Source organism: Antedon mediterranea, chromosome 9 (assembly GCF_964355755.1).
Source record: "Antedon mediterranea chromosome 9, ecAntMedi1.1, whole genome shotgun sequence".
Lineage (NCBI taxonomy): Eukaryota > Metazoa > Echinodermata > Crinoidea > Comatulida > Antedonidae > Antedon > Antedon mediterranea.
In genome coordinates this window covers 7,650,755-7,759,682 of record NC_092678.1, presented here as the reverse complement: position 1 = coordinate 7,759,682, position 108,928 = coordinate 7,650,755, and the positions used below count along the sequence as shown (strand labels likewise).

The following is a 108,928-nucleotide window of genomic DNA, read 5'->3' as shown; positions in this document are numbered from 1 at the left end:
TCTATCTAAGGACTAGTAGGCCTACGGAGGACTAGTACCTTCAGTTTTAGAAGAATCAAAAGTCACAAAACAATATTTAACTTGGAAAACACCAGCAGTTGAGCCTGATCAATCTTGTACAGTATTATTTACCATACACTCTGTGAAGAATTGAGTCTGAATACTGTATCTAAGTCAGCCTGATGATTAGTTTTTTGTAGCTTATTACATTTAATACCTCAAGTCAAAACAGTTATTTTATGTATGTTGCAAGTCAAACGTGATCGTTGAAAGACATAAAGGAAGTTGTTAGAATATTATTAATAATTCTAACCAATCATTTGCTTTACGAGTTACTATAAATAGCATAGGTACGTCACGGAGAAGTCTACTATCACAAGAAATTCGATAAAAACAATAATAGGCATAATGTCCTGAAAAAAGGATGTTTTCGCGAACGTAGGTCTAACTATAATAAAATCAAATCTGTTGGTTTGAACACCCTTCCCCAATTCCGTCGGTTAAAGTATACATCATAGCCAGAGGTCATCAAGTTGGGTAGGGAAGGCTATACCATGTACCATGATTCTTTGATAGACACCAACTCAATATACGTACGAAATGACGTAAATAAACTTGTTGTTTTAGGTAGTACGAGGAATAACTTGTTGAATAGGCCACACCATACTTTTGGACAATAATGAACAAACAATTTCCTGTAAAAGTAAAACAATAACAGCCATCTGTAATACATCAACAATGCACCGGTGGTCGGCCTCATTGACGACACCATTTTCCAGTAACTATCTGTAGTTCTACTGTTTTACACAGTTAGAAATTTCTTAAAGTGCATTTCCTTGTTATTGGAAATTGTGTTATTGTTGTTTTAATTAATAATTGTTGAAATATTTAAACCTTTTAATTATTATTGTAAACTTTATAAAAAAACACAAATAATAGGCCTATTCAAAATTGCCAGTTTATTAATTCCTTTTCCGTGTCACGCTGTTATAGTTACGCGATTCTAACTATTTAATTATTTTTACTTGTTTATTGATTCCTCTTGAACAATATATCTTTTCTATTTCTATTTTTTTTCTGTAAGGTCAATGTAGGTAATTAATTAAATTAATTGTTTTCTCTTTTTTTAATTGTTCTTTCACGAATTTTGTTCACAGCATTTGTAGCTTGATATAGGCTATACACCATGTTATCATTAAATATTATATTAAAACCCGCAGCTTTAAGCCGATAATGTAGTGACTTTCAGAAACTTCGACAGAGAACTTGCTAAAAACAAATTGACATGGAAACACCTTTGATGTAAACTAATTTGTTTGGAGACTGATCAGAAACGTTAATATATATAACATAAATGATTGTTATATTTTTTTAATGAAATTATTTAAAACAAGGCCATATTATATACATGGCTGCAGTCGCGTGCTCAAGTTAGTGTTTACCGACCAACCGACCGACATAGTGAGCTGTAGAGTCGCGCACGGCGACTAAAAATAGAAAAAATTAAATATAATAATAGAAACGCGCACCCAATATAAACGGCGCGATGCGTGCTGAATGCGATTTGTACCATGTTTATTCTGCATCCGGTTTCTCTCTATAGCTTTGTTCACCTATTACTTAGTATTACCCTAGTATATGCATGCCATGTTTCAGAGCCGTCAGACGACGCGTAAAGAAATATAGTAGGACTTAAAAGTTGGCTCAATATTGTCCAGATGGAAGAGAAGAGGAAGAGGAGGACAAGATGAGTGAGTCCTAGACTAGACTCCCCCCCCCCCCCCCCCTGAGTAGTAATAAAAACCAACTAACTAACTAATTAAAAATGATGAGGGCGGGCTGTAATATACCAGGAAATAACTTTCAAGAAACTAACATCTTATAATGATTATTGCGTTTGTAATTTGTTGATTGAAAGAAAAACAAAGTTTATAAAATCCCGAAAAAACGAAACATTAATATGTTTGAAAAAAGATGCATGATAACGCTGATGTTGTTCCTTCTACAATGCGTAATGTGCTCATCCCAAACGACGGATGATCCAGGTGAGTAAATCAAGACCCACCCCTAGTAGGGTGTCAGATGAAATCGGTCGCGGTTGAACGGTCGGTCGGGCTTGAAATCGGTCGCGATAAAATCAGCATCCGGTATTTTGTATGGAGCGCCGCTAGATACGCTTTTTATCATCTTTAGTTTACGTTTGATATCGGTCGCGTTTTATTTTGGTGGCGCTAATTTGTATTCACATTTTTTTACTCATCATTTATAAATATAGAACTTATAATATTATAAATAGATGGCAAAGATCCTGCATAGAGAAGTTTACAATTTTGTTTTCGCAGGACCCTTTTATTTTACATAAAAAACATGGGACGCACTAGATATATTTTTAATGAAAACGCTCAGTATGTTTTTCGTTAATTTTGAATATAGCATTTCTAATATTAATAATTGACATTTTGTTTACCTCAATCGTTATTATTTTTTAAGTACAGTAAATATATATAAATATTATTTATAAATAATTTATGTTTTCATTTTATCTTACAGGTATCAGTGGATTGTAATGTGTTTTAAAAATGTTTTATTGAATATTGTTTAAGTTTTTGAAAAGATTGGCATGCCACTGTTTAAAGTTTTGAAAATGTTGAAATAAGTTAATATAGTTAAATGCACCTATTGCATATTTTTTACCCCATGGCTAAAGATACGGTACCGTATCCTAACTTCCGTTTACTAAAGGTACGGTAAAATTGCATTACGTCATAATCTGAATCAGCCAATGGGGTGCTGGTACGTGTGGGACGTCATCGTATAAGGACTTTGGATTTTTTTTCGGCGGCGCCAGGCTGCATGGATGTGTGTGTGCTGATTCTGTTACTCAGTAGACCTAGCAATGTTGAATTCGTCCATAGTTACTATATATGAGGGTTTTATTTTTATTCCAAATGGCCTATTTAGGCCTATATTTTTTTTTATTAAACTTTGTTTACAGATGGTGACCATAACAAAAAGCAAATGCGGACAATAAAATACTATGATTTAGACAGTATAGGTCTAGCCCCAGTGCGGAGTCACAGAAATCAGCGCACACATGCAGCTGGCCTAGTCTGGCAAACAAACTCATATACTGAGGTTATAGGTTATAGCATGGTTATAGTAGTACGTAGTAGGCCTCTTTAATAGCGATAAATGAAGCATAAAGAAAATGTTAAGCGGTTGATCACTGTTTTCTCGACGTGAAAAAAAAGTCCTTATGCGATGATGTTACACACGTACCAGCACCTCATTGGCTGATTATGACGTAATGCAATTTTACCGTACCTTTAGCAACCGGAAGTTAGGATACGGTACCGTATCTTTAGCCACTGCGTATTTTTTAATCACAATTAATTACGAAATGATGATGTGAGAATAATATTTAAGGTAGACACGATTCTCAAAGAGTTAATCTGCACTGATATTTAAACATTTAGATTTCTGAACGGCATAATGGATGTGAGACACTGAGTTGTACTTAATTATACATTAAATGATTATTATAAATGAAGAAATAAAAAATATTCAAATTAAAAACTATAGTATCGCCGACGTATATACGTAAATTATATACATTGTTTCACAAAAACACGTGCAGGAGGCCTATAACGTATGGTTATTAAGATAAGATAAGATAACTTTTATTGATCCTCAAAAAGGAAATTCATTGCTCGTCATAATAACAAAGAAAACACTATAAAAACAAATATAGCATAAAACCATTCATATAAAAACATCTAAAAAATTACAATATAAAATTATCTTCTTGACTTCCTGTTGTACTGGATGATACCGGAGGGAATAAAGGATTTAGCAAATCGATTTGTTTTCACACTGAGGAGCCTCAATCTACCACTTGGATTAAGTTGGTCTATGATCACTTTGTGGAGAGGATGAGAGGCATCCGACTCAATGCGTTCGAAATCTTTCTGGAGGTGTTCTAGGTGCACATCGGTAAAGGAAGGCAGTTCCAGACCAATCATTTTACCAGCCCGACGGATGAAAGTTTCAAGGCGTCCTTTATTCCCTCCGGTAACATTACCAGCCCAACAGGAGAGGCAATACGTCCAAACACTACATATAACGGATCTATAGAACGAGAGTAACATCAAATCACAGGAGTTAAATTTATATAAAGTTCTCATACAATACATTCTGGGACTTAATTTTTTGCTGATGAAGTCTATATGGTCTCCCCAACTCAGTTTATCATTGAAAACAATTCCTAGATACTTGTACTGGTCAACAATTTCAATTTCTTTACCTTTGATAGTGATTGGTTGAAAATTAAATTTATGTTTAGTCCTAAAATCAATGATCATCTCCTTTGTTTTTGATGCATTTATTTGGAGATAATTATCGTCACAAAATTTAACAAATCTTTGTATTTCGCTACGATAATTTTCATCATTGTTATTAGTATTATACGTCATCTTTACCTGGCCATGTACAACGAACGTACGTGTTTTGTCCATGATTTGACACACTAGTGCGTGTTTTTTTTAAAAAGGGGAATCCCCATCAGCAAAATAACATACTGTTAGAGGAAATTACTGCAAGATCATAGAACGCCCATCTCCGATATGGCTTATTTGGAGGTTTATTTCAGTAAGTTGCCTTTTAACCATCCGCATATAATGATCATTTATACTAAAAACTATTTTAAACAGAAATAAAAATATACACATGATTTGCCTCAACACTAATAATCATTCGTACGGACATAAATAAAATAGAAATAAATATAAGGTGATCGAATAGTCAGTTGTTAACGACATGGATATGATATCATCTGCCACAGTATGCATAGTATAAAAATGGATACGCTGGCTTTACGGGCTATACATTGTAACACTTATTGTTTTTAAATAATTGTTCTCTTTTACATAATTGTTCGCATAATAAGGGACGTATTATTCTCTATATAATATATTAATTACAGTACATATAAATAGAGGTAAATTATTGTATACCTAACATAATATTATGCCTAATATAATATTTAACGTGTTTAGAAATGGCCATTTTGAAGCCTGTAAAATAAAAAAATAAAAAATTAATGATTGATAATAAATATTTAACCAAATAAAAAATATCCACATAAATAATCTAGTTCCTAAAAGATATCAATTAAATACGAAGGTAATGTATATCTCGCTAGCATGCATCCTGCTCCATACAAAATAACGCGACCGATTTCAAACGCGACCGATATCATCAAAAGTATAGCTCTAGCGGCACGCCATACAAAATACCGGAAGTTGATTTTATCGCGACCGATTTCAAACGCGACCGATTTCAGACGCGACCGATTCCATCGTAAACCCATTCTATACTACGTAGCCAGTACTGTATATTAAGTATAACAGAGAGGTCAATTAGCCAAAGCAATGGGAAGGAAGTTACAATTTAATATTGTAAGCCCAAATACACGCATACAATTACAGCCCTATACACTACAGTGCGCATGTTGATTTTAGGTTGATAATTGATTGCACACCGCATTTTGAACTGTACCATTTTCGGAACCTTGTTTTGTTTTTATTTATAATTTTATAAAGCAAGTTTACAATGCCGATATCTACTAAAGACGTGGGCAGAACAGGCAGAAAACCCTTCACAGTGGCAAAAAGTTATTAGTGATCAGCATTTATTGAGCTGAGATAATACTGTACTTGGCCTAAAAACCCTACTATTTTAATTTACATATTTGACTTTAAAAAATAGAAGTAAACATCATTTTATAATATTACTATTAATATAATATTAAATTTCTGCTGATAAATAAATAACTCTCAAGTTGAAATTGTAGACAATTTTAAGTTTCTTGGTGTGGTGATCACTAGCAATCTAAAATGGCACGACCATATTACCAAGTGTACTAAAAAGGTCCAACAACGCCTTTACTTTTTACGTAGACTTAAATCCTTCGGAGTGGACACTTTCATTATGACACTTTTCTATAAGTCTGTTATTGAAAGTGTACTCACCTTTAGTATTGTTTTGTGGTTCACCGGGGCCACAAATAAATATAAGTCTGATCTACAACAAATATGCATCACGTCTTATCTTTTCATCTTAACGTGTCTTCCTCTTCTGTGCTTGACATTAAAACTGCCCTTAAGATGTGACCTATAATTTATTACACTTTTATTAATTATTATAATAACAATAACAATAATCATTATAACAATAATTACAATAATTAAAATAATAACAACTACTACTATTAATGAGTAATGACTATAATTTTTATGTGTTTAAATTTTAAATGTTAATATGTATAATTATGTTTGTATGATGTAGTATGTTTACTTGCAGATATTAGCCCTTGATGGCATTTGCAGCAATAAAGAAATTGAATTGAATTGAATTATTGGAATGGAACAGAGCACTATTGAATTCATTTTTGGGAAGCGTTTAATTAAGAAAAGGCATTGTATATTGCTAGATTCAAGCCATCTAAGGGCATAATGTATTTGAGATGTTACGTAGCGGTTAAGGATACCGGTCCATCGCTTCTCGTACTAATAGGTTTCGCAATAGCTTCTATCCAGCTGCCATTCGGGCACTGAATACTAGTTGGGAAACCGTACGAGAGTGATGTGACATTGTATCATTATAATTGTGTTTTTTTTTTTATTTATATCTGTATTTTGTGTCTCAGAGCAAACACAATTTCTATATATATATTTCATTTTAATGTATTTATATGCAAATGACAATAAAAGAAAAATAAAATGTGATTTAGGTTATTAATTGACCTATTATTAAAGATTGCTAAATATGTTTTCTGTGTGGCTTTTAGGTACAGTAGCTCTCTCTATTATTCTAACCTGTACACTTCTCTAACAAGATGTATTGTCCCTTTGTCAAATTCAAAAAAAAAAAAAAAAAAAGATTTCGAAAAAAAGTGGGTCATTTTGAAGTATCATAATAGTTATTAATTTTCACCAAAAATGAGTAAAAAAAAAATCATTTAACTGAAATACAGACGTTTTTTGGTTCAGTCAAAGTTTTCTATCAAAACATATCTCTTAATGCAACGCGCTTATTTGGCTACTCTGTATGCATAATTATAAAACTTCCTCGCGATCTGTGTAAAAACGCCTTCATCCGTGACGAGTTGTAAACAATCCTAATTAGCATCATGCATAATGTATACTCATGGTTTGTGTTTTGTAATATTTATTCAACCAAAAAACATATTATTTAACATAAATATTAAACATTTTAACATAACATTTCTACTTATTTTTTGGCTGGGATCTGGTTTAGAAGTATTAAACTTGTCTCAATCAGACCCCTAACAAAACAAATATTAGAAATAGTTTAATAAGGAAAAAGGTATACGCCTTATTTAGACTTCAAATTATATAAGTAATTATGAAAATAAATATATGTAAATGACAGTTATATTTTTACTCATGGTATTTAGACAAATAAAAATACTTTATATATTTCTTAAAAATTATTAAAGTTTCACAGTCAGTAAGTTTATCATCTAAATCATTCCACAGAGTTGGTCCTGAGAAGGTTATACAATATTTAGATTTGGTTAATCTAACAAGTGGTACAAGTAAATTACGTAGATTTCTAAAATTATATTTGTTTATAACAGTAGATTTAGAAAAAAATTCAAGAATAGGTTTAGGTAGTGAGCCCTTTATGAATTTAAACATAAAAATAGAGATTTGAATGTTATGGATATCAGTAATTATAAGAATATTTGATTTCTTAAACAATGGTTCAGAATGAGAATCAAATGGAGCTAAATGCATAATTCTACACGTTTTTGCAACTTTAATAGTTTTTTGCTACTCGGAGACAGCGGCGATTAACAAACTCATAGAATAATAAATAAAGACGCATACAACATAAGTTCTGGCTTAAATAGTTTAATTAGTAAATGAACATTCACCCATGTAAAACTGCACATAAAAGTCATAAGCAAATATAAGTTATATAGCCATAATTTTCCAATTCTAAGTAAGCACAACCTCTTGATTATCAAGATGAGATGGGTAGTCAGCTGCCCAAATAAGGTTACAGTATTGTAAATAGGGAGTACAAGTGTGTTATAAAGTTGTATTAAAATATTGTAAGGGAAAAAATGTTTAGGCTTATTTATTACACCAATACTCTTGGAAATCTTATTTGCTATATAATGTTGATGACCTGTCTTTTTGAATTTGAATTTCTTTATTTAGTAATCAAGGTTAAAAAACTATTAAATATAATGCATAAAAAGTAGAAAAAACAATTGCACAGAAACACAGGCCTTGATTACAAGGAATGCCAAGGAAAGTTAAAAACTTATTTCCACTTGGGTCCTAAAAACAAGGAACTGATAAAGAACATACAAATTACATCAAAAGAATCCTTAAAATAAATGGTATAAAAATATAAAAGTTTAAAAATAACAATTTATCTAACACAAATTTAGTCCTAATTTACAGTTTTAAGAAAGATTTATTATAAGAGATATATACAAAAATTGATTTATTGCACTAAAGTAAAAAAAATTACAATTAATTTTTACACTTATTTATTTATATTTATTCTTAATTTACAGATTATTGATTTATTGCATTATACTAAAACCTTTTTATAATTTATTGCACATGAGAATTAAATGTTGAGGAGATGCTTTTTTAGTGCCAATTTAAAATTTTATAATGAAATATTACTTTTAACATATAATGGTATAGCGTTCCAGGCTTTTATTGAGTTGTAATAAAAAGTTTTTTGTTCGCAGCCCTTAATTATTTGAATCCTATAATTTAAATTTGTGGCACTACGTGTCCTTCTAGAGTGGTAATCAACAATACGAACAAAGTTACTATTTAGATACATTGGAGCAGAATTATTAAAAAATTTATATACATTGCATAAACATTTGAACTTAACTCTTTCTGGGACGTTCAGATATCCGATTGATTTCAGCTCACATCTGATTGAGTAATAAATCTGAATATTTTGTTTTGAATAGTCTGAAGCCTGTGTTTGTGTACCTGAGAAGAGTCATACTATGCTGGGAAAGCATACAGTAGTCAAAAAGAGGCTGAATTAGAGCTGAAGAGAGAAGTTTCCTACTACCAAAATCAAGATATTTGGATTGTCTGTACATAAATTTTAAATGGCTATTTGCGCTAGTTATATACTGAATTGGCAATCAGATTCCCAGAAGCCTGTTGGTCAATCTGGACACCTAAATACCTTACCGACTCTGTTGATTTTACAGTATATCACATTCAAGGGCATTGAGTTGGAATGAGACATTTTTTAATCGACGTTTCGTTCCCAACAGAATGCATTCAGTTTTACCTGGATGAATTGTAAGTCAGTTATCAATAAGCCACTCATTACAAAGATTTAACGAAGCACTAAGTACAGCCGAAATAGTATTAGGGTTTCGGTCTGAATACAAGATGGCACAGTCATCTGCATATAGTAGCACTTTACATTTTGATTCAACTGATGAAACAACATCATTTATGTACACTAGGAACAGCAAAGGTCCCAATATGCTCCCTTGGGGGACGCCATGTGCAATAGCCATATTTTTTTATTTACCTCCCTTAATTTCAACAAATTGTTTCCTATTAGATAAGTAAGAACGGAACCATTTAGTTGAATCGCATCCGATTCTTCTGAGTTTATCACAAAGAATGAAGTGATTGACCGAATCGAAGGCCTTTCGAATGTCCAGCAAAACCATACCTGTAAGAAACCCATTGGCCATTTTTGATTTCACATGATCCAATAAATGAGTAAAACAGGTTTCAGTGGAAAACCCTTCTCTGAAATCAGACTGAGAATCTGTTATCACATCATTATCTTCCAGGTGTCTGGCTAGCTGGACATACACAGCCTTTTCTAGAATCTTAGAGGTACAACTTAATAGGCTAACAGGGCGGTAGTTATTTGTGTCAGTACGATCGCCTTTTTTAAATATCGGCTTTACTTTTGCTATTTTAAATTGGTCTGGTACAATTTCAGTGTTAAGGGAAAGGTTTATTATATGGGTTAGGGGACCTTTTAAGAAAGTTTCTCCATCTTTTAGAAAACGAGCAAGGATGTTGTCTGGTCCTGTGGCTTTATTAGGATTTAGTGAACTTAAATACTTTTCAACAAATTCTTCACTCACAGGATCAAGCTTAAATTTGGTAATATTTTTCTTATCATAATGAGTTTTAAAGTAACTAGAACCGGGTAGATATTGATTGCTTTGTTGAGGTAACTTATTTCTGAGATCCTGAGCAACGTGAGTATAGAATCTGTTGAATTCGGTTGCAATACCTTTAGGGTCATTTATAGTACTATCTCCATTTTTTAACACTATCTTTGCATCACTTATGTTCTTATTACTATAACCTAGATTTTTCAGTTCTCCAGAGTTCCTTAGGTTTAGCTTTATTTTCTAATATTTTGTTTTTATTAAAAACTGTCCAGTTTAGATGTTCATTTATCAAAACACTACAAAAATATTACGATTGTTGTTGAATTTTATTCTTTTTTTATGAGAATGAAAGACAATACAATTTGTTTTTGTTAAGTTAATCAGCAATTTGTTTGCAATAAACCAGGTGCTAATTTTTTGTAATTCATTATTAAATACATTAAATAAGGTATCTATATTATCATGTTGGAAAAAAACTGTTGGGTCATCTGCAAATGCGATCACACGTAAATTGTCAGTTCCTTGAGATAGGTCATTTACATAAATTAAAAATAACAAGGGGCCCAAAACAGAACCCTGTGGCACTCCACATATAACCTGACTTGCAGATGACTTACAATTATTGATTTGTACAAATTGTTTGCAGTCATTAAGATAATTCCTGAACCATGATGGGCTAGCAAAGGATATACTTTTACTGTATATCATTTGTTGATTTGTTAATGTAGTAACATATTATTAGCAATACAGTAATAATCCCAAATCATTTTAAATTTGTGATATTTGTTTGTTTTTATTTTGAATCTACTGTATACAGACAAGAAAAATAATCAGAAAATCACAATAAATTCAAAAGCAACTTAAGTTTCCCAGGTCCCATCGTTTCAGATTCAACTAAAAAACAATTACATAATGACACTGAAATAAAGCAATGGCAGTAAAGTGGCTATGGATTATGGTATTATTCAAACAAGAATTTTTTTTATTTAAAAAAAAAGGGTGACTAAGGTCAAATATAGGGTCTGTTAAACCGTTATTTCAAAATAAGTTTTAAAATGTAATTGATATATTTGACTAAATAATTTGTGCCCTTAAATCAGTGGGTGGTTCTCAAAAAACGTTATTTTTTAATATTGTTTTTTGATGTTATCTTGTCTTATATGTATTTTCTTGTTTTTCCAATTTTACTGCGTCCAACTTAATGATATATTGTACTGGGCCCAACCACTCACTTTTTCAGTTAATACGGATTGGACTCCATTGGAAATAAGTTTACTTTTTATTTGTCGACTTAATGGGTTATCCTGGTATTCTTTTTGTACATTGTAACTTTTGTGTATGAATATCGAATAAAATCAATCAATCAATCAATCAATCAATCGAATACAATGCGCTCATGGTGGTCAAAGGGCGTTGCGCTATACAATAGTTGATAGTTGCAGCTAAAACTGGCACAGCAATAATTGGTTAATCGAGTGGGTGTTTTAAACCTTATTTTCAAGCTGCAATTTAACAGGTTATTCAACATTTGTTCTGATGTTTCTGCTGCCGAGAAACTGGTCGTAATTTATTCGCACGGTTATTTAACCTGTTATTTTAACAATTATTTTTCTGTGATGGCCTTTGAAAAAGTTATATAATTGTATTGATTGAATTCAACAGAAAAGTTGTTTGTTAGCAATTATTGTACAAAACTTGTCATTTGTTAACTTCAAACTGGTCATCTGGCTGTTTAAAATATCAAAAAGTAATTCCTTTTAACATAATTTTAATACATTTAAAAATATTAATTTCAGTGCAATTAGTCTACATAATATCTTTATGTGCATGATCATATCATCCTAACAGAAGTTTTATGTTTTTTTGTTGATTTGAATAAAATGAATAGATCCATGTTCATCAAATCCTTGTATAGATGGATCCTGTCAGGTTTATTCTGATGGAAATCAATTTTGGTGCTTATGCAGAACTGGATATGCAGGAGAGAGATGCCAGTATGAAGGTATTTGATATTATTACCTATATTTCAGTAGAATAGAATTTGTAAATTACAAGTCCAAGATACACAGAAGGGCTACACCCCCTCCATCCTCCATTTTTAAAGGTAAATTTTGTAGTATAAAAAATGTCTTTTTTATGAGTTTAACACGTTCACTGCCACGGCGTATTTATACGTCAAAAATTGCGTGTCGCTACTTGCCAAGACGTAATACTACGTCAAAATCGTAGCACTTTTGTATTGTATGTAGAATCGCTGGCAGTGGTGATTGGAACAGGAATTATCGCATGGCAGTTTATGAATGATGTACGTAAACGATAATCTAAAAATAAATGTCATATGTTTGTTTGTGTTTATTCCCTCATGCATTGAATATGGTTGATACGATGGCGCCCTCACACTCAATATAATCATCTCAAACATGTCATAAATTGCGCTAATAGTAAATAAAAATAATAAAGGATGAAATGATTCAGTGTGGTTTACTGTTTTTATCTCTCGATGATAGGTTTGACCGATTTTAGCGCGGAAAATCCCCGACGTATATTTACGTTCCTGGCAAAGTCAATAAAATTGTTGGACCATTGCCAGTGACGTATTTATACGTCTCAACGGTTTTTCCCGCCATCGTATTTTGAATGACATCATGATAGTCTGTGACCAGATGTTACACTTTCAAACTGTAATTTAATATGTAAACGGGACTTGGCACTGGGACAGAAATTACGGAAAATGCCTTGGCAGTCAATGTGTTAAGACAGGCTAACAAATTGATATGTCAAAAAATGTTTTGAACGAAATTGAATTTATTGTTTATTTATTTATTTATTTCTTCAACCATGTTTCAAGAGGGTGACCCAGCCAGCGGAAGCTGATTTTAAGGGGCCCTCAACAATACGACATAAAACATAACAAGTAACAAATATAATACAATAGTTAAAATTGAATAAAGAATAAATATAAAGGTCAAGAAGATAACAATTTAAAAAGAGTCATTATTAAGCATAAAATTCTTTAATTTAAAAAGGTATTGCAATTTCTAATAGAAACGTCTAACGAGTTAAAATATGTAGGTCCTTTATAATTAAAAGAATGTTTAAAAAGTTCACACTGAGGTCTTGGAACAACGAGATCACCCATGGAAAGTTGCCGGGTAGCCATTCTTCCATTGGCAGTAATTCTGGCAAGCCCACGGCAGATGTTAGTTGGGGCGAGATTGTTAGAGGCTCGATAGGCAAGACAGCCCGTTTGATAGACAGCACGTTGAGAAACGGTAAGAGTAGAAATGGTGTTAAAAAGTTGACGGGAAGGAGTAGTGTAAGGAACTTGGAGAATAGTTCGGAGAGCTCTATTTTGAAGTTTCTGAATCTTAGAGATGTGACTAGGCCTTGAGCCCCACACCATGATGCAGTAATCAATGTGGGGTAAGAATAAAGAGTTGTATAGTCACATATCACATAAGCTTGTATGGAAAATTCTGGTAATATGCCTTAGTGTTACCGGCATACTACAGTACTGACACTAAATACTGTATCATATACCAATGTGACTCATGTGTATATACTATCCATATTAACTCCTGCATTCCGGTATTGAGTATTTCAACTGCAGCGAACTGTAATTTTTTGATGTTTTGTTCATACAGACAGTAACTGAAATTAAAGGATAACAGCATTTCCCATTGTGCTGTTCGCGATTGATAATTTGTTATGCGTACCGCCCTCTATAGTTTGTCTCCACTGTTCGATAAGTGTTAATGGCGGCTCGGCAGTCACATATATTGTTTTCATCTCAAAACGATGTTTTATGCAAGATATTGAAAGAGGTGTCGATTCACACCCTTTTTTACAGCCACACACACACACACAAACTCAAACGAATAAAGACTTGGTTATACTGATCGGTGTGATAAATGTTTATTTATTAGTTCCGTGACAGTAAAAAAGGGTCATCGATTACATCTACACCAAACCTTGCAGGCAGACGTTAATCACTAATCATGACAACACGGTCAGGTCAACCATACAACGAAGGCTATGGTGTGACACATAGTGAAGAAAAAAGTGGACAAGGGCAAGACGCCCCAAACAAGATGAGTTCAAAACGAAGCACCAGTTCCAGCTCATGTTCATCCCGCAGTTCTGTGGCATCAAAAGCTCGTGCCAAGGCGGAAGCGAGTAAAGTGAAATTGGATTTCACACGCCAACAAACACAGATTAGACAAAGGATGGCATTTCAAGAGGCAGAAATGAAACGGCAAAGTGCCCAAATACAGTTGTTGGAAGCTGAAAAGGACGCAGCAGCAGCAGAAGCTGAAGCAGCTACACTAGAAGAAGCTGCAAATTCTAAGGCAGGTAGTGAAATTAACCTTCCTACAGATGACCCGAAAGAAAGGGTAATGCAATATCTCACTGATAACGATTCCATATGCTCGAAGAACGAGCAAAATGAAGATGTAGTCACTTATAGCCTCTCGCCTGGCCATCTCCTAGCGCTACAGATGCCTTTGCTATGAAAAATCCTCATCCCAATCCAGCGTTAAATCTTACACCAGAAGGTTCGATACCTGATAAATCTAGCAGACCTACGACAGTTATAGAGGCGGCTTCGCAGATAGGTAATGCTCTCCTAAAGAAGGAGTTGGTAAACAACAGCCTAAGAAAGTTTACTGACAAAGCAGCACATTACCGGGCATGGAAGGCAGCCTTCCACAATACCACAATGGAATTAAACTTGACACCGTCACAAAAGTTGGAACTTTTAATGAAATGGCTGGGTAGCGAGTCTCACAAATTATCTATTTCAATTTACAATTCACACATTTCCAGACCAGAATTAGGATTAGAACGGATTTGGGGGATTCTTGACAACAAGTATGGTTCAGCCGAAGCATTAGAGAAGGATATTCAGACTAGAATAGAGACTTTTCCTAAAATAAATACATGGGAGGCTGAGAAAATAATGCTATTCAGCCAGCTGATGAATGAAATTCAGTATATGAAAGAAGAAGGTATATATCCAGGCCTAGCTGCCTTGGACTCTGCAAGGGGTTTGCACCCACTTGTCGAAAAGCTTCCTAACAACCTTCAAGAAAAATGGTGTATGACAGGCTCACAGTACAAGTTGGACCATAAAGTTCTATTTCCACCATTCAATGTATATGTCAAGTTTGTTCAAAAATATTCTAAGATATGGAATGATCCTAGCTTCTGCAGGCCAGCTAATCACAAGAACAGTGGTAAAGGTGTCTCAAAGGCTCAACGAACATTGGTGAATGTAAAGAATACAAATATTACAAATAAATATGTTAATGATGGCATGTGCCCACTGCATGAAGGAAAACATCCATTGGTGAAATGCAGGGTGTTCATAGCGAAATCATACTTGGAAAAGAAGAAACTTATTAAGGACTACAAATTATGCTTCCGATGCCTAGGGAGGTCTCATTTTGCAAAGGAATGTAAAGCTAGAGTGAAGTGTGAAATATGTAAAAGTGAAGGACATTTAGATGTTTTACACAATCAAACATATACCTCTACAACACCTAAACAGGCTAAGAATACTCAAAAGGACACCTCAACACCTCCACAAGAGGTTAAAAATATTGAAAAGAACGACTCAGCACAACCAAAACAAGTTAAAAATGTTGAAAAGAATACCTCAACACCACCTAAACAGGTTGGCAAGAATGCATCTGCCACAAACGAACTTGAATATGTATCTCCTAGCTGTCTGGACATCTGTGGCAGAGAAGGAGTAAGTAGATCGTGCTCGAAGATATGTCTAGCTAATGTGTACCTGAAAGAGAATCCTGACAAGGTAGTAAAAACATATGTACTTATCGACGAACAAAGCAACAAATCATTGGTGGCTAGCAAGATGTTTGACCTGCTCGAAATATCTGGTGAACTAATCAACTATAGAATAAAAACTTGTAATGGAGAAAAGAAAACTACTGGTAGAAAACTGCAATCCGTGGTTGTTGAAGCAATCAACAGAGAGGTTCAAATAATTCTACCTAACCTACTTGAATGTGAAGAAATTCCTGGAAATAAGTCAGAAATCCCTACACCGGAAGTTGCAATGGCTTTCCCACATCTTGAATCCATCGCGGCAAAAATTCCATCTATCGACCAGTCTGCTGAGGTGCTGATACTTCTAGGCCGTGATGCCCCCCAAGTACATAAGGTGCGAGAAGTGATAAATGGTCCGGACAACGCACCTTGGGGACAAAGACTTGATTTGGGTTGGGTCGTCATAGGTGAGACCTGCCTTGGAGAGGTGCATGTACCTAACACTTCTATATCAGCATGCAGAACAAGTGTTCAAATCCAAAGTAATGGAAAACCTTCCACACTAGACCCATGTCCTAACAAAGTGAAAGTGGATGAACTTTTCGACAGCGGTGAAGACACAATAAGTTTTTCAAGAGAAGAGAAGCAGTTTTTAAAGATTATGGAGACTGAAGGAAAGTTAAATCCTGATAAACAGTGGACTGCTCTATTACCTTTTCGGACACCAAGACCTAGACTTCCTAACAACCGAGAACAGGCATTGAAGAGAGCACTGATACTTCACAAATCTCTTGAAAAGGATAGTATCAAAAGACAACACTTCATCGCCTTCATGAAAGGAGTATTAGATAATGGACATGCAGAAAAGGCACCACCACTTAAAGCACACGAAGAACGCTGGTACTTACCTCTATTTGGTGTTTACCACCCTAAGAAATTGGAGAAAATAAGAGGTGTGTTTGACTCTTCCGCCGTCTTTCAGGGAGTATCGCTGAACCAAGTTCTATTCAAAGGGCCGGACTTAACGAACGGACTAGTTGGTGTGTTGATGCGTTTCCGAAGAGAAGGCGTAGCAGTGTGTGGTGATATAGAAAGCATGTTCTATTGCTTTGGAGTAGTCGAAAAGCATAGGAACTTTTTGAGGTTTTTCTGGTATGAAGAAAATGACCTAAGCAAACCACTGATAGAGTACAGGATGTGTAAGCATGTCTTTGGGAACAAGCCCTCACCAGCAGTTGCCAACTATGGGTTACGTGAAATTGTCAAGGAAGCCGACCCTGATGTTGTAGATTTTGTGAATAACAATTTTTACGTAGACGACGGCTTAACATCTTGTGAAGACAACGCTACAGCAATCTCCTTAATGAAGCGAACACAACAGGCATTGATGACCAGTGGTGGTGTACGCCTACATAAGATTTCGTCAAATAGCCAAGAGGTGTTGAATGCTTTTGAACGAGAAGACATTGCCAAAGAAATCAGAGATTTTAATGTGGAAGAAGGAGGCGCTCCTATTCAAAGAAGTCTAGGCTTACAATGGAGACTATTTGAAGATGTATTTACATTCCACATTAACCCCGAAGAAAAGCCATTCACAAAACGTGGCGTTCTAGCTACCATTAATAGTATATACGACCCATTGGGCTTCATTTCCCCTGTGCTGGTTCGTGGACGAGTTCTATTCCGAACGATCATGCATCTTAAACTAGACTGGGATGACCCATTGCCAGAAGGGATGAAACATAAGTGGGACGCATGGAAAGAAAGCCTGAAGAAGCTGGCATCACTAAAAATCCAAAGAACTTACCACAAAAGTCTAAGAAAGGATGTGATAAATACAAAGGTGCATGTGTACTGTGATGCTTCAGAACAAGCGGTTGCAGCTGTAGCATTCTTAAGAACAACCACTATCCACGGAACCGAGGTTGGATTCCTCATTGGAAAATCACGTATAGCTCCTAAACAAGGACATACTATTCCTCGTCTTGAACTCTGTTCTACTGTAGTTGCTACAGAACTAGCTAAAATCATCATCACAGAACTACACTTTCCTCCAAGTGACATCATATACCATTCAGACAGCAGGGTATGCTTAGGGTACTTGAACAACACTACAAGACGATTTCATACTTATGTTGCCAACAGAGTCGAAAAGGTGCTGTTAGTATGTGAACCACATCAATGGAATTATGTGCCAACTGATCAAAATCCAGCAGATCATGGAACTAGATATGTTGACCCATCAAAATTGCAGTCATGTGCTTGGCTCACTGGCCCTCAACATTTGCATAAAGAAGAAGAATCATCATTTCCTCTTGTTGACCCTGAAAACGACAAGGAAATTAGAAAAGAAGAAGTTACCACCTTTAAAACAGTGGTAATCAAACCCCAGATGCTCAGTGAAGAGAGAATAAAACACTTTTCTACATGGACAGGCTTGACAAGAGCAATTACTTACTTGAAACATCAAGCATCTTCATTCAGAGCAGGTGAGAAGACATCACAATGTTCTGGGTGGCATATATGCACGCAGCATAGATCCATAGACGAATACAGACAAGCTGAAATCGTTATCATCAAAGATTTGCAAAGACAGTTCTACGACAGTGAGATAAACTGCCTGAGAGCAGGAAAGCCTGTTCACAGAAATAGCTCCGTGATAGCCCTATCACCAATGTTAAAAGCTGAAGGTTTGTTAAGCGTTGGTGGTAGATTACACAAGTCTAAACTTCCCTTCATCGAAAAACACCCTACACTAATTCCAGGAAATAGCCATGTGGCGAAGCTACTTGTTCATCATTACCACACGAAAATACATCACCAAGGCAGACACTTAACTGAAGGGATGATCAGACAAGCAGGTTATTGGATCACAAGTTGTAAAAAATTAGTGTCCTCAGTGATTTACCGTTGTGTACTGTGCCGGAAACTTAGAAGAACTTTAGCTGTTCAAAGGATGGGAGACATGCCAGAAGACCGAATGTCTTGCGATCCAGCTTTCACACATGTAGGCGTTGATTGTTTTGGACCCTGGGACATAGTGGCCAGACGTACAAGAGGCGGTATAGCGAAAAACAAAAGATGGGCCGTTATGTTCTCATGCTTATCCACGAGAGCAATTCATATTGAAGTAATTGAAGAAATGTCAACGTCATCTTTCATCAATGCACTTAGGAGGTTTGTGTCTGTCAGAGGCAAAATCAAAACCCTTCGATCAGATCAAGGCACTAACTTTATAGGTGCAAGCAACGATGATGATTTGCATACCCATCTTGTGAAGAATCAAATAGAATGGAAAATGAACCCGCCCCACGCATCCCATATGGGAGGTGCGTGGGAGAGAATGATCGGGATTACTAGAAGAGTGCTGGATGGAATGCTGGTTGACCACCAAAATAAAAACATGAGTCACTAAGTCCTAACAACGATTATGTCAGAGGTTGTTGCTATTATTAATTCAAGACCTCTTGTTCCATTAAGCAACCATGCAGATGATTTTGTATACCTCACACCGTCTATGTTGTTAACTCAAAAGCACCCAGGAATAGAAGAAGTGATAATTGAAAGGACCGTGCAAAACATGTACAAGGCCCAATGGAGACTGGTTCAGATTATGGCTGATCAGTTCTGGAAAAGATGGCGACTTGAATATTTGCAAACATTACAACCACGACGTAAATGGAAAGACAAGGCAAGCAATATGAAAATTGGAGATGTGGTGTTGTTGAAAGACAACAGTGCCAAAAGAATTCGGTGGCCAATGGGCATTGTGAACAATGTTTTCCCAGGAGAAGATGGTTGCGTTCGTAAAGTCAGTGTACGTTTGCCAAGCGGAAAGAGTTTTAACAGACCTGTGCATGAATTAGTGCTACTTGTGGAATCGGACAGTAAATAACTCTAGATTCGATTGCTTACTTCTTGTTTTAGGAAGTTTGTATTGTTATTTAAATGCTTTATAGTTATGTTATTTAGTATGTAGTTATTGTGATGTGTTACATCACAGGGGGAGTTCTGTTCGCGATTGATAATTTGTTATGCGTACCGCCCTCTATAGTTTGTCTCCACTGTTCGATAAGTGTTAATGGCGGCTCGGCAGTCACATATATTGTTTTCATCTCAAAACGATGTTTTATGCAAGATATTGAAAGAGGTGTCGATTCACACCCTTTTTTACAGCCACACACACACACACAAACTCAAACGAATAAAGACTTGGTTATACTGATCGGTGTGATAAATGTTTATTTATTAGTTCCGTGACACCCATTTACCATTCCCATCGAGGAAAATTAGTTCCTTCATAGTATTAGAGCACCAGTATCATGTGCTTAGCGCGGTAATTATATACACCCCTGTTACGGACTTGACCATTAATCGTGTAGCGTGTTGAAACAAGGATACTTCGCAGCAACTTTCAACCCTCTGTAATAATCATCCAAGCTTATAGTGTACCACATAAAACGACGCAAAACAACAAACCACTTTGAGATTTCAACATTTATTATGTGTCCGTCGGTCTGGTGACTAAATAAAGAACAACATAGTAAGAAACGTAAATCACTATAAAGCATTGGAATTGTGAATCATTGATAACATATTGAATTACACAAGGATAAACATAACGCTGAAGCCTTAAGCATCATCACAACTGTAACAGTGAAATAATAAACATATATAAGTATAATTGTTACGTGATTGTGGTCGCTCTAGCTCAGATGACTACTTGAATCTACACTGAAAGCCTGTGCCTTCCTAATACAACATATACCTGCAGACAAATATCCCACCGTAATATTACTTATATTTAGCATGCGATTAACAAATTCAACAAAAGGTTGTAAATACTCCAAGACATGTATCGTCACATTGCGCGGCGAACTCGTGGGTGCTGACATCTTTGTTTACATGTCAGAGGTCACACGACAAGTGAGCCCTCTATCGTGACCTGACTTTATGTTCAACACACTATTTGATTAAGTTATTTACCATACACTGTATGTATAATACGGTAACGGCTTAACATCAATTAACCTGAACTAGACTTATTAAACATATTTATGTATAAACCAAACATAGCTAACTCAGCAAATTCAATATTTCATAATAAACCTTTAATAAGACATATTGCTGTCACAAACACTCTGCATCAAACGGATGCCATGGTGTAGTCTAAAATCCACTAAGGTATGTAATAATAAACCAATGATTTTAAGATGATATCCTTCAACTTATTTAACTTGATTTACATCGCAAAGATTAATAAGATTTATCATTATCAAATAACATTAAAACTCAAATTCACCAATGATCAACAAAGGTACAATCTTTATTTTTTACTGAGAGTACTCAAAGGCGTGCTCTCTTTCAACTAATTGACACATACTCTCCCGCCGTTTTAGATTTTGTTTACCTATCAAATGTGCCCAAATAAATGCGCTGCAAGCCTAATAACCCTGTGTAAAAACATGTAAAAAAGAAACAGTTTGGTCAGCGAAACAAAAATCGCTTCACGAAAACATGTTGTAGAGTTCCTCTACACACATAGCGAGGAGAAGCAAAGTCAAATAAATAAAATATAATGTTTTTACCATTTCCCGTCAATATACAATACTAAGTATCGTAGTTTTAAATTATAAATTTTAGGCGATCTTGTCAAAGGTCAAGCACCTATAGCCTGCCACGTTTCGATATTCAAAATCAGTTCTCTTACAATTACAGCCCTGATACTGTGCGAATGTTGATTTTAGGTAGATAATTAATGAATCTTGTTTTTTGTTTTCATTTATCAATTTATAAAGCAAGTATACAATGCAAATATGTTAAATAGAAATCTACTAAAGACATTTAACAATTTGACTTCCTACACCCAAACCCATTCAAAGTCACAGTGGTGAAAGCTGATCAGGATTTATTAAGCTCAGCAAATACTGTATTTTTCCTAAAACCCTACTATTTTAATTAAATAGAAGTAAATATCATTTTATAATTAGTTATCCGCAAATTACCTTTTCCAGCTACAGATGACAATCACATTCGCTTACAACAGTTTCTCATTGATTACTACAAGTCCAGTAATTTTAACACCGGTGACCAACAAACACCCCCGAAGATGGAAGGTCCTCCAATGAGGCTCCTGGTGGATAGCCCACGCCACACATGATACCCACCACACTCGATCTCCATTCCACCAAGCAGGAGCTGTTCCACATGGAACAAAGACAACAGTATTTGATGCCTGGAACGGCTACCATAGTGTGGCACTTCATGAAGATGACCGCCATCTCACCACATTCATCGAAAATATCTGAAGGCCATCAAAGACTTTCCTACACCGAAGAATATCACCGACATTTGCTCATAGTTCGGCCTAATTAACCAAGTGGCTTTATGCATTCTCAAAGGCAAAAAAGATGCTCCCACTCCGCGAACTACTGAAACCGGGAATACAGTACCATTCCGCTAGGATGACTACCTCAAAAATATATTTGAAGAATCAAAAATGGTGATCATAAACGAAATTGAAGAAGGTGTGAAATCAAAGCCTACTTGCCTTGCAACCGACTGGTCAAAAACAGGGCTGGATTTTGGCTATTTCAGAAACATTGTGATTGTGGTAAAACTGAACCATTTTGCTGGAAGGTCACCCTGAAGGTCACCCTGAAGGTCACCCTGATAGGAAGTCAAATTTCTTCTGTCTACAAATCTGCTATCAGAAAAATCTCTATTCTTAAATACCTTGATTCTGATACTATTGCTTTTTTATATAAATCCTACATTCAACCTGCTATTGAATACTCTTGCTCTACCTATGGTCTCCTCCCCCAATATGAAATCGCCCGAATTAAACGTCTCTAACTCTATGTCGCTAAACTCCTCTCTGATCACTACTTATTCTACCTATCCCGTCATTTTTTCTAATTTCAATATTATTCCCTTCTCTTTAAGGCATCAGTATTTTTTACTTAAATTTATTTGTGCCATCACACAGTCCCTGAACACCCTCTTCATCCATTTCTTCCTCCTGTTCGTACTATTTCTATGGTCCTTCGCCACAATCGACACTCGATCTTCTCATCTTCCCTTTAAAGGACATCTACTCGTTTTCTTCACTCTACTCTACCTCTCTCACTCGCTCAATCTTTTCATCTTAACATGTTCCTCTTCTGTGCTTGACATTAAAACTGCCCTTAAGATGTGACCTATAATTTATTACACTTTTATTAATTATTATAATAACTATAACAATAATCATTATAACAATAATTACAATAATTTAAAAAATAATAACTACAACAGTAGTAATGACTATAATTTTTATGTGTTTAAATTTTAAATGTAAATATGTATAATGTTTTTATGATGTAGTATAAGCGGATATTAGCCCTTGATGGCATTTGCAGCAATAAAGAAATTGAATTGAATTGAAAAGTCGATTCACTCATTCTGCAGAATCACGATACGCACCCATTGAGGGTGAAGCCCTGCCAGTCGCAGATGCGTTGGACAAAACCAGATATTTTGTCCTTGGCTGCAGTGACTTGAAAATTGCAGTGTACCACAAACACCTACTAAAAGTACTTGGAGACCGCACACTTGAGGACATACCAAATGCCCAACTAAGAAACATCAAGGAAAAAACACTTCGCTACCGTTTCCGCATGCTTTATGTTCCAGGCGTAAAACACCGTGCCGCTGACAAAGTTTCTCGCTACCCAACCGGTGATCGATATCCATTACAAATGAATCTCCAGGATGACGTTCTCACTATCGCCGAAAACACCACACCTCAAGTCTCGTGTTTTGACTTTAGCCAATCAATCTTAGATGGGATTCGTAGCACAGACCACCCATTAGAAGACTGCGCAACTGGAAACACAACTACAAAGCGATGTTATCACTACTCTCAACGTAGACACAGAGTGCATTACCTGGGATCGTGTGAGAGTTGCAACTAACAGTTACAAGGGGCGTATCGTAATCCCATCTTCACTCCGACAGGATGTACTGACCACACTCCACGCAGCTCACCAAGGCACATCTTCAATGATAGCTAGAGCAGAGATGTCCATATTTTAGCCCGGAATTACCACAGCTATTTTGTCACTCAGAAACAAATGTAACCATTGCAATCGAATGGCTCCATCACAACCAACTGCTCCACCATACCCTCCACTATTACCAGCTTATCCATTCCAGTGCATATACGCCGACTATTTCTACTACAAAGGAACTACTTATCTAGTTGTCGTTGACAGATAATCAAATTGGCCAATTGTCGAAAAAACAGCAGAAGGAGCCAAGGGTCTCATTACAAGCCTACGTCGCATTTTTGTCACTTATAGCATGTGATGAATTATCATCCGACAGCGGCCTAGAATTCACATCAACTGCAACTTGTGACTTTCTCAGGACCTGGGTGTACATCATCGACTTTCTTTGGTGGCATTTCTTCATACAAATTGTCGAGTTGAAATTGCCATGAAAACTGCTAAAAGATTGATAACCAACAACACGGGACCGAATGGTGAACTCGAAACCAATGCCTTTCAACTTGCCATGCTACAGTACTGAAACACTCCTGATAAGGAAACAAAGCTCTCCCCTGCCATGTGCGTGTTCGGCCGGCCAATTAAAGACTTCCCACATCACATCCCATTTCTACCAGGCAGATACCCCACGATACATGGCGCGATACACTCGCCAAACGAGAAGAAGCCTTACAAAATAGTAGACACATGAAGTCTATGAAGCAGTGGTCAGAGCATACCAAATGTTTGCCACCATTAAGGGTTGGTGAAAAAGTTTGAATACAAAACCAGATTGGACAAAACCCCATAAAGTGGGACAAGTCAATATGACACCCATTCAATGTATACAGTTGTGAACTACTTAAACTACATCATAGCAATATATCGCCCTCTTGCCATTCATCGTCTTCTAATGAAACTTGTTTATTAAAGTTGACAAAGAGTTTGTTTGCACATTTAGGTGGTTCTCAAAAAACATTAATTATTACCCAAAATGCACTCATGGCGGTCAAAAAACATTCTGCTACAATAATTGATAGTTGCAGCTAAAACTGGCACAGCAATAACTGGTTTATCGATTGGTTGTTTTAAACCTTATTTTCAAGCTGCCATTTAACCGTTATTGAAACTGGTTATTTTATCGCAGAAACAGAACAATTGTTTTTCTGTGATTGTATTGAATAAAATTCAACAGAAACGTTGTAGTTTTGTTGGCAATTATTGTTCAAAACTGGTCATTTGTTAACTTCAAACTGGTCATCTGGCTGTTTAAAATAGTAAAAAGTAATTTCTTTTAACACAATTTTAATACATTTAAAAATATTAATTTCAGTGCAATTAGTCTACATAATATCTTTATGTGTGCATGATCATATTATCTTAACCAAAGTTTTATAGTTTTTTTTTGTTGATTTGAATAAAATGAATAGATCCATGTTCATCAAATCCTTGTATAAATGGATCCTGTCAGGCTTATTCTTATGGATATGGATTTTGGTGTTCATGCTGGACTGGATATGCAGGAGAGAGATGCCAGTATGAAGGTATTTGAACTACTATATTTCACTAGAGTAGAATAAAAGACTATACACAGAAAATCAATTGCAAATACGGCCTTTCTATGCTATGTACGAGCTGTGCGCACGCGTTTTAGAGAAACGCGGCGCACAAAAATAGGTTGGAAAGGAAGAAGGATAATACAGAAAAAAACTAGATTTGAACTCGTCACTTTGACGAATTCGGGTTATCTGCGCAAACACCACATGCACATACATTAAAATATGAACACCGAAAATAATTATGCCATCCTATGACCTGGATTAAATATGTTTACAGGGCTGAATTTTACCAATTTGGTGTCATAAAGCATAACAGTATTTATGGAATACACTGTATATGTTATATACAGTGTATCATAGATGAAATTATGAGACCCATCTTTTAATACAATTTTTAACAATGTCATCAAAATGTAAAATAAAGATAGCAATTTTAGAAGATAATTATCTAAATAATTACATTAATGAACACGAAAAAGCGAGGTGCGTGCTATTTTAAATGAGATGAATTTTTACGAAAGAGATGAAAATCTAATTAATTAATTAACTAATTTCTTTTAACATAATTTTAATACATTTAAAAATATTAATTTCAGTGCAATTAGTCTACATAATATCTTTATGTCGTGCATGATCATATTATCTTAACCAAAGTTTTATGGTTTTTTTGTTGATTTGAATAAAATGAATAGATCCATGTTTATCAAATCCTTGTATAAATGGATCCTGTGAGGCTTATTCTTATGGATATGGATTTAGCTGTTTATGCGGGACTGGATATGCAGGAGACAGATGCCAGTATCAAGGTATTTGAACTACTATATTTAAAAGACAATACACAGAAGGGCTACTTTTTGCAGTATAAAGAAAATCTCTTTTTCTATGAAAGACAGGCTAACAAATTTATCTTTCAAAAAATGGTGTATTGTCCCTGGCAAAAACATGAAAAATGAAGATTAAATTGGACTTTGAATATGCTATTTTGTAGTTTGAATAAAGTTAATCACTTCCGTAGAAAAAAAATGAAAAAATTTTAATAAATGGTTAAAGACCCAGTCCCTACAATTTGTGACGTTATTTAAAAACATTAAACCAGGTTATTCCTTTTCTTAAATCTACGTTTTATGGTAAATTGTGATAAAAAGAGAGAAACAATTCACTACCTAAGTAGCTCGCGGTGAATGTCCTCTCGTTGGCCGTCTTTAGGCCTAGCCTAGCTAGGCTTAGTTTTGTAGGCTTAGCTGCTTAACATCGGTAACGTTACGAACATACAATAGTACGCGAGCTGTATAGGCTTAGCCTGACTTTGTATATTTGCTGAATTAATTACCTTTCTGTTTTTGCCAGACTCCGTTGATACAAATTGGGGGAAACCCAGTATTTTCACTGACAAGTTAGGAATCTTCTATTTGTTTTGGCCTCACGATTGATCGAAAAGTGAGTAAATTACAGAAGAAAAAAAAAATCAATCCGTTCGCAATGCATGTTGGGATTTATAGCGGGCCGCTAAAATGATTAGAATCGCCTTATTTTTCACATTTTTAACCATTTAAAGACGAAAAAAGTTATCTCAATAGGACCATATAGTATTTATTTTTACATTAATGTAATTTGTGACCTTAAATTAAAATAAACAAACTGATATATCATAAAGTGCAATGTCAACATTATGATTCTGTACTCGAGCTGTTCAACCGGTTTTCAGCTATTAAAAACAATTATCGTAGGAGATAGGAAAATGCGAAACATCCTCGTATTATTGTGTGCGGGTATTTTTCAAGATGGATATCCATTAGACAGTGTATACCACGATCGGAAAACACCCCTATTTGGGGCTAATCGTTGAATCTAAATTCATTTTAATTGTCAATAACTAATTATCTAACTCAATTTAATTAGTAAACAGGGTTAAATTAGGTGGTTAAAATCAGTACCTCCATGTACGAACCAACTTCATATACCATCGAGTAAAAATTCTAGAAGTAAGGCGCAATTTATTTATTTTATAAACAATTTTAACCTTACGTAAATTTATATATAGATTACTATTTAGGTTAATAATTGACCTATTATTAAAGATCGCTATATGGATAAAATACTATAAAATATTCACTTCTTCACAGTTTTTACACAGAAATAGCTGTCTAAGAATACCTTTAAATGAATAATAATAATATTAGACAATAAATAACAACAAAAATGATAAGAATAAGTTTACCAACTTTTCATTATTTTACTACAATATACCAAAGACTTGTAATAAGACTTTGTTTATGTAGAACATCTTGTGTATATGTTTGTCTTGTGAACCTCTCAGGGTCCCTAATGATTAGCAATTGCTGGATGGATCACCCTCATTAAATATGGTAAAAAAAAAAAAAATGATTTGATTTTTATACATTAACTTAGGCCCTACAGTAGGCTAGCAAAGGATATCATTTTACTGTATATTTATTTTATTTTATTTATTAACAATATTTAACCAGGGTGGCCTAATCAGTCAAAAAGACTGGTCTACCTTGGGGCCCTGGGTACAATAGTACATTTTAAACTAAAATATAAAAATAACAGTAGTAAAAACACAATAGAACTTAAACTACAGTAATGCCTTAAAGTTACTTTTGAAAACATTTAAATTACTTGACAATTTAGTTTCTTCACTTAATGTGTTAAAAAGAAAAGCACCCTTCTATTTAAATGAATGCTTATAGTATTCTGTTCTACATTTTTCCAGGGAAAGGGATTTGCAACTATTTCTTGTAAAATGATTATTATTTTCATTAGAAAATTTAAAATATGATTTAAGGTATTCGGGTACATCTTCATTTAAACACTTAAACACTAAAGACGATCGCTTAAGATCAAATACATCACAAAGAATTAACCAACCAAGTGATGTGAACATATCTTTAGAAGGTGTGAGGAAATGTGCATTTAATATTAATCTTGCTCCACGTTTTTGAAGTTTAGTAAGTTTGTCAAGATCATTTTCAAAACATTTATTCAAAATGAGGTTGAACAAGAGAAAGATAAAGTTGACTGATTAATAAAACGTTTTACACGTTAAAGGATAGAAAAAGTTGCAAATACCTTCTTGGATACAGATTTCACATGGTCATGCCAAGTTAACTGGTCATCAATAACTACACCAAGACATTTAAATGTATTAACTCTATCTAATTCATAATTATTTACATTAATCTTGAAATCATGGTCTGATAATCGGTGATTTGTACCCAGAAGCATAATTTTAGTTTTTTTTTCAATATTTATACTTAATTTATTCTTTTTTATCCAAAGGCAGATGTTTTGCATATCTTCAGACATGGAATTTCCAATATTGCAAACATGTTTGTCAGCTATAGATAATGTGGTATCATCAGCAAACAATGATATACTGCCATGAGAAATTACTTGTGAAAGATCATTTATAAAAATAAGAAAAAATAGAGGTCCTAAAATTGAACCTTAGGGTACACCTACCGATAAATTAATTGGTTCAGATATCTTACCATTAAAAAATAGCACGTTTTTGTCTATTTGACAAATATGATTTTAACCATTGAAGAGCATGTGATGAACAACCTATATTTTAAAGCTTTTCTAATAAAATGGCATGATTGACATATCATATATATATTATATAATCATATATATATCATAAATCCAAAGGCAAATTACTGAAAAAAATGACAATGCTGTGGGTATCAGTGGCTGGATCTCAATGGAGATACAAAAATAAAAAGCGAAAAGCTAAATCAAAACGATAAAGTAAACAGCCAGAAAAGTTAGCAGAGCTTTCGGGCAACACTAGCCCTTCATCAGTGCAAGTGAAGGAATTTGGATAACGTCATACAGTAGTATAAAGCTGGCAAGTGCTGCCTGATATATATATCATTTGTTGATTTGTTAATGTAGCAACATATTATTAGCAATACAGTAATAATCCCAAATCATTTTAAAACAGTGATGTTTGTTTGTTTTATTTTGAATCTAAAAAAAAGAAAAATAATCACAAAATCACAATAAATTCAAAAGCAACCCTTTATTTAAGTTTCCCAAGTTTCATCCTTTCAGATTCAACTAAAAAACAATTACATATTGACACTGAAATAAAGCAATGGCAATAAAGTGGCTATGGATTACTGTATGGTATTATTCAAACGAGAATTTTTTTTTATTAAAAAAAAAAAGTTATTTCAAAATAGATTGTAAAATGTAATTGATATATTTGACTAAATTTCTGCTAAATTTGTGGTTGGGTGGTTCTCAAAAATCAGTATTAATTATTACCCAAAATAAAATGCGCTCATGGCAGTCAAAAAAGTTCTGCTACAATAGTTGATAGTTGCAGCTAAAACTGGCACAGCAATAACTGGTTAATCGATTGGGTGTTTTAAACCTTAGTTTCAAGCTGCCATTTAACCGTTATTTTTTCGCAGAAACAGAACAATTGTTTTTCTGTAATGGCCTCTGAAAATGTTATATGATTGTATTGAATTGAATTCAACAGAAAAGTTGTAGTTTTGTTGGCAATTATTGTTCAAAACTGGTCATTTGTTAACTTCAAACTGATCATCTGGCTGTTTAAAATAATAAAAAGTAATTTCTTTTAACATTATTTAAATACATGTACAAATATTAATTTCAGTGCAATTAGTCTACATAATATCTTCATGTGCATGATCATATCATCCTAATCAAAGTTTTATGTTTTTTTTTGTTGATTTGAATAAAATGAATAGATCCATGTTCATTGAATCCTTGTATAAATGGATCCTGTCAGGCTTATTCTCATGGATATGGATTTAGCTGTTTATGCGGGACTGGATATGCAGGAGAAAGATGCCAGTATGAAGGTATTTGAACTACTATACTTCACTAGAGTAGAATTTGTAGATTAAAAGACCATAAACAGAAGGGCTACATACCCTCCATTTCTAAAGGTAACATTTTGCAATATAGAAAATATATTTTTCTATAAATTTAAGACAGGCTAACAAATTTATCTGTCCAAAAATTTTTTTAAAGATGTATTGTCTCTCAAAAACACGAAAAATGAAGATTATTAAAAAATAAATTGAACTTTGAATGTTATTTTGTAATTTTAATCAAGTTAATCGTTTCCATAGAAAAAAAATGAAAAAAATAACAATAAATTGTTAAATTCAACCAATAACCCATTGGCTGGCAGCCAATTTGACAATTTTTTGCTTTAAATTACAGTTTTTTCAGGTATATACATTTTTTTCCTCAATCCAATTTTTGGTCAAAGTGGGTAACTATTATGTTACATTAAAATGGCATATTTAACAAAAATGTTAAGAAGTATTTTTTTCAGAGGGACAATACATCTTTAAACAAAATTGAACATATATTATATTCACGTATCACGTAAGCTTGCTTGGAAAATGCTGGTAATACTACAGTACTGACTACGTACTGTATCATATACCAAGCCCACAATAAATGAAATTAAAGGATAACAGCATTTTATGTAACATAATATAGGCCTATTTGAAATCCTTCTATTAGCTCCATGGTGGTCTTACCAAGCTTGGTTCCCCACAATGCTGAGTCTGCTTTATTCTCAGCCCAGGACCCTGCCAATTCAGCCAAACTCCTAGTTCAATCCCGGGCCTACACAACCTGCAATCCCTGACGCTGACTGCCTGGCCCTTGTCAGGAATCGCCTCAGAAGTGCAGGAATTCCAGACAGGCCTGCCTTGTTGGCAGCCCAGTCTCGACGGGAGTCGACAAGAACACTATACAACAACAGCCGCCTTCAGCAGTTTTTATCAATGGTGTGCCGGTTATGAAATCGATCTACATCGGAGAAATCTCCCGGTTTCTTCATGACCTATTTGAGTCGGGACTCCAGGTCAGAACCATAGCGGGGTACCGGTCAGCTATTGCAGTAGTATTACCAAGGTTCACCGACGGATCGTCAGTATCCTCCTCTTTAGAACTATCTATGCTGATAAGAGGAATGTTTAATATTCGACCTCCCATGTGGTCTTTGCTTCCCAGGTTGGACTTAAACTCGGTCTTTGAGGCCCTTACAAAACCACCATACGAACCCCTTGGTTCAGCATCTCTGCTCGATGTGTCTATTAAGACTGCGTTTCTAGTAGCCGCAGCGTCATTTAAGCGTATGGGTGAGATTCACGCACTTTCCTCAGACCCTTGCCATATTCGGTTTGAGAAGTGTTCGTCTCACTTTTTGAGCAGGGTTCTTAGCAAAGACCCAAACCCAGCTGAACCACTCTCAACCAACCATTTTTTCTTATAAAATTTACTCGCACTCCTCTGTGCGAGAAGACAGGCTGTGGTGACCAGTGTGTGCGATACAAATATATGTTAATCGCACGCAAAATTTACGAAACGGAATGTCACATCTGTTTGTGACGACAATAAAACCCCTCTATAAGGATAGAGTCTGTTGGGTCGTTTCCGCCATCAAGTCAGCGTATGCATCTTCACGCTTGCCGTCGCCAGCTCATATGCACAAGGTGCGTGGCTCAGTGGCTTCATGGGTGTTATTTCGGGGTGTGCCCGTTTCAGATATTTTAGCGGCGGCATGGTGGAGAGCTCAGACCACTTTTTCATCATGCTACCTACCTTGTCTTGTCCCAGGTGACCGTAGCCAGGGGTACAACATTTAATTTTGTCACTCCTAAGACTACTGGCGTTAACGATACAACTTTTTATTTCTTAGGTATCCGTGACTGGAACAGGCTCCCCAATTCACTCAAATCAATACAAAATAATGCAACCTTCAAAATAAAACTTAAAAAATATTTTAATAATGAACAGCTTGGAATATCAGTTTAATTAAGTTATTTTTTAATATTGTTTTTTTGATGTTATCTTGTCTTATATGTATTTTCTTGTTTTTTCATTTTTACTGCGTAATACTTAATGATATATTGTGCTAGGCCCAACCACTCACTTTTCAGTTATTATGGATTGGACTCCATTGGAAATAAGTTTACTTTTTTGTCGACTTAATGGGTTATCCAGGTATTCTTTTTATACATTGTATATTTTAACTTTTATGTATGAATATCGAATAAAATCAATCAATCAATACCATTGTGTATCGTTAGTTGGTATCTATGTTGCCAATACGCATGGGTAGTTTCGTTACACTGGTTTTTTTCATTTGGCCATCTATTCAGTATATTTTTGCTGAGTGCTTGTAGCATGTTGTCTGCTGCGGTTGCTTCTTTTATTTTATTTATGACGAATAATTTTGTATCAGTCAGTTCGTTATATCTGGACATCAAGATCAGGAATTTGAAATGTTCTCTGATTAGTGTCTATGCAGCGCGAGAGGCAGTCTGCTATCGGGACTTCTTTGCTTGGTACATATTTGATTGTGCCTTTGTAATCCTGCATTTGCAGCATCAGTCGTTGGAGTCTGCTTGGCATTTTAGAGATGTCCTTCTTGGCGATGTCTTCTAATGGTTTGTGATCAGAGCAGATTGTGAATTCACATCCAAACACATAATATCTGAAGTGTATTATGGCCCATACGACAGCTAGTCCTTCTCTCTCAATGTTGCTGTAATTTTTCTCTGCAGGAGTTAGCGATTTTGATGTATAATATACTGGTTTGTCTTGTTGCATGAGCACTGCTCCAAGGCCTTTCATGCTTGCATCACATTCGATTGTGATCTCTTTCCTGGCATCAAAATATGCGAGGACTGGAGTGTTTATGATGGCGTCTTTAATGGTTGTCAAGCACTTTGTCATGGCTCGGTGTCTATAAACTGCATCCTTCTGTAGGAGCTTCCTTATAGGCTCTGTGAGATGGCTCAGCTTCGCAAACTTGGACAGATATTGTACTAGTCCCAAGAGGGATTACAATTCCTGTTGGTTGGCAGGTACTTTTGGGTTCTGTATTGCTGTTACATTTGTGGGATCGGGTGCGATTCCTTCTTTGCTGAGTACTTGTCCGAAGAGCTTGACGTTTCGCTTGTTAGTTTGGCATTTATCGGGGTTTAGTTTGATGTTTTCCTTTCATGAGGTCTTGGATGGCCCTCTCATGTTCATTATTGGTTTTGGCTGCTATTAAGATATCATCTTTGATGCAGAAGACATTAGGAATATTGCCAAATATGCTATCTAGGTCCACTAGAACAATTCTTTTTCTCTGATGGCCTTTAAAAAAGTTATGGTTGTATTGAATTGAAATCAACAGAAAAGTTGTAGTTTTGTTGACAATTATTGTTCAAAACTGGTCATTTGTTAACTTCAAACTGGTCATCTGGCTGTTTAAAATAGTAAAAAGTAATTTCTTTTAACATAATTTTAAAACATTTAAAAATATTAATTTCAGTGCAATTAATAGTCTACATAATATCTTTATGTGCATGATCATATCATCCTAACAGAAGTTTTATGGTTTTTTTGTTGTTGATTTGAATAAAATGAATAGATCCATGTTCATCAAATCCTTGTATAAATGGATCCTGTCAGGCTTATTCTTATGGATATGGATTTTGGTGTTCATGCTGGACTGGATATGCAGGAGAGAGATGCCAGTATGAAGGTATTTGAACTACTATATTTCACTAGAATAGAATTTGTAGATTAAAAGACCATAAACAGAAGGGCTACATACCCTCCATTTCCAAAGGTAACATTTTGCAATATAGAAAACGTTAAGATTAGATTATTAAGATTATAAAAGATTAAATTAGACGTTGAATATGTTATTTTGTAGTTTTAATAAAGTTAATCATTTCTGTATGAAAAGAAAAAAAAAATGAAAAAAATAACAATAAATTGTTAAATTCAATCAATAACCCATTGGCTGGCAGCCAATTTGACCATTTCTTGCTTTAAATTACAGTTTTTTCAGGTTAATTAAAATACTACGTAACATACTAGTTTGCTTCTTTGCCGTACAAGTATTTGTTATTTATTATATGATATAGGCCTTGTTTTATTTCAATGTTGGTTTATATAAACACATTAGGCAAAGAACATTAATTCTAAATCGCCCGGTGATATACTGAAATTTTAATTAATTAATTTGAAACGATAAAGATGTTTGTTTATATATATATATTTGTAAGTCAAGTATTAGAGAAAATTCATTAAAAAAACAAGGTACAAAAGACCCAACAATATCTTTCGAAAAAAATTAACAAAACACGATCACCCCTGTGGGATCGAATGACGCACGCTCTATATGCACCTCGTTCCTCCACCATTAGTAGACAGTTGCTATGCCGAATATAAACATAAAGCTTTTACCATTTCCCATCGTTTTTCTCATAGTTTTGTAATATAATGTGTGGAGGTTTTACTGTATTAAAGACTCTACTTGCTTGGTTGATTGAATATCACAGTTGTTTATTCAATAATACATTATAATACACAATACAATATAATTATACAGAAACAGGAACAAGTATAAGAGTGATGCTGTAGGTGAGGTTTGGCTGTAGGTATGCTTCTGAGGAAGTGTCGGTGTTACTGCAGTTTGCATGTAGTTATTTATATTACTACTTTAGTTTCTTTTGATCTAAGTTTAATTAAGTTTTTTCCTTGAATATTCATTTATTTTGTTGCATTCTCATTTACATATTACTTTACATATTATTTGCCAAGTGTGCACAGTGTGCTGTTCTCCTTTGTTTTCCTTTGTCCTGATTTGACATTATTGTGGATGGTGCATATTAAAGGAAGTACTTTAAACATCAATTTTACTCTTTTAATTTCTGTATGTTGTGAGAGCTGCGTACATTCATTTCATTTCATTTATTTATTCGACCAACAAAACATATATACAATGTACAAAGATGAAATTGGTCAGGGACTGCTAAAGTAATACGATTACTGTAACTACAAGAGTCAGCAGTCCCATGACCTTAACTAAAATAAATATATAATTTTATAAACAAATAAAGTATATTAAAACAAGGAATCAACAGCAGCTGACCTAATTGGTAGATACAATTAAAGTCAGTAAGGTGTGTTTTCGAAGAAGTGTCTGTGAGTGTATATTGACTTCTGTTCATTAGCATATGTCATTACATCATCTCTGAGGTTAATGATTGGTCCTAAGTCTGTCCAGGGACTTTTTGAAACATCTGGACAACCTCTTCACTGGACCTTTCTGGTGCAAAGTGGTTAACTCAATTGATTTGTAATAAAAAGGTTGATTTCTCAATTATATATTATATCATTACATTACATCCCTCTGTTTCCTCTTTTTTTTTTCTAATCTATTTAAAATATGAAAATGGTTATTAGTGTTAGTTACCTCATGAGTTTGCGCAAACTCTCTCTGGAAAGCCTGCACAATAATGGTGGTCATTTAGGCATAGAAGTACCCTCGAACTTTTCCAACGTAGATTTTTTTGGCCCCAAATGACTGAATTTGTCAAAAGTTGGGTTGAAAGTTGTAAGAATTGTTCCGTTAGAAAGACGACAATTAGAGCTAGAGTCCCTATGGTTAACATAACTAGTTCAGACCCTATGGAGATAATTGGTATGGACTTTCTAAAATTAGAAAGGTCCAAAGGCGGGTATGAAAATATACTGGTAATAACGGATCACTTCACTAAAAATTTTCAAGCTTACCCTACTCTCGATCAAAAAGCCAAAACCGTAGCCAAAATATTATGGGAAAATTTTATTTTTCATTATGGTATTCCCACCAAAATTCACACAGACCAATGTCGAAACTTTGAAAGCAATTTAATTAAAGGAACTTTGCAATTTAGGTAACATTAAAAAATCCCAAACCACACCCTACCATCCTCAGTGTAATGGACAAACTGAACGATTCAACCGCGCCTTGTTAAACATGTTAGGTACTTTATATACCAAAGAAAAATTGAACTGGAAAGAATTGTGAGCCCTGTGGTTCATGCATACAATGCAACTCGTCATGATTCAACTCGCTTTTATTTAATGTTTGGCCGTCACCCAAAATTACCAATCGACGTCATTCTCGGCCTAAAATTCGATTCCGACCCAGATTCCTATGAAGAATAGGTAACCAGTTGCGAAATCACCTCAAATTATCTTATACTACTGCAACAGATTGCCTTAAAAAAGCTTGACGTAAACGAAAGCAAACTTATGATAAAGGAACAATTGATGCTGTCTTAGAACCTGGTGACCGTGTATTTGTACAACGTAAACACATTATAGGTACACAGAAACTAGCAAGTAAATGGGAATCTGCTCCTCATATAGTAATTTCTAAACACCCAGATGTTCCAGTTTATGCGTATGCGCGCTTACAATTTTAAAAATTGTCAACATTTATTTTCGATGAAATTACAGTACGTTTCAGGCAATGTTAAGCATTTAAAAATTGCCATGAGTACGCAGAACTATTATGCTCACTCTTTTTGCATGATTTCTATTTTACAACCTTTCTTTGTCAATTTTATCATATTTTATTCACTTTTCAACATTAAAAGTGACAGGCTACGCACATGTAAGTTAACAAAATGGTGAAAATATGCTACATTTTAAAATTTATATAGATCGCAAGAATTCTCAGGATCAACCCTATTTTTCATTTCAATAGTGTATGTATCAAATGTATGATTAATTATGAAATTAAGAGAAAAAAAAGTCATTATTGAGTTATATAACTTCATTTTATATTGTCTTTGTAACTGAAACTAAGATTAAGAATATCTGCTATAATATTTTGACACATGACAAAGTTGTGGTCCAACCATTAAATAAACGCGTCTTCCAATTCAAAAATCCAAGTATCTAATTGTTTTGAAATTGTCATGTAATTTAAATTATATCTATTTTATAAACTTCAAAATTGACAACCGACGAACCAAGCACTTCACCAAAATGTGAATGGTACATTCCAAATCTAAAGTGTAGCATAAGTTACGCGCGATTTTATGAATATCTATCACCGATTATAAATTTAAAAGCAACAAATATTTGTTAATGACTAATAGGTCCAGTGTACACGACTGTCTTTCGATACAAGCAGGAGTTACCCCAGTGTACTATTACACACACAGCAAATGATCGTAACTGGGAGATTCATTTTTTGAGGTTACCCAGTATAAATGAATAGAAAATAAGCAAAATAAATCACGTAGAGAAAAATTATATAATAACACACATTTAATATGTTGCAAACATTGATCTCTTTGTGGTATACCACCACATTTATTCATTCATCATTTGATATTTTCATACAATATATGTGTTTCTTTTAGATATTAATCCCCCAATTGTGATCTGTCCAGAAAATATTGAACACTTTGTTGACAGTGAAAGTGGCATATTTGCAGTGAAGTGGGATGACCCCTCAGTCACTGACAATGTTGATACTGGTCTGTCAGCTACTTGTAATCCACCTTCTCCTTCAGTATTTTATGTTGGTTCAACTAATGTTAACTGCTCTGCTACGGATACTGCTGGTTACACAGGAAGCTGTGAATTTACAGTTGATATTAAAATAGGTATGTAACACTTCCATGCACACATTTCAACTTTTATAATAAAAGTTACAGGGTTTGATGCTTCAACCCAGCCTAGGAGATTTTTCCATTGATATCTTCTAGGCTAGACAAACATTAAATTAAATTGTTGTTATATTATAATTTAAATAAGTTAAACTGTATTTAACCTAAACATATTATAAATTAAACAATATTTAAAACTTACAGATTACATCAAGATCAAACGATGTGCTCTCAACAAAAAGAAATAATTAAATTGTTTAACAGGCTAGGCAAATACACGTCTAGTCGATGCAAGCGTCCGAAGGAGAGAGGATGTATCAGGTATCATCCCAAGCTTACCATTCTCCGACGAATACGCGTAATGGGTGCGGATTATTCCGCTTAACACATTATCTACCCATACATTAAAAATGCCATATTAGACCGTGATAATAAATATTTATGTAACACTATTTATTTATTTTTTTATTAACCAGTGTCATAAAACTGGACTAACATGTAAATTGTCCCGTCCTATTTATTCTATGCGGAGGAGTACAATTTACACCCTCACACAGACACTGGAACATCATTATGATAGTGTCATAAATAGGTTGATTTGATATGAATACAATACTGTAAATAATTGCAATTCTATATGGACAATTAATTAGGTTTGTTTGTTTGTTTTATCTTTATACTGGGTGACCTCTTCAGTCAAAGACTGATCTCCCAGAGGGCCCAGTTGGTGATAAGTGGCTGTGATGTACTAGTACACCGGGGTAACCCCCTACTCGTCTCGAAAGATGTACTAGGTTCTTTAAAGTGCACACGAGCAAGTTGTGTACACTGGACCTACGGTTTATAGTCCTTATCCGAGAAGACTCGTTCTACCACCAGAACCATGGAGTGAGTGAGCCTCGAACCCCTGCCGATGTTATGGCTACGTGATTACGGTTCCACTGTCTTAACCGCTCGGCCACTCACTCACTGAGTGATCATTTAGAATAAAATGATCACCTATTGTTATTGTATGAAATCTTTATTCTTCTTTATTTCTCTCTGTACAGATTTTGTGTAACAAATATCTCAAAAAGTTTAATGTTATTGATTACCAAAATTGTCTTTCAAATACTTTAACTTAGTCCTAATAAGCTTTTCAGCGTGATCACTCATCCGTGACGTCATTTATACGCCATTTTGTGAAATCACATTATCAATCATATCTCCTTAATTCATTATCACATATTAATGAAATTTACTACTGTACACGCATTCTACTCACCATCCTTAGTACATTCCCCAAATTTGAGTCCGTTCCGACTTAAAATAACGCTATACGAGCAGGTTAAAAATGACAAAATGCGCACATTAATTGCATCAAAGTGATGAAAATGGTGAAAAATAAGGCATTTTTAAAATTAAAATAATTCTTCAAAATGCACGATGACCCCCAATTTTTTTAACTTATTCTGGTATCCATTGAGTTTTTGATATGAATTCATGTACACATTTGACGTACAAAATGTTGTGACGTCACCAAAGGGCCACGCGAATTTAAAAATTAGGTTTTTTTCTCTTTCGTCATAGATTATCACATTCAACAGAGCGCATCTCGGTTATTTTGTGCCCGATTTTCGCTAAAATTTTAGTATATGATTGCTCAATTAATCATCTTTCTCATGAGTTGTCAACATTTTCATTTTTATGACGTTATCACGCGTAAAAACTTGAATAACGTAGGTTGTGTAATTTCACCTACACCATACATTTGAATACCTTACAGCTCTTCAGAATTAAATGTGACCTTGATGATTATAATTTATTATGAAAGCTGATGAAATGTAGATATGAATTCATATAAAAATTAGGCCTATCAGATGTTTTGACGTTATGAAATGGCCAGTTGAAGTTAAAAAGTAGTTTTTTTCTCTCTTTCGTCAAATTTATAAAAATTTCAAAGAGCGTGCAGTGCGCTTCTACCTGCCAAATTTTCTTCCAAATCTTATAATTTTTTGCTCAATTCATTATCTTTCGAAATTGTGATCTTCAGGTTTATTTTGACAACGGCATCATACCAAAAAATTAGAACATGATGTGTGTCCGTAATTTCACCAATGCTACACTGTAGATATACAGTTTATACTGTAATGAAAACATTTCTTCTGGTTTCGATTCGTATAATGATATAAGTAGTTCTTTGATAGTAAACCAATAAAACTTACGTTGGCAAGACAGTTTCGTCTAGCTGTCAGCTTGACTTCTTCAGTTGCTATGATGCGTTATGACGCCGACTGGTCTCCTTTCCAGCCACTAGATGTTTTTGTTGTGTAGCCTAGGGGACCAGTCGTCGTCAGAAGCTGATCGTAAATATGAGATAGTTGGTGCGTGCCTTCGTCTCTATTCATCTTTGTATTTTTATTTTGCTTTCTTATACTGATGCTTTCTTTCATTTTATGTTTAAGCCAAACTTGTTCTTTGTGTAGTACCTCTATCTTATCCCAGTTAGGTATGTGGTTGTGTGTGGTCATATGGTCCGTGATTGCTGATTTATGTAAAATGGAGGACGAAACTTTCCGTGATGCACGCGTCTGTATGTTCTGTGTGTTTTCCTCAACATCTTTCTTGTGTTCTTTAATTCTGGTTTTGAGTGCCCTACCCATTTCCCCAATGTACACCATCTCACAGTTGGTGCAACCCAATTTGTAGACAACACCACAGGAATCTCCTTTGCATGCATTTATCTTTCGGTCGGACGATTAAGTTTTTAATTTTGTTAGATGGTTTAAAGTATGTTCGTATGTTATATTTTTTAAATGTTCTCTTGATTTTCTCTGACAGGTCTTGAATATATGAGATGGATATCGACCCTCTTATGTCTTCTGTTTCGGGTTGTGTGTCCGTTTTTGGTTTATCTAAGTTACGTTGTACCTTTCTAATCGTCCATGTTGGGTAGTCACATTGTTTAAGTGAAGTATGTATCATCTTAGTTTCGTTCTGTTTGTCTGCATTATTTGTGATTATCGTGTTACATCTGTGTAGAAGTGTGCGGATAACGGATAACTTGTGTTGTAGAGGATGATGTGAGTTAAAGTCCAAGTATTGATTTGTGTGGGTGGCTTTCCTAAAAACTTTAGTGTTGATGTTGCCTTCCCCATCAACTAAAATTAGCGTATCCAAGAATGGGATAGAGTTGTCTGTTAAGGACATTTCTTCGCAAGTGAAATTAATGTCATCATCGATTTTGTTTAAGTGTTGTAATGATGGTTATGTCGCATCCTTGGGAATTATTGTTATAATGTCATCTACATACCTTTTCCATATCCTCGGTTTTATGTCGGTGTGAGCTGTAGTTATTGTCTCATTTTCCAGCCATTCCATAAATAAATTCGCAACAATCGGAGAACATGGACTACCCATGGCCATACCTGAATTTTGCTGGTAGATATCTCCTCTGAAGCTGAAATATGTGGTGGTGAGAACCAATTGAAGCAATTCCATAATGTCGTTGATATGTAACCACGTTCTCTCTGATAGTTGTTTTTCACAGTGTAAGCGTTCTTCAATTATTTTGAGAGACTTGTTGACTGGTGTCTTGGTAAATAATGACACAACATCATAAGAGACCAATGTTTCATTTGGCTGTAACTTAATGTCCTTTATGTCATTGACAAATTCAAGCGAATTAGTAACATGATGGATGCTGTTTCCAACTAGTGGTACGAGAATGTCGGCTAAGCTTCGTGACAAATTGTACATAATGGATCCCGTATAATCGACTATGGGACGTAACGGATTATTCATTTTATGGATTTTTGGTGTGCAGTAAATTCTTGGTGTGATGTCCGACGTGGGGGTACAAGTAGTGTAGTAGTAGTTTATACTGTACATAATGTATGGCATATAAATAGGCACAATTCTCAGCACTATAAGCGTATAATGGGATGGCATACATCAACATTTTCCGATCGTATGTTAACATACGTGCATGTTTAAAAAATTTTAATGTCAATAAAATTATAAAAATGATCACCTATAATTCGTCAAAGTGACGAATTAAATTCTAGTTGTATTTTAAATTTGTTAATATTTTGCTATAGGCTTACTTAGCTGATTAATTAGTTTTTGTTTGTTCAACTTTTTCTTTAGATGTTGGTAAACCCAATGTGATTTGCCCAGAAAAAGTTGAAGAAAATTCTGACACAGATCAGGTCAGTGTGAGTTGGCTTGACCCCTTTGTCACCGATAATGGTGATACTGGTCTGTCAGCTACTTGTACTCCACCTTCTGGTTCATATTTTTCTGCTGGTTCTACAGATGCTATCTGTACTGCTACAGATTCTGCTAATAATACAGGAACATGTGTATTTACAGTGTGGGTTGCTAATGGTAAGTCATAAGTATGTTTGATGAAATATAAAAAAGAAAAAACTACCTAAAAACCAAAGAAACAATAAAATTCCAATCATTCATGTGCGACATAGTCGAATCAATGCAACATTAAAACTACAGAGAACAGCTTTCTTCCCTCATTACACAAGGCTCTTGGCCCAAATAATATACAATGTATATACAACAGATATAACATTTAATAATAATAATGTAATTATTATTTAAAAACTTTCGTATTCATGCATTCGCCAACAGAGGGTATTATTTGTATACATCGTATATGTTGCGAAAAATAATTTGGCAATTCTTTAAGCCCTATATTTTCAAAACAAGTCAGAAATGTTTGGTTTATTGCATTGTTAATCCCTAGCACTACTACTACCCCATAGTCTCTCTGAAAATGCAAAAACAAAAAAAATTGTTATTAAGTTTATAAAATACATCATTGCAAAGTCAACAATAATAAATAGGGCAAATCGTCCAGGGCCAAATCGTCTTGCTACCCTAGATTTACTGCCTATTCCCAACCATTTCAAGCTACCGTATGTATTTAGGTTCCTTTTGTAATTTTAAAAAGGAAAGTGGTGTAATTACATATAGAAACTCTGGGAAGGCGAAAGAAAACTAAATGATATTGATCCTTGAGAATAATCAATTTTTGCTGATGTTTCATGTAAAAGTAATGGGAGTTTCTCATGATGTGTGTGTTTTTTAATTGAATAGTCATTTTCCCCCCATTAAATATGTGTGTATAACTTGATTAATATTTTGTATTTATAGCAATTTTTGATTGAGGTTTATTGCAAAGCGGCATAATTAACTTCCAAAACATAGTTTATCATTTTTTTTTCTATTTATTTTTTAAGGTAATTCATCTGTACCTGTTTATCTGATAGTGCTTATAATAATTTGTGCTTTCATCATTTTGGTGATGTCTACAGCATTGTTCAGGTGTTGTTTTGTCAATAAATTTTGCCAAAAAGCATCCAATTGCCTTAACTAACTTTAGCTACAATATGTAAAACAGAAGTTAATTCATCAGGGCCGTAGCCAGGATCTGTCAAGGGGGGGTTCGGACACTAAATATTTGGGTCAAACCCCCCCCCCCCCCCAGCCTGATGCGATGCGAATTTTGTTAAATGACACCCCTAGATGGCCGGAAAAGACACTCTCGTGCAGCATTCTATATAACCAATGAGCAAAAAGATCGTACTTTTTCCTCCTCCTCAAACACGTCGATAATTTAAATGACGATAACTATTTGTTGCCGTATGTTAGATGGTGCTCTGTGCGGAACCGCCGATTGTTTGATCATTTACTCCGTATTTGGTTTTGCGTTCAAGTTCAATGCGAACGTATATCTAGGAGCAGCCCCGAAAAAAGCACACTGGGTGAAGGCAAATACTATTTGCTAGCTCTATCTATAATATTTATTTACAGCAATTTGTTGAGGAATATAAATATGTAAATAGGTGATATTGATCAGTGGCGTATCCAGTAGGGGGGGGGGGCCCTGATTTCGTTTCCGTCGGCACATCATCGCGGCCGTCGGCAAACAAAGGTGCCGGGGAAAAAAATAAACTATTTATTCTGACAATAATTGAACTGTAAACATAATTCTTTTGAGTGTTTGTTTTAGCCTACATATCGTATCATCATTGATCCATTCAGATCAACTATTTTTTATTTTCATTACATCAAACGAAACACGTTAAAAATGTGTAGCACGTACATACGGCCGTACGCGGTAGATTGTTTACTCAAAAGTCTTTGACCTTACCCTAAAACCTTGTTTTTGCATGCAGTTGAGCCTCTCATGACCTGAGATTTGTATGTCTTCCTACGCTAAGAGATTATATAGTTCCACATGCCATGTGCTTTTTTGTCTAAGATATATTTATTATAAGTGCCAAAAACCCGATTTTTTTTCTCGATATGAGGCCTTTATTATTCAAAATCTTTAAAGAAAAAGCACATATACCATAAAAATATCCATGTATTTCATTTTTGGAACAGAATATTCCGTGAGGCTCAACTACAAAACCACCATTTTGTGATATGATGTCATCGTAAGCCAATCAAAGCTGAGCTTTCTCGCGATTGGCATTGCTCACGGTTGAATGATTTAGGATTCTAGCTGATTTGATTGGTGGATGCGAATCATCCGCAGCGGAATGTTTTCTCTCGCGCGTGTACCATGAATCTCTCTGATCGTTACTACACAAAGTTAGAGCAATGAATTTGTCCGAATTCCGTTAAGTAAACGACTTTATATATTTTATAAGCATTTAATAACATGTTTTATTGATATTTCCAATGGTGATATATAAAATAAATTACTAAAAAACGTAATTATATGTAATTATTTTAACAAAAAATGGCGTAGTTAATAGAATTGTCGACTGAGGCCGCAAATTGTTTTACCGTACTTCTTTCGTACGTGGCTAAAAACGATTTTTCTAATTCTTTCTTTATTGTAATATGAATACAACATACTAACAGATAATGTTGGTTTGGTTTTAATTTTGCATCGTTATCCCATATAAGACAATATGACTATGTAATCCTAGAACATATATTGATCAGAGAAAAAGTATGTACAGATAATGACACCAATTTTGTCGGCAAATTGGCAATTCCCGCCCCCCCCCCCCCCCAACTTCAAAATCCTGGATACGCCACTGATATTGATACATTTTAGTAGGCCTACGTATCGGCTGGTGGTCTAGAAAAAAATAATCGGATGCCATAATGTGAACTACAGTACTTGATACCATAGATATTATAGTGTAAAATATTAATATTCACTATAATCCTCTATGATACATTATACTTCAAATTCACACATAAATACTGATGTACGTCGGAAGGCTATATACTTTATGCATGCTGCCTGACTGCCAGTGATCTAAACAATAGGTACGCAGTTGTCTGGCGGTGTCCTTTGTACGAATCGTTCGTGCGCCAGCTCGCTATGAGACGCGTCAATATCATGTTACATGCAGGGACCAAACATTTATTTTTCAGGTTAAAATCGGCAATTCATTTGCAGCTTTTAGAAATTTACAGACACGTATCACTAGTTGACGCTCATACAGAGAAGAAGGTTCACGAACAAGTTTACGAATTTTTCAATTTACAAACAACTTTTTGTACTGTGGGGCACGTATTTGGAGGATTTTTGGAGATGAGGGTGAGGTATTGGGCATGTCGGGGATGGGGGTTCGCAGTTGGTTAAGGGGGGTTCGCTGTAAAGGGGGGTTCGCCCGAACCATAAAAACCCCCCCTGGCTACGGGCCTGTTCATACATTTTCTTTGTGCACAGACAGGTTGTAGGAATTAAATTTGATGACATAAATAATAAATATGCAGGTGGTGGATGTGTTGCACACATACAAGCTAATAGGATAGAGGTGATGGTAATTCTCTAATATACCAGCCAAAATACCAATTATTACAAATACTTTACTTCTAATTTTAAAGATGTATTGTCCCCCAAAATCATGAATAATGAAGATTAATTAAATTAGACTTTGAATATATTATTTTGTAGTTTTTTTTTTTTTTTTTTAGTTTTTTTTAAATTCAACCAAAAACCCACTGGCTGGCAGCCCATTTGGCCATTTTTTGCTTTAAATTACAGTTTTTTCAGGTAAATACATTTTTTTCGATCCAATTTTGGTCAAAGTGAATAACTATTATGTTACATTAAAATGGCATATTCAAAAAATAATTTTGTTAAGAACTATTTTTTCAGGGGAACAATACATCTTTAATATCACAACTATATTGCTGGTTGCTATAGCATATTTCTTTTAGGTGTGGCACTTCTTCATCTTAACTGTAACTAACATTTGTAAACATGGATAGTGAGCAGCAACAACCACTATGTAGAGAAAACAGAGAGCTAGAATGAACAACTAATGAAAACACTTTAGTGCATTATCAGTTCAGGCTGTGGTTGTTTTTCTTGCTTGGGTTTGTATGTGTATACTTAACTGCATAATTGGTAGTGGACTAGATCGACGAAACATTTTTGAAGGGCTGGGGGGTGGCTTTATAAGAAATTGTGAAAAAAATCCTGATAATTAACCATCGTAAGCGCCTTCATTCTAACATCTTGATGTTGCTGAAAATGTTTGATGTACGGTTTGTTACCCTCCAAAAAATGTCCTGTGTTTTATACCTCCGCTCCATATGTGTGGCTAAAGTTTTGATCATTGCAATGTAATGTAAAAGACTGGCATGTGTGCGTTAAAAAAGGAAAACCCCGAGGCTGAGCTGATTTTTTCCGGATCATCGACACAATTTTTACCCTTCAAAGACAAACTGACAATGTCATTTCCCGGGACGTGGGGTCCATCATATTCCTTAAATTTTCTTGCCTCAGCCCCACCACGGTTGGAGCTGAGGTGTAACGGTCTTTCATTACCTTCATTTAGTCGGTACAACTGGGTAGTTGGGCCGCAGGTCAGTCCCGGAACGATAATTTTAGTTCAGTTTGCGGAACGCTGGACTAGATAAAGCTAAAAAAAAATATTAATTATGGCCAGATATTTTGCCTGAAATAAATTTTTGTTAAAAATATGTTTTTCCTTTCTCAATCTTTTATTATTTTTTTTATATAATAAAAGACACTGTATTTTATTATAGGTTTTTTTATTGGGAGAACCGAAAGAAACTTAATTCCACTACTTATGACATAGTTACCATACCACGTGGATTTCAAAGCTACATTACACCCACTGGCATTATCTATGCTGCAGTACCACAGGCACCGGATACCGGTAAGAAACTTGGTTGAATTTAAATAAAAGCCACTAAGCAAAATGGCGCAAACAATTAACAGTAGTCTCATTTGGGAAAAATATTTTTCACTATTTATTTTTTTTTCTTTTAAAACAAATCCATAGCAGATACAAAAAAAAATTACACACACTCAGAAATACTGTTATTTGTTTATCTGCAGGGTTACAATGTAATAGGTGTCAAGACTGGTGAGATGGACAATTAATTAATAAACCAATCATATTCATTCAATATTAACAATCAAACATGTGGTGTCATAGAATTTTTAATCAATTAGGAATTACATTATTATCTAAAATTATTTTTTCTATTTTTTTTAAAGGTGATTATGAGGAAGAAACTGGACTTTATGAAGTTGTAGATTGAAATATTTTAGTGAATTTTTCTGTTGTTTCATTTTCTTGATCATGCACATTTGAATTTTACAAGATTTATTATTAATTTTTGTTATAATTACCATCTATAAAGATTGTTATCATTATAATTATCATCTATCATGATTAATAATAGTTACCATCTATCAAGATTATAATTATAATTACTATCTATCAGGATTGTTATAATTATTACCATCTATCAACATTGTTATCATTATTACCATCTATCAATATTGTTATCATCATTACCATCTATCAAGATTTTTATCATTATTGCCATCTATCAGGATTTGTTATCATTATTACCATCTATCAATATTGTTATTATTACCATCTATCAGGATTGGTATCATTATTACTATCTATCAAGATTGTTATCATTATTACCATCTATCAAGATTGTTATCATTATTACTATCTATCAGATTGTTATCATTATTATATTACTATCTATCAAGATTTTTGTCATTATAATTGCCATCTATCAAAATTGGTATCATAATTACCATCTATCAAGACTGTTATCATTATCACATCTATCAAGACTGTTGTAATTATAATTACCATCTATCAAGACTGTTAGCATTATCACATCTATCAAGACTGTTGTAATTATAATTACCATCTATCAAGATTGTTATCATTATTACCATCTATCAAGATTGTTGTCATTATCACTATCTATCAAGATTGTTATCATTATTATATTACTATCTATCAAGATTTTTGTCATTATAATTGCCATCTATCAAAATTGTTATCATAATTACCATCTATCAAGATTAAACCATATTTTATGCCAATTTAACTCAACACCTAATTCAAATTCCCACTTTGCTTGAGATATTGGAATGGATGCTTTGTTATTAACAATGTGTCTATAAAATATTGAAGATTTGTTTTTCTTATAAAATAAACTTATATCTACATATTTATCATTTACATTTTCAACAATTGATGATGTTACTATTTGTTTCCATTTATTTGGTATAGCATTGATAATTGAGAAATATTCTATGAAACCATTTTCTTTATGAATCAACTTGGGAAACAACTCTTGGTATGTTATTAGTTCATTATTAATAATGATATCATTTATTGTTCGGAATCCCGAATTTAACCATTAACCTTAACTATTAAGATTTTTATCATTATATCCATCTATCAAGATTGTTGTTATAATTATCATCTATCAAGATTGTTATCATTATTACCATCTATCAAGATTGTTATCATTATTACCATCTTTCAAGATTGTTATCATTATTACCATCTATCAAGATTGTTATCATTATTACCATCTGTCAAGACTGTTAACATTATTGCCATCTATCAAGATTGTTATCATTATTATGTCAAGATTGTTTTCATTATTACCATCTATCAAGATTGTTATCATTATTACCATCTATCAAGATTATTATTATAATTACTATCTATCAAGATTGTTGTTATAATTATCATCTATCAAGATTGTTATTATAATTACTATCTATCAAGATTGTTGTTATAATTATCATCTATCAAGATTGTTATCATTATTACCATCTATCAAGATTGTTATCATTATTATGTCAAGATTGTTATCATTATTACCATCCAAGATTGTTATCATTATTTCCATCTATCAAGACTATTATTATAATTACCATCTATCAAGATTGTTATCATTATTACCATCTATCAATATTGTTATTATTACCAACTATTAGGATTGTTGTCATTATTACCATCTATCAAGATTGTTATCATTATTACCATCTATCAAGATTGTTATCATTATTACCATCTATCAAGATTGTTATCATTATTACCATCTATCAAGATTGTTATCATTATTACCATCTATCAAGATTGTTATCATTATTACCATCTATCAAGATTGTTATCATTATTACCGTCTATCAAGATTGTTATCATTATTACCATCTATCAAGATTGTTATCATTATGATGTCAATATTGTTATTATAAGTACCATCATGAAGAAATAAGTTATCCTAACTTATTTCTCCATGGTACCATCTATCAAGATTGCTATCATTATTACCATCTATCAAGATTTTTATTATAAGTACCATCTACCGAGATTGTTATTATAAATATTATCTATTAAGATTGTTATTATTATAATTAACATCTATGAATGTTATCACAATTATCATTTATCATTATTGTTGCAATACCTATCATTAGTATTATATTCACATGATTATTTTTTAACATGACTCTTATCACTGATAATTATCATCTATTGTGGTTCTTATCCTTCATCAATTTTATAATGGTTCTTCATGATTTAATCATTCATCATAATTCAGGTATTCGTATAATTAGATAATTTGTGACTATCTTGATTTACCATCCATGGTAAAAACTTGTATTTACTTGATAACATTTTTCCCCGCTACAGATACCTAATCACAAGTCAATGAGGCCATACCAACAATTTTTTTTTTTAAATAGAGAAACCCCCAAACGTTACTTTATACTAGCGTATGCAGTTGAATTCTGTTTAAATAAACTTGCAGTATCAACAAATGTTTCCAAGGAATTAGATGGTGAATATTTAAAAATTGTTATCATATGCTTTTTTAAACATAGGATTCTCAAATGCAAAAATTATTTTTTTGATAAATTTGGTAAAGTGTATTAGATTAAGCTTTTTTGGAATTTTTGTTTTATTTTATATATTTGTTTGTTTTGAAGTTTTTTTTTAAACTATCTACCTCCACCTTTTTTGTTTTAGTGAAGCACATGCACTTTAGCTTTTTTTCTTATTGTTTTTACTTTTTATGATTGCACCAATTACCATTGAGTAGCCTATGATAAATATAAAGGTGAGAGTTCAAATTGCTTTTATGCTCACAGTAGTTTTACAATAAAACATCATTTTGTTGAAATGTCTTTGTTTTTATAAATTTTTGATTGATTTAAAGATATATTGTCCCCTGAACAAATATTTCTTAACATTTTTGTTGAGTATGCCATTTTAATGTAACATAATAGTTATCCACAAAAATTGGATCGAAACAAAATGTTTTTGCCTGAAAAATCTGTAATTTAAAGCAGAAAATGGTCAAAGTGGCTGCCAGCCAATAGATTTTTGGTTGAATTTAACCATTTATTTGTGAAAACATTATTTTTTTCCGTTGATTTTTCTACGGAAGTGGTTAACTTGATTAAAACTACAAAATAACATATTAAAAGTTTGATTTAATTTATCTTCATGTTTTTGGGGACAATACATCTTAGTAAAGTGAAAGTGTTAATACAATATGTTTTATGTCTATCTGATATATAACTGTACTGCCAACTAATGAATATTTGAACCCGGTCTTTTCATTGTAAGCCTCACTACAATACAGTACATAACTCAGGAACACTTGTATTGTTTACAACTTGGCCAGATAGGTTGTATTTTACAACCATGTTTTTTATATGTAAATACAGACACTAATACGGAAGTTGTTAACATATAAATAGTGCTTGTATACCTATAATATGAAGGTAATACAAAGGCAATAGGAAATGTTGGTGGTTAATTGACAAGGGCGCTACTATTCAGGAAACTGATCACAAATTTATTTTAAAGTTATTGAAAGAAAGAAAACGGCGCATCATGTTTGATGGAATATTTGTATGTTTTATGATCTTGTTCCTGTTGCAATGCTTTATATGTTCATTCCAAATAACAGATAACCCAAGTGAGTATAGCAGTTCCCTTCAATATCACTTTTAAAACCGTATATGACCTAATAGTCCCAAGGGGCCTAGGTATGTAGTTTGGAAAAATTGAGGAAGGATTTTAATAGTGAGATTGCTAACATGTATGGAATTTACCAAATGTTTATATCCTGCTTTAGCCTAAATCAGGGGGTGTTATTATACTTGAGCATGGGATTATACACATACAGATAGTAGACCTAGAAATGAAGGCCTTATGAACCTAAACCGGTATATCAAGTTAACAATTAGATATTGTTTTTGTACCAAGTCTTTACTATTACCATAATCCCTCTTATTCCAAGTTATAGCAGTTACTAGCAAATGTATATGCGTACCATTAATCTTTAATTATTTGTATCGTAAAATAATAGAGTGTCACTACGTTTGTCTTGTACTGTATAATATTTGTGGATATATGGGCAGACAGCATTGCCTGGAATGAGTTATAATGTTTTTTCTCTCATATTATTACTAGATCCATGTTCACTCAATCCTTGTCTAAATCATGGATCATGTTACCTTGTTTATGATGAAAACACATACAACTGTTCCTGCGTACAGGGATTTGGAGGGGACAGATGCCAGTATCAAGGTACAGTATGATCACAATTGTTCAATGATAGAAATTGATGATTTTTTATTTTTTACAATTTTTATTTGTTTATATGAACTTAATTAATATACACTATCAAACTAGTTTGACAAAAAAGGTGTGATTTGCCCAAACATGGTAATGATATGTCATCGTATCCATATATGGGCACATCACATTTTTTGTAGTATAAAGTTAGTTTGGTTTTTGTTCTGCCTATATTTCTTTTACTTCTCTTATTGATTGAGCATCATTGCACAGTTTTCAAACAGAGGGCAGTGAGATTGTTAAATGTAATGTATTGCATTATTAATTTTTATGTAGTCTCTATAAAATCTACATTGTCAACTGGAAAACCTGCTTACCAGAGTACAACTTATTCCTCTGGTGGTACTTCATATGATGCTAGTTTAGCTGTTAATGGTGACATTGATAGAGATTTTAACTCTGGTCAATGTGCCCGTACGGTTGGTAAGTAAAGTACTTATGTTATTAACTATAAATGTAATCTTTTCCTTCCTAAGTCAGGAGTAAGAGATTTGTATTCAAAGAAGTAAGACTTGGATTGCTGGCAATACATGTGGGAGCTGTCCATGTGATGAAGAGGTCACTCAGTATAGAAAGAGTGGTAGAGGATGTTAACAATAGTTTTTGTTACACCATGGTTTCCACTAAATGTGTTCTTTAGACTATATTTTAAACCACCAAATGATGTTTTGATATTGGAAATTGTTAAGAATTTGAATCTTTTGTCAACACTATTTTCACTTATTTATATTAAATATTAATATATACAGTATAATATTAATATATTAGCCCGTCGGGCTGGTAAAATGATTGGTCTGGAACTGCCTTCCTTTACCGATGTGCACCTAGAAACCTCCAGAAAGATTTCGAACGCATTGAGTCGGATGCCTCTCATGGGATCCTCTCCACAAAGTGATCATAGACCAACTTAATCCAAGTGGTAGATTGAGGCTCCTCAGTGTGAAAACAAATCGATTTGCTAAATCCTTTATTCCCTCCGGTATCATCCAGTACAACAGGAAGTCAAGAAGATAATTTTATATCGTAATTTTTTAGATGTTTTTATATGAATGGTTTTATGCTATATTTGTTTTTATAGTGTTTTCTTTGTTATTATGACGATTGATTTTGAGGATCAATAAAAGTTATCTTATCTTATCTTATCTTAAATTATATTTAAATCCAAATGCAAATTACTGAAAAAATGACAATGCTGTGGGTATCAGTGGCTGAATCTGATTAAGTTTGCTTTTTACAATTATTGCCATTTTGTTTACTTTGTAATTTTTGTTGTGCAAAAGTTGAATAAATCAAATCAAATATTGTTTTACTAAATCTATGAAGCTTCAACTTTAAAGTTTAACATAAGATTATTTTTTTACCTATTGATATTAAAGGAAATAGGCAGAAATATGGGTGTTTTTTTTCTTCCAAAAACTGGAATTGAAAAAAAATGTAATACTTTTAAGATATATTGTCCCTTGGTTTGCCATTTTAAAGTCACATTATAGTTATTCACTTTGACAAAAATTTGGATAAAACAAAAGTTATTTACCTGAAAAAAACTTAGATAGATAGATTGACTGCCAGCCTGATGGGTTTTTGGTTGAATTGAAAAAAAAAAGTCTTTTATAAGTGAAACTTTTTTTCTAGGGAAGTGATTAACTTTATTAAAACTGCAAAATCGCTTAAGTCTGATTTTAATCATAATTTTTCCTGCTTTTGGAGGACAATACATCTTTAATATTCTTAAGTTTCAGGAAACCAGAACCCTTACTGGTATGTTGACTTAGGTATGGTGTACAGCATTAGCGATATTCAAGTTTATACACCATATGGATACGAAGGTATGGTACATTATTCACAATTCTAGGACACACCTTCTAAACAATTTGAAGTGAAAGTTTGAAATGCAAGCCATAATATATAACTTCATTTTTGACAGACTATATATTTATATGCTGCAGAATGATTTAGATTGCTAGGTATTTTCTATTAGAAATTTTTTTTTTCCAAACCAAAAATTAGTATATAAATATATAAACTAACCTTGACAGTTTCGCTGTCCTGATCGGACAGCTTCTTCAGAAGTAATGACGATCTATCACTAAACAGATTGACCTCTAGAGGGCCAATTCTGTATTATGACAGGGTCATACATTGTCAAGGTTAGTTTATATACTAATTTTTGGTTTGGAAAAAATAACATTTCTAATAACTTATTACTACAAACCAGATGAAAATTTTCAATCAAATTATGTATTTTCTATACGTTACATTCTCATCTCTCCTGGACTAAACCTGAAACCTAATCTAAACCTATCCCAACACAAATTCAGAAAATATCCATGTCTGTGAAGTTGGTTACTAGTTCCTAGTTCCTTATTCAAATTCAATTAAAGGGACAGTCACAAATATTTTTTTAAAAACAGATTTTAATACGTAATAACTGTCTAATTGAGTTGTTATTGCACCAACATGTTAGCCTTGACCTCCTCTACTTCTTCCGGTCAAAGTTTAATAACATTTTATGCATTTACGCCCTCTACGGCGAATAAGTAACTGGCTTTTACGAACGTTATAACACTTGACCTACTTAATTTTTTCAAAATATTTTGGTATGGATTGATCACCCTTGACCTACTCTATCATTTGCCACCCCAGTTCCGCGAACTTTTTTGCATCTACGCCCTCTACGGCGAATAAGTAACTGGCTTTTACGAATGTTATAACACTTGACCTACTTAATTGTTTCAAAATGTTTTGGTATGGATCGATCACCCTTGACCTACTTTACCATTTTCCACCCCAGTTCCACAAACTTTTTTGCATCTACGCCCTCTACGGCGAATAAGTAACTGGCTTTACGAACGTTATAACACTTGACCTGCTTAATTTTTTCAAAATATTTTGGTATGAATCGGTCACCCTTGACCTACTCTACCATTTGCCACTTCAGTTCCGCGAACTTTTTTGCGTCTACGCCCTCTACGGCGAATAAGTAACTGGCTTTACGAACGTTATAACACTTGACCTACTTAATTTTTTCAAAATATTTTGGTATGGATCGATCACCCTTGACCTACTTTACCATTTGCCACCCCAGTTTCGGGAACTTTTTTGCATCTTCGCCCTCTACGGCGAATAAGTAACTGGCTTTTACGAACGTTATAACACTTGACCTACTTAATTTTTTTCAAAATATTTTGGTATGAATCGATCACCCTTCACCTACTCTATCATTTGCCACCCCAGTTCCGCGAACTTTTTTGCATCTACGCCCTCTACGGCGAATAAGTAACTGGCTTTTACGAACGTTATAACACTTGACCTACTTAATTTTTTCAAAATGTTTTGGTATGGATCGATCACCCTTGACCTACTTTACTATTTGCCACCCCAGTTCCGCGAACTTTTTTGCATCTACGCCCTCCACGGCGAATAAGTAACTGGCTTTTCGAACGTTATAACACTTGACCTACTTAATTTTTTCAAAATATTTTGGTATGAATCGATCACCCTTGACCTACTTTACAATTTGCCATCCCAGTTCCGCGAACCTTTTTGCGTCTACGCCCTCTACGGCGAATAAGTAATTGGCTTTACGAACGTTATAACACTTGATCTACTTAATTTTTTCAAAATATTTTGGTATGAATCGATCACTCTTGACCTACTCTACCATTTGCCACCCCAGTTCCACGAACTTTTTTGCGTCTACGCCCTCTACGGCGAATAAGTAACTGGCTTTTACGAACGTTATAACACTTGACCTACTTAATTTTTCCAAAATATTTTGGTATGAATCGATCACCCTTGACCTACACTACCATTTGTCACCCCAGTTCCGCGATTTTCTTTGCATCTACGCCCTCTACGGCGAATAAGTAACTAGCTTTTACGAACGTTTTACACTTTACCAACTTAATTTTTTCAAAATAGTTTTTGCATACGGCGAATAAGTAATTTGTTATGGGTAGATGACCCTTGACTACTTTACCATTTGCCAAACTAGTTCCGCGAACTTGTACCTATGTCCTTTTATGGCGAATTAATTTTGGTTTTGTTTTGACTTGTTACAACATGCAATTTTAAAAGATAATTTCTGAAGCAAACACAAATACAACAGTTTGGTTATGAACGGTAACCACAAGTTATTATTCCGTTTTATTCATTACAACTTTTCAACACAAGTACAACATGACTACCTGAAATTAAAACAGCATTTAAAGTAGGCTCTATCGTAGTAAATAAACTAGAACTAATAAATAACTTCTTACGTCAACATGTGACGACATACTGCATAGTTATTCAATACCGCCCCACTTCATTAAATGTTATGCCGGGCTTTTTTTTCTCGTTAATTACAACAGTTGCAATCGATCAAATGTAATATCTTTTTAAACGTGCTTACTTACCCATTCTATAAAAGCACACATACAAACCAAGTCTGAACTGACGTTTTTTATAAATGTCATTACAGCAACTGCTACTTAAAAACAGTTTACACTTGGCGTTCATACCTCTAGACCACCGAGCTCGGTGGTCTAGACGCCAGGCTAGTGATCTGGAGGTTGTGGGTTCGAGTCCCACCCGAGAACTACTTGCGATTTTTTTCGCAAGTATTCTCAAATGTACTTAGTATAAAGTACAAATTACGTCAGAGTAGGGTAAAACATCTAATTAATCCTTTATTAAATTAAAGAGCGCACATTCTTCCCTGGATGATGAAAGTTGTTTTAAAAACAATACAATAATTGTAATGTAACGAATGTAATGTTGAATTGTAAGTAGCTGAAATAATTTGTTATTTAACAATTTAAATATGCCTATTATTACTCTTTCATAACTTATATAACATTATACAATAATTTCTTTCAAAACTGTCAAAAGCAATTTTTTTCCCATTGCATTTTGTTTCTCATGTTATGATGTAGGAAGATAATTGTATTTAAATGTTGCATCACATTAAGTTGTTTAAATGGTGTTCTTACGCATATGGTTTACGGCATAAATGTCTTTCATTATAAAATCTATAAATTACTAAATATTTTACCACTGTAGACCTAGAATGTTTAAAAAAATCACCCACATACAATGACATCATCTTACAGTACCCATCTATAAGCGAACAAAAAAAACAAAGCTGAACTAATGTTTTTTTAAAATGTCATTACAGCAACTGTTACTTAAAAACAGTTTACACTACCTTATAACAGCAAAATTAACATATTCATTAATACTGTTACCGTTAATATTAACAATTAAAAAGCGCACACTATTCATTGAGTGATAATAGTTACGATAGGTCAAGGGTGATCGATTCATACCAAAATATTTTGGAAAAATTAAGTAGGTCAAGTGTTATAACGTTCGTAAAAGCCAGTTACTTATTCGCTGTAGAGGGCGTAGACGCAAAAAAGTTCGTGGAACTGGGGTGGCAAATGGTAGAGTAGGTCAAGGGTGACCGATTCATACCAAAATATTTTGAAAAAATTAAGTAGGTCAAGTGTTATAACGTTCGTAAAAGCCAGTTACTTATTCGCTGTAGAGGGCGTAGACGCAAAAAAGTTCGTGGAACTGGGGTGGCAAATGGTAGAGTAGGTCAAGAGTGATCGATTCATACCAAAATATTTTGAAAAAATTAAGTAGATCAAGTGTTATAACGTTCGTAAAGCCAGTTACTTATTCGCCGTAGAGGGCGTAGACGCAAAAAGGTTCGCGGAACTGGGATGGCAAATGGTAAAGTAGGTCAAGGGTCATCGATTCATACCAAAATATTTTGAAAAAATTAAGTAGGTCAAGTGTTATAACGTTCGTAAAGCCAGTTACTTATTCGCCGTAGAGGGCGTAGATGCAAAAAAGTTCGCGGAACTGGGGTGGCAAATGGTAGAGTAGGTCAAGGGTGATCGAGTCATACCAAAATATTTTGGAAAAATTAAGTAGGTCAAGTGTTATAACGTTCGTGAAAGCCAGTTACTTATTCGCCGTAGAGGGCGTAGACGCAAAAAAGTTCCCGGAACTGGGGTGGCAAATGGTAGGGTAGGTCAAGGGTGATCGATTCATACCAAAATATTTTGAAAAAATTAAGTAGGTCAAGTGTTATAACGTTCGTAAAAAGCCAGTTACTTATTCGCCGTTGAGGGCGTAGACGCAAAAAAGTTCGCGGAACTGGGGTAGAAAACGATAGAGTAAGTCAAGGGTGATCGATCCATACCAAAATATTTTGAAAAAATTAAGTAGGTCAAGTGTTATAACGTTCGTAAAAGCTAGTTACTTATTCGCCGTAGAGGGCGTAAATGCATAAAATGTTATTGAGCTTTGACCGGAAGAAGTAGAGGAGGTCAAGACTAACATGTCGATGCAATAACAACTCAATTAGACAGTTATTACGTATTGAAATCTGTTTTTAAAAATATTTGTGACTGTCCCTTTAATTTAATTTGAATAAGGAACTAGGAACTAGGAACTAGTAACCAACTTCACAGACATAAAATATCCTTAGTATAGGTAAACATATTTTGGCTTTGTATGTTACAAATTGCACTAAACATATTCAGAAAAGTTGATAAAAGTACAATGTAAATGGGATTTTACTGTAATTAGTGGTTGAGATAATTTTCATTATCTTTTTATTTTAGTACGTAATTATGGAATAGAGGTGTATGTTGTTGATAGTGAAGATTCACCTTTAAATGCCAGTAACAGATGTGGATTCCTTGATTCTAAATATACTTACTATTGGATAGATTTTATTCAACCTAGTAATGGACGATTTATTTTTCTTTTTCAAAGGAGAAGTAATGAGATCACTGTTTGTTATGTAAACGTCAATGGAAGTAAGTTGATTTTTTAAAAGAGGGTTTTTCTATTCGGTGGTCAGCAATGCTCAGCCACAAAAGGTACTACCATCATTGTTAATGTACTGAGTAAATAATAAAGTCATTTGTATAAAAACAATAATGTTGCGCCATAAAACTCTGTCTACACTATCAAACCAGTTTGACAAAAATATATGTGTCCAAATACGGTGGTGATATTCCCAATGGTAGCGATATTTCCAAATATGGGATATGGCATCATCATGTCCATATGGGCACATTTTTTTGTCACATAAAGTGTGATAGCGTAGACAGAGCTTAAGAGTTAGTAAGTCACAGTTCAGTGATCACTGATCAAACATATTGCTTACAGCTAAATTGTTTTATTGGGTTCAAGATTCTGTGCCACCAGTGAACTTGTATCTATATAAAAAGACAGTAATCCTTACATAAGCAAATGATTATTATCTTTTTATATAGATGTAACTTAACATATTGATTTGTTTTTTTCTAGTTGCTTTAATACCAATTGTGACTTGTCCTAGTGACATTGTAATGGTAGGTACACCCTCTAATGTAACCTGGGATCCACCCACAGTAATTGATGACACTGACCTTGGGCTGATTGCTAACTGTACTCCATCTTCCGGTTCTTCATTTCCTTCTGGTCCTACTACTGTAACATGTACTGCAACTGATAGTGATGCTAATACTGGTGCATGTAGTTTTTCTGTAGAATTTATTGCTGAAGGTATGTTTAGTTTTATCAAGATATAATACAATAATGAAATAATTTTAATATTAAAACACTACTCAATATTTGTTTTATAGATCATGTAGTTAAAAGCCTGTAATTTCTCTTCAAAGATTGACTTTAAAGAATAAAATATGCTTGTTTTATAAAAACTATTATTAAAATTAAAATTGTATTCAATTCTGATGCTTATATCTTTAACCAATGTCCAAGGCTATGCGAGATTCGTTTTCAAAATTCATCCCTAATCCCCTGTAGCGCACACATTTTTTACAAAAAGCTGCTGTGTAATATAATAATTTAATAGAACCATTAAATAGAACTTTTACTGTGTGATAGAACTATTATTGAATGGCATGTGTTAACAAATTATCTAATCAAATGACAAGGGTACAGAGTTATGTTCCATTCCTGTGTTTCTGTAAATAGTGTATTTGAATTGTGGCTGATTTTGAAAAAAATAACTACATAATTCATATCCATATAACATATATATATATGTCAAAATATATTTCAAAGTAAATTATTAAAACATATTACAAAGCATAAATCCATACAAGGTTTTTAATTCAACATATAAACCAAAGTATACATAGTTACAATGTTCCAATAGTCCACAATTGGTCGGCAGCTTCCCCAATTCATAATTCCAAACAACGTTCTCTAATAACTTCTTTATTATTACGTTTAGTGTCCACCACAATGTCCACTCAATTACATCCTGGTCTATTTCCACAATCGCAATGAGTTCTTTGCCGTTTACCACAATTGCAACAAGTTCTTTGCCGTCCACAATTGCAATGAGTTCTTTGCCATCCACAAATACAATGAGTTCTTTGCCGTTTACCACAATTACAATGAGTTCTTTGCCGTCTTCCACAATTACAATGAATTCCTGGCTGTTTACCACAATTACAATGAATTCTTGGCTGTTTACCACAATCGCAATGATTTCTTTGCCTTCTCTCCTGGTATGTATATTAATAAGTTTGCCTTCGCCTAAGCCTCATACGTTTCCTCCTTCAAGAACTGACATTTGGCTGCCACTTGCTAGTTTCATGCTTTGCTCCATACTGTCTCCTTGTCCTTTCTATACCACAATTCAATGATTTGCATAATAATGTCGTTCACTAATTTGCATCATAATACAGTTCGTCACTTGTATGCATAAAATACATCACAGTCACAACTTCACGTGACAATATACTTTTTTCAAGATAATGAAAAACCAATTGTTGTATGCCAAGATAAGATGGTATTAGCAAAGTCTTCAAGTGGTACATATATACTAGAGCATGACCTCTCTGTCACTGACAATATTGATTCTGATCTGTCAGCTACGTGTACACCTTCTATGCAATACTTTCCTATTGGTTCAACAAAAGTTATATGTAATGCGACTGATAGAGCTGGCAATACAGGAAACTGTACATTTACAGTGAATGTAACTTGTAAGTATTGATGCTTTAACACGTTTAAACATTTTGTTTTATACTTTTTAAAAAATATCTACACATCCAAAAGCAACCCTGACACTAGGTCAGGATTGAACCCAGAACCATGGGATTGGAAGGCAAGTACGCTAATCACCAAGCTACAGCTACACTACTTCCATTCATTAACTTAACTGATATCTACTGGCAGGAACCTAAACACATCTTGAGTAACTCCCTGAATGAAACTAATAGTAGTGTAGAGGATAGGTCCTGTGTTTTAGAGGTTTATTGATAATATATCTTAGTGGCATAACCTTTCCCAACACCACATCTGACCAAAACTTCTCTCTAACATATAATATAGGCGATATGCATTAGTATATGAATGTATTTTTGTGCTTGTAGGGATTGGTGACCCTATTGTAACCTGCCCAAGGGACATCAAAAAGTATTCAGATACAGACCAAACTATAGTGACCTGGAATGACACCATTGTACAAGATTATGGAGAGGCTGATCTTGTAGCTACTTGTACTCCACCTTCTGGTTCACATTTTAGTCTTGGTTCAACTGAAGTTGCTTGTTATACTATAAATACTGCTGGTAAAACAGCATTGTGTACTTTTAAAGTTACTGTGAATCGTAAGTACATTTTGTTTTTCATTAATTTTCTATAAAGCCAGTTCTAGAAATACCGGGATGTGTCCGGCGGGGGATAATTTCACCATGTAGTTTAAGTTCTATTCATTTGTTGTTAGCCGAAACCATTCAAATTCAATTCACTGTAAATGTTTTTTATATATTTACCAATGACAATCAAAATTTACTTACTTACTTCTTATATTACGAATTTATGCCGATTACAGCATGTAAAAAAAGTACCATAGACCACTGCCGTTTTCACAGGCCCTGTTTATGCTGGATAGCGCTGAATAAACTGTTTATATTTTTAAATAGATTAAAATATATAACTTTTGCTAAAAAAAACCATTAAAAACGACCACCCATATTACTCGACTTGATGCGTAGCATTGTGTTGTCCTGATATTGACTATCTATAATTTAAGAACTTTTTATGAAATTAGTTAACATAATATATAACCATTGTAATTGTAATATCACATTGATTCTTAGACAATGAGAATCCTAATCTTGTATGTCCTGAAGACCAAGTTAGAGTTACAAACTCGAACCAAGTTACAGTGACTTGGAATGACCCCACAGTCAGTGACAATGTTGATACTGGTCTGTCAGCTACTTGTACTCCACTATCTGGTTCATCATTTAATGCTGGTTCAACTGATGTCACCTGTTCTGCTATGGATACTGCTCGTTATAAAGGAAGCTGTGTTTTAAAAGTTATTGTTATCAGTAAGTTTATGTCACTTTTTGATTTTCATCTATTTACATTAATTTGCTTTATAAATCTTCCAGTCAGCTTGTCTGTATTCATTTGTCAAAATTAGGTTGGCCTAATGGGTTTTCATTTAATTCCTGTAGATTAATCTGTCAAAAACTAATCTATTTTAGTTTTGGCAAATATAGCCTGTTGTGTGCCTAGCTTACCTGGACAAATCAATAATATAGACTATTCTCCTCAAAGAGTGAGATATGACTATAAAAAAAAGTCAATTCATTGAACACCCCTCTCAGTAGATGGAACAGTCTGTGATCTGTAAAATTAAAAAGCTAATTGCAATCTTGACTAAATTATAATTTATATTTCAGCAGAATAAAATAAACATTGTTTTATTGGGAACACTATGGTTTAACCCACTAGCAAAGTTTATTAAACAAAATGTGCAATTTGTATATGGCAGGCTTTTAAGGCGCTTATTGAATAACTATTTTTTTAAAGCACGTACTACACTATTTTATTTGTATTGTTAAACCATCTTTTGTAGACATTGAAGCTCCCATTGTGACCTGCCCAGAAAACATTGAAAAAGATTCAAACACAGTCAAAGATACAGTAACATGGGATGACCCCTCAGTCACTGACAATGTTGATACTGGTCTGTCAGCTACCTGTACTCCACCTTCTGGTTCATCATTTTATATTGGTTCAACTGATGTTACTTGTTCTGCTATGGATACCACTGGAAATACAGGAAGCTGTGTTTTTACAGTTACTATTAATAATGGTAAATATATTATCTTGTCTTGTTTAAAATATGTGATTAGTAGTAACAACTTTTAACTAGATTTGAATTTGCGACCAGGATATTTATTCTAAAAAATTGTATAACTAATGTCTAACAAAGACAAAAGTCAAAGTAGTCATGCAATATCGTGTTGTGTTTCTGTAATTTGTTGATTTAATTTGTATTTGTAAATCTGAATTATTTCTTGTAGATATTGAAGCTCCTATTGTGACCTGCCCAAAAAACATTAAAGAAAATTCAGTCACAGACCAACATACAGTGACCTGGGATGACCCCTCAGTCACTGACAATGTTGATACTGGTCTGTCAGCTACTTGTACTCCACCTTCTGGTTCATCATTTAATATTGGTTCAACTGCTGTTATTTGTTCTGCTATGGATACCGCTGGTAATACAGAAAGCTGTATATTTTCAGTCGTTATTAATAATGGTAATATATTTTTTTCAATTAAAGCATCTGTCTAGAAATCAAAGAAATACAAACATTGCAAAGATGTTTCGGGTAGCATGACTCTTTTGAAATTAAGCAATGTATTTTTCTTAGGCTGCCCCTGTCCAGAATTTTACATCTCTTTGTCGTATTGTATGTTATTGGTTATAATTAACTTGTGATTGTTAGGATTGTTTTTTCGCTATTCTTCATTCTTTTCACAATTTTTGTTGGCAGTGTATCTCTAATTTTAGTAAACAGAACATTGTCAGAAGATTTACTTCTAAGTATAGATGTGCAATTTTAGATTATATTTTATAAAATTATATGATTTATTATAATTTAAAAACTGAAACTTAATAAATTCATATCAAGGGTCAACTTTCTATAAAGTAAAAACGGCGTTTTGCACACAAAATAATGCGAGTATGTAAAATAAAAATTTAAACCATTAAAAATGCGAAAAATCATTTAAACTTTCTGCACATTTCATGCCATTTTGAAAATTTCAAAATTCACATTTTTCACTTGCTCCCCTTGAAGAGCTAGACATAACTCGAAAAGTATAAAATTCACTTTCATAAAGGGTACAGTCCGTAATTAAAAAATACTTCAACATGAATGGTTGAAACTAATTTGAACAAATTTAAATGGGTTTGCATTTGCATATAATATGTCCCAAGCTGCAATTTTGGCCAAATGGTATAGATTTTATTTTATATATGTTGTAATTTTTAGTATTGTTTCCCGTGAAGTAAGAATTAACAATCCTGTCAATATTTGTTTATTAAAAGTAAATTTACATTTCAGAAAGTTTCAAAATATAGAACTAGTGTTTCTAATTTATTTTTTATAATAGTATATAATATAATATTTCTTATAGATCTTGATGCACCCATTGTGACTTGCCCAGGAAACATTAAAAAAAATGTCACTAACCAAACCATAATAACATGGAATAGTCCCTTAGTTACTGACAATGTTGATACTGATCTGAATGCAACTTGTAATCCACCTTCTGGTTCATCATGGAAAGTTGGTTCAACTGATGTCACTTGTTTTTCTAAGGATACTGCTGGTTATATAGGAATCTGTGTATTTAAAGTTACTGTTGATGGTAATATCATTTATAATTGATTGCTATACTTACATTTTCCACACATTTTTTTTATAATGATTGTTATTTTGAAGTTTCACTTTGTTTTGTTAAATAAAATAATGTTTCTAAAACTAATATTAAATGTTTTTACATATTTCTATATTTGTTTACTGTATTTAAAAAACAATTTCTTGAAACTACTGTTTTTCTTGTAGACTTTTATGCCCCCATTGTGATCTGCCCAGAAAATATTGAAGAATATTCTGACACTGATCGGAATCAAGTAACATGGAATAAACCTTCTGTCACTGACAATGTTGATACGTGTCTGTCAGCTAATTGTACTCCAATTTCTGGTTCATCATTTAATATTGGTTCAACTGATGTCACCTGTTCTGTTATGGACACTGTTGGTAATACAGGAAGCTGTACATTTACTGTACAGATTGTTGATAGTAAGTCAGTTTTGTTTAAAAACCTTTTGATAAACTAAAAGTGAAATATATAATAATAATAATAATAATAATAATAATAATTAGACAATTTTGAAGTTGTTTGTATCATTCATACTGATGTAACAGTAAATGATATTATGGTGGAAGTTAATGAAGTGGTGTGTAGATCTTATTAAACCTAGCTGGCCTAGGGACCAGTGTCCAAGGTCAAAAGCCCTGTTGGGGTTGAAGAAAGCACAGATGAAATACCATTTTAAATTCTCTACCAATCATAGAATATCTACTGTAGATATTTAAAAAAATTAATCAATTTTGATTTACTGTGGATATTTTCCTTTTTTATTTACATTTGAAGGCAGTCCATCTGTACCTGTTTATCTGATAGCACTTTTAGTAACTTTTGCTACCATTATAATGGTGATGTCTGCAGCTTTGTTCAGGTTTGGTTTTGTACTTCATACATATCCACTTATTTCCTTAAAATACTTACTATCACTCAGGCCTTTACTGGTTACCATCCATACTGAGTAAACTGTCTATGATACTAAATAACAATTATACTAGTGGTATCTTTGTAATCTTTCTATAAATAAATGATAGTGGGGTACACGTACACATTCAAACATAGTCTAGGTTCTAAATGGCGATTCTGCTTATTATTGGTAAATTGAGGAAGATGTCGGCCCATATTTGTATACTTGAGCTGGAATCAAGTTACAGACAAAAAATCGAAATGCCTGCTGGTGGTTCACATAAAAGAATACTAACAACTTAAAATAGACAATAGACTTTAGATAACACTTTTTCAAATAAAACTTGGGTCAGAATTTGGTAATGCTTTGTTTTTCAAAAGCCTTGGGTTTTGTGTATACTACAGTATATGGTTACGTTAGACTAGATTAAACATTAATTCATTATCTGTTATCCTATATCTATATTATCTGTTTTTTAAACTTCAAAAATTAATGTTGGAAAAACCAATTTTATAATGTGTAGATTGAAATCAACATTTTCCAATACTATATAGTAGCACTACTATTTTAATAAGAAAATTAGATTACAAAAACTGCTCCTCATTTCCATAACCTCAAGATATCACAAAGTTCTACTGATATTAATATTATCGTTCTTTTGTGCCATCAACATTTTTCAGAGTACCTTAAAATAAAAATTTCTTTTGGTAGGATTTATCATTCTCAAAAGAACCAAACATTGGATATTTCAACAAAGATGAACATAGGTAATTATGAAGATATTAACATACCAACAGGACGTGATAATGCAGGATTTGAAAGCTACATGACATCTACTGGCATTACTGATGATGCTACAGTGCTGCAAGACTTACAACATAATACTGGTATGAACCATATTTATTAAAAACTTAAATGTTAACCATCAGTACTACATACTAGCCGCATTATAGCGTATAGCTATATACTAAGCATCATGCAATGTAGCTGCTATCAACCCTCCAAAACAAACAGCACAACAAGATTTCAGTTAAGCTACAATGGCTAGCTAAGCTTACACAAACTAAAATCACTTACATAGCAGCATAGCTGTGTTATCAGGAGCAGATTTAGGCGGGGGCTATTAACAAGCCTAAAAATTGTGGCTCAAATACTAAGTGTTACATGGCAAAATTCAGATGTAGCAATTCTGCCCTACCTGACAACATTGTTGAAAGCAGTAATAAACCAGTCAGTGCATTTTAGGGATAGCTAAACACTAGGCCTATTCATGATAGTACAGTGAAAGCTTAAACAACTATAATGTTTCCACCTGTACCAATTTAAACAAGGCCAACAGCCATTAATTCGCGTGCTACAATGCATAGTGATACCGGACCGACAGACAGACCGACAGACAGACAGACAGAGAGACCGACCGACCGACATAGTGAACTATACTGACCGAAATTACTGAACATGTTTAAAAATGTTGAAATGTTTAAAAACATTTATTTTTTTTAAATTTACACGTGCGTAGCCTGTCACTTTCGACGTGCTCGTATAACGTAATTTCGAGTTGAAAAGTAACTCAAGAAAACAGAAATCCGGCAAAAAGAGTGCGCAATAACATTTAACGCGCAGTGCGCGCGCAAAAATATGCGCACTCATGGCAATTTTGTAAACGCTTAAAATTGCCTGAAATGTACTCTTATTTCATCGAAAATAAATTTTGAAAATGTTAAGCGCGCGTACGCATGCGTTACATGCACTACGCACATAATTGTATTGCCATATGATGATTTATGCCCTGAAATTTATGAGTACCAAATTTTATTTAATTGTGATTCATGGTTGTGAAGATATGATTACAAACGTGATTTCGTTAAATCGTGCGTAGACCGCGTAATTTTTTAATGCGCACCGTGAAAACATAACCACATTGATTCCTGGCCATACGGAATATACTGTGAAAAATTGACCTAGCTAGATTAAACTGATATCAAGATAAAGTGAGAAAGCGATAAAACGCATAGTGATACCGGACCGACAGACAGACAGACAGACCGACAGACAGACCGACAGACAGACCGACAGACAGACAGACAGACCGACCGACCGACATAGTGAACTATTTTTAGTCGCTTCCACGCGACTAAAAATGTCAAAAAATCTGTTAAAGATCAATATACATAAATTTCACAAACACTGTAATTCCATATATTTAAACAATTAAACGAGACTTACCTGTAAGTTGAAGTTTGTGATTCTACACTGTCCTCTGCTTGATAGTGGGAATTACATGGGATGTGATCGCGCATGCGTAAACCAGACTATATTATGTTGATGTGCATTTTGTCTTTAAGGTGGGCATTTGCAGGAAACACCTGGACACACAATTTACGAAGTCATACAGTAGTGTGATGCGTATTTGGTAGTGAATTGATTGTTGATCTTCTCCGTCCATCATGCAGTAGTCTGGTCTGAGTTTTCTTATAGCAGAATGAAACTAAACTAAAGATATCAAAATAAGTCTATGGTTATATAATGATTCTAAATTAACAATTCGGGGGGTTTTTAAAAACAGTAACCAAATATTCTGGATTCTGTGAATACAATGGGCTGATTTGGAGATATCGAGTTAATATCCTACTAGATTTTGATACATTATACATTTTACAATATTTCTTCATGTTAAAACAATAGTTAATACAGTAGAACCACTGGGGACACCTACAGGACCCAAAAAGATTGGGTTTGGAAAAAACTTACCAAAATGAACAATGAACTGGACTCAAGAAAACTTACCAGCCAACATTATTATGATATCCATTTTTGTATAGATATAAATGAATATAATTATCTAGTCTTTTTTGTTTGATTTTGTGATGGACAAAAAATATTGTCCCCTTGATATGGGTTGAATCAACCATTAAGTACTGTACTCAGTTTATGATATATAAAAATAAGTCAAGATTATAGCAGGTGCAGTGTATAAGCCAATGAATGGTAACCCAGCTAAATATAATGTAATTTCAATACTCTATCTGTGCAAAAACATAAAAACAATATATACAGTATATTTTTATGATTATGATTGCATTTTTATTCGGGCTACATAGCAATTTAGTTATTCAAATGTAAGCTATTTGTAGGAATAATTTAGAATTTATAATGTTCTTCTTTTTTAAAATAAAACAGCAATTTAGTTTTAAATGTTTTTGTTTTTTTTTAAATTTTATTATTTATTTTTGTTTGATGCATCACTTCATTGCATTGGTATAATTTTGTGCTTGTGATAGAGAAAATCATTTATTTTTTAGACATTATTTATACTAAAGGCATGATTTTCTTGACTGATTTGCTTGCCTGTCTTGTTTTAGATGACAAAGTCTGTTACATAATAGAACTGGTTTGATAGATTAACTCTAGCTAAGCCCTGTATACAACCAGTGGTGCGCATATTTTGTTGTACAACCAAGTACTGTATATGCATGTGGTAAATTTAGCCCAATTCCTCCATGGTTTTACCAAGCGTGATAGCTGAATAAATGTATTGTAGGCCTATATGTAATGAAAGGGTGTGACAGGTTGTTTGTTTGGTGTGATAGCCTTGGCACAACATAAAACGGAAGAAATTCTTTTTATTTCAGAACAAAGAGACCAGAAATTTAAAGTACCAGGAAATAATTTTTAATTCAACAACTCCCTGAGTACACAACTGTACAGTAACAGTGAAAGTTTCATGCTCTCAAGTTTATGTTTGTTGGAAAGAAGACAATGTTTGATAAACAAAGCGCCATTATAAATCTGATGTTGCTACTTCAATGCTTCACCATATGCTCATCTCAAACGATGGATGATCAAAGTAAGTACTAGGCTACACTGTCACTTTTTTTTGGATGGCATCCCTTTAGACCTATTTACTTCCTATATGTAGTAACATGAGCCTAGAAAACAAATATAGTACAACACCACCTGTGGGACACCTTGACACAAAATTGCCCCTTAATAAGGGACACCTCTAATTTGTTGATTTAACCCATATTAAGAAGACAAATTCATTTTCCCATCATAAAAACAACAAAATAGTAGGCCACAAATAATTCAATTCATTTAGATAGTTACTGCTAATGTGTTGAATTTATAATGCCTGTCCACTTCGCATGGTGTTTTTTTTCTCTTTAACATAGGCTACTAAAGTTTCAAATCTACATGCATCAAGTTTTTAAATATAAATTATTGTTCATTTTATCATTTTTTGTTTTTTCCCTGCATAACGCCTATTAAGGGGACAATAATTTCAGTAAGTGACCTCTGAGCAGGGAACCCCTATTCACTGCACACTCATTTAAGGGGACAATTTTTGTCCCAAAAGTGTACCCTTAATAGGGGTTCTATTGTACCTATATTTTTTTTTCTCATCATATGTTATAGATTCTTGTGGTGGTAGATTTGCTGACCAAACTGGTGTATTTAGTTCACCTGCAAATGGAAATCAGTACCCACATGATGTACATTGTTCCTATATAGTGACAGTAGAAGATGGATATATCATACGATTGACTTTCGAAACTTTCAGTTTGGAAGACGAATCAGATTGTAAATATGATTATGTTGCGGTGTATGACAACAGTACAAATACAGTGATTGGATGGTAAGTTTGTTGTTTTTTTATAATTTGAAGTTTCTATTGATATCAGTTGTCAAATGTCAGTAGTCAAATGGCAGAAGCGCTGTTTACCATACCTAAAGAGCCAACAATATCGTCAAGGGTTAGTCCGACCAGCCTTCTCGGATAAGGACTATTATAACCGTAGGTCCAGTGTACACAATTATAACCTGTGTGCAAAAAGTTTCATATTGTCAAAATTGTAGGCCCCCATCCATGGTAAGTAAGAAGGGGTTGAGACACTCTTGCCACATACTTTTGCTATAGGAAAGTTGTTTATGTAGAATCCATTTTTTAAATGCCTGTTATTAATAACTGTTTAATCTTATGTTAACATTCTACTAGTTTACTTAACTTTTTATTATTTAGGTTCTGTGGCACAACCCCTCCACCTCAATACACTAGTTGGGGCAATGTGATTACTGTGATCTTCCACACAGATTCAACTGTAGCAAAAGAAGGTTTTAGTGCTTCATATGTGGGGCGTAATGCTTCCTTACCTGGTAAGTTTAAATTGATTTATGTTATTTTGCTCTAGTATAGTAGTAGTATAGCAGAATACTTACAACAGTGTAGGCTACCTGATGGTTTACTAAGCTATTGGTAGGGATGGGTGTTTTCTTTGTTAAACTGAAAATGAGAATGCATCGGTCACTTATTGGAAAACTATTTATTTTCTCCCCATTAAATCATGGAGGTATGATAAATACAAACAAAGGGTCTGCTATACCATAAAAGTATAATTATTTAGTATGATATGTAGGATTTTGTTAATTTTAAATTATAATGTATTGTATTGTGTATAATATTATGGATAGATAAATATTAAACAAATAAACAAACAACTACTGTTCTAGAAATGAAATGAATTTGAATTTTGTTTTTCTTTGTTAATTTACATAAACTAAACTAGATCCGTGTTCACCCAATCCTTGTCTGAATGGTGGATTCTGTCATCTTGTTTCTGATGGAAGTACATTTATATGTTCGTACCAAAGGGGATGTAAAGGGGACAGATGTGAGTATTAAAAGTTTCACAGGTTTTTATAGGCCTATCACCAATAATTGGAACAGAATGGTTTTGTTAATCAAATTGCCTAAACAATTTTAAATAGTTATCAATACTTCAGACTCATTTGGCCATTCTTAAACAATTTAGTACTCGATAGAAACAGCAAGGAGTTCCTCAAGGCAGTTAAATTCTTTATAGTCTGTAGTTGAAATGAACCAAACCAATATTTAAACACAATTTAGGCCTCATGAACATCAGTCCAAAAACTGATTTTTTTTAAATGTTCATAAAATATGACTTTATTGCAATATAGAAAGTGTTCACTTAAATAGTTGTTAATTAAGACTTTCTTCCTGGTGTTTGATGATGAAGGCACTGATAAACTTTGATTAATACTTAAACTTATACATTAATAATATATAATGAGAAAATATTAAAACATTTTGTTAAAATATATCTTTTTGTTATTTTTATTCCATGTAGTCTCCGTAAAATCTTATTTTTCATATCACAAGCCTGCTTACCAGAGTACAACTTATTCCTCTGGTGGTATATCATATGATGCCAGTTTAGCTGTTGATGGTAACAGAGATAGAGATTTCAACTCTGGTTCATGTTCCCGTACAGTTGGTAAGTATGACTGTATGTACTGATGTGAGTATACAAAAAATGAATGTTTATAAGTTAGATGGTGAGAATAGTTGAAAAATTTACTGCTCTATTTTTAACAAGGCAGTCAATTTTTTATCAAATATTCTCACCATTCAACAAATACAAAACATTAATTATTTGTTTTATAACACACCTACTTTTATTCAATTTATCCTCACAAATCATTGACAAATGCTAGACTGGGAAGCAATTTTTTTTTTGTACATAATTTGGGGACCCCTTATGTGAAAGATAGCCGAACTACTTCCTAAATATAACTAAACCTGACCCTCTAAATAATCTTTATCTCGCTATAAAGTAACAAGAAGTTGTACATGGGATTCGAACCCGATACATTGACATGTAGAGGCCATAGTCTTATCCACTCGACTACACAGACGGCTTGACAGAAAGCATTTGCATTAGGAATGGCATAATAATAATATAATAATAATAATGGCATAATTATGAGATTTGGTCACAATGTTCGCAACATAGCACGGTCAAAACAATACTTTATGGACAGAATATGTCCATAAAAAAAAAAAACCTTATAACATTTTTTTTAAGTGTCAAGAAACGAGAACCCTTATTGGTATGTTGATTTAGGCAGTATTTACAGCATTGAAGACATTTATGTATATACACCATATGGATCATATGAAGGTATAATATAATGCTCAGCCATACTACTGTAAATGAATATATATACGATAACTATACAAACATATGGATATCCAATAATATTAAATTACAGTTGAGAAAGTCGCCTGTGTAAGCATTTCAGGTCCAGAAAATTCAGAGTCCGTTTATGGAGGAAGTGAGGTGGTGTAAAGTCTCCCATGTCTGGTTAATAAAGTTTCATTTTCTAATCTACTGTTCTTCGCCATGTACCCTTTGCTCGGTCTCTCTTCCTCCGTTCTTGTTGTCTATCACATGACCGTATTTGTGTGTCTGTTACTGACCATGCAAAACCATCTTCAATGCTGTTTTATTTCATTGTTTATTTTCGTTCTAACTCTGATTTGCTTGGTTAAGTTTACACAGTTGATTGCCATTCTAATCTTTGTTCAATCAGTGCAGATCTTCAATAATTGAACGTAGTGTAAATATGTGATCTGTACTGAATCTGTAACAACTGTTTATCCAGTGAATCCTTTATTCTTTCTAGTAGAATACAGGAATCTTTACTTATAATGATGATAATGTTCAATTTCCACATGATGCCAAACCCCCTTCTTGGGTGATAATAATTATAATCCAATTCTTCCATTCCACTGGCAATTTTTCAGCATTCCAAACTTTGTTTAAAATGTCCTGAAGCATTTTGCATCATCTTTTTCCCATTAGTGATGACTTTTCTGTTGATGTGGAGGAATTGAATTAAAGAAATAAAATAAGACCAACTAAACCAAAAAGACTCATGAATCATCTGAAAAGAGCTTTAATGTTGACAATTGAGTTGTAACTCTACATCAAACTACATACAATATACACTATTCAGAATTGTTTCTATGTACATTTTTTATATTTTAATTTAGTGTCTAATTTTGGGACAGAGGTGTATGTTATTGAAAGTGAAGATTCACCTTTAAATGTCAATAGCAAATGTGGATCAATTGATTCTGACCGTACTCTCCACCGTGTAAACTGTGATCCAAATAAAAATGGACGATTTGTTTTTCTATTTCAAAAGAGCAGTAATGAAATCAGTGTGTGTGAAGTACAAGTCAATGGAAGTAAACTTATTTCTTATTTGAAGCATTATGAAATATTTTTGTTTTTTCATTAATTTTAGTGTTAGGAGGAAAGATGATTTCTTTAACTGTTCAACTTTGTACATAATTTTAGATGACCAATATATGCTATTTTGAGACATAATAATAGTTTATTGTTTTGTTTTTTTCTAGTTGCTTTAATACCAATTGTGACTTGTCCTAGTGACATTGTATTGGTAGGTACACCCTCTAATGTAACCTGGGATCCACCTACAGTAGTTGATGACACTGACCTTGGGCTGATTGCTAACTGTACTCCATCTTCTGGTTCTTTATTTCCTGCTGGTCCCACTACTGTAACATGTACTGCAACTGATAGTGATAATAATACTGGTGAATGTAATTTTGCTGTACAATTTATCGATGAAGGTATGTAATATAGCAAGTTAAATCATTCCTTTATAATTATATAAGTTGCACTAAAGAAGGACTATTGTTGCCCGAAAGCTCTGCTACTTTTTCTAGCTGTTTTACATTATCGTTTTGATTTAGCTTTTTGCTTATTTTATTTTGTATCTTCATTGAGATCCAGCCACTGATACCCACTGCATTGTCAATACTTTCAGTAATTTGCCTTTGGATTTATATATATATATATATATATATATATATATATATATATATATATACAGTATATGAACAGGCCTACCTTTACTATTTTTATTTCATCTTGTTATCAATCACAAGGCTCGGCAAAAGATGGTGCTCAGATTATGACCATGATAGACTAGAGCTGAGTTATGCACATTATAGTGCATAATGACTAGTTTACTGCATTTCATCAAATACTGTCCCATAAAATAAAGATATTGGTAAAATTGTGTGAAAAATAGGTAATTAACCTCTGACCCGAAAGTGCATCACCAAAAATCACTTAAGAATTGGGTGTCTCACACAAAAATCATATTAAGACCAATGGTAAATGCACTAAATCCACTCATCTCTCAGTCTATGTGTCTCGCATTCTCAAAATTCTTTAATTACAAAATTACAATATATAGTATTGATATGGAAGAAATACATGGCATGTGATATGAATGACACATAACAAATATAAATAAATTAATACATTTATGAATTTAAATGTTTTATTTAGATGTTGAAAACCTTTCTACAGTATTTTATGTTTATATTATTCATATTTATTACACAAACTATTATTTTTTAGATAATGAGAACCCCATTGTTATATGCCCAGACAGAGTGTTTTCATCTACCTCAAGTGGTGCATGGATATATGAGCATGACCTCTCTGTCACTGACAATATTAACTCTGATCTGTCTGCTACTTGTACTCCATCTAGTTTGTATTTTCCTATTGGTTCAACTAAAGTTATATGTACTGCGATTGATAGAGCTGGTAATACAGGAAGCTGTACATTTACAGTGAATGTAACTTGTAAGTATAAGACTGTTTTAACCAAATTTTGTCTTAAACTTCCATTTGATACGTTTAAACTTTCATTATTTCTTCAGTTTAATTATAAGAAAAATTGATTTAAAGCCAAATTATAACAGTTTATTTTAAACCGCAAGTCAAGCATCTAATTGAAATATGGAGCTAGAGTAAACAACAACCCTGATCAAAGCATTACAGTGGCCTATAAAGAATGATTTTTACTTGGGGTACCCGAGTATAGGACTCGCTCATCTTCTCCTCCATCTGGACACTATTGAGTAAAAAGTGCGATTTATAAAGTACTACTCCTCCCTTATTCGTTGTATTATTGAGCTGGGATTTGGCATGAATATACTACAGGGACATGTCCTCAAAGCTATAGCCGGATTTTTAAATTTCAATCCAGATGCAGCCATATGACGTCTCGAAGATGGTACCGTATAGCCGTATTTAGTAGCGAGGTTATTGATGTGTATGTGACATCACATCCCGTCTTATGACGTCATTACAGCTTCTTTTGCTGTACCCCGAGTATCGTACATTCATGCTAGTTTTTAGAAAAGTTAAATGTGTTTGAATTGAATGTATTATTGTGTTTGTAGATACTGGTGACCCTGTTTTGACCTGCCCAAGTAATATTGAAAATCATTCAGATACAGATAAAACTATAGTGACCTGGGATGATCCCTCTGACCAAGATTATAATTCTGGTATGTCAGCTACTTGTACACCACCTTCTGGCTCATCATTTAATACTGGTTCAACTGATGTCACTTGTTATGTTATAAATAGTGCTGGTGAAGTAGGAATCTGTACATTTATAGTTACTGTGAGTCGTAAGTATTTATTTTTTGATTTGGATATATATATACATTTTTACTATTTTAGACTACTGTGGTTTTCATTGTGTGGGGAAGCAACGACAGCACTTCTGAGTAATTGACACAACCTCATCTTACATCAGACTTTACCTCTAGGGAATATTCCATATATATTGTATTTATGTTGAAAATTGAGAAAAATATTATCAAGTTGCCATTTGAATATATTTGGTATCCTCTCAATTTGACAAAAGAAGAAAGCCGAACAAATTTTTCATTATAACTGGACATGAGGTATGTATCATTTTTACATCTCGATGCCATTGTTTAAGTCTTGCCAAAATTGGTTAGTTAACCTTCCTGCTGCTGCCTGCTGTGATGGATTTCTGGCTTGATTGTAAGATTAATTTGCATGAGTGACCGGTGTCATCACAGTAAATTGTCCCAAAAAGCTCTAGGTCCAAAGATTGTCAGAATTTGTACTATTAATAATGTGTTTCAATATTCCATCTGCATACAATATATACAGTACTTCACTTTTCTATCGTGCAGGGTTCATTTCCACTCATGGAGATGCTGCCATGTAGAAATTCTGTAAAATATTTTTTTATAGAAATTTTGGTAGACTAGACTTAATATTAGCATCACATTTTCCTGTTATACCTTCTACTATTTTAATTTATACTGATTTTAAATAAGTACATGAAACTGTCAAAACAATACAATCTTTGTAATTATACGTTTTCTTTCTTAGATATAGAGAATCCTAATCTTGTATGTCCTGAAGACCAAACTAGAGTTACAACCTCAAACCAAGGTACAGTGACCTGGAATGACCCTTCAGTCACTGACAATGTTGATACTGGTCTGTCAGCTACTTGTACTCCACCTTCTGGTTCATCATTTAATATTGGTTCAACTTATATCACCTGTTCTGCAATGGACACTGCTGGCAATACGGGTATCTGTATTTTTAAAGTTCTTGTCATCAGTAAGTTTAATCATTAATTATGACATTTATGTTTCAACAATTGGAGCATACTGTATGTTTGCTGTATTTTTTTAAATATTACTAATTACTTATTTGTTAAGTTTTCTAGTCATGTGAAGATGTTTGTGAAATGCATGATTTAAAATAGAAAACTAATAAAAAGCAGATACATCATTCATCTTTAAAAAAAAACCAAAATGTGACTTTTCTTTTAAAATGAAAATTGTTACTTTATAGTTTCAGCAGTGATTTTGATGTTCACTATATTTTGTGTAATAATATTTCTTGTAGATGTTGTTGCCCCTATTGTGACTTGCCCAGATAACATTGAAGAAGGTTCAGGCACTGATGCAGCTACAGTGACCTGGGATGACCCCACAGTCACTGACAATATTGATACTGGTCTTTCAGCTACTTGTACTCCACCTTCTGGTTCATCATTTAATATTGGTTCAACTGATGTTACTTGTTCTGCTATGGACACTGATGGTAAAGCAGGAAGCTGTGTATTTACAGTTACTATAAACAATGGTAATACTAATGTTTCTATTTTTTGTATAATAATTATGTAAATAATTTGACTAGAGAGGTTGAAATCTACCATGACGAATCATGTCAACGTCATTTGCGTGACCAAGGCCACTGAAAATAGCTGAAACGTAAAAAGTAAGTACTTGGCAACTGGTTTACCAAAAAAGTTAACATTTATTTTTTAAATATCCATTTAAAACCAGATGAAATTTTTTGAGAGTATACATTTATATTAGATAAAAAACAACTTGATTATGTGAATTTGAATCAGACATTTTAAATGATATTAATTAAACAAAAATTGCATTGTTAAATAAGCTGAGAACTACATTGAAACATCTAAATGACTTCTCAACCCAAGCAAAAGCAGTGGTCTAGACCAATTACCTCCAAGATTTCTGAAAGCCAGGTTTTCCATTTTAAATTTTAAGAATGAATATTACTTCTTATCTATTTTTTGCAGATTATGTCCCCATTTTTACCTGCCCAGGAAACATTGAAGTTTCAGGTGCTGACCAAGCTACAGTGACATGGGATGACCCCTCAGTGTCTGGCAATGTTGATACTGGTCTGTCAGCTACTTGTACTCCACCTTCTGGTTCATCATTTAAAAATGGGTTAACTACTGTTAAATGTTCTGCATTGGATGGACATAATAATGTAGGAAATTGTGAATTTACTGTGCATATTGTTGAAAGTAGGTCATATTAATGATAATAAATTGTGTACTTTTATACTGATGCGAATTAGTGGACAGTTTGGTTGTTCTTTTGCAAATATAAATAGTTCTTGTATGTAGGAGTGTCCGAATATTCCCTTAGGTTAGTTATCAGTTATGTTAAATTCTATACCAATTTTCTTTTTTTTCCAAATAAATATTTTGACATTTTCTATTTTCTTTGTTTTCATTTAATTTGCAGGCAGTACATCTATACCAGTTTACTTGATAGTGATAATGATAATTTTTGCTATCATCATGTTTGTGATGTCCACAGCTTTGTTGAGGTGTTATCGTACCAATAACTTAAGTAGTTTGTTACTGGCTACTGACTTTATACTTGCTCTATTTCTATATCAATTTGAATGCTGGTGGCTGGCATCTTCTAATATTATTTCTAAAATGATAATAGTACCTATATGTTCAAATAATATTCGGACAAGCTTTTTCTTAAAATACTTGGTTTTCAAACCCGTATAACTAATTGGTTAAACTTGGATTGATAAAGCTAAGTGAAGGCGAATACAGAAGAGATTTATTTCATTATATATTGTAATGGGGAGTTTTTGATTTTCAATGACCTAGGACTTATGTAAATTATACATTTGTATAAACGAGTTAAATAATAAACTAAATGTAATACTGCAGTAACTGCAGCAAAAGGAATAACATGTTTAGCTCTTTCTTTTCTTTATAATTTGCTATTATATACTGTACCTTGATTAATAAATAAAAATTCATTCATGCAATGATTCCTTGGTCAATAATATGCAGGTGATGTTTGTGTAATTTTATATTAAATTTTATATCTAAATTTGTTAGTAGTAAAACTTAACACTTAATTTATAATTTTTAGTTAAATTTTATTATATTTTCAATAATGTACTGTTTTATTAAAGTAAGATCTAATTTAATAGTAAGTAATCTCATGGCACTAGATTTCACAACTTTTTGCCAAACTGATAAAAATAATAATAAATAATTGGAATGCCACACCTTGTTTTGTGCCATCAATACTACAGATGGAATACATTTTATTCATAAGTGTTCTTTTCAAAAAGAATTGTTTTTTTTTTCAAAAAGAATTGTTTTACTTTCTCTTATAGGTTATATTATTCCAGTGAAAAGAACCAAAAAATAAAAAATTCCACAGCGATGAACATAGCTACTTATGATGATATTGCCATGCCAACGGGATGTGATAATGCAGGATTTGAAAGCTACATGACATCTACTGGCATTACTGATGATGCTACAGTGCTGCAAGACTTACAACATAATACTGGTATGAACCTCATTTATTAAAAACTAAAAAGGTAGCCACAACTAATAAAAGTTAAGTATCTATGATGTTTTAAATGTTGATACCAGCTGTTCTATACTTAAACCAGTTTGGTAATAGCTCAAGTTAGGAACTTTCAGAAGAAATGTGGAAGGGGAGGGGGAGGGTTTCGGTTGGCAGTATGGGCCTTTATGAATTAGCCTGTATACAAAATGTTCAAGTTAAAAATAGTACAGTACCTTTGACTACAGTACTTATAATCTGATAATTTCTCAAAATTTGCATCAAGTATCTTTGCCCTTTACACGACCTGATTCAAGTTTGATATACTTTCTATTTTATTGGTTTACACTTTGTCTTTAAGGTATACGCTTGCAGGGAACACCTGGACAGACCGTTTACGAAGTCATAGTGTGATGTGTATTTGGTAGTGAATTGTGTTGTCTTTGTTCATCCATCATACCAGTGGTGGTTCTACTAAACCCATACCACCACATGTCACATCTATACATCACAAACACACTATACATAACGAACCATGCATGGTATGTTAGGGTTTGTAACCTAGGCACATGTGGTACTACATGTATTATGTATGGCGTATGGTGTTTAGTATATGACCCATCACTGTTCAAGTTTTCACATAATGTCACATAGTTGAGTGTAATTTGTTGAGATTAATGTACATACCCACATGTTCTCTATACTGTTAAAACAGTAAAGCACCTAAGTTTAAATTTCTAGTTATCTGAGACATCTCCAAGCATTTAAATTGTAAATTATTGAAAATATCCACTACAGTACACAGAAAGCAATATTATATTTAAGTTGGCATTTTTCATGCAATTAGATAAATTGATAATAAACTACAGATTTAAGCCAATAAGAATTATAGTATATTATTCAGTATAATGCAGAGCGGTTCTACTAAATAAAATGTATAATGCTCAGTTCATGCAACAAATGATTAAAAGAAAAAGGCTTATACAGGATAAAGAGTAACACCTTTTCTGTTACATGGAACCGAAACCACAGTGCTGATTTGGTAAATGAATGAAAAGCAACGTAAAAGAAATAGAAGAACACGTTCTTCCACTTCGTGAAACAGAACAAATACATTAATGTTTGCAATAATCAGTAGTAAATATAAATTAGTTTATACAGGGTAATCAAGGTAAATAATTAATAATTGATATTTGGTATAATACTGGGCAAAAAAATCAGGCAGCTAAAAAAAAACAACTGATTACACATGGTAAGCTAGCTATAAATAATATAATTTTCTATAATACTGCAAAAGAAATAATTTTTGAATAGAATAATAAATATAATAACTAGAAAGCCACTCCGAGAGTGCATACCTCCGCCTACTGTAAAATTCTCCTACATAAGATTTCTCCGGTAAAAAAAAAATATATTTTTTTAGTCTTAATGCTGTTTTTGATTAGGCTAATTTCATTACAAGCATGTGTATGCGAGTTTGGTGTAATGGTTATGTAACAAGCCTTTCAATTAACAATAGCTTCAGTTGACTAACAACAGAACAGCAACGCGAAAATCAAACGAGTGAATTTGAAAAGAAATAGGTTTTTTAAACTACTCGCATCAAAAAACGTGCACATTAAATCAAATTATGTTTTAAAATTACAAATCACAAATTATAACTCTTGCCTCTTGTTAAAAAATGAAGTTTTTTGGACAAGTAGTTCTCGAGAAAATGCAATTTCAGTTTACTTGTTACTTTAAGACTGCTCGCCGGCTTTTGAAAAATTCTGTCCTATCTTTTAACACTAGCAGGTCTGAAAAAGTATACTAAAAAGTGGTCCAGAATTGGGACTGTGGTCCCAAATGGTCCCAAAATGTAATGGAATGGTCCTTGACCACATATCTATCTGTCTATTCATTTTGGTAAAGATCTTGTGATTACTTTTTGAGTAATCCTGCTAACAAACAAACAAACAAACACACGCTACCGATTACATATACCTCCTTGGCGGAGGTAAATTATAATATAATATATGATGCATGGTATTCCAATAAAATTTATAACAATACGAATACGTACTCAGATTGTGCACAGAAATAAGTTATTGTTAATTCTATTAATAGAATAATTTACTGTAGTAATAAAAAAATTAATGAGAGTAATTTCTAATATTCAGTGTGTCCAAAATAAATTAAATATTACTTTAAGATAAAGGGTAATGATTTGCATCTTCAGTCAACATAGCAAATAACTGACATTGTAGCTATACTATCTGTATTTATAATTATACAATTATGAAAAACATTATGTCGTATTTTTTTAGATGTTTAATCATTGACTGAAATTGTGAACAGAAGCAAAAAGGAATGAAGAATAAATAAGAGAAGAGTAATTACTGTAATTGTAATTTTACTCTTCCCTGAATAGATGGATAAATAAAAAAATAAGATTAGAAACAAACATTTCAGACAAATACTTGTTTCATATTCGTTGAGAGATTAAGATATGTTGTTGTATAAACTCTTACTACTACAATTCTGTATCTTTAAAACCAATCAATATTGAATAATAGTATTGGAATGACCACCTGCAAAGCATGAAATGCATAAGTATAAGGTGGGTTGGGTGGATTCCTTTCTGCAGTAATCTCTGAATGAACGTGAATGCTCTTCTAGTCTCACTGACTTAGTTTAGTGTTCGGACGTGAATTCTCTTCTAGTCTCTCACTGATTTCATTCTGTGTTCTGACATGAATTCTCTTCCAGGCTCTCACTAACTATACTGTGTTCTGACGTGAATTCTCTTCTAGTCTCTCACTGACTTCATTCTGTGTTGACGTGAATTCTCCTCCAGTCTCTCATTGACTTCATTCTGTGTTCAGACCTAAATTCTCTCTCTAGTCTCTCACTGACTATACTGTGTTCAGACGTGAATTCTCTTCTGTTCTATCACTGATTTCATTCTGTGTTCAGACGTGAATTCTCTTCTAATCGCTCACTGACTATACTGTGTTCAGACGTGAATTCACTTCCAGTCTCTCACTTCATCCTGTGTTCAGACGTGAATTATCTTCCAGTCTCTCACTTCATTGTGTGTTCTGACGTGAATTCTCTTCTAGTCTCTCACTAACTATACTGTGTTCTGACGTGAATTCTCTTCTATTCTATCACTGACTTCATTCTGTGTTCTGACGTGAGTTCTCTTCTAGTAACTCACTGACTTCATTCTGTGTTCGGACGTAAATTCTCTTCTATAGTCTCTCACTGACTATACTATGTTCTGACGTGAATTCTCTTCTATTCTATCAATGACTTCATTCTATGTTGACGTGAATTCTTTTCCAGTCTCTCACTTCATTCTGTGTTCAGACGTGAATTCTCTTACAGTCTCTCACTTCATTGTGTGTTCTGACGTGAATTCTCTTCTAGTCTCTCATTGACTTCATTCTGTGTTCTGACGTGAATTCTCTTCTAGTCTCTCCCTAACTATACTGTGGTCAGACGTGAATTCTCTTCTATTCTATCACTGACTTCATCCTGTGTTCTGTCGTGAATTCTCTTCTAGTCTCTCACTGACTATACTGTGTTCTGACGTGAATTCTCTTCTAGTCTCTCACTGACTATACTGTGTTCTGAAGTGAATTCTCTTCTAGTCTCTCACTGACTTCATTCTGTGTTCAGACGTGAATTCGCTTCTAGTCTCTCACTGACTTCATTCTATGTTGACGTGAATTCTCCTCCAGTCTCTCATTGACTTCATTCTGTGTTCAGACGTGAATTCTCTTCTAGTCTCACTGACTTCATTTGTGTTCTGACGTGAATTCTCTTCTAGTCTCTCACCGACTTCATTCATCACTGAATGATCTTCCAATCTCTGACTTCATTCAGTGTTCAGACGTGAATTCTCTTCCAGTCTCTCACTTCATTCTGTGTTCAGACGTGAATTCTCTTCCAGTCTCTCACTTCATTGTGTGTTCTGACGTGAATTCTCTTCTATTCTATCACTGACTTCGTTCTGTGTTCTGACGTGAATTCTCTTCTAGTCTCACTGACTTCATTCTCTGTTCAGACGTGAATTCTCTTTTAGTCTCTCACTGACTTCATTCTCTGTTCAGACGTGAATTCTCTTCTAGTCTCTCACTGACTTCATTCTGTGTTCATACGTGAATTCTCTTCCAGTCTCTCACTTCATTCTGTGTTCAGACGTGAATTCTCATCCAGTCTTTCACTTCATTGTGTGTTCTGACGTGAATTCTCTTCTAGTCTCTCACTAACTATACTGTGTTCTGAAGTGAATTCTCTTCTAGTCTCACTGACTTCATTCTCTGTTCAGACGTGAATTCTCTTCTAGTCTCTCACTGACTTCATTCTCTGTTCAGACGTGAATTCTCTTCTAGTCTCTCACTGACTTCATTCTGTGTTCATACGTGAATTCTCTTCCAGTCTCTCACTTCATTCTGTGTTCAGACGTGAATTCTCTTCCAGTCTCTCACTTCATTGTGTGTTCTGACGTGAATTCTCTTCTAGTCTCTCACTAACTATACTGTGTTCTGACGCAAGTTCTCTTCTAGTATCTCACTGACTTCATTCTGTGTTCTGACGTGAATTCTCTTCTAGTCTCTCACTGACTTCATTCTGTGTTCAGACGTAAATTCTCTTCTAGTCTCTCACTGACTATACTGTGCTCTGACGTGAATTTTCTTCTATTCTATCACTGACTTCATTCTGTGTTGACGTGAATTCTTTTCCAGTCTCTTACTTCATTCTGTGTTTAGACGTGAATTCTCTTACAGTCTCTCACTTCATTCTGTGTTCTGACGTAAATTCTCTTCTAGTCTTTCACTAATTATACTGTGTTCTGACGTGAATTATCTTCTATTCTATCACTGACTTCATTCTGTGTTCTGACGTGAATTCTCTTCTAGTCTCTCGCTGACTATACTGTGGTCAGACGTGAATTCTCTTCTATTCTATCACTGACTTCATCCTGTGTTCTGACGTGAATTCTCTTCTAGTTTCTCACTGACTATACTGTGTTCTGACGTGAATTCTCTTCTAGTCTCTCACTGACTATACTGTGTTCTGAAGTGAATTCTCTTGTAGTCTTTCACTGACTTCATTCTGTGTTCAGACGTGAATTCTCTTCTAGTCTCTCACTGACTTCATTCTGTGTTCAGACGTGAATTGTCTTCTAGTCTCACTAACTTTATTTTGTGTTCTGACGTGAATTCTCTTCTAGTTTCTCACTGACTTCATTCAGTGTTCAGACGTGATTCTCTTCAAGTCTCACTGACTTCATTCTGTGTTCAGACGTGAATTCTCTTCTAGTCTCTCACTGACTATACTGTGTTCTGACGTGAATTCTCTTTCAGTCTCTCACTTCATTTAGTGTTCAGACGTGAATTCTCTTCCAGGCTCTCACTTCATTCAGTGTTCAGACGTAATTCTCTTCCAGTTTCTCACTTCATTTAGTGTTCAGACGTGAATTCTCTTCCAGTCTCTCACTTCATTCAGTGTTCAGACGTGAATTCTCTTCCAGTCTCTCACTTCTTTCAGTGTTCAGACGTGAATTCTCTTCCAGTCTCTCACTTCATTCAGTGTTCAGCCGTGAATTCTATTCCAGTCGCTCACTGACTGCATTCTGTGTTCTGACGTGAATTCTCTTCTAATCTCTCGCTGACTTCATTCTGTGTTCTGACGTGAATTCTCTTCCAGTCTATCATTGACTTCATTTTGTTTTCTGACGTGAATTCTCTTCCAGTCTCTCACTGACTTCATTCTGTTCTCTGACATTAATTATCTTCCATCTTTCATTGACTTTATTCTGTTTCTAACGTAAATCCCTTTCCCGTCTCAGAAAATATTTATTTACGTCCAAAGACAAAAAGTAACAACAAAAATAATGACAAGCGGCGAAAAATGGACAAAGGCACAGGTTCCCCAAAAAAGTTACTGGTGAAAATTACTACGACTAGATTTATATCGTTATATTATAATTATTATGATACTTTCTCTGGTTTGACATTTTCCATTGTTGAAACGCTGGCTGCTAAATTTTTAATTCTTCTCATTCGTGAGTCCAGATCGATTATTGTTCGTTTTGTTTTTTGTTTTGATTTTTTCCACTACAAAACTGTACCTATTAAGGAACAATTTCGGTTTTTGGTTAGTGTCCTTAGGGTAGGTCACCCCTATTAATGACCGGGAAAATTACTGTTGGGTCCCGAAGATGTCATCTACTTGGCGTCGGGTTAAATCTTGGAAACTCTATTGAAATTATAATACGTTGCATTAGCCAGGTACACGGTTGGGTGCCCACCAGGCACCATTGATAATATTTTCTCTAATTCTTGAGGGCGCTATTATACAAGGAAACAACTTTGGGAAAAATCAAAGTAAAAAGGTGTTAAGGAAAAGTTCGACAGGAATGAAAAAATACGATGTTTGATCAAAAGTGTGTGGTGATAACGTTGATTCTGTTACTTCTACAATGTTTCAGATTATGCTCATCTCAAACGACAGGTGAGTCAAGACCCCTAATTCTCAATTCGTTTGGCTAAGCAAATAACCCTGGCTATTGAGTAGGCCTAGTGTTTCAACGTGTAATACTGTATACGATTTCTCGTGTTACAATACATGTTTATTTTGTTTTGGTATTTGTGGTTGGTTGGGTTGTCAGGATGGTGTTTCTCTCTAATATACGGTGCTGAAGTCATGGCGGTAGGTGGCGCTGCGTGGTTGCTAGCCAACCAAAAAATGTGTTCAACCCAGTGATTTGTAATAACCGAAGCCTGGATGCAATCTTTTAATGTCATCGCAGTTCAAAAGTGATTATCCATTGAGAGGGAACCAACAAGATTGTGGCTACAATTGACCAATCAGATATTCCCTACACAGTACGCACTACTACGCCTGTGTTGAGCCTATGCATGAGAACGCATTCTATATGATCCTCGTATACACAAAATGCTAGATTACCAAGAAATTATTTATTTTATTGCGGTTAACAATAATTAGGTGATCATTTAGAATAAAATGATCACCTATTGTTATTGTATCAAATCTTTATTGTTATTGTTTCTGGGCACTATTTTGTGTAACAATTATCTCAAAAAGTTTAATGTCAATGATTACCAAAATTTCACAATATCTTTCAAATAATATAACTTAATTCTAATAAGCTTTTCAGCGTGATCACTCATTCATGATGTCATTTATACCATACTCCATGTTTATACGCCATTTTGTGAAATCACATTATCAATCATATCTCCATAATTCATTATCACGTAAACTTCAGGTCAAGGTAAAAATAACGCTTTAAAAATTTAAAAACCTGAAAATTAAGTTTTGATCAATTTAGAGCATGAATTAGGCCATTTGTGTGTTTCAAAAAATTACTGCGCAAACAAAATTTTTTGTGCGCACGTTACTTAAATAGCGTAAAAAAATACGAATTTTTTTTTACAAATCGCATTCTACTCACCATCCTTAGTACATTCACCAAATTTGAGTCAGTTCCGATATAAAATAACGCTATACGAGCAGGTTCAAAATGACAAAATGCGCAAATTAATTAGGGAGGTTTCGCAACCTTACGAATACGATAATGAAAACAGATACATCACACATTTATAAAACTTTTAAGCTGATCCCCATTTCATATTCGTAAAGCGTATTCGTGTTGACGAATATCACCAGTCATATTCGTAACTACAATCACTATAGTTTTTGATCTTCTATTTTGCATTTGAATAAGGAATGATTCATGATTATATAATTATAGATTTATTGAAAGTAATTTACTAAAGTAATTTACTAAAATGTCAGGTCAATTTTGATACATAGCAGTTTTTAAAGTCCTTTCTCGCTTTGATGTTAGTTGTTACGCTAGGCCTAGGCAGCCAAGCAACATAAACCTGCGCTTTGCTCAAATTTACCGCAGTCATATTTTGGACGGCGCCCTCAATATTTTGTTGCCATGCGAAACAGATTTTTACTGGCTTACGAAAAACGAATACGTGTGCGTGACGTGTCCGTTTTCGTTATCGTATTCATAAGATGGCGAAAACTCCCTAATTCCATCATACCAAAAAATTAGAACATGTGTGTCCCGTATATAGATATACATTATATAATACTGTACATATTATATATGGCATATAATAATAATAAGGCACAACTCAGCACTATAAGCGTATAATAGGATGGCATACATCAACATTTTCCGATCGTATGTTAACGTACGTGCAAGTAAAAAAAAAATTATTTCAGTAAAATGATCATCTATAATTCGTCAAAGTGACGAATTAAATTCTAGTTATATTTGATTTTATAAAAACTTTACTGTGCTTTGACAAGAATATGTGTTGTAATTTATGTGGTCTATTGTGGATTATTATTTTTTATATTAAATAATGTTTTTGAACACATTTACGGTCGCCATCTTGTTGGTTCCCCTCCTGTTGGAATCACTTTTTAGTCTGGAGTATGCCCTCTAGTGTTCTTATTACATCTCTCTCCGAAGGCTAGATCACAAAGAACAATGTTATAGCAGTTCAAAAAGTGATTCTCCATGGAGAGGGAACCAACAAGATGGCTGCTGCAATCGACCAATCAGATATTCCCTACGCAGTATGCACTACTACGCCTGTGTTGAGCCTATCTGCGTGATAACAATACGCAACGCAGCGTGTTAAGCGTATAAACGCGAACGCATTCTATATGATCCTCGTATACAAAAAATGCTAGATTACCAAGAAATTATTCATTCTATTGCTATTAACAATAATTATATTTAATTTTATAAAAACTTTGCTTTGACAAGATTATGTGTTGTAATTTATGTGGTCTTAATGTATTATAGATTATTATTTTTTATATTAAATAATGTTTTTGAACACATTTACTGCCGCCATCTTGTTGGTTCCCCCTCCTGTTGGAATCACTTTTCAGTCTAGAGTACGCCCTCTATCCTTCGGATTTACCTCACTGCTCCAAAGGCAGTGAGAAGTCGGAGGCTAGAGGGCGTACTCCAGACTGAAAAGTTTTAAAGGCCACTACACACTTTGTTGTAGAAAACCCCGTCACATGGGTTGTTGATTTGTCCATAATTATTACATTTAAATATTTCCGTAGTAATGTACTGTACCCTACTTATCTTTATACGCTTAATACGCTGCGTTGCCTATCGTTCTCACACAGATATGCTCAACACAGGCGTATAGCAGTGCGTACTGCGTAGGGCTTATCTGATTGATCGATTGCAGCCGTCATCTTGTTGGTTTCCTCTCCATGGAGAATCACTTTTTGAACAATAACATTGTAGATTGACATCCAGACTTTGGCTTTACATCACTTCGTTGAACACATTTTTTGGTTGGCTAGCAACATGCATATTGTTGTGACGTCACACCGCCGAACTCTATAACTTGAACATACATAGACCTTTATTTATGTGAAGTTGTTCAACAAACTTTGTTTTACGACGTCTGTCAAACCGTGCCGTCAAACTATTGTGCATTCGCCAATGGGTAAATTTGAAGACACTTTCCTTACAGTTGTTGATATTTTGTAAACATAATGCAGGCCCTATATATTACTTTAAAAACATTAAACCAGGTCATTCCTTCTTTTAAAAGCATGTTTTATGGTTAATTACGATAAATGAGAAAAGCAATGCACTAACTGTACCCAAGTAACTCGTGTCGAATGTCATCTCGCGAACAGAATACATCATGTCATAGTTCTTCTATGTGGCCTATGTGGCCTCTGTGGCGTTCCATAGACTTAGTAATGTTATTTTTTACCTCTGCCATGGAGGTATAATGTAGTCGATTGCATGTGTTTGTCTTTCTGTTTTAGCAGGATTACTAAAAAAGTAATTATAAGATCTTTACCAAAATGAAAATACATATAGATATGTGATCAAGACCACTCGATCCATTCAATTTTAAAGGCAATTCGGACCACAGTCCCAATTCTGGACCACTTTTTAGTATTATTTTCAGACATGCTAGTGTTAAAAAATACAGTAGGACAGAATTTTAAAGTAACAAGTAAAATCACACACAGCATTAAGACACACACAAATATACCAGTATACAGGTATACAGTATATTTTTGCAGAGAAATCTATGTAGAAGAATTTTACAGCAGACGAAGGTATGCGCACTCGGAGTGGCTTTCTAGTTTTTACTAATACTATAATACTGTACAGTTATTTCTTTTTGGCTATTTCAATTTAGCATGCCATACTGGGCAAATGAACTGATCATGCCATATTTTGTCCTTTTTGGAGTTTCATGAATTTAACAGCTCATAAAATATTTATTTACAAAACAAAAGAGGGCTAATAATCTGACGCTAAACAGTTATGCCCTAAACAAGTAGGCGTATCTTTTTTGTTACAATGTGGTATTCTTTTAGCACTTCATATTAAATTTCAATAAACATGCGATGATGTACAATGCATTGTTTGTTTGTTGAGGGTTTCAATCAATCATGCGGAGGGTTTTTTTTTTTCTGTCTGTGGAGTGAAACTATTTTGGCAGATTCTTCTAAGTTTCGAATTATTTGTGCAATTAAAACAGATTGAAATGAGAGAAATGTCTAAAAACGGTAATTTGATTATTAATAATTAACACAATAATTAACAATTATCGTTGACGCAGGCTGTATTTCCGCAGCCAAAAATTAACCTATAAAAAATAACCGATAAACAGCCTGTGGAAACGGGGTTTAACTGATTCCACTCAAGAAAAATTAACTGATAATTATCTCTTTCAAATCAGATAATTATCGGATAAATGCGATAATTTATAACCTTTGACCCATTTATACAAGCTATACATAAGTAAAACTGCGTAGTATAGACCTACATATCAGTCGGCAAATGAGATTGTTTTTAATGTGCCGAAAAGAGGGCAATCCTGCCGGCGAAAGCGTCTAACAGTTGGAATGTATAGGCTAGTGTCTTACCATAATCATTCACAACAAGTAGCCAATTAAAGTATTTATAAGAGACACTAGTTTTAATGTTTTGATTTTTCAACTATATTCTATATTTCTTATTCCTGAAAATTATTATTATACATACCCCAAACGAGACTCAACACAATATTTCCCTTTTTTCTATTGTATTTGTTTCATTTTTTATCCACAAATGTAATAAAAGGTACCGGTATCTGTCTGACAGTGAGGGTACGTACGTATGAATTGTATGGTATAAAACAGAAAAAATATTAGATTGATAGGTGCGGCACAGAAAGAATGTCCTAAGTTGTTATTGGGGCAATTATAACGAAAGGTCACCCAATACAACAAAAATATAAATTGAAAAATCATAAATGGTGACATTTTAAAGAGTATTAATATTAGTTGAACTTTTATGAATTTTGTTGTTTTTGTTATAAATAATGTGTGTAAAGCTAGTGTTTAATAGCAAAATTGAAATGTAACTGTTTATTGAATATTGGAAGTATAATAAAATGAAAATCTTTAAACCACAACAGTACTCATGTTTTTAACCATTTAAATAAAGTTTGTATGTCAAACTTGCACACATCTCAAGCATCGTTGTCCGTATACTGTACAAATGAATTGTGGTTGATAGTGTACAGTACGTCAATAACAGAAATTCTGTACGTCCATAACAGTAGTTGAATACAAATCCTGCCTTGAAAATGCATTTACATAGTCAAACACTATCAGAATTTTAAAATGTTATATGTTTTTAAGATGAAAATAAAGACATCTTTAGTTTGGCATAAAAATATTTGATAGAATGTACAGTTAAAACTAACTGATTAGAAAAAATAAATTTCTTATCATGACGCACGGGTTTTAGCAATTTTCTCAACAAGGGTTTGTTCTTCCTGAATGAAATTTTAAGGATTTACTTAATAGGATAAGACAAACATTCTGTGAAGATTTCATCATATTTTATATATTACTCTTCAAAATACAGTTCACAAAAGTCTTCAAACTGTACGTCCGTAACGCTGGAATAAAATAAAAAAAGTATTAATACTGGTAAATAATTTATAAAACATCTAAACCAATTTCCGTCATTTAAATAATACAATTTGCAAAATAAAACAAAATTCAAATTTCAAAAAGCACACATACTTCTTGGCACCTGTAAAATAAATTGAGAACAAAAATGTATTAGGTTTAATAAACATATTCTTACATTATAAACGGAGAATGCAAAGTTTGCTGAAAATATCATTAATATTCACTGTAGTGATGGCAATGTGCACACCATAAATATCGCTGCTGTTTCTGGAATTGAAGGCTGCTGATTCAGTTTAGTAAAATATTAACATTTTAACACACATGGCGTGTCATACATATTCAACAATAATTACAATTCTGGCAGCTGAAATGAACAATACATATTTTGTCTTTGTTGGTGTTTCATGAATTTGGAAATTCCATAACTGGCATCATATTTTGGTGAAGCATTCATACTTAAGCAATTAAGTAAATGAGATTTGCCTAGTGATAAGGAAATCAACCATCGTGTAATCTTCACTATATTGACTTTACTAATACTAATAGTAATAGTAACTTTTGATACTTGTTGAACTGAATAGTGACTACTGTACACTTTTTAAGTACAAACTTGACAATCACATATACTGTAATAATCTCTTTTATTTACAAAAACAAAAATAATTGACAGATTGGCAGATATTTTGGTTTTTTAAAGTTATGGAATTGTTATTTCGTAAGATGTACTAGTTGTATTTACTATGTACTAGTTTTGTATTGAATGTATTTTCTGTTTTTCGATTGAATTTAAGGTCACAAACTGCATTTTATGTAAAAATAAATACTATATGGGCCTGTTGCGATAATGTTTTCATCTTTAAACTGTAAAAGGGTTTAATTCTAATCATTTAAGCGGCCCGCTAAAAATACCAGCATGCATTGGACAGATTGGTATTTTCGTTTAGCTTTTGTGATCTACCCATTTTCGATCGATCATGAAGAAAGACAATTAATGCAGCTACTAGACAACGCCAGGCTAGGCCTATAGCTTAAAGTATTATGTTCGTATAATACCGCTGTTTACCAACTAGCCCTACAAACTTAAGGCCACGTAGGCTATGACTATGACCGTCCACAAGAGGAAATTCAACATTAAAGTACTGAATTATTTTTCTCTATTTAACATAACCACAAAACGTAAGACAAGTAGGTTTAATGTTTTTAAAGTAATATAACTTTAATTATTTGCATTAATTTTTCATATTCTGTCTTCATTGTTTTTTTTTTTCATGTTAATTTAAATAAACTAAACTAGATCCATGTTCACCCAATCCTTGTCTAAATGGACGGTGTCGTCTTGGTTCTGATGAAAGTACTATTAGCTGTTCATGCAGAAATGGATATACAGGAGACAGATGCGAGTATCAAGGTATATGAATATAAATTTATTAAATTAGAGTCAAACTGAATTACATTATATGGTTATTTACTGTAATTTCATACCAATTTTATAGTTATTATATATATTCTTTCAATTGAACAATCTGGATAAATACATTACAATTTGTTTGCTTTTTTTGACCGGTTTAATATTAGTTGTGTTCTTATCTTGATCATCTCCAAAGATCGTGGTGACAGTAATTAACCATGCTGAGATGTAAGTTTTACAGAATCATATAAGCAATGACTGGTACTTAAATTTAATAACATTAATTGTATAATAGTTTCAGTTGGCAATGGAACAATTGTACTAACTAAATTCAACGGTGTGTGGGGACTGTTCTTTTATTTTGTTCCATTCCACACCAACAGCAAATCATGCTAGTTAGTTTAATAAACACATCCGTCAAAATGCCACAAACAAAATGGGGTTTTTTGAAGCTACTCGTACATTAAATCAAATTATATTTTAAAATTAAAAATGCAATTTCACTATGTTAAACTTTTGAAAATGTCTTCTATTATCTTTTAACACTTAAGAGCAGTTGTCTATAAATTTCGACCTTAGGTGGCCAAGTCAAAAAAATAGATTTTCTTTAAAATTTGCACAATGAAAGAGGTTTGGTTGAAACATGCAAAGATAAAAATATTTTTGATATTTGTATCTTGTTGCCATAGAAACGGCAATTTAAAAAATTATAGCATTTTCTTGTAATTTTTCCTATTATTTCAAAACGAAATTTAGTACAAGATGATGAAAGACTTATAAACAAACTGAAAGCAAAAAATGTTTGGTCAGACATGGGAATAGACCGTACTATTTTCAATGGGGGTGTTTTTACTTGTGGTTAAAAAATCTAATTTTGGCCAAAATTTGGAGCTTCACAACGTCTATTGTAAAATTGTCCAAAACTGTGGAACTGATTGGTATAATTAGAAATGCGTTAAAAATCCCACCTTAGGGATGAGAATTTTTCGATCGAAAATCGATTTTTGTGTTCACTGTATATAGGTAGGCATACATAAAGATAACAAAAAATTTAGGTAGTGTAGACCTCTCATATCCCATGTACTCTATTTTGTTGCTTGTAACCCGTAACTACTTCAACTTGTGGCCATGTTAAGAACTTACTCACAAGATGTTGAGGTGTCTCCTGATTTCTGTTAATTTTTCCCTGGCCAACAGAATAGACCACTTTCATTAGTCTAGTGTGCAAGGCTATCAAACAGCTTGATAGCATTGGTCTGTGTCCCTTCTTTGAAGTTGTCTTTTCTATAAATATATTGGGTTGGATGGAACAACTCCGTCACCATGTACTTCATTGGAGTGAAAATCTAAATTTGAATCCTTTCTAATCGGATACTATAAAGGATATTATTACGTTTATAACTTACAGTTCCTTTCTTTTTTATGTAAAAAATAGAATAAAAGAATACTAAAATCAAACATTGCAAAGTCATTTTGTAGTTTTAATCAGGTTATTTAAAAAATAATGATTTAGCTTATAAAAAATAAAAAACAGTAAATGAAATACAAACCGACAATGGGCTTGAGTTTAAACTCTTTTTTAAATTATGATTTTATTAGGTTAAAAAATAATTTTTCGTTCCATCAATTTTTGTTGTCAAAGTAAATAACTATTTTAACATTAAAATGGCTTATTCAATAATTAAAAAAAAGTGTGGGGGTCATTTAAGCCTTTGACCTTAAACAATTTGTATCTCCAAAAGAAAGCACAGATTAACTGTTATTTTAAAGCTTTAAGGCCACATTTATATTTCTACCTAATAAATTCTTATTCAAAATACTCAAGTTTAAAGCCCCATTCCCTACGTTTTTTAGATCTAATTTAAGATCACAAACTATATTTAATGTAAAAATAATACTATATGGTCCTATTGCGATAACTTTTTTCGTCTTTAAACGGTTAAAAATGTGAAAAATAAATCGATTTTAATAATTATAGCGGCCCGCTATAAATCCCAAAATGCATTGCGCGCGGATTGATATTGTTGTTTTTCACCTGTAATTCGCCCACTTTTCGATCGATCGTGAAGCCAAAACAAATGGAAGACTCCTAACTTTTCAGCGAAAATACCGGGTTTTCCCCAATTTGTGTCAACGGAGTCTGGCAAAAATAGAAAGATAATTAATGCAGCAACTATACAACGTCAGGCTAGGTATATAGCTAGCGTACAATGTTCGTACCTTACCGATGTTTACCAGCTAGGCCTACAAAACTAAGCCTAGCTAGGCTAGGCCTGAGACCGTCCACGAGAGGTCGATCGGCGCAAGCTACTTAGGTAGTGCATTGTTTCTCACTTTTTATCATAATTTACCATAAAACGTACATTTAAGACAAGGAATGACATGGTTTAATGTTTTTAAAGTGATATATATGTATTATTTTCCAAAAAACGTCCAAAATTGCAGGGAAGGGGTCTTTAAGATATACAATAATTGTATATAGTGTAATAAATTGACCTTTGACCTAGACTCCAAAGGCAAAATTAAATTAGTTATTCTGAATCTTAAGAATAATGTTTGTATGTGTTTAAAACATTCTTTACAAAAACTTGTTATTAAAGAAAAAATTAGGGAAAAAATTTTCAAATGGCAGCAATTTTTAATTTATGGAAAATAAAGTAAGTACTAATAAACAACCCAGGGTAGCTTTTAGATACTAATATCTATACAGGCCTATATTTTAGTATGTTTTAACAACAATAAAAAAACATTTTGGACTGAAAAAGCTATACCCACCTATTTCTATATTACAAATAACATGAGTAAATGCAAATTTCAACCATTTTATCAACCATGGTTGCTTTTGAAGAGTTACCATTGGAGTTATAGCTCTTTGAAAAACATACACAAATTCCCTTGAATGAAATTCCTGAAAACACTCATAAGAAAAATAATGGTATCTCCTAAATTCAATAATTGATTTACGTAAATTTTTTTTTTACATTAGAGCAAGACTGGTACAAAAAGATTTCACAAAAACAATTTACCTGTTAACATGGCAACAAATAATTTTTTTTTCAAAAATATTTCAGTTTTGTTATATTATTTTCCTAAAGTGTGATTAATTACCAAAGTATTAAGTTTGGCATTTTGCCACTTTTTAATGATACGTCGATATTTGTAGTCAATCGCTCTTAACAGGTCACTGAACTTTAAAAAAATGGGTGTGCTAATGAGCAATATCAAGTAATCAAATTAATTAATATTATTTGATTGGTCTGTTTTAGCATCGTGAAACAGTCATAAAAATTGGAGAACTATGTCAAAAGTTTTTGTATCAGGATAAAAAAAAATTTTACGAATATGACTATACTTTAACATACGATGATTTTGAGATCATCTTACTTTAAAAATCAATGCAAACGGTGTTTCTTAAATTAAGAAATAAAAATATTGGACAATGACAATGACACTGGAGGTAATTAATTAGTGATAATAATGCCGAAACAGCCATAAAAATCAGTGTAATAACAACAGAGTTTACATTGAAAAAACCTTCCTAAAATAGCTGTTTTTCTGTGATTGCGCGCTGTTCCGCGGAAATTGCTTACATTTTGTGGGTACATAAAACAAATTGTAATGAACGTACATTTTTTTTACATAAAACATTTTGTTCTAGACCTATAGAATGATTATTTGTCTTTGTTATTTTTAATATTTTCACACGTCCAATCAAATGTCGTCATGATTTAATAAGAGCAATATGACGATATAATGATTTTCTTTTTCTTTTTAATGATCATCATCATAATAATCATTTGATTGGATTCAAAGACTGTATTAGCACTTTGTGGGATATGTGCGCTTTATGAATTTTCTTATCTTGTCATCCTATACTTAAGCAGGTCTATTGAATTGGAGCGAAATCTAGGAAAGGGTGAGGATTGAAAAAAGACAGGATGAAATTTAAATTGGAAAAAAGAATGAAGAAACCATACAGTACATCAAAATCAATGAATGTATAATATATAGCTTCAGTTTGATATACTGTTCTTTTTTTGTAGTTTCTGCAGCATCTTATATTAGTCGTGGCAAGCCTGCTTACCAGAGTACAACTTATTCTTCTGGTGGTATTTCATATGATGCCAGTTTAGCTGTTGATCTTAACTCGCGAAATAATTTCAACTTTGGTTCATGTTCCCGTACAGTTGGTAAGTACTAGTATGATGTAAGTACAGTATGTAAAAACACTCTGGTATTATGATGCATATTTATTAGGTAAATCTCCTTGTGATTGTATGAGATCATCATCTTTTTTTTTTCATCTTCTTCTTTGTTATTCTTCTTTCTTTCTATGATTTTTGTAGACAGCCTATCTCTAATAATTGTGAACATAACTTTGTATAACTTTGAATTGTAGATGTGCAGCCAACATTTTTTGAGCATTTCAAAATGTTATATATACATTTTTTGCGTTTTGTGCATACACTTGTATGCACATCTCATACAAGGTTTAGACAAATGGTTTTTGCAATTGATTTTTGTTTTCATACCTTCTGTAGTAGATTAAATTTATTTTGATGAACTTTAATGGCACAATAACGATGCATGTGCACATTGAACTTTATTAATCGTAAGAATAGGTAATTTAATGCAAATTTGTGCCAAAATTTACCTATTTTTAATAATTAACAGTGACCTCCAATTTTTAACTTAATATAATAAGCATATGTTGTAGATATGAATTCATACAGAATATTTACCTCTCGGATGTTGTGACGTCATCATATGGCCACTCAAATATAAAATAATATTGTGACCTGGTCTGTGTCAGTTAGCAATACATCAAAGCTTACATGCATCATTAATCATCATCATCTTCATCCTGTAAAGTATTTAAACAATTATTATTATTTAAAAATATAACATTTCAGTTAATTTATATTCTTTTACTATAAGTTTCAGAAAACCAGAACCCTTATTGGTATGTTGATTTAGGCAATGTTTACAGCATTGACTTCATTTTAGTAGATACACCATATGGATATGAAGGTAAAGTGAATTATTGTTATTGTTTTTTATTATTGTTTATTATTATTTTTTATTATATAACACCTAAATAAATTCCTGAAATTTGATTGGAAGATTGTGGTTCACATGGCGTATAATAGTACTTTTTTTAGCATACGCAAAAAAATGTTTACAGACGAAAATTATGAACATTACTGTGATTCTGAATGTAAAATACAACAACGCCGCATATTTTGTTAACAATAAGAAACATTGACACATTGAACTCTCGTTTTGTGATGGAATTTTGGAAAGATATACTAATTTAGGCGAAAAATCATTTAAATTAGCTTTAGATCGTTTGTATGATTTTTAATAACTCATGCCCACCGGATGGTTCTCAAATACATTGTAATTTCAGCGTTAAATAACTGGCGATTTGAAATACGTACCACAGGACAATAATACATGTCGTTTTACTGGAACGAATAAATAGACACGGTGATTTAGGTACTCAACTAAATTAGCACACTGGGAATTACTTCTAAAAGAGAAACTTTTCACAAAATGAGACCAATCGTTTAAGTCAAATTTAAACAAATTTTAATTAATGCTGCGTTTTTTGGTTATCCGCACTTGGCGGATAACCCCTTGTTATTGTCAGGATCTCAGTTTTTTTTCTTTATTCTTCTTTCTTTCCACAAGTTTTGTTCGCAGCGTATCTCTAATTCTGGCCAACATAAGATTGTATAACTTTGTCATAAGATTGACCTGTAGCTGTAGATGTGTGCGCGTGTTTAAAATTTGAAATTGCGAAAAATTAATTTCTTATCAACTTTCGACTCGTTTCATGTCATTTTGAGCATGTCAAAAATGTCCACGCGCATTGCACATGTGGCGCTAAAAACATCTCTTTTTGCGTGATTATGTTTTTCCAGCCTTTTCTAGTAATTTTACAACCTTTCAACAATTTCACCTTAAAATCACATCATACGTTGTTTATGAAAAAGTTAAAAAAATCGTCAAAATTATGCCTTTTTTTAAACAGTCATAGTAAGTTTTATTTTTATTACGTATTCTGGAATGAGTTGTAGATATCAAATCATGCATCAATATGGCTAACCGGACATAGTGACGTCATCGTATGTGAATAACTTTAATCACTTATTTTCACCTATTCTGCACTGTATGACGTACAGTATACAGTATATAGTGTATACTGTATATACTTAGACGTGACATAAAATTGAGAATGCACTAACATTTTTTCAATGGCATAATCGTTTTCTGTGCCCCTTACTCTAACGTATGACGTGTATGTGGCGTTTGTGCTGCGGATAACCTAACTCGTCCGTAGTGACAAGTTCAAATCTAGTTTAATTTTTGTTTCGTATGTAACATTATAGAGTTGCGGGAAAGGGAAGAGAATGGGTGCAATTTTTAAATATATTCTTTGTCCATTCAGTAACGAAATATTAATTGCATATTTTCATGTTTTAATAATGTACCACTAAACACAGTAAAACATTTGCGAGTTAATACTTTGTTGAAACTGTCACCGTGTCATAGTCGATTGAAATAGTACAGTACATGTAACGATACATCACTACAACGTTTATGTTTTTTTGTAACTACTGTATTAATTAATACAAACGTTGAGAAACAACTGTCAGTAATAAAGTTTATTTGTATATGTGTTTATATAATGTAAAACAATTTGTGAAAAAACACTTCTATTCGGGGCAAATCGTAAATTTCGCTTTAATCGTCAATAAATAATTATCTAACTCAACATAATTAGTAGGCCTAATGGTTTTCAATTGTTTCTTAGAGCCAATTCATACTTAAGTTGGTTCCTACCCACCAAAGTTGCGTTTAGGGCATGTGATCCTTCGCACTGTAGGGCCTATCCTCTACGGGCTTTACAACGCTACTGTAATATAATGATATACTTTTATAATTAAGAAATCGACCTTTGTATCAGAATTTAAATAAGTTCACAAACTTGACCCAGAAAGTCCAGAGGAGAAATTGTCCAGATGTTTCAAAAGTACATTTAGTCAATTTAGCTCATAATTAAATCCCAAAAGTAAACAGTTTATTTGACCTCTCTAACTGTTCCCATCGTAAAACAATTAGATATTGACAGTTTTAAACAAAGATTCGACAGGGCCAATTCATCATTGTAACCTCCCCAGATAAGATCAATCACTCCCACTTAAACACCCCTGGACCAACTTAGGACCAATCGTTACCCTCACAGAGGACGTAGTGACATACGCAAATGAACCGAAGCAAATATACCCCCAAGTTTCAGAAGAGCCCAGACACACCTCACAGCCACTTCACGGAGCACACACCTCACAGCCACTTCTTCAGAAGCAGACCTACACACTTCACACCTCACCGACAGCATCACTGATCCTCCGTTCCTTATCCTTAGTCAGTTAGTTAGCTGTATCATTATTGTATCATCAAGTATTATACTGAATAAACAATATATGTGTTACGACAGTTAAGCGAGTAAGAGTATTCATTACAAGTCAGTACCTCAACAACACAACACTATATTACACTACTCATGCCATTGAGGGTTACATCAGGTCGGTAAAATTAGTACGATTCGTTGGAAAACACAACATTAACCTAGAACATTTTCAATTCCTGGCAAAGTTTCATAATGGTATCGCTGCCTTTCTAGCCTAATAACTAGGCCTAGGCGCTTTATTTGCCTAGGCACTTTATTATAGCCTAGCTAGGCCAAATTTTTAATTTGCGTTACAATTAGACCTTGTATATGTAAAATACTGATTTGACTCATTTTTGGGTAAAAATCGCAAAAAAAATGTAAACTACTTGTAGTCGAATGCTAATTCATACATTAAATGAAAGCTAATGATAATGTTTTGTATTTATTGTAATGGAAGTTTTTGTCATAAACCTATCATAAGTCATCTTAAACTTTAAAAATACTGACTTTCATTCATTTTTGGTTATAAATCGCAAAAAAAAAAGCTATTTTGTACTACTTGCCGTAGAACGCTAAATCATACATTAAATGAAAGCCAATGTGGTCCCCTTACTTTTTTTACAAAAAATCCCAGAATTAGAATTTTTTAGTGCAATTTCCGGACTACTAGAGGATTTTCTCAAAGTTTCCTCTTGTGGGGCTCAGTTCTTTTGCCTGGCACCTCCAAATCTGTCACATTATTCATAAAAAGTAAAAGTTATGATGAAGAAGATAAAAAAAAAAGCTCTTCGCTAAGTAGACTGCTGGTGTTTTCTCTTTTATTACGCGCATAGTTATTGTGTGAAAACATTATGCAAAAGATAAGGATTCCAACGATACAATGGGAAAATTACAAAAATTATGCCTTTTTTTTTTAAAGTTTCTAAACTACAATGTTGAAGTTTATTTTTATTACATATTCTGGAAGTAGATGAGTTGTAGATATCCGATCATGCATCAATATGGCTAACCGGACATTGTGAGCGAGCGCGTGCGGCGATATCCTTAATCTTGCAATTGTTCTGAAATCATATGTACATCCCTAATACGTTTTTAAAATATGGTCCTCGGTCAAGTTGTCCTTTAAAATTCCATCCTGCAGTTTTTAAATGTTGAAAATGTGATAGGACTATATCCATGTACTCGATAAATGTCAAAAAGTTTTGCCAGTATACACGGAATTACATCCAGCACAAAATATTTGTAAAAGATGCGGGAAAGGGTCTTTAGTACTGGACAACTTACTAATTGACTTACTTAAATCAAAAGAATATTAAAAGTGATATTAAATGGAACAAATGTCCCAATTGATATTTGATTTAAGTAATTTAATTAGTAACTTGTCTAGTTACTGGCAGTGGTATAATATTTATTTTTATTTTATTTCATTATTTTAATTAATTTGTTTTTTTCAATATATTTATTTTTAATTAATTTGTAAAGGCAATCCCGCCACAAGATTCTCATCTTTTTTGGATCCTGGCCTTCGTCCATTTTTTCAATTATTACTTGTCATTATTGTTTTTGTTACTTCTTGTCTTTTGTCAATTCGGCCCTGAGACGATTCGGCCCGAGATTATTCGGGCCACTTTTAGTGGGACGTTTCGGCCCAAAAATCGTCCCACATTTAGACAAAACCAATAATTGTTAATTTTAATGTTGTACATTTTTTTTTTTGGTTTTTCAAAGGTGTTTGAACTAAACAATTATGTATTTAAATGTAAATAATTCTTCTGATACCGTCATGTTTACAAACGGTATCGTTTTGTGTAAGTTTAGTCAATTTTTTTCCGCGGAATTTGGTGTTGTTGTTTGCTAGGCTAGGTCGAGGACGAAAAACAAATTCTCGGCCAACCTAGAGAAACAACCTAGAAAATGAAATATACAGTATTAAAATAAATTCCTTATTTTAGTTGCAATAATTATTTCGACGGTTTATCATACCAAACACTATACTAATTAGTTTTCAGAGGTCTCCCATTTTTATTTAGTGTTATTATAGCCTACAATTGTAAATGAACGTGTTCATCGATAAAACCTGGTCATCATTATTTTCTATCATCAAGTTATAGATTAGTAGTATATCATCATATAGTAATTGGAAAATGTCTTCAGTATTTTAAATGTCCAACTATCTCATTTTAATTGAGATTTTTTAATAATTTTTTTAATAGACCTTGAATTATTGTAATCAAACGTTGATACAAATTAGTTAATTAAATTAATTAATTAAAATTCTTGTCAAATTTAATAAATTTGGGTGGGCCGAATCGTCTCAGGGCCGAATCGTCCCTGGCCGAATAGTCCCGGGCCTATACGTCCCAAGGCCATACTTTTTTAATTGAAAAAAATTGAATTGAATAGTACCAAAGACCCTTTCTCGTGTCGAAAGTAAACAATTATTCATTCATCATGCTTGTATTTAGTTTTGAAGTTTTTGAATACGCTTGAGCCTATACCAAAGTTCTGTCAGCTGAAGAATAATTAAGAATTTAAATACCAGTGCAAGTTCACTACAGTAAATACTGGACAGAGTAGGTTCAGTTTTACAAATATCAAGCATTTCAATAATGGTTACCGACCGAAAACATTGAGGCCAGAACGTCCTTCTGAAACCTTTTTACCTGAGTCATTATCATTCCGAGAACCATTGTCTACACCTACACTTCCTAGAGTGGGAGCAAGCGAAAAAAAAAACCCCGGTATTTTTGTTGAAAATTTAGAAGTCTTCCATTTGTTTTGCCCTCGCGATCAATCGAAAAGTGGATGAATTACAGAAGAAAAAAAAAATATCAATCTATGCGCAATGCATGTTGGGATTCATAGCGGGCCACTAAAATTATTAGAATCGACTTATTTTTCACATTTTCAACCGTTTAAAGACGAAAAAAGTTATCTCAATAGGACCATATAGTATTTATTTTTTTCATTAAATGTTGTTTGTGACATGTGACATGAATCCAAATGGTTTGATATATTTTTGAACATGAATACAACTTACCCCACAAATACAAAAACATTTACAAAATCAAATAATGTAACTTTATATTTTGTAGGAAGATCAATTACGGATTAACCATTACTTGTTGGTCTATTGTTCCATTGATAAATTGGTTTCAACATCAATTGCATTCGATAGGCTTACCAATGCATTCAGTCTAATATTCTGATGGGCAGGCCAAGAGAAAATAAATGTACCATACAACTGAAAAATGTACATCATGTGAAATTTGCGTTACTGGTTGATTTTTCATCTTTTATTTTACATGTAGTACCTAATTTTGGGATAGAAGTGTATGTTGTTGAAAGTGCAGATTCACCTTTAGATGCCAGCAACAGATGTGGATACATTGATGATAGTGATACTTACCACCTTGTAAGGTGTGATCCAGATAGAAATGGACGATTTGTATTTCTTATTCATAGGAGGAGTAATGAGATCACTGTTTGTGAGGTCGATGTTTATGGAAGTAAATTGATTATGTATTTATAATGCAGTATGTAGTAAATAAGTTTGATGCCAAACAATTGTTTTATTACCAGTATGCCAAAAAAAAAAAAAAGATAATTAAAGTTTACTTACTAAAATTTCTGAGTTTATTTGAGTGCATAAGACCCATCTTTTTCTTAGAACTATTTTGGCTATAAAATAAATTGTCTTGGACCCACAAATTGGGTTTCCCTGGTGCGCAATAATAATATATACAATGTTTTGTCCCAAATAAGTTTAAAATGTTTAATGTTTGACCTGTTTACACTGTAAATACTGGTTAGGTAGGACTGTAATCATACACCACTCTATGGCATACACAAGTAATGTTATGGATTGCCCTGTCCGATGTGTGATGTGCACTGATTTGTGCTATGCAGACAATATTATTTGTCTTTCTAGTTTCTTTAATACCAATTGTGACTTGTCCTAGTGACATTGGCATTGTTGGTACACCCTCAACTGTAACCTGGAATCCACCTACGGTAATTGATGACACTGATGTTAGCATGGTTGCTACTTGTACTCCATCTTCTGGTTCTTCATTTCCTGCTGGTCCTACTACTGTAACATGTAATGCAACTGATAGTGATGATAATACTGGTGAATGTAATTTTACTGTACAATTTATTAATGAAGGTATGTATGTAATATAGCAAGTTAAATATATAGTGGCTAGGATTTCATGTCTTCCAGAGAGACATGAATGCTAGATAGCTTGCAGGCACCTGATATTCTTTACATTCAACAGATTCTGTACACAACATTCTTTTATAACTACTGGTTATAGAGACATGTATTTGGTCTTAAATTGTTCAGAGCGGGTGTCACGAAACCTAAGACCACGAAAGCTAAGACCCCCTAAGACCTAAGATCACGAAAGCTAAGACCCAACACCTAAGATTACAAATACTAAGATATACTACAGCTTAAAAACAATACTTGTTTTAATATCCATACATAATTTTAAACACCGTAGGTTTCATTTATTACCATAAATATAATTTAATACTACCGCAAAACATAGATAAACTCACATTATTTTCGCCCGTTGAGTAAATGTATATTTTTTCTTTACAACAAACAAACTTGATGGGTTGTTTGTTGGTATATATTTACTCCATTGTGTTGGTTCAGAGGATGTTTTTCTTACGCACATGCCTTCTTGTATTTTGACTCCAAATTTGTTGACTAACTTTATCCTGAACACCACACTTTAAAATTAGGACTTATAAGTACTTTCAGAAGGAGAAACACATAATAACAAATAAATAAATCCTTTAAATTGATGATTTTACAGATGTGTTTCTTTGTATACTGTAATGTAACTCCTCGAGCTCCCCATGCTCAATGTTTTTGTTTCTATGGAGCGCCAAAAGAGCAACAATAATAGTACAAGTATAAAAACAGAAAGAAAACGAAACAAAAAAACTTATCATGATTTTTAAATTAAAATTTATTTGCCAGTATTTATTTCTTCGTACTTGCATGATTATACTATTATCATTACAATTTTAATTTTACATTGTTCCATCCACACTGTAGATGGAGTTTTCAGCCCTCTATATACTTTTTGCTCTTTTGACGTTCCATAGAAACAAAAACATTGAACATGGGGTAGGCCTACTGTACTGTAGGCTAGTCATTTTGTGTGCGAGAAAAACGTCTGTAAAATCATCAATTTAAAAATGTATTTGTTACTTTTTATGTGATTCTTTTTCATGAAAGTGCCAATTCTAAGGTGTGGTATTCAGAATAAATGTTTGGAGTTAAAATACAAGGCAGGTGCGAAAGATAAATATTTGTAATCTTAGGTCTGGGTCTTAGCTTTCGTGATCTTAGGTCTTAGGGGGTCTTAGCTTTCGTGGTCTTAGGTTTCGTGACACCCTGTTCAGAGCATATATGTTTATATTCACTCTAATGAAACATTTTATCAATATGTGGCCAGAAATGGCTTCATTGACCTTTGACCCTGACCTTCTTCTATCTCGATAACTACTGGTTATAGAGACATGTATTTGGTCTTAATTTGTTCAGAGCATATATGTTTATATTCACTCTAATGAAACATTTTATCAATATGTGGCCAGAAATGGCTTCATTGACCTTTGACCTCAGTTTTCTTTATCTCAATTATACTGGTCACAGAAAAATAACATTTGACTTAAAATGGTCAGAATATATTTTTATATTCATTTTAACAAACATTTTGTCCGATAGTTGGTTTGGTAGACCGGTATTTTTTCATACTCATGTTCATACCAGTATTGTCCATCTACAAAATTGCATTGCAAACATACTTTTCATCAATCATTAGACTCTTTCAATCCCCATATTTAATCAGCTTTCAAAACTCACCTCTCCGACAAACACTTCCATTCTTTATAGTGAATTACATGGAAAACCCGCGAACCTTACATCAAACGTTAAAATGTGTAATTTCATTCTTCCATGATTTACTTTGTCATCTACTGTAGTTAGATGGTCACATAACTGAAAACACCTGTAAGTTATGTACTAGTGGCCAGAGTCTATGTACATGAAATTGCTGGTAAACCGAATATAGTTATGTGGGTTTGGCAAGAATTGGTAGTATAGTTTCTGTTTTATTTTATTGAAAACGTGTTATATTTTTGTGAAGCGCATAGATGCTTTATGCATTATGAGCCCTAATTTTCCAAATCCAAATTTATTTTTATTATTAAAATTCCCGTATCTAATGGTAGGCCTACCATAATATACTTTTATGTTTCATTGAAACAAAATTCCAGGCAGTGTCATCATTTGTCGGAAGACCAAGTCTATAGAATAACTTGCAGCAATATCTTTTTCCAATTAAACAATTTATTTCAAAGCATTACTCCTGTGAAGTAAATTTTTAATTGGAAAATGAAATTTTGTACTCATTTTGGCCTTTAATTTGTTCAGAAATATAATTATGGAATTACGTGTTCAGAAATAGAATTACGGAATTATGTGTTCAGAAATCACATCCTTACTACCAAACAAACAAACAAACAAATTAGTTCGGTTTCATGCACTTTTTGATACAAAATGTTTGTTATAATGAATATAAAAATATATATTCTGACCATTTTAAGTCAAATATTATTTTTCTGTGACCAGTATATATTGAGATAAAGAAAACCGAGGTCAAAGGTCAATGAAGCCATTTCTGGCCACATATTGATAAAATGTTTCATTAGAGTGAATATAAACATATATGCTCTGAACAATTTAAGACCAAAAACATGTCTCTATGACCAGTAGTTATCGAGATAGAAGAAGGTGAAGGTCAAAGGTCAATAAAAATATTTCCGTACACTTTTCGACAATAAAGTTCATTAGATCAAATATAAATATAGTCGTTCTGAGCAATTTCTATTAAACTTTTTCTCTCTAAGATTATTGGTTACAGAGATATAAGAAGACAAGGTCAAAGGTTAAAATGCCAGAAATGGTATTTGCAGCCATTTTTTGACAAAAAGTTGTATTAGAGTGAATATAAATATATATGTTGTGAATTATTTGATACTAAAATAAAACCTGTAACACCAGCCATTACAAAGATATAAGCTATTTGAATATTTTGGCCGCCATTTTGAAAAGGCCCATAAAAGATTGGGCAACAACGTTTTTCTGGTTTATTTTGACCCACTAAAGATATTTAGACAAGTTGCCAACTTTCACCACAAATTGCACACGGGACCCTATTTTATGACATCTTTTAAACCGGACTATAATACCGATGTACAGAATGAAATACAAAATGACACTAAATGGTACTAAAAAACTAACTATCAACATTAATAGTTTAAGTTTACGAACAATAAAACAGCAACGGCAAAAGAAGTGGGTAAATTTGAAAGAAAACTACTATACCTACCTACACCGAAAAATTTAGAATGATAACTTGAAAATCGTAGACGCTATCATGCTAACAAACATACAAACGAATAGAGTACTAAACTTGGCAAAATTTTATTTCGTCAGATCACCGAAGTTAAGCAATGTTGGTCCTGGCTCTAAAGCTTGAATGGGTGACCATCTGGGAATATATGAACTCTTTATTGAACTCTCTAGCATGTCTCCAATTATAGACCTAATAAATGTTATAACCCAGTAAATATACTGCATTGTAAACTTTGAATTAGTTATTCGCGCCTTGACTGTAAGGAATCATCTTTTTTTTCTGTATTATTATTCTTTTCTTCTGGCCCTTTCGTCATAGCTAATGATATTTGATATAGCGCATCTCACTTATCCGAACCACGTCCTCCATATTTTAATATTTTATTGATCAATCAATTATCTTATGTGGGAGTTACAAATATTTTAATTTTGATGATGTCATCATGTCAAAAAATTTGAAAAACTAAGGTCACTTAATTTCAACATTACACTATAATTCCATCTCTTGTAGCTCCTCCAAATTTGAAGTGATATTCATGATTAAAACTTATTGTGGAAGTTGTTGAATTATAGATATGAAATGAACATTTTTTGCCAATCAGATGTTGTGATGCATAATGGTTAATTAAAGTAAAAAAGTTGGATTTTCATTTTTTACGTCATATATTATCAGATTTAAAAGGTCGTCCATCATGTATCTAAATTTCTTAAACATTTTAATATATTATTGGTCAGAGAGACAATTATCTTCCAAAACATTTTGATGACCTCATCATGTTAAAAAATTACTAGAAAGTCAGACTAAATGACAGTCATCTAAACTCAATACAGAAGAAATAGTGCAGTAACAATATGGTTGAACCTAGAACAAATTGCAACAGAATTTTTTATTTTTTATTTGGTTGATATGGTGAACATGAACATCATATCCAAAGTTTACCAAAATCGGACATCGGGAAGTGGGTTAATTAGCATAAATTCAAAATGGCCACCATAATTGCTATTTTAAAGCCCCATATCTCCTTAACGGTTGGATTTAGACCACCTAAAGTGCATTACGAGTAGATATAAATGTGATATTAAACATTCTAATTAGCATATAAATTTCCATATGACGTACCTATGACGTCATATGGTAGTTGTGACGTCATAAATTATGTTATCAATTCAAT

At 33.3% G+C, this 108,928-nt stretch overlaps 3 protein-coding genes and 2 long non-coding RNA genes across 6 annotated transcripts; all 5 read left to right on the top strand.

Annotated features, from left to right (window-relative positions):
• Positions 1 to 14,732: 14,732 nt before the first annotated feature.
• LOC140058128 (uncharacterized) lies at positions 14,733 to 19,430 on the top strand. The gene has a single exon (XM_072103684.1). The coding sequence runs from the start codon at positions 14,733 to 14,735 to the stop codon at positions 19,428 to 19,430; it is 4,698 nt and encodes a 1,565-aa protein (XP_071959785.1).
• Positions 19,431 to 25,470: 6,040 nt separating this feature from the next.
• LOC140059227 (uncharacterized) lies at positions 25,471 to 30,427 on the top strand. Its single transcript, XR_011847150.1, has 3 exons — positions 25,471 to 25,586; positions 26,294 to 26,407; positions 30,347 to 30,427. It is a non-coding gene; the product is annotated as an uncharacterized lncRNA (long non-coding RNA).
• An 8,258-nt stretch (positions 30,428 to 38,685) lies between these two features.
• Positions 38,686 to 47,693, top strand: LOC140059212 (uncharacterized). 2 transcript variants are annotated; one of them, XR_011847141.1, is made up of 3 exons: positions 38,686 to 38,727; positions 47,099 to 47,232; positions 47,577 to 47,693. It is a non-coding gene; the product is annotated as an uncharacterized lncRNA (long non-coding RNA). The 2 variants fall into 2 exon arrangements; XR_011847142.1 differs by lacking the exon at positions 38,686 to 38,727 and adding an exon at positions 42,691 to 43,396.
• A 3,559-nt stretch (positions 47,694 to 51,252) lies between these two features.
• LOC140059276 (hyalin-like) lies at positions 51,253 to 68,787 on the top strand. Its single transcript, XM_072105144.1, has 16 exons — positions 51,253 to 51,337; positions 51,835 to 51,951; positions 52,276 to 52,422; positions 53,739 to 53,825; positions 58,620 to 58,817; positions 59,314 to 59,550; positions 60,771 to 61,004; positions 61,395 to 61,631; positions 62,124 to 62,360; positions 62,894 to 63,133; positions 63,345 to 63,584; positions 64,468 to 64,701; positions 64,899 to 65,138; positions 65,494 to 65,578; positions 66,323 to 66,498; positions 67,957 to 68,787. Exons 1-16 carry the CDS (start codon positions 51,253 to 51,255, stop codon positions 68,007 to 68,009), a joined length of 2,847 nt encoding a protein of 948 aa, XP_071961245.1. The 3' UTR covers positions 68,010 to 68,787.
• Positions 68,788 to 69,241: 454 nt separating this feature from the next.
• LOC140059275 (uncharacterized) lies at positions 69,242 to 81,858 on the top strand. The gene is made up of 16 exons (XM_072105143.1): positions 69,242 to 69,458; positions 70,028 to 70,247; positions 70,632 to 70,765; positions 71,176 to 71,280; positions 71,758 to 71,904; positions 72,496 to 72,591; positions 73,467 to 73,664; positions 73,836 to 74,072; positions 74,872 to 75,102; positions 75,705 to 75,938; positions 76,678 to 76,914; positions 77,206 to 77,445; positions 77,909 to 78,142; positions 78,366 to 78,450; positions 79,270 to 79,448; positions 79,810 to 81,858. Exons 1-16 carry the CDS (start codon positions 69,350 to 69,352, stop codon positions 79,860 to 79,862), a joined length of 2,739 nt encoding a protein of 912 aa, XP_071961244.1. The 5' UTR covers positions 69,242 to 69,349; the 3' UTR covers positions 79,863 to 81,858.
• The last annotated feature ends 27,070 nt before the right edge of the window (positions 81,859 to 108,928 follow it).

What these genes read in the sequence shown, in the direction of transcription:
- LOC140058128 (XM_072103684.1), top strand. Translation starts at nt 14,733, where the DNA reads ATGAAAAATCCTCATCCCAATCCAGCGTTAAATCTTACACCAGAAGGT.
- LOC140059276 (XM_072105144.1), top strand. Translation starts at nt 51,253, where the DNA reads ATGTTTGATGGAATATTTGTATGTTTTATGATCTTGTTCCTGTTGCAA. An exon ending in TTATGTAAACGTCAATGGAA is followed by an intron (nt 58,818 to 59,313) that starts GTAAGTTGATTT and finishes GTTTTTTTCTAG; the next exon opens with TTGCTTTAATACCAATTGTG. An exon ending in TTTTAAAGTTACTGTGAATC is followed by an intron (nt 61,632 to 62,123) that starts GTAAGTACATTT and finishes ATTGATTCTTAG; the next exon opens with ACAATGAGAATCCTAATCTT.
- LOC140059275 (XM_072105143.1), top strand. Translation starts at nt 69,350, where the DNA reads ATGTTTGTTGGAAAGAAGACAATGTTTGATAAACAAAGCGCCATTATA. An exon ending in TTTTAAAGTTCTTGTCATCA is followed by an intron (nt 76,915 to 77,205) that starts GTAAGTTTAATC and finishes TATTTCTTGTAG; the next exon opens with ATGTTGTTGCCCCTATTGTG. An exon ending in TACTGTGCATATTGTTGAAA is followed by an intron (nt 78,143 to 78,365) that starts GTAGGTCATATT and finishes TTTAATTTGCAG; the next exon opens with GCAGTACATCTATACCAGTT.